The 125497-nt window shown below is 28.4% G+C and overlaps 2 protein-coding genes and 1 long non-coding RNA gene across 3 annotated transcripts in view; 1 reads left to right on the top strand and 2 right to left on the bottom strand.

Moving 5' to 3' along the window:
- Positions 1 to 26600: 26600 nt before the first annotated feature.
- On the bottom strand, positions 26601 to 49532 carry LOC111036712 (leucine-rich repeat-containing protein 23-like). The gene is given in 8 exon segments (XM_022318844.1): positions 26601 to 26850; positions 28858 to 28994; positions 29071 to 29240; positions 47540 to 47618; positions 47824 to 48004; positions 48799 to 48947; positions 49072 to 49287; positions 49518 to 49532. Coding segments are annotated over 8 exon segments (1197 nt in total).
- Positions 49533 to 93761: 44229 nt separating this feature from the next.
- LOC111036715 lies at positions 93762 to 99803 on the top strand. The gene is made up of 3 exons (XR_002604795.1): positions 93762 to 93929; positions 99354 to 99495; positions 99590 to 99803. It is a non-coding gene; the product is annotated as an uncharacterized LOC111036715 (long non-coding RNA).
- Positions 99804 to 123775: 23972 nt separating this feature from the next.
- LOC111036713 (cathepsin B-like cysteine proteinase 3) overlaps positions 123776 to 125497 on the bottom strand; it is a 2986-nt gene continuing 1264 nt past the window's right edge. Inside the window, exons 3-6 of the mRNA XM_022318845.1 lie at positions 125329 to 125497; positions 125032 to 125185; positions 124715 to 124834; positions 123776 to 124345 (exon numbers count right to left, since the gene is read on the bottom strand). The exon at positions 125329 to 125497 is cut by the window's right edge and continues 32 nt beyond it. Of these exons, the coding sequence (XP_022174537.1) occupies positions 124131 to 124345; positions 124715 to 124834; positions 125032 to 125185; positions 125329 to 125497 (658 nt within the window). The 3' untranslated portion in view covers positions 123776 to 124130. The remainder of the gene's footprint in view (positions 124346 to 124714; positions 124835 to 125031; positions 125186 to 125328) is intronic.

Genomic DNA, 125497 nt, shown 5'->3' with positions numbered 1-125497 from the left:
ATGTTTTTAATTGCATTTAATATTGAATCCAACGACGATAAGATACTAAGATTGTTGTTATAACCTGTAATAGAAATTAAAATTATAAAATTGTAATAAAGAACTTTGTAATGATTAGAAGGATATTTTAAATATATTTGTTGATCGATCACATATTATGTGATAATTTAGAATAAAATGGAATGCACTTTTTAGTATTTTTTACAATGGTTGATTTTCAAAGTTGTATTTTTGAAACTATTTACAGAAGACACAGCAAAATATAGCATAATATAAATATCATATATAATTGTATATAATATGTGAAGCTTTGTAATTTACATATTATATGTATATTCCTGACTGTACAACTGACAACGTGCTTTATTATATAATATTGCAATTCTCTTGGAAGATTTTATAAAATATTTTTTTAAACAAATCTTCACATCCACTTTTGACGGTACCTACCCAGAATAATTAAACTCAAGTCATCTAGACATTTTTTTCGAACCGTTAAATTTTAATAAGCCCGAGTAAAAAATAATACAAAGACTAAACGTGTAAAATAATTAAAATCAGTATTAAGTGACCACTGCAAAATGGTATTGTTGTAAAAAGTGTTTTGTTAAATTCGCACAAATGAAATTAACATCGAATGACAAACGGATGGCTTAAACTAATAAAGGAAAAATCTAACCGTAAAAAGGTCACTTCAGCTTTTATTGTTGATATGTACAAAAGAATAATTTGCAATGTTTTCATTATTTAATACATTTGAGAGGTTCAAGAATTATTTATTGAATTTATTGAAATAAAAAAAAAGAATACAAAATAATATAAATAAAGGTCTGCCCAAACAAACATAAGGCGTAAAGCATATTATATAAATGATATTCGGCTGCCAACAAACCAATTCCCAATACGCATATTTACTTTTTTTTTTAAGTACACGATTTTATATTATATTTCCAAAATATAATTTGAATTCATGACCAGACCCACTCGACTCTTCCGTAAAATACAAGGGTCCCAATACACGGGAAAAGGTCGCAATTTTTTTTTTTTCATTAGTCAGTAAATCCCAGATTTTCGTGGTAAGAATGCGAAAAAAAATTTTAATAAAAGCAGCTATTCTTGATAACTTGGTTCTTGAAAGTACCAATATTTTAATTTGGTATTGTTTATATATTTACATGAATGTCGGTATATATAAATTATAAACCATCTATTTAACTATGTAGAAAACAATATAATGATTACATCTAAATAAATTATACCTATTGCTGGTAATCATTTAGTTCACTTCATAATATTCAATATTGAAATGGTTACCATAGTTGTGTTGGTAAAAAGTAAGTTTTTTTATATTAAACCTACATAAAATCAACAGAAATTATAAATCTTTTTGCAGATTGGGGTAAATATTTAGACTTTATAGGTATTATATTTATTTTTTAATATAAGTTATTGGATTATGAAGAGTATCAATGGGATGTGTTCAGTACAATATAAATACGTTTAGATAGTAGCCAAAAAAAATCGACTTATATATCAATGCGTCTTTTCTAATAGTTTTTAAATATGAATTATTTTTTGAAATGAAATAAATATTTTAAAAAACTTATGAAGAATTAGTAACCTTAATGTTTTGGTTTTTTATTCACCTTATGTTAATATTTCTTAAGCAAACACTTAATGATAGTAAAACATAAAATAAAGGAAATATAATAAGTTAAATGAAATTTATTACATACAGACATATATAGTGATGTTTAAATATTATATATGTTATATTTTGCATTAAATACTAAAAAAGAAAATAATAACTTATCCAATTTTTGAGATTAATATATTGGTGAATATGAAATGGCTGATTAGAAAGGCTGGATCAATTTGCCCCATTAGGTATTGAAAATGAAGCAGGTTCATACTCAAACTTTCTTACCCTCTTTTTATTGTGGACATTAGTATAAAGGTAAATGTATAGGCATACATAAATGTGAATAAAATAAATAATAAATTACCTATAAAGTACCTATTTTTAATGCAAGGCTGGGCATTAACGAGTTAAACAGTTAAAGTTAAGTTACTTTTAACTCAGTTACTTAATGAGTTACTTTTATTTCCATAAGGAACTTCTAACTTATTGAATTTTTTTTGGTAATTTCTAACTTACTGAGTTAATTTAATTTGAAGTTACGTCAGTTCATTTATTTATCCTAATATAAATTCCATAGATTTAAAATTATATTTTGGTTTTTATATGTATAAAATTAAAATAACCTGAAAAATGTAATACTGTTTGTGTTATTACTTATTTTATTCTGTATTCTAAATAAGCTCTAAATTGTAAACTGTCAGAACTGTTTTGCATTATTTCTGTATTTGATATTTCAATAGGTATTAAAATAACGTAATACCTAACTGATAAGTACAACTATCTACCTATACAATTTATGAAACGATTTATAAGAAAATAACTTCTAAGTAACAAAAATGTATTAAAATAATTCATTTGTTTTGTTGAATTTTTTAATTGATTGAAATATGTAAGTACCTACTGAAATTAATACAAAGATATACATTTTTTTTGAATAGTAAGACCTTCAAAATTATGTTATTTGTTGAGCTTTAATGAATAAGTATGGTAATCAATTTCACAAGAAAAAAAATATATTTTAAACTAAGTTAAGTTAATTTTTTTTCAATTTAACTTTGAACTTTTAGTGATTTATACAGAAAAGAAAAGGAATACTTAACTTTAAATTCAACTTAAATTTACTATATTAACTCAACTTAACGAGTTGAAAAATTAGTTAACTTGCCCAGCCTTGCTTTAATGTAATGTTATCAATATATTGTTTCTTTTATGGTGTCTATAATATTATATAATATGGATCAATGAATTTCTCTATAGGTATTTTTTTCAACTTACAAAATTGTCCGTTATATTTTGTTAAAAATGCCTGCTGTAACATCGATGTTCGTCAATTTTGATTGCACTCTTATATAACTAAGAAACTATTTTTGTAAGTTGTAGACAAAGTAATTTTAATCGTTAAAGAAAATGGAAATTTTTTTTTAAGTTTGGATACTAAATTCATAGTTATTCATTCATGTAGGTATATTGTATTTGCTTAAAGAACCATAAACATGAAAATTGTGTGGTATCAGGTGAGCCATACTTTTATAACTAGAATTGAATTATAGGAACTCCAAGCATAGGTAACACTGACACACTGGTAAATAAATTATAACGTGCCGGGATGATGTGAAAAAAAGTAAATGAGTAAAATATTGATGTAAATTATTTCTTACAAATAAATATGTTCACCTTGTGGTCAATTAAACACGTACCTCGTCTAATAATTGAAGTGTTCTAAACGGAGTTTAACTTCTGTGTGGCTTGAAAAAATGCTGGGGAACATAAGTCCAATATACCAATCTATGGATTAATATTTAATACCTACTATTAGAATTCTATCTGTTTTTCGTTATGATATCTCGTTAAGTTTATATTGTTCGGATAGAAATTTATTTTGATTTGTAAGTATATATTTTATGTCGACAAAAAGATAAATTACGGTATAAAGTTCAAAATCTTCTGAAAAGGAATGGTTTCTTAAAGAAATAAATCCAGTTTCACACTTTTAAAATTGTAAGTTATGTGTTAAATTTCACAGTTATTAAGCTTCAAAACTTTTTTTTCGGTTTTTTCTTTTTGGGTTTACTTTTTAAATTAAATTTAGTTTGGTTCACAATAAAAATTACATGAGAAAAAAAATACGTATCATGAATTTTATGTGTCTTAAATATTTTCTAATATTTTTCAATACTAAAACATTAAATTAATGGACTAATGTTTTGTAAATGATGGTATTATATCAGTGAATTTAAATTTAACACCATCTATTACAGTGATCCACTTCTGACCTACTATACAGGAAAGCGTCATTCACTTTCCCAATTTTGTATTTTAATTAGTTCATAAACACTGATTTATATCAGTGCTTAACTATAGATAGCTATACTATACACATATATATTTATAAAAGTATCATAACAATATATCGATATTTAATTTAAAAATAAAAATATAATCGTAAACTGTTAAATTATAACAAATAACCATATTATAACACCAAATGATCGAATGATTATTCTTGCAGAAATCTAATGTTGCAACTTAGTACAGATGAATCTACCCTTTTGTAAGTACTGAAGTCAATTAATTTGATTCACTAAACTGAATTAGGTATATCCCACATACAGGGATCGGACATTTGGATAAGTGAGAAGGCTACAATTTTTTAATGCATATTTAATGGCTTTCACATTTAAAACTATATAATATTCGAATGGATAATATAAAATTATCCGTGTACATTCGACTGTTTTTCCTTTATTGACATTTCGAAGTTCGTCAAACTCTTTCGATCGATGGTTTTTGGTTCGACGGCGTTATGGTGGTATTAGACTTAGACTTAGTTCCTGTCTTCATTATTCGATAACGTGGAGCACGTGGGCCGTGCCAGCAGCGATTTATAACCGTCAACCACAGTCGTCGGACAAAAGAGTAGGTATAAGGTAACAATCTATTTTATGTACTTTAAAATGGGTGGCGCTTTTAAAACTGTCGACAATTTTTTTTATATTCGAATAGATAATATTGTACATAATATATATAATTATGTACCTACGTTGGGATTTCATCGACATTTAAAATCTCGTTACGAACGCGTTTGTGCGATGACTGTGTCTTAGCTTCATCTTCACAGCTTCACTGGTCTAAATTATTCGGCAACCGCCAGCTAGATCATATTATTACAAGTGATGTTTTAATAAAATCGGATGATCATACACTTTATGCAAATATTTTCTGTTTTTGAAGAACTCTAAAACCATGGTGTAAAAAGGTGGTTTTCAAACGTGGTGTGTACACGTCACACTAATGTATCACGTATTACCGTGACGTGTAGCCGAAATGTTTATTTATATTTTCCGTGTTAAGGATTAATATATAATATGACATTATGACGTATATGAGGTGATGGTAAAAACCTCAGACAAGAAAAAAAAGATACTCAATTTAAATATAAGTTTATAACTGTTACTTTATCAAAAATCCGTTGACTGCCCAAGCATATTGCTATATTTTCGGATCTAAGTTTATAATTAGGGTGTTGTAGTCGAAAGAGGGTCGAAAAACACTGGTGTAAATGAACCTGTTTAAATTATACATTTAACCTTCCTACACAACGTATAGACCAAATGCATTTTTAAGCGCTTTCGAGTTATAACGTGAACCGTGAATACATACCGAGAAAAAATTTTATCATAAACGTATGTGTTATTGTTCGTGACACTTGGCGCTGACACAACAACAAAACGCTTTGAACACGTTTGCTAAGTGGTCACTGGTTCTTTTTCAAAACCCAAGTGGTTACTGAGGCACGACGCCACACGCCTTGAGCATCTTCTTTGCGTCCTCACGGCGTCTCGTCCGTAGTAGAAAATAGTGTCATCAGTCGCGGAAATTATTGGCATTGGTCTATTGTCCTCCACGGAAGCTATTTGCAGTGGCCTATTGTCCGCCGCGGAAGCTATTTGCAGTGGCGATTTGTCCGTTTTCCAAACCACGTTTACCACATCGATTTGCAATGATATTTGCACGCTTATATATATATATATATGAGATTCCTGTGTAAGTCCATCTTTGAAATGCTAGTTTTTATAAATCCCTTCTTACTGAACGTCTAGAGCATTGGAGAAACCACTAAATACAACATTTTGAGTTCATTCGTTTTTGAGAAGTATCAATGAGTATATTTGGCTTTTATAATGCTGATTTACTGCATTTGAAATCTCGTATATAAATCTACAAGCAGATGTTTTTTACCGATTACTATTGTTTATTTATACAGTTTTAAAGAAGACAAAACTGAAGTCAATATTGTATAAATATCATCGAAAGATTAATACAAGATTAATGGAAAAACTTTCAATATTTTGTATTAAAAGCAATTTACAATTTATCAATAATAATATATTGTAGAAATAAAGTTCACTCGAACGAAACCGACATTATTATGTACTTCACTGAATACACAGCTACATTTCTTTGTTACCTAATTTTGAACTGTTTGATATGAGTATATGACGCATTATGCTGAATATTAATTTTAAAATTAATTAAAAATACTTGCACAGTATAATATTTTTATGTAGCATAATATATTATGTACCGTTATACTTATCATAGTAAACATTTATTTTTCGATACTAATATTAAGTCTTATTTTTATACCGAAATATTTCAACAGAGTGTCGTAAGGTGTTAAGAACCCATAGAAATAAATTCAGCTAAATCAGCACAAAAATCATGAATAATTATTAGATAGTTATGTAAGAGATGAATAAGATAGATGCAATGCATAATACTTTATATTATAACTAAACTTCCGAGGCTGTGCAATCCAAGGAATTATATTTTAAACTCGGTTAAAACGTAGGTAATAATAGTATACAACACGAAATTGACAAGGTTAAAAATTAGTAAATAGTACTACAATTTTAGAAATATCTAAGTGAATACAAAATAATATTTAAAACAGAATAACTTACCTACCTATAATAGCTGAATCGAAACAATATTATTTTCTTTGTCCACATGATATTTTCCTAAGAGACATCGGTATGCTTTCTGAGTGACAATTAGAAGTTTATTGTTTTAATAGTTGATACCAATGTTACTAGAAGTTATATTATAACATAATTAATCTATAATACTGTGGATTGGGATTCAGTTCAATATTAACTAGTCATTTAATATTTATTCACTTAATTACAACCAACGAAAATAGCGGGCTAAGATAAAATTAAACTGAACTTTAACTATTGACTCGCGTTAATGACTAGTGTTGCAATATTATATATTTATATTATCACAATTAATATTATTACCCTAAATGCTAGAAATCCGTGAGTATGCATAGTAATTAATAATATAATATGTTAATAAGCTGCTTACAGTTTATGAAAAGGATTAGATCATAATAATAGTGCAATGGGTTAAATCAGTTAAAATCCATAAAATCAAGTCATTGGTTTGTTTCATATTACTGTAGAATTTAAACACAGGCGAAGTAAAAATAAAAATTTAATTAGATTTCAAATAACGCATTAGTAAAATGTCGCGTTTTGTAGTAAAACCAGAAACCAGAAACGACAATTTACATAATATTGACTTAATAACTTGACTAATAAGGCTGTTAATAATTGTATATTTATAGATTTTTCTTTGAATAATATAATAATATTATACTCGTATTTATATATGGTATACACATTAACATCTAAACTGTAAGACATGTTGTTAAATGTCAACTATTTATCGTGTGTTAATGTACACACAGTAGCAACAGTAGCGACGTGAATTCGTTTTCAAAAAAAAAAAAAAGTAAGCAGAGTTATCATGATTGCATAATATTAAGTTTATTACATGTTTAAATACAAATTGCTATTCTAATGAAGCTGCATGCGTGTGTAAAAAATACATCAATTTTAATTCATTTCGCTCATAAAAATAAGTAAATTAGTCAACATAGCTACAGACATTTTTATTATTTACAAATCTATAACAATTTACAGTTGTTGGTCAATTTGCAAATCACGGACTTGTAAATTCTCAGGAAACTACAGTGCTCTCATTTTACGTAAACGTTATGGTTCTTTACGTGCTCATTTGCTTTGCAAATTATAGTTTTAATAATATGTGTTTGTATTATAATATTATTATTTTTTAAGTAAATATTTTGATTTTTATGTTGAAGGTTTGTATGACGATTTAGCACTAGAACCAGTATTGTAGTACCAATGATGATAGTGTTATGTTGTCTATATTATGTCATTATTAATTTTGTTTCTAACAATTTTTTTTATGAGACTTTCCAAAACTAAAAAATTAAAATTAAGTATCACCTATGATTTTATTCGAGTTAAATTTATGAGCTTCGTTATTTAAATTAATAATAAAAATGTCGTGCGTGTGGGCAAGCACAAGCTTATGAAGTGAATTTTCTTTTGTAGTTTTTAGTGATATCTAGCTTTTCTGATAATGATCAATCTCGCAGCAAGAACTTACATGATCTGATAGGATTTTATATTCAAGTTTGTGATACAAACAATTTTGTATTTGTTTGATTCTTTTTATTTATTTATTATCATTTCATTATTTTCATTATATAATATTAATTTTAGACATTGTTTTTTTAAAGTTTCAAATTAAAATCAAATACCATTTTAACTATTTGATGTTGTACCAGTAAGTCTACCGTCGGTTATTTAAAAATGTAATTATAACTAGCAATCGTTTCGATATTTATAATTATTATTATATACATGATTATTGCATAATTATTATAAATTGAATTATCGTACAGTATAATATGTTGAAAAAAACTCTCAGTTTCACTATTCCATAAATATCTGAATTGATAATAATAATAATAATAATAATTGGTTTTATATGGTTTATATTGTATTGTGCCGTGGGTATAATTTCGTTACACATTTTTAGGCGTTGTACTCTTGGAACCCCTAAAGAAGTTTTACTTCAAAAACGATTCGATCAATGGACATTGACTAGGTATAACAAATTAAACAATATATTATACTTATACACTTTTGGTTAAATGCTGAATGAGCCATAAATTAAGTGTGCACAATAGTCAGTTTTTTAGCTAACAATACCCGGTATTGGGTTCATTATTATATGATTTTGTAACTATACAATTTTTGTAATTTATTAGTTTATAATATCACTACCGCTAAATCTTATTCCAGATAACAATTTTTCATTATTTCAAAACCTGCCTCGGGAATAGAAATAATCAAATAAATATGCTTGTTTTGTAAAAAAAGTCGTTATGCCTATACCTACCTACGTATATTTTTACTACTTCAACAATATTTAACTCAAATTACATGATTCGTAAAACATTTTTAACTGTTTTGCTTTAATGTTGGAACAATATTTTATAGTACCTATCTATTCCATCTAACATTAGTAGGTATATACCTGCATAATTTAATTCATCTACTGATAAGAGATGTATGCATGTATTATTCCATAGGTACGTAAAATGTATGTTTATAAAAATAAATATTCAAATTATTTCGCTCTAGCCTATTAACTATAAGTTCAAATTTTATTTGGCGATTCTCCTGTTACGCATGTGTGTAGGAATGTAGAATAATCATTTGACATTTCAGACATTTGACATTATTTGTATGTACAACTTTAATGTTATGTTATGTATGTTACAACGTATCCAGATTGCAGTTTTTTTTAATATAAAATTATTCTAGCATATAGTTTATTTAATATTAAAATACTTTCATAATTTCCTTGTAAAGAAAATCGACGTCGAATAAAATATTTACTTATTATATTACTATTCCATTTTGATGATACACATTAATATAAACGAACCTACATATTTTAGATTTAGGTTCCAACATTATTTTATAGTTAAAAATCAATTTTATACAAGGTATTTAAAAAAAAATATTTATATTTTTCGGTTTCTCTAATGTTATTTATTGTGACTTACAACATTTGGTATTATTATCTTATTTATCATATTAGGTATGTTGTACGTCGATTATAAGTTATAACTATTAATTACATTAAATCGAAAACATTCTACATCGTAGGCATTCTAAAATTAGATTCACACCATATTATTATGCTCGATCCATTGAAATATAATGATTGACATCAAACTGAAATTTTTTAATTAAAATTATGATATTGATTTCAATTCACAATACCTTTTACTTAAAATAACATTTATATTATTCTTGAATAATATAAAATATTTGTTTTGTACCCAAGTTTATTAAACAATTTTATTTATACCGGTTAATAGTATTATTTTTAATCCCCAATTTCACCTTCAATTATTTGCTTCCCTTTGCATTATTGTATTATTATTTGTTAGTAACTGTATTATTTAAAAGAAACTATTTTCCCTTTCATAAAATAAATTTATAAAGGTTGAAGAAATGAATACTGATTTAAGTTCGCGAGTTATAATTGTTTTTAGTTTTTATTACATTTGAACTCACGACCAAGTTCAAAGTAATATATCACAACTTTTTAAGACTATATTGGCTATAATGTGTTGAATATAACTTTTAGTTTTTTTAGTTGAATTCGTGTTTATTATCAAATAAAACAAAATAACAGTTTACTATATAAATTATCACAGTAAAAACCTTATGCCACCTCCCTTAAAAGTATAACTTGTGCTTCGGGTAGGCGAGTTGAAAAAAATATATAAAATATATAAGCATTTTTACAATACTGAGTACAAAATAAAAACAATATTACTACAGTACTAACAGTAAATAATATGATTAAAGTGATAGTTTTTTCACTTTTTAGTTGAAATATGCTTATACAAATTTATCTAAAAACTTTGCAAAACACCTTTTATACATTTTGATATTTTACTTTTTTTATATTAAGTTGTCTTATCAATGAGATTATATAATTACAATTATTTTTTAATAGATACCTCTGCCATTTATTTCTTAAAAAAACTTACTTTCTTATAATATATATAAACATATTATAATTCAAATTTTAGTATTATAGTTATAAAATATATTGTGTTACATAAACTGTCAGTATAATTTTTTTTAAAAAAAACGATTTTACAATACATAGGCTCAGAGGTTTCTTGAATTTTATCCGATATAAAGTGTAAACATAAAAATTTATTTTCTGTATATTTTAAGGTTATTGTTAATGGTTAGGCATTATCTCTTTTTGCAGACTATTGTGTTTTTTCTTTATATTATTGTTTTTGAATTAAAATAATAACACGTAGATGTAGAAAACGTGATCAGAGAACCTAAAATGTGCATCAACTAATTATATATTTCATGATGAGAAAATCTAATAAAAGATTAACCATATTATGTTACACCAGCCAAGATAATTAAAAACAATCAAAAGTCGAGATTCAAAATTAGTTTGTAAAGGTTTTAAATTTAAACTACTAGGTACGCATTTCTTAAATTATACTACAATTATATTTTTTGTAATTTAGTTAACTTTATTATATTATCTTTAGATGTATGTATCAATATTTGACATACCAAGTTCGGTCCTTCTAACCTTACCCACAGTCAACGCTATACATATATTCAATTAATGTTCAACAATTTTGATTTAAAATATTTAAATAGGTAACACTAAAGAAATAATAGAAATCTGAATTTGAATCAAAATTGGTTTTCTTAATGTGGTGATTGATTATGGCTTTTAAATTTAATATCCCATACATCACTATCCAGTTTGGCTATTTTAAATTTCGAATTGAAAAAAAAAATAAAAAAATTATAGGTCTTTCATTTTTGCCTATAACAGGTGCCTACTATAATATGATCCGTCGAGCTCAATATATTCTGAACTTTTGTTGAATAAAAATTAGAATACTAATGACGGGTGGATGGATATAAATCGTTTGATAATCTTTTTTAACCAAAATCACAATACTATATGCATAAGAAGTAACTACTCCATCTGTGTTTAAATTGAGTGAACCATTCGCATAAATAATAAATAAGATAGTTAGATACTAATAAGTACCATTCCATGATGAATACCGTGATTCACCTAATGCTTATGGACCATCGCAATCAACATAATTGATTTTACTATTTGAAGTGTATACCACATAGATGCCTATATTAAATTTTACTTAAGGGCTAACCCCAAGATATACCATTGAATTTTAATTTATTAATGAGCATTTTATGGTCTATGGGCAGTGGGCACTATGGACGATTAAACGCTTTGTGTGGAAACTCCTTTTGTTTATTTATTTTTTTTACTATTATCTTTATTTGATGGAAATAATAAAGAGAACAATGATATTAATAATGCATTATTTGTACATTTTAGACCCTCATACTTATCAATTTAATGATTGTCTACCAATATTATTATTATTATTATTATTATTATTAATATTACTATATTTTATTAAAATAAAAACAAGTATAATTTATAATGTTAAAAATTCTTCGAAAAAAAATACCTACACATTTCAAGCATTTCGAATAATAAAAAAAAACTATGTAATATAAACTTGTTATTATTGACTTGTAATTATAATTTATAACACTTATGTCCAATAAAGTATCTGCTGAAGAGAAAATAGGTACAAATAAAACAATATATTTTTCAAACCTATATAAAAACGAATTCCTGTAGAAGTTTATTCAACTAGTGCTAAATAAGAAACCGTATGGAGAAGAATTGAAATATAATCAGTAGTCAGTTTTAATATTTATAGGTATTCTTGTGGAGAAATAAGCGCTTTCATATAGTTAAACCCAATCTGTTTAACTTTTTTACCTGGATAATAGAAACGAGAATAAATTATTAAAAATAAGTTCACAAATATGCGTAAATATATGCTTTCATTCACTATGCTTTATTTTATCAGCTATATTTTTAATAAAAAAAGGAAAAAACAAGTGTTTAGTCGTGTAAACGTCGACAGTCTAAGTCAATAATTCAACAAACAACATTAAGTACTCTGAACTTTAATTTTACAACAGAAGCATAATTTATTTCACATTAAGTATACCTATTTTATGTTACCGTCGTCATTGAATTGTCTTAGAATGTATTATTATTTTTTACCGCTTTTCTTTTGTTTTTGAATTCAACTAGCAACAAATGTTTGCATAACATATAGGTATCTACTTGACATAATAATTGAGACGCTGCATGGTATTTATGCATCAAATATATTTTTACATTCTCTCATTTTCTGATCGAGACCGAATTATAGCTGTCCATTTCTTGGTTTGAAGACGTAACCTTGTTAATTTCACAAACCTTCTTCACTGTGCGTACTTTAGCTTTCAAGTAAAATAGTTTTACTGACAAATAGCAATATATAACGATGTGCCTACCTACAAGCGTAGTTACCTTCTAGGTAGAATGTCAGCATATTACGTAAAACGTGTGAGGAATACCCAAGTGTAGATTCCATGAATAAAATTATACACACATAATATATGACAGATAAAATATGTATACCCAGGAGAAAAAATTCGTCTGTAGCATATAGGAAATCTTAAATAAAATAATAAAACCACACGGTGCTTTGAAATTAATTATAATACGAATAAATAGTTAATGTCTGTCAGCTCCCAATGGGTTTTGAATATTCTCAACAGAGATTTTGCCCGTCATACACTATTTTTGTTATAAAAAAAATATAATATGAATATTTATTACTTTATAGTTAGATACCTATCAACTGTTTTTTTATATACATTGTTTGCAATGTTCAAACTAAATGTAGGTACTAATATAATTTTTTATAATATATTTCATTAAATAGAATATAATATCTTGTATAAAAAACATAAAATATAATTAAAAACGAATTTAATGATAAGAATACATCATTATTATTAAATAATTGTATTAATATGTGTCTAACTACACATATATTATTTTTGTACTTATTTTTAAATATCAAACGTTTATAATGAACAGTTTTATGTAAAAAATGTATGCTTACAATAGATTCTTGACGTTTTAATAAATACAAATTTATGTTACATTATTTAAGGAATTTAGTTAAAAATTAAATTAATCTATTTGTTAAATGACCATAGTTAATTGAATACCAATTGTATTTAATTCACCAAATAGTAATGATTTAAAATGTTTAAACATAATAATTAGATATAACAATTTACAATAAAATTAAAAAAAAATAGATTAAGACATCAGATTAATGTTTGACTGTCTTTGAATATAGCAGAGTTCAAAAGCAAATCATACGATTTTTTTGTGATAAGTGGTTTGCATATTTGACATTTTGGTTGTTTTGCTTCGGATTGGAATCTACTAAAAAATTTGAAAAACAAACACTCCAACTACTCTCTAAGGTTTTCACTATTCATAAGGGTTGATTAAACCAATAAAAGTTTTTAAAAAAACTATAACATATATGTACGGAGACCGGATTTTTGGAAATCGTATCGGATCGCTCACACTAGTACAGTATCATTTCATGTTTCATCTGAAAAAAACACTAAATAGTAAATACACTATTTTATAGTCATTTTATGTCATCAAAAATTATCATCATTAGTATTTTAAGTAAAAATGTGTATGAACCAATTAACAAGCTTAGTAAATAAAATATTATAATAATATACAGCAATGCTTCTATATTATATATTGATTCTTGCCAATATATTTAGGAAAATGTACAACTGTTGTTTATGATAATATATTATGAACTACCTACAATTATATCACATAATATACATGACCATTATTCAAATTAAACTTGTAAATGTATGGATAGTATAGGTAGGCACATAAATTACACATTGTTATCAATATCAGGCTAATGTGTATGTTACACTATAATGTAACTTCATATTTGAATATCATAACTTTTAAACCGTTTTGTAGCTTTTATCTATTGGCTACTATAATTATAATAGTATCATTTATTTTATGTCAGATAAAATTATATTTAAATTATTATAATAATAATAATTGTTAAAACGTATGTATATTTTGTAAATTTGTTTAAGTTAACTTGGTTAATAATTAGTCAAAATATTATCCATAGATATTGTTTTTGTATATTTTATAGCTATTTCCTTTATTAATCATAATGTAAGCATAATTATTTTAAAATGAACACGCTCAATGATCTTTGTAAGCCATTTCCATGTGTTATTAAAATTATTTCGTCAGGTGTTGATTCCCACACGATTATTTGTTGGTCATATACTACTGTGTTTGAAATATAATACTTTACGTTTGTATGATATAATAATATCATTGTGTAAAGTGTCAAACTGTTGTAAAATAATAATTCCTCATACAGAAATATTTAAATTCAATTCTGTCAAATTATCTACCGGAGTTTCAATAAATTGCATAATTTATTTGTATATTGTTCGTTCGATACTTTAAAACACAATATCGTTATTCAAATTATAACAAACACGCAGGTTAAACCTTTTTGAATTTATAATAAAATTTAAAACGGTTATGATAGAGTACACTATACCACTTAATCGACTCGTTTTGAAAATAAATCATCTTTTTTTGGATATACGTGAATAAAAAGCTGAGTGTAATATATTTTGCTAGATTAAAAGATGTCGGCATTTCGAAGAGGACTTTCAAAGATTTATTTAAAGTAAATATAATCCTTATTTCAATCACGATATTATAATTTATATTATAATATTTCGTGTGCACATTTTTATGTACAATATATATTATATAGCATAGGTACTTAAATTAAAATACACATTATAATGTGTTTATACGTAAGACGTAATATTAGTATTTACCGTATCACGTTTGTGTTATATTTTCTACAGATTATCCATCACTGTTGTGCGTCTGTACACAAGAATGTGGCGACGGCACGACATACGCGTCGTAGTGGTATATGATGTTTTATTACCAAAAGCTGCACCGCAGTTATAATAATGTTGCTGACGTGAACTTTCGCTTGTTCATCAGAGACCTTTTGTGTAAAATTACCATAATACGAGACGCTGAATACGACGAATAATGCGTAGACCTCGAAAATCAGAATGTCGTATCTAAACACAAATCATATAGTATACAAACATCGATTTATTGTGTATGCGAAGAAGTTTTGATACGAAATTATTCCACTTGAACTATATGGCGGAATATCGATATTCGAATTAACCCCAATGTCTTGACGATTATTTATAGTTTTTGATCTCAACTCACTCTAGGCTAAGTACGACGAGTTTGTTAACACTTGTGTTGTAACACGCTGCAGAGGTAATTAGTTTGTCCAGAGAAATTTATACACAGAATTCGGTCGATGTAATGATGAATTCTGCAGTCATTATTCCATTGACAAAAGATGAACATTTAAATAATATGAAGTATTCGTTTATTGTGTTGTGTAGTATTTTTTTTTTTGAACTTTTCCACTGTTATTTCATCACTGAAGCATATTCATAATATCACGTGTTTTGAAGTGTTTAATGGCATTCAACTTTTCAGTAGATTGTGAGAATTACTGAAGCTTCATTACCCTTCCTTAAAAACCTCGAAACCATAATAAACCTCAAAAGTTTATTGTTAGGGTGCACTATACAGATAATAGGTGGATTTTGTTTTTATATGCATACATTATGGTTCATAGTTTCAGATGTTATTGCACTCCCAAGAATTTTTGGTTGTGATTGTTTACAACTTTAGGCAAAATTAAACTTTATTTTTGTATTATTTATAATTTATTATTATATTATTTTTAAATTTAAGATTTTATTTCATACATATTATAAGTTACAATATCACATGAAAGCGATAAAAGATACAGCTTATATAATAGTATTTAACGTAATTAATATCATGATTACAGTTGTAACACAAGTATATACCTCATGCACCGTATGTCCGTATAGTGATACATCAAATATTTTGTGATTAGTTTAGTAATGATTTGTTAGACATTTTATATATTTTTTAAAGTATAAGCTCATAATAAAATGTAATCATGACTTTTAGTTTTTGTTTAAAATCAGAAGTTCAATATTATTATGTGGTTGTGTTTAATTTAATTTCAGATTAAAAATTACCCACATTAAAAAAAAAAAGAAAAGAACATTAAATTTATAATCAAGTGCAACCTTACGAGCAATAAGCTGGTCATTGTTGGAAAGGGTAAAGTCTAAGTGAGTGATCACATACTCTCTATGAGTATCATGCACTACAGAACATAGTTTTAAGGTAGGTATAAATAAAAAAATAAATAAAAAAGGTTAAGAAAAATATAAGCAATTTGGTAAACTATCAAGTACATCTTATATTTTTTTTGTAATTGAATAAAACGTAAAATTATATTTTATTATAATATAAGTATTTTACATAAGAAAATGTACCTTTCATAACTATACTTTAAGACATAGAAATAAAATACAATGTATAACTATTAATTAATTACCCTACAAGTATACATAAAAAAATGTGTGTGACCGCAGTATTTTAAAAATTTAATTTTTATAGTGGTAGTTTTTTTTACATACATCATATTATATTTACTATTTACTTTAGTACACAATGTTATATCGGATGTATTTAGCTAAACTTAGTTCAAATAAATAATTATCATTATTGTCAATTATATTCAGATTGTATCATAAATAATTAACATTAAATTAATCGAACAAACAGCAAATTATTATTCATCACCCAGCGTAAGCGCTTTGTTCCTCATTAAATTTACCGTGCATCATATGACGATCCATCCCTACCCATCCCTTTCTGTGACTATGTTCTAAAGAAGCGGTTGAATCGATACACTGTGCGTTTGCAGTTCTGAGATGTTGTTTATAACTTATGAATAACAAGACGAATATTGAAGAATAACAATATTTAAATATTACGTGCGTATCAGAATTGAATTATTTTCATCAAAAACTATGAAAACCCATGAAATAACGTTGGGAATAATAGTCACAAATTAACGCATTTCGGGATTTAATTTCAGTTCCGAGTATAGCTGACAAAACTGTATGAAATATTGAAATATCAACTGTTGATGCATAATTTATAAATTATAAATACTCTAAACTCTATTGACTCTCAATGAATTGTGATTAATTTATTCTAACTATAGGGCATAGCTGGTAAATAGTATAATGTATATACATTGTGTATCATACACAATTTATAATATAGTATTAGTAATTTCCAATAATTGGGTAATAATTTAATAATTCAATATAATTGTTTGGTTGAATTCTGTGGAAAACGTTGATTAAATAATTGTTAGTAAATGTTTTTACATTAGTTTTAATTTAATTTTAATCAGGTAAAAACACAGTATAACTTTATTATTATAATCTCCATTTCTTGTTATTTAGTTTTCAAATAATGATAAATTGACTAATAACAAACATAAATTTGATATCGTTAAACAATGGAGTTCAATTCTTTAGTAAATTACAACCAAAACGCAGATGGTTTTTCAAAAAATAATCTAATTATCGTCTCAAGTGACTTTAAGTTAATTAACATTCGATCAGCTATGATGGTACATATGCAAAATATGTTGTGTGTGAAGCAAGTATCGCGAAATCACCAGTTTAATAATGATAATAACTAATAAATTATATTCATCAAACTAACTTGGTTGTAGTTTTAAATCACGTGAACGATATTATGAATTTTGAGTAATTTTTACAAAAAAATATCATATACAGCTTGTATTGTTCGTTTTCATAATAAGTATTTATAACATTAATTGATGTTATTCTTTATCTTCGATTTCAAATCGCATTTTTTTATTTAGAAATGTTTAAGTTTGTAATCTATTATAAATTACAGTCAATATTGTTCGCGTAAACTGGAATTGAATCCATTGCAATTATTCATAGTACATCAACAGATTAATCCGAATTGATTCAAATCCAAATGCGACACATAAAACACATATTTTGATTGTAATAATATGATGAATATATAACTTTTATACTTGTAAACTTATTTTCTCAAAAAAATTCAAAATGGATGTTCAGTTACTAATAAAGTGGTATGCCGTATGCACAGGAATCAAAGATAGAATTTCAAAATATGCTACTTATGATAGCAATACCATCATTGTCTGTGTTCTGTAATGTTAAGTACACGTACAATATAGTCGAACTGATAAAACTAGTATGAAAATGTCAAATACTGAGTATACAATTACCGGACTGTGCAACATAATATCATGACGTACGACGTACCTATTGATAATTATCATTTAAATGTGCACACAAATATTGAAGTTAGGTATGTACAACATTTAAAATAATCGAACATTATATAATATGTATATTATATATTTATATACTTTGTGCATATTAAGATATTAAGTGGTCGGTGCACGGTGACAGTGTTGTGCTGCCTGTCGACACTCTAATGTTGATTATTCATATGTTTTTCATAATTCGTAACAAAGAGATTACATTTTATTTAACTTGTATAGAATTGTAAAACGTCGCCATCGTAACTGTAATGGTTGGATGTATTTCTTTGTTGCATATGCAATGTTATGGTTTTTATATGTTTCTTAAAAAATATACATAGTTTTTTTATAGTTTATTTAATATTATTGTAGTTTTACAGTTTGTATAACCTCTTATTCCAAATATAGTTGTTTTCCATTTAAAAGATGCAATTTAGATAAAATAAAATAAATAATGGACACAATATTTTAATAGAAGACGTTTTTATTCATGTCATAAATATTTAGTTATATTTGTAAAATTTGTAAATTTGATTTAAATATTTTTTACTTTTGTAAACACATAAAATAATTCTTTTTGTACACAGTGTTAGGCTTTTTAGACTTGTTAAAAATAATTATACACAACGCAAAGATCCAAACTGTAATATCGAGTGGGAAAAGTTTAAAAGTTATGGAACATTATTTTTATGCTCTCTACAGTTTAGATGACTATTACTGGTATGTGTACCATTATATACGAAATGTTATTTTTTTTTTCACTTCAGAGTTAACATAAAATTTTATTGCGTTAATTCCTTCAAAATATGAATTCTATAAATGCAGCCACGGTCTACGAACTAAAATAATAGGTATATTCTTTATTTTTAACACCAAAACCGATATGAAAATTTGTTTCTTAAATTAAATTGTACAGAGTATATACGTAAGCTAGATCAGTTTTTAATTTTTAACTATAAAAATAGTTTTATGATTTTGACTTTAGTATAGTAAGTTGTAAACATATTTTCTACTTCATACAAATTTAAACAATTAGTTTATATTTAAATTATGACATTGTGTAGACACATAATATACGTTTTGCTGAAAGAGCATTAGCCTTAAATGTTTGAATAACTACTGATTGCAAAAAAACTTTGAACATTTACCAATCATGCTTTAAATTTTTTAAAAGAAAAACAAAATAATTGATATAGTTAATAACGTGTTTTAAGGGGTGGGTAGTCAATTCGTGAAACTTTTATATTTTTTTTATTTCCCTATTCATTTTTAAAAAAATAACACCGATACACAACATGTGTAAATACGCATAAACGATTTATTTTTGTTTGAGTTTCTGATTATGTTTACCATTTTTAAGTTCAAGATTTTTATAATTGGGTTTTTTTTTTATTAATTTAATCATGCATAAATAACATTTAAATTATATTTATTCAACCAGTGTAATGTGAATATTTTGCTACAATGTTTAACGGTTGCAAATGTTGTACTGCAATGATGATAAAACTAGTTATTGTATATTATAATAATCACATGACATAAATAAATATTACCAAACGCAGACGCGGATATATGTAATACAAATAAAACGATAAACAACGATAAAGAAATATATTCCGTCATATTTATTTTATGGCAGGTACCTTCATCATCTATATACCATTATTTTACCAACAGCGGTGGAATGGGATTTAAATTGACGTTTGAAAATCAAAATTAATTGGATTTGTTTACATCTATATTTTAATGCACAATATATTTAGGAAGAAGACAGAAATATTAAGCGATTTTACAATTATTATTCGTTTACGAACAATTTCAGAGTTAAATCAATTTTATATCTCAGGACTTTATGAGATATAAGTATATAACTATCATATATTTTATTCAGATAATTATATCTATGTTCAGAACTGAATAGATATTATGTTAGAGTAGGGCAGGAAGAAGATCAAAAATACTTATCATATATTTTGTCACCTTTTTATATGTATTTCGTTATGATTATCATAATTATTATTATTATTTTTTTTATTGATCGTTACAGCTTCGGCAGTATAGGCCATTAGCTTATGAGTTTTATACAATTTTATAAGTACTTATAAATATATGATTAGAATAGGAGAGGTAAAAAAAAAGAACAGTTTATACAAAATTAGTGACTTATTCTATTTAATTATTATATGCTTTTATCTAATTTTAATGCTTTGAGAAACGATATGATGTTTTCTGGTAGGCAGTCGGGACCGATAATCTCGTACAGGTTCAATCGTATGTTATACTTTTTTCGTTCTTCCTCGTTGGTTCTGCACTCGGTCAGCAAGTGTTTAACAGTGAGGATTGTTCCGCACGAGGGGCATTCCGTTGGTGTTTGGTTGTTCAATAATTATTTTTGTTCTCCTGTACAAATTAAAACAACTTCACCTTATCTTTATTTTTACATAATATTTTTTATATTAGTTATGGCAATAAGATTTAATGTTCATTTGTTCGTAGTAAGAACTAATATTAACAAATTATTTATACTGTAACTTCTAAATTACTTACATTTTCAGTTAAGTAAAAGTTCATATATTTTTATAATGCCTATAATGTCCATATAAAATTTAACAGAACAACAAACTTTCAATGTAGTTGTAATATTAAGCAACTACCTGTACAATTTTTATTGGTAAAGTTAATAATTTTATAGTTTGAAATTTGAATAATTTACATTTTTTCATTAATATACTTTTGTACTTCAAAATGCTTTATAAATGTACATTAATAAAATACGATACTTCCTGTTTAATAATAACCAAAACTTTCAGGAAATATTAGATAAGCTTTTATATTTCTCGTCGTTGTTGTGATGTTTATTGAAAGTCATATTCCAAGATAAACTTATATCAGTTATATCTAACCCTTTTTTTTTCCAAATTTCTTATATTTTGTTTGGACTGATCTCTCTTGTTGAATTTAGAAACAATTTATAATTGAATAGTTAAAACCACGTAGCTAAGCATATTTTGAAATACAAACAATGATAACAATTCATGTTTATATTGTATATGTCCCTCTCATATGAAATCAATACCATCAGTATTAAGAACTAATGGCCCAGTAGCCAATATTTTTTGTTCAATAAAAATAAAAAATAAAAATACAATCGGTACCTATATAAAATACTCGTTCTTAGTGTTATGCATTGAAATGTTTCGTTGTTTATTTATTCAAGTTTAGTTTCTATGAATTATTATTTAACCCTGTCATACTAAAATTAAATTCAAGTAGAGTTTAGTTGTAGAAAAATTCCAAACAAACTAATAGTTCATAATACTTATGTCGCTTAGTTTTAGTCTTTCCTATACATTAGAAAATATTTTACTCGATAAACTAGGTAGTGAAACAGATGTGGCAAGAATAATCGTGGGTGGAGATTTTCTAAAATATGTATGATTTGTGTACATGTGTAAATCACGTAAGGTATACGTAATATGTACGGCCACTGATGTAAATGGGCATTGGCATAAACTGTTGTTTACTCGTTGTTCTATAAGAAACGACACTATTGTATATTGCAGTAAAGCCACGTGCTTAACCCCATGACAATTTCAGAATGCAGTGTCGACCACCTCGCAAAACCCTTCCCACTCCAACGCACCCCTCCCCCCCGTACTTTTGAGGTTATATCAGTTACATGATCACCCGTGTGGTGCTGTGTGCACAGACGAAAAGTTACACACAACTTGGGCTGAAAGGGGTAAACAACTCGTGGCTATATTAGTGTACAATGTGATACATTTCGATTAGTTAATACTGAGAAGGTTGACCAAGGAAAACCCCATTTAACAATTAATATGATGTATATACAATATTTACTATCCCCGATTGCATTCATTTCTCTTTATAGTTGTGGACACTCCTTTTAAAATTTTTGTAAGGAAAATGAAAAAAATATCTGTTCATGTTTGGCATATTCTGATTGGAATTCCAAATTTCTCCGATATGACACAGATTCAGCGGATAATTTATTTTATGGTGCTTTGCATAAATAATTTCTTGATTTTGTTCCTCAGTGACGTTTCAGAATATTTTTTATTATATGATGAATTCTCGTTTCTCCGAGCAAATATAAATATGAATCTAAAAAAACCTAAAATTTTGTAAAGTATTATATCCGATGGCGTTCTTTCGTAATAATTATTATACAATTTCACGTGTGTAATACTATTGTGTTTGTTATAACTAATACGGTACTTAGTTGATTGATTGTATTGAAAATACATGCAAAATAAAATATAATTGCACCTCATATTTACTAGAAATAATATGTTAAAAAAATCTAAATAAAAAAACTTTATTTAATATAATATCTTATTTGAACAAACAATCGATTAATTATAATACTCGTACTTTAAGTTCTACTGTAATATTTTTAATTCTGGTCATTTATTATTATTATTTTTTTGTTTTTGGTATTTTTTGTTCATTTACACTTGCCATATAATCCTTATTTGGCCTAATAAAATGAACATAAAATATGGCAGTAATATATATCAGTGTATTTCTGTTTTAGTTCACCTCAGTTCACGGGAAAATCGGCCTCAGTGTACTTCGCTTTGTGAACTATTTCGACCGAGATAGGCAATCCACCCGTGGTGGATTGGATATACCACTTGACATGTTTTCTAATGTGGTTTAAACTACTCTGTAAACTTCCTTGATATCTCTAAGAACAATTTCTACAACTTTCGTCAAAATTGGTAGAGTCTATAAGCTACAAAAATATGGAAATTGCGTTTTGTTGTACAATTTAATAACAAATAATTATAATTAAATATGTATTTATTTTAATTAATTTACAAAAAAATCCATAGCAATGAATGGGTGGTCCGGCTAGTCAATACCGTTTTTCTTAAAAAAAATTTTTGTTGCCAATTTCAACCTTTTACTTACATAATGAAAAACATCATTCAATTTTAATGAGCCATAACGAAATTGATTTGCACAATATAGTAACATATTTGGATTGAGAAGCAAAGTAAAGGACACTTCTTCCCTAGTCTCAATCCTCGAGGAATATGTGTGCAAAATGTTGTGTTTATTGGGTCACTATAGTTTCCATGTCCATGCAAACTTCACTAATTTTTATGCGTATTATATAGATTTATAGATGAATTGTGTTATATTTTTACAGTTGTATGCAATATTTTAGATAAATACATAATAAGTAGCAAAAATATTGCAATGTAAAATTGACCATATACGCAGGAATTGATGTGACGTTAAACGAGAAAAGTGACCCGACATGTCTCTTAGATCAAACATCATGTACATGAGTCATCGCAGCTGCGACAGACGTGAGTAGCGCGGGCGCCCAACTCGCTGTAGATAAACAGTCTGAAAAACAAATACAAACAGAACATCATACTATTACTATATATTATAATATCGTAGCACAATTATACGCTAACGGCGCTCGCTTTACATAAAATAACATAGTATAATAATTTTATTGTGCACGCACGCTTAATATATTATATCTGCAGAGAAAAGTCGAGATCTGATCGTGGATCTTTTTGACGGTCCACCGAGGGACGACTGATCTCGTGGTATAATATTATAATTGTATTCACCCGAATCCAACGGGGTATAGTCCGCACACTAAATTATGTAAGTACAGCTCTTATCTGACGACGAACGGTAGGTATTCGCAGTAACCGAGCTCATTGTATTATACGTTTTCATTTATGTACCAATATGTGCAGTGTGTGTACTTGTATAGCCATTGCAACTATCAAACTACGCACAACTCGTGATTACACGCTCAACTATTAATTATTTCAATGACACATAAAATCATATTTGCATTACTTATAGTTATGCCCATAACCCATATTTTCGATCAACATTTCTATAATAGCTGTATAATATTACATTAAAATACAAATATAGTATTCTAAATTTATTATATTTATTTCATGTTCTATACAAGATTAAAAAATATGTTATAGAAGTAGGTAACAAACTAACAAACTATAACATTAATAATTGGAAAAAACATATTTTTTCAAATAATTTAGTTTTATCGAATAACTGATAAAAATATTTTAAAAACATAAATTTATCGAAAATATGACAGTTATGTCACACTGGGGCAATGTAAACGTTTAGTGATAAAATAATCACTTTGTAAATTGTACATAAGCATATGTAGGTACCCGTACTTCAGATTTATTGTTGTAAAAAACAAATTAAAAGTTTTGGTTAACTGAAATTACGATGTACGTTCACTCCAATTTTATGTTCCATCTACACTGCAGAAGCCATAGCAATATTTGAGCTAGTGGAATTCATACTCAACCATGGAAACATTCATAAAAAATATAATTCTCTCACATTCACTGATCACACTAAAAATTCTAAAATATACAACTAATACAACAGACATAGCAAAGCTAATGCAACATAAAATAAACCGATCAATAAGTAGATGAATAAACATAGCTCTAATGTGAATTTCTGGACACAACAACATCGAAGAGAACGCAAAAGCAGATCAAGAAGCAAAGAAAGCAGTAAAATTCCCAGATACCCCAACATTTAGTATAACACCTTATGCAGATTTGAAAAATAAAATAAGAGATCTCATCTTAATGTGATAGCAGACACAACAACTAAAGCAGCACACCAAATTAGAAATGTAAAAACACTATCTTCGGCTGGCCTAACCTCCTTGTGAAGATAAGTGATAAGGTAATCATTAATAGATTCCGAATTGGCCACACCCGTCTTTCACTCGGATACCTCATGGGAAGAGAAGAGAAACCAGGGTGCATCTGTTGTGGAACTGAACTTTCAGTCAACCATATAATCATAGAATGGCTCCAATACATAGACGAAATCAGCAGCCTCAACATACCCAACACCTTAGACGCAGTACTCGGATCTGACGCGAACACCACTTCAAAAACTAAAAAGTAAACTGTAATACCAAATTGTATAACCAAATTTAACAAAAAAGAAAATTTTTAACTAATGGCCATTGCTTCTGATGTTAATTAAGGACAGTTATAGAAAAATATATCTTGCTTTTTGACCTTCAAAATGTTGTGTCTAGTTTTGAAAAACCAGTGCTCTGCGGAGATCCGCGGTAAAGTTGGGGTAGCTTAATGTTTACTAGTTTAAGATTAATTTAAATATCTACTCATGACTCAATTATTACTCATATAGTTTTTTTGTACTTTTATCAGTTTTATATAATATTGTATTATTAAATTGTATCATTTATTCATTTAAGCTCATAAATAATACGATAATATACCTTGCTCGTACTTACCTCTTGTCTCTGTTATTACACTAATAGCCATGTACATTAAATTTCAAAAAAATTTTAAAAGGGTTGTATCATTTTTGTCAAAAATGAAAGAAAATCGATTTTAATTTTTTAATACAATTTTTATAAACATATTTTACAAATATTAAGACACCAGGGCCGCTGTAGCATAATTTTACAAAACCTCAGTCAGCAGCCATTGAAACTCCGGTCCATCTGTTTTGGTATGAAATAGTTACCCTGTAGTGTAATTAGGTGTATATATATACATATATATATTTATATGTAGAGGTATTATGTAAGTCACATTGATAAATTGGCTCTCTAAACTCGTAATGTTCCCGTAGACTAAAAAATTTTATACGACCGTAAGAATTTTATAATAATATTATATTCGCTGAAATTGCCACTAATTTTTCTCACCGCAATAATAGAATAAAATAATATGATTATCCTTCCTTTTATTCCTCTTCCTCCTCCTTATCTTCTTCGTCTTCGACCTCGTCCTCTGGATTTCCATAGGACCTTTCAGCCGGGCTAACCGTTTGCTTGTCAATCCTCTCCAGCCACGGTAGCAACTTCAACACCTTCGATCTGATCGAACCTTTACTGAAACCGTTATTTGATACCACCAAAGTTTTTAATGATTTAAGACATGCCAATTTGTTGAGCTCTTTTACATCGCTTAAGTGGTTCTCTCTAAAATGAGAAAAAGTGTATACAATTATAATTCATACTTAGAAAAAATATTTAAAAAAGACTAGAATAAGAACATTTGGCAAATAGATATCCTCTTCGTGTCCAGTAGGACGTGATAAGTGTACTTTGTCAGTCACTGAGTAAGTCACTATGCACAATGTGTTAAATTTGAATTCAATGATAAGTTATTGCATACGAAAAACAATTCTGAGCGGATACAGTATGTCAGGTTATATCACTAAGAACATACATGGTTATGTACCTACCTATTTGTATTGTTATCATAGTCATTGATTTTATTAGGTATTAAAAATACACTGTAGATTGTATTACATTTTGATGAGAATAAAGTATTTATTAAAATGTTATCAATTACTATTAAAGTGTATATCTATATACCGTATATCATTGTTATTAACTTTTGAGTCAAATTACCTAACTCTTACTGTATAATGGCATGAATAGTTTCATGATATAAATTCCTGGAAAATCGCTTGAAATCATTATAAAAATTTTGAATTTTCTTATGTATAATAAACAATAATTTGGGCCTTAATAGAAAATGTTGAAATAGTTGATTTTTTAATTACAGAAAACAAATACTATTAATTTTGTCAAAAAATAATGTTGCTTAAAAATGACTCAATTTTTTCTGATTTTCTTGAAATGATTAAAGAATTTTCATTTTTAACCTCCTTAATGTACCAACTAGACCTAATTCGGTCACCAACACTATACTTGAAGTATTTTTCTAGTATAAAACTTGTACACAGACACACACAAATAACATTCCTACATCATTATAAAATCAATACATTCAGTATTTAAATAGGTGTTTGTGTGTGTGAATAATTTGGTTTAATATCACAATTTAATGATGTTTAGAATAAATTATGTAGTTTCTAATAAAAGTTGTTCAAACTGAAAAGTTTAAAAAACTGTTTAAAATACAAAATCAATAATAAGTATCGTAGAGGCATTATGAAAATATGTTTTATTCAAATAGGTACAGTACGTTTTATTTAAATCAGCAATATGACCTAACACATTACTATTTTAATACACAGATATTATACCATAAAATATTTATTTCAAAAATCATCCAATGAATATTTTGACAAGACTAATTTGAACAAAGCAAATACAGATATTTAATGAAGAAGAGTTGAATTATTTATAATTTAACCTTTGGAATTTGGATTAATAAATAATAATATCGGGAGGCATCTGGAAAACTGATGACGAAGAACTAATAGAAATGTTTTCTCGTAAAAAATGTAACGGTTTTCTACATCATTTGTTTTATTTAATTGTTTTTTGTAACGATTTGTTGTTTTTTACTAATCGCAATAATTGCATTTCAATGATTTTTAAATTGAATTTTTTTTAAAGTAAGACTGGAGTTTATTTTTAAATTGATCGAACTAGAAACAATAAAATTAAACGGTTTTCATCCTATTACGTTTCTTTATCTAATCAAGATGCACTCTAATAGTATATATATATATATCATACACTTAATTTGATCAAAAACTACCAATTTATTGTTGTAGGTTTGCGCAAAATAATTTGAAATATTACAGGCCATAGAATTCAAATTATTATTTGGCATTTAATTTAGGCATTCTAAATGGAAATTAGTGACTTCTAACTGATAATAATATTATTATGAAACGTTTAATATAAAATCAATGTTTGTTCATCCAATTTTGTACGTCTATGTTTAAATGTGGGTGTAATATAATGTGTTTTAACAAATTATATTAATATTTAGTAAGTACTCAATGCATTTAGGGTTAACATGTTTATAGGTTTTGTATTATATGTATTAAAATGTATTATTGAACGGACATTTGTTTTTAGTAAAAGGTGATACAATAATAAAATAAAAAATAATTTATTGCAGGTACTGGTTTTTATTGAGGTAACATGTTTGATGAGATTTTTTTAATTTACATTTAATGTTACCTATACTATTTGAGTATTGAGTGTATTGTACAATATTACCTCAAGTTTAAGTAAGATAAATTCATCAGATTTTCAGTAAAACCATCCAAGTTTGATATCAGGTTACCACGCAAGTGTAAACGGGACAAATTTCGTAAATCGTCTAACCCATTTAGGTTGCCAATCTTGTTGTAGCTCTGATGACATTATTATAACAAAAACATGTTTCGTGTTAGTGCATTCCAATATGATATGAGTTTTCAATCAAATTACCAAATACAATATACGTAATTTATTGGATACAATCACAAATTGTTCGACTGTATCCAAGGCGTTTCTGGACAATGCCAATGTGGATAGGTTTGGGCAAACAATTTCTTCGTCGGAGTAGTTTTTATTATGGTTTTTGCTCGGCACTTGGGTCAGATAAGAAATGTTGTTGTCTGAAATATTGAAACGTAAGTTTGCTACTATGACATGAACAGAGTACAATGCATAACTATGACATCTGTAGCGAAACTATCACGTTATTGACAACTATTATAATATAGTTTTTACTGCAATATTGAAATTTTAAAAAATGCGAGTTGAGTTATATATCACACATAATCATTGAGTTTTAGTATAAAAACGTGCCTATATAGTGTAATATGTATTATGTTTGTTCTATAATTGTAATTACTTAAGCAAGCTTAACCGTCAAATTTTGTTTTTGCTGTTTCGTTTTTAAAAGAAGCGTCAAAAACTGTTCCTAAACAGTTTAATTTCTGAGATTTTTACTGTTTTTAGGTTCTAAAAATGGACAGAGAAACTTTGCCTTTACTATAATATTTTGTCATTTTTAATTTTCACATTTTATGTTTTAGAGGAGTGAAATGCTGAAAAAGTTTTCAAACAGTACATCTATAATTTATTACATATTACGTATTTTACTTTACATTGGTAATTGTTCGAGAAAATCACAATAAACAAGAGCAGAAAATGTCGTGGAAAATAAAGCATGCACAGAAAGTTTTCAATAGAAATTAACTATTGTTAAGCCCATCGTGAGATTTGTTTTTTTGTGGTCTTTGGATGATCTAAAAGCTTAACAATTGTCAAATGCAGACTTTACAGTTTTTGATTAATCATAGATTTGTAAATATTTGTCAAATATAGTGGAAAATTAGGGAATAAATCAATAATATTATTTAATTCTATTTGAATTAATAAAACGTCGACACCTAGAAAATATAAATCACCTGGAAAAACAGGTTTTAAGCATTCCATTCACAATCATTGGATCGTGCAGATGAGATAATTTATACTATTGTCACCACTGTTGAAGTGACGCTATATACATACAATTGTTTTTCTTTTGAAAATATGTTTGTGTAATATATGGACGTCATCCGATATGTGGGCCACATTTTATCCCACACCATTTACAAAAAAAGACACAAATCAATAACGGATAAACAAAGTACTCCGACAAAAAAAAAAAACTGAAACTATTTGGTTGTAGGTTATAATGGATACTGAAGAGTGACTAATTATCGTTATAGCATCGATTAAAAACCAATTAAGTTGACCCATTCAACTCTAATTATTTTTTTTTTTTCTCAAGTTTAATATACTTATAGGGTAGATATATGCATTATTCACAGCTATATTATAAAGGTACGATTCTAATATACTCATCAACTTTAACGTTGGTAGAAGCAAACAGATACAATGACTTTCATTTCAACAACATTTCAATCCTTTTGAACTCAAATAAACAAATAATATATTTAAATATATTTACCTCATTATCTCAACCGAAATAATGGTATATTTAATTTGTTTCTATCAAAAATAAGTACAGAACAAATTTTAGTGATTCTACTATTTTTATATTCTAAGAAGTAAGAGTGTTACTTTTTTATAGAATAAAATACTAAGAATAATTAAAATTTATTTTATCATTAAGTGAATTGAAATTTATGATATAAATAATATCTATGAAAGCGTAAAAATATAGTTAATAGTTATAATATGTTTTATTAAGCCTACATTAGACTCATAAAAAACATTTAATATAATAGAAATAATGTTTTCTTAAATGCAAAGTTTATTTTTATTAAATATTAATTATTCTCAGCATCTTGGCCATTGGCTAGCAGTATTTGAATTTTTGTTAATATCATTATTTTAATATTTTCACTATAATAACTAGCTAGTTATACAGTGTTTTTAATTTTAATTTTAATTTAGTGCATTTATTTCTATTTTCTATTAATAATTAATAAGCAATTTAATATCAGTAATTAAATTAAAGGGTAGGTATAAAGATTGACTAGGTCTCTTTATTTCTGAAACCACGTAAAAAGCAATTCCGTTGAAATTGTTTTAAACAAAAAAAAAAGAATAAATAAACGGCCGAAACCAGATGGTATTGCTCAGTTAATTATTATTATTTATTTTACGAATTTGAAGAAAGTTCTTTAAATTGTTGTAATTTATTTTCGGAAGTTAAGATAGTATATACAATATTTTTTTTTCAACAATCGCTATCAAAAAAAAACATTTTAATATCTTAATATCACAATTTTTATTTTTTACTAATAAATAACAATAATTTTTAAATAACGTTTTTTGTACTTGGTACCTATGAACAAAGTAAATGTGCTTATTAGTTATTTTGTCGAAATCAAAACGTTTCTTCCCATTTTAGTTGTTATAAAATAAATACATTATGAGGCTATTTATTAGAACATAAAGATATAGCGTAAAGTATTACCTATGTATAAATTAATGTTTCTTTACATACATTTTGTTCCCTATATGCTTAAAAACTAATCAACCATTTTCGATAAAAATTAAATTATTAGAATCATTTGTATTCGGGCAGGGTTCTTAGTTTCGTGTTTCAATTCATATTATATTAGTTGCTATAGAGTAGCTCACACATGAATTTAGTTTCGGCTCACAAAAATAGATTTTTTTTTTTTTTTTTTTTTTTTTTTTTTTGGTTTTTTTTTTGTTTTTTTTTTTTTTTTTATTAAATTTATTTTTTTTTTTGTTTTTATTTTATTTTATTTTTTTTTTTTTTTTTTTGTTTTTTTTATTAATTTTTTTTTTTAATTTTATTATTTTTTTAAAAAAAAAAAATGAGAAGCAAAGTGTATGATTGAGGTTTATTGAATCAAAAAATACCCAACCAATTTTGATTATTCAAGGTTCAAATAGTAGAACCAGCTATAAGATGGCCTTTCCGCCATTCAATATTATATTCGTTTAAAAAATATGTCTTGAAATATTGATTCATGCAAGGAAAAAAGGTTACTTATTAGTTATTAGTAATAACACACCACAAATAAATCACTCATTTTGGCTTCATTTATCCTAGGGTGTAATTCAGCTAATAAATTATTATGGTTAATAGTTGTATTCACCATTACTCATTAGGTTAAGTTAGACTATATAGATTATAGGTACTTGGAGTCTTAAACGTTAAATCGAATTCTTGTCTATTAGATTAGTTTAGGTAAAGTTTCCTTTCAGATAGATTTTACATAAAATAATTCGATTTATGAGTATATTTACCACATATTAGTCAATAAGCCATTCAAAAATATACACATATTTATTATGAGTTCAACAAAATATTATTATATTAAAAGTGCTGGCTGACTTATTTCGATTAGTTTATAAATAAATAACAATAACATGTAGTTTTGTATTCGTTTAAAAATAGGTTATGTATAGTAAGAACTAAGAATGTTAATAAATAACATAAATATACATAAATAAATATTACTAGCTGTGACCTGTAAGATATCTTAAGTGTTAGAAAATAAGTTCTTAATTTTTTTATACTCGCAATATAATTCTGATATTTAATAGTTTAATATTCACTGCTTTTTTTCTATCATAATATATCATGAAAAATATTCAAGAATTTTTATATGAAAATACAATTTATTAAAATATTTAATTAGAAAGTTTATTAAGAATATTAAAACAAGTATATTATACAAGAAACTGCACAGAAAATATTGGTGCATATAATGATAAGAATATATATAATACCTACAACGTTATTATATTTTAGTAACCAATAAATGATAATATTTTAAACAAAATCAATTTGTATACGATAGGTTATATTTTGTATTTTTAAAAAAGTTTAAAAAATAGGTGCTAAGAAAATTGATAAATCTCTCCGTTGAATTTGGCGTCAGATCTGTCTTTTGTGTTTTCCTTATAAACCTTTAACGAGTCTATTCGATTTTCACAAAGTCGGACACCTGTCAAAGGATTTTCCCGTTTTAAATGAGATTTACGCATAGCCCGTATAGTAAGTACCTATGGGTATTGGCTATAATACTTGACAAACAAATCGGCAAGCGAAATTCAAGAAATTTGGCCACTAGGATATTATTGTCCAAAATATATTACCAATAATAATAATAATAATTTAACCTCTATAGTCGTATTTATCCTATTATTGTTACGGATGTTTTTAAAATCAATTTGAAAAAAAATTGTTTTTATTATAAATTACACATACATTTATAGGACGTTTTAACCGTCGGACTGAACAATATTGTTTTAAAATTTCAGTCAAAGCGAATAAAATTATAATCAGAATAGCATAATATCAATTGTTGTAAAAAATAATTAATATAATATATTGTTCGTTACAATAATATTATATACAGTAATTTTTTAGTTTATTTGTTCACTTACCGCCACTGGTAGATGGCGTTGTATATATATTATTATACAATAAAATTATGTAAATTACGCAGTGATCGTATAAATATGATTTTATAATATGCGTCTAAATAATATATTATAATGTTTATACGAACATTGTAACCATTTAAATTCAATAAAGTGAAGATTCGTTATTAACATTTTCAAATTATTGTGGTTAGGGTTAATAGTTAAATATTATGAAAAACAGTGTCAAGATTTTAAGATTCAAAAGTAATTCATTGTTATTCTACATACACCTTGGTACCTACCTAATGTTTAAATAAAATAAAATAAATAAGTTAAAGTATGTAATTATATATCTTATCTTCTATATATAAAAATGAATCCCTATTTCCCTTGGTCAAGGCATCACGCGTAAACGGCTGGACCGACTTCACTAATTCTTTTTTTGTTGTAATTGTTATTGTCAGGAGAAGATTCTTATGTAAGAAAAAATTGAGAAAGTTACGTGGAAAATTTAAAAAAAAATTAAATTAAAATAAACTAGTATCCCTATATATTAGATGCTCCCGATGGGACTGGAAAAACGTTTTTAATATTAATATTATTTAATATTATATATCTTAAATTATACTAATTATATTAATCTTATATTAATTAAATAATTATATAGCCTATACAGAATAAATGTAACTCAGCTCGGTAATTATAACAGATAAATAAATTGTCGATTGTGAAATCTTTTTTTTCGATAACTGTTCAGTCTTTCCATGCGCACAATACAACTCATCAAATATTATAGGCATATAGCCTATAATTTATTTATGTTACGTCATCAAAAAAATACAAGAAATTTAAACAGCGACAGCTTGACCTTTTCGGGTTTTTTACAGTCTACATTCAGTACCCACCAGTCATGGTAACCCCCAACCACTTAACTCTTGACCTACGTCACGATGATAGGACTATCCAAGAGAATAAATCTTTTGAAACTGTAGGTTTTGCAATTATAATAAAAATTAAATACATAATTTAAATAAAAAATAAAGTTGATGTGTTGTATAATATTAATAACTATGTTATAAATATTTTACATAATAATAGTAATAATTAGTTAAAAGAATTGAGATGATCCATTTTCCAATAGGTAACATTTTAAAATTTTAAATAATAATATAAGGTTATAAACATAATTATAACAATACAAGTTTCAATTTGAAGTCGTAAAATAATTTTGAGTAAGAATAAGAATATTTTTATTAAATTCAGAAGAAATCAGCGGATAAATTATAAAATTAATATTCAGCTAAGAACTTGCATCATACTGTAAAGTATTAATACGATTTGTATGAATAATTTTGATAATATATCATATCTATCTAAAAATGGTACGGCTTTAGTGCTCCACCATATGGTTAATGACAAATAATTTAAAGTAGTACTTATATATGTATAGAAATATTTTACATTTTTTCATAATAATAAATAATAATACTTATGGAAGGAAATAGTGAGTTAAAAAGGAGTAATTCACAGTGCATATAGTATAAACTATGAATGATCAATGATCATACCATGTGGTTGCCACTGAAAGGTCTGTATTAATATTTATAGTATAAATATATATTATGTGGTGGGGGGGAAGGAGTTATAATAATTAAAATAAGAGATTCTTAGCGTCATTATACGAAGCTGCGATGTTTTTGATCGTAGGTAGCTAGAAGTGGGATTCTTATTGTCACTCACTGAACGCTTGTTGGGTTGGCTTATCGGAATAAGTAGTTTGAAAATATAAAACATTTCTGGTACAACACTATAACCATTTTAGTTTTAAGGTGCTAGGATTTTAGAAGAGACTAAGAAGATAGAAATTGAGTTTCACAGTACGCAACCGTCTTACGTCCGTTGATGGTCGACAATAAAATTGTAATTTTCACCTTAATATTTTAGTTAAGAGTGTAGATTTGTGGTGTCAGACTTTGTGTGTCATTATATTTTAATTATATATTAATAGACTTTTTACCAGAATATGAAAATAAAGAAATATATCATCATTAAATTAAAATATATAAACTAACATAATATGCGTCCTATACATGGCTCACTATTTTAAAATAATAATTGTATTAATAAATATTACATTTTATTACAGATTTATATTTATAATTATTACGAGTCACAACCATAACGATGTTATATATTATGTGGTATAATAATATATGCTACCCACATTTTTTTAAAGTGCATAGAAATATTCTTACGAACTTAAAAATGTATGTCCCAATTATAAAAATGTCATAAGTTTTCCTTGCAGTAACATTCTGGGAACAAATTCAATTTAAAACTTCTTTAAGTTATTCAGATTTTTTGGAAATTTACATTGATATTTGAATAATTTAAAAACGACCGGGATAAAGAAAATGTGTAAAAATCATAATAGTTTTTCATATATGCAGAATGCACAAAAACATTTGTAGATAATCTTATTTTCATATTTTCACAAGAATCATACGTTCACAACATCTCGGACCGTTGAAACCGAAAATATCTCTTAATTTACTATGCGAAACCATCTCATGTAGGTCACAGGGTCACAGACCAATTGCTGAGTCAATTGTTAAACACCAATAATTATGGTACCTATCAAAAGTCTTGCAGGATAAAAAGTAAAAACCTTTAAGTTTATACATAAGTAATATGTACAGTAAATATGCAGCTTAAAGAAAAATGGCGAAGCTATAAACTAATTTTAAGCTTTTTTCTGGGTACCATAGTTGTCTACACATAATGTCAATAATAATAATTATGACACTATGTGTGGACAACTCTGTAATGTAAGAGCATTATTATTAGCGAAGCATGTTGTATCTTCAATATTGCATGCGTTGACTATAAAACGAAGTGGGGATTTGTATGTTTTTTTATAATTTATAATCAATATATTGTCTAGCATATGAAACTACGATTGTTAATATGTAGGTAACATTTCACCGGTAGGTTTATATCGAACTTGGCAATCGTATAATATTTTAGAAACAATGTTATGTTAAAATCATATCCCGAAAACAAGAAAAAAAAATATTCTTCCTTCAATGAATTATTATGAACGTTATCACGGTTCAATTATTATTATAAGGTTTCGGAAAAAAATAACATAAAACTCTTCCGAGACTAAAGTCTTTACGAGACGCTTCAAGACTCGTTTGGTAATGGTATTTGACTAATGCGAATGAGGCTATTAAAAATAGTACATAATAATAACTATTATAGATGTGAATGAAAAACGGCTGAATGTCATGAAATGCTGAATTTATTTATTATTTTATTATCTTGTTGTATTTTTCTTACAACAGCAACGCACATAAACCTATTATAGACTATATATAATATTTAGCAGCTTTTTTACACTACTATAGCTGCTTCAAGCTACACAGTTAGTCAACGTGTATGAATATATTTACAAATATATTTGTAAACATTTGGCTAAAACGATTTATTACCCGTATCGTCTATGCTCGTGCATCATATTATCTAATTTGTTTTACGTTTTCTCGGAAGGATTGACAGATAACGATTTATTATCGTAATCAAATCATTCAAATAATATTGTTCTATCGAAGGATTTGTACGCTCATGATGATGACGTTTTACTTTATTCAAAATTCAATCATTACACAACGTTCACATTCATATTTTTTTCGATTTTCATAATCATTTTTACTTTACGTTTGCATTATTATAACTGTTTGTGCCTATTAATGCATTTTGCATGATATTTTCTTACCAGAATGTTTTGACGATAATTATATTTTATGACGTGGTCGTTTATGACATAGAATGTACCTAAACAATAATGTAAAAAAAATAAAACGATTATACTTTTATCGAGTCCAATTAAACATACTATGTAGGTTATTCTAAAAAAAAAATATTTAATTTCGTCTATAAATATTATTACAATTTTATAATGTAGATAAAACTTAATTTTAATCACAAAATTAAAATTTTATATAATCAGTCTTCAAAATTTCATTTTATTTTGTTGTTGTTGACTTGTTAAATTTATTTTCATTAAATCTCTGTCAATTTAAGTGTGCTGTACACGCATGGGTGAGTATAAATTTCATAAAATGAGGGAAGTCAATTTTAATTAATCATGTAAATAGTAAAACAACTGGTTATTATCATAATACTATAATATACGGTACGCTGTATACGAGATTTTATCTAAATGATAACATCGGCTTGTACCTTTACTACCATTGCGCGTTTTGTAGTTTTGTATTTTATTTTTCTGTATGATTTGGTATTTCATAGCGTTTTAATTATTTGAATTTGATAAATTAACAATATTTAAATATTTAAACCTCGCTTGGTATTTTTTAAATTTTTTTTGGTATGCACCGATATTTTGATGTGGTCGATATCGATCATAATACTAATATAATTATTGTAAAATAAATATTTAATTATTTTTAAATTGGCGTGATTGTAAAATTTAGAAAAAATAATAGTTGGTTATCCTATATAGTATAAACCTATATATAATATAATAACGTTTCGTGACCAACATCTTAAGAAAACTCGTTTCTATATCAGTTTAGCATACTATTTTTATTCCTATAAATTACTATAATTTTAAATACCTTTAATACAAATTACAAGATATTCATAGTATAATTTACCAACAATATTTCCTCTGGAAAATTAATGTACCTATATATAACGAAATCCGAAATAATTAATAATAATATTATCATATTATTATACGTTATAAAATAAAGTATACATATAACATATTATATTACCTACCTTATACCTATAACCCAAAACTTCATAAAATATGTATGCAAATTTGTAGTGCGAAAACCATGCGATTTCAAGTATAAGCATTAGGCCATCATTCAGCGTATACGTCTTAGATTAATTAAGTGTGTTGCTTAACACACAATATAGGCTCATTTTTCAATATCACTACGAATTTTCGTTTAAAAAAAAAATGGTTTTATGGAATAAATATTACTATGACACTGTACACTTTTTGCGAAATAATCTATTTTTGTTAGTTTTTTTTTATGATAACCGTGATATTTTTTAATTTCACAATCCTATGCACAGGAATTTCTATCAAATTGATCGATGTGTTATATATTTGTTCAAAAATGTAAATTGTATAGGTTGCGTCGTACATATAATAGGTATGTAAATGTAATATTTATACGTTAGGCAATATTTTGTATTATTAAATATTTTATTACCAGGTACTCCTCAGACTACGGTCGATCGTACGGTTTGTGTGGTAACATGTAGCATCACCCTGTACATAATATAGGTTATGGTTGTTGAAAACTAATAAAATAAAAAATAAAACTATCGTATATTCTGCCGGCATTCATAGGAATTGTATAATGTCACGAGGATTCGAATACGTGCGTATACCTATTGTGTAACATAATATATTATTGTATTATTGTACTGCTATTGCCGTGTCGTTGTGCGCCGGCGAAGGGGTGAAAAGGAAATTTCTTAACCGCCGAGCCGCGCAATATTATTATAATGACGTCGGCCGTCAGAAACACGCCGCGAATAATGCTCGCCGAGAGTGTACCAGCCACCGTAATTATATAGATACACATTTGGATATTATATATTTATATAGGTATACTACAGTAATAGTGGGTATATATTATTACTCTGCACCTGGACGAAGAATCCCGCTCAGCCCCATCGCGTCTACATATTATGCGTACGGCCGTCGAATATAATATTATTTTAATTAATCGATAATCGATCGTTTCCGCGGTACTGACCCGGATCGGGTATTATAAATAATATATCATATTATTATATTAATATAACGCGTCGGGCCATAATGATAATTAATGAAAAACACGTCCGTCACGCTTTACATTATATAATATTTTATTATTATTATTATTTTAGATCCCACAAACCTATATAATGTGCGAAACACGGTCACGTATGCATCCGATATATATATATTATGTATATTGTTAAAACGCCATTGTACACGTCTATTGCCCACATAAAATACACTTTAATACCTACATCAAATGCCCTTCGACGGTTCAAATGCATGTCATTTGTACGTAGTGCACTTCTACATTAGTATCATTAGAAGGATTACTATTATTGCCTACCTATGTAAACGATTGATGTACGAAACGTATGTACCTACGACTATCCCGGTGTTATATATATACAGAGAGGTCGGGTCGTCCCTCCCGTGGGTCGTCGATATTTCCAGTCCAGCAAATAACGATATATAGTCGTTACCTATCCGGAGGAAGAGCGAGAAAGAGGATATATTATGTACATATACTACATAGACGGATAGCTCGAATTTATAAGAACATTTAAGTAAACTACGTATATATAGTTGTATTATTACAAAAACAGTACTCCGCGTAGAAGCCGTTCGCGGTGACGATTATTGATGATTGATGGTATTGGATATATATGTATAAAGCACGGATCTTTATGTTCGAGGAAAAACGGGTTCGTGACGCCAGGTGCTCTTATTTTTTTAGTAGGTAAAGACGTTCCCGAAACTTCGGTCCTGCAAGTGATTGATTATAAACGAAGGACTATTTTACGTAGGTACGACGCCTATCTACTGAAATTTAATCGCAACAGAATCCCAGCACGTATAATCGCGGTTCATCGTATTATAAAGAGGTTTCCTTGACTAAATATTAATCGCTTTTGGCGTTTACATAAAATTTAACATGTTAATAAAATTAACTCAAGTGCTTAGGAATGTGTTTTAAATGGTCCGACTAATTTACAGCTAAACGATGAAGTCACACTTTTTCATAGTACTTTAATCGTTAAAAATCGATAAAAATTATTAATTTCCCTAACCTCGTATTGGAGCTGATTATTCTTACAATGAATTATGTATTCACAATTGAGATAACCGCGAACAATTTTAATTTAAAACTTCACTTTGCAAAAGTATTTAAATTGATAAAAACATATATATTTAAAAATACCATAGGTAAAATCACTTCAGCGATGTTTGATTTAATAAAACCCTTCCTGAAATTGAGTCTTGAGAACACTATGTCAAAATAATAGAAATAAACGACTCATAATAAACTGTCGAAAGTGATGAAAGTTGTAGCGACACGCTATAAAAATTAAGTACATTAGAAATGTCAAAAACTTTTAATAAAATATTTTCAACAAAACTACAATATTATCCATTTTTTTTTTCAAGCGATTGAAATGTATATAAAACAATCGCTTTTATTTGTGATGATAGCTACTAATTTATTCGAAGGTTTAATAATTTATAGACTAAGTAAAACATAATATTCTACATAATATATAAGTAGGAATATCACATTTCAAAACTTATCAAAAGGTAGAGTTGTGTTTCATTTTTTGTGTTTTTATTTTATTTTCATAAGTTTAAATTCTAAAGTTCATTTAAAATAATCATGAAAATGGTGAATATTAAAATATAATTATGGTAAGGACTTAGCCTCAAGCAATGTTTTCTCTATAATGTACATAGAATATCCCAGATGTATAGAATCTATGTTTATTTCAAAAAAACAATATAGGTACCATCCGTTGTTAAACGTAAAGGCAACCTTCTAATATTTTAAATTGTGTATACAATATATGTGTTTAACGTCTGCATAATATTATAATCAACCGTCATTCATTTTGAAATCAATCAATAATATTCTAAATAAATTTCTTCATTCATCACATCGTTTGAAACGAAATGGCGTCGTGATTTTATCGAGTTGCCAGTTACGGGTGGTTGTTTGTACTTGTATAGTTTTGTGTGCTACCTATATTCAATTAAAAATTGTAAAAGTTACGTTTTAAGAAATTTCGGATATAAGTCAATAAAACGAACAAACTAACTGTATCAGTACAAACGTGAGCTTCAGAGTTTGGAGAATATAAATCGTAAGACTACTACGTATATTAGGTACCCATACGAACGAACGAGAGAACAAACAAAAATTTGACCTTTTATATATATATATATAGGTATTGTATTGCCGACGTTGTGAAATCTATATCGAAACACGAGGTTTAAAGGTTGTGTAAGGATGGAAGGGATGATTTGGAGGACAGGGAGGAGTAAATCCCGGATCCCAATAAACACGTACTCGAAACTGCAAATACACCTAAAAGGGCGAATCATTATTGTTCGTCATCGTTATAAGCCACCTATACAATATATATGCTGTTCTTCGACCAACAGTTAACGGACTGAATTTGCACGTATATAGGCAGGTATAGGTAGGTATAAAAGGCTACGTGAACATGCTCAAAACACTAGACAATAATCGTATTGAAATGAAAAAACGACAAGCGTACAATATTATAAAAGGTAATCGTTATCGAGCAGTGTGTTATTATATTATACAAAAAAAAAAACAACTACAACAAAAATAAATAAATGAAAAAAATGTCGAAGAACCGAACCCCCCAAAAAAAAAAAAATATATTTGATAAATGACATTGCAGGAAGCTTAACCCCTTCGGAGACTTGCACAAGGAAAATAATAATCGTAAAAAATAATAATATGTATAGATGAATAATAATAATAAAAAACACCGTAGAAAAATTTTGACGTTTTGAAAGAAAAATGAACCTGACGCTTTTGAAAGTATTTGAAAACATTAATTCTAGTAAGCATTCCCCGCGGGAGATAAATGTTGTTTTCACCCCTAGAACTGAGTGTTGTAAAAATGTGTGTATTATACACCTATATTATGTGTGTGTATAGTGTATTTGTGTGTGTGTGAGTGTGTACGCGCTACGTGTAATGATATGTTGTAATATGTATATTGTATATAATAGTGGCTTATCGTCATTAAGTAACTTTTTATATAATATAATGTATTACCTATTCTATACTTATATAATACGGGTGTCAGCATAACCGTCGAAATCCTTTGAAATACACTCGATATGCAGTTTAATACAATGTCATTTTTCGTAATTATGTTTTGTACCTACTCGTGTGTATAAATTACATGTATATAATACATGGTTGCCCATATATGTATAGTGATGAATTGTATAAATTATTAAAAAAATGTGTTGTATACATAATATTATACATTATTATTATAATATATATTTTGCAGTCATCGATATAATAACAACACAACACTTTGTTATTTAGCTAATAATATTAAAGCTTACGACGTATCCGGAATACTTCGGACAGTTCGGTTGGACATAATAATGTTTATGACGGATATAATATAATTATATTTTTAAACGGAATATTTGGGTCGGTCAACTCTGCAATGGCAAAACTGTATTTAGGTCTGTTATTTATAATAGTGAATATATTTCACGCGCGTCGGTTAATATAATATAATGACATGCGTTCCTCATTTAAATTTTACAAAAATAAAAAAATGTACCAAAAGCTTAACATATAGGTATACATTAGCTATAAAAAAACAAAATTAACATATTGTTATTTTTCTGGCAATTATTTTATTTAGAAAAAAAAATTCTTTTATCTTTTAATTTAATATAGCGTTGTACAAATTATTTATTACACAAAACACAAAAAAAAACTATTAATATATTATTTTATTTTTACATTGAAAAAAACCTGTAAATGTAAAATAATAAAACATTTTTGTAAATAATAATAATAATAATAACACAATCATCTCGATACAAAAAAATATTCATACGAAGACAACGTTACTATATTATAATTATAATACGAAACTGCATATTATATTCTAATATGTGCTTTATTTGTCAATTTTACTAATCGAGAAAACATATTAAAATATTTAACAGTTAAAATAATATACAGAGCCAAAAGCCAAAACAGAAGCCAAAAACAATGTCCAATTCTCTCTTCGCATTCCGAATTATATATCTAATCATTAATTTAATTCATTAGGGCGTTCAACTATCAATGTTATTTATGGATTGGTTGGTAAACCAAAATATTGAAAGTATTCGTTTTAATTATGACTTTGTCATAACAACTATGTATTTCTTTAAATAATACAATGGCCATTATAAATGCTGTGGCTCAGAAGGTAAAAATTTATATGAATATACAATGTGAACTTTTGTGATTCAGTCTTTTTCGCAGAAAACACATGAACTCGAACGAATACTATAAGGTACGTTTAACGTGAAATACGTTGCACATTTATTGTCCACGCGCTGTGCATAAATTGGCGTTTGTAATACATTATCATGTGTATAGGTACGCGTATATACATATTATATGGCTTAGGTTATTTTTGTGTAGGTTGCATCTCGCTGCAAAAGTCGAGAAAAAGTATATAAGTAATATATAAGTCGCATAATAGTCGTATTACACAGCGTTTACGTGAAAAAAAAAATACATTAAACATGTTAGTCATTAGTTCAATTGTAGCGGTGGATAGAGCTGCTAGCTCTATATTATGTCTTGTTTAAATTTTTTTTTCCCTCTTTTTACTCTTCGGAGACCTTCGACTTTTTACACGTCGTAAACACGACGAAATACCCCGACAGCTGCCTGTCAGTGCGTGCTGCGGCGGGACGCGACGACGGTGTGCGTCTTCTGTATGACTGCTGCAGCGCGTTTCCCAAAAGGGAGACCCGGTGGGGTCAAAAGAATTGGCGTCACGTGTTAATCATTTAAACGCGCAAGTTGGTTTTTATTTTATTCCGGTATTTTACGTCGTTCGAGTGGTGTATCTGTCTTGCGCCGGTGGTATTTTTTGTTCCCTTTTTCTTTTTAACATTATTTTTTTGTGGTTTTATAATACTATACATCCTGTGGTTAATCGAGGCTGAGAGAAAATGCCTCCAAAAATAGAATAACACATAATATTGTTATTATCATTATTATTATATACTGCATATAGGTATAGTTGACGGTGGATACGAACGACCCGCGCCACCGCTGCCGTTGTGTTAAACGAATGTCAGGATACTTTATGACGTTCATTTAAATGGAATCCGTAAGGTGCAGGATATAATAAACGTAACCACAAGAGTATGTATAGTATAATATCTGAACTGGGGAAATTTTTGATATAATTCACTGCATATTATGTATATAGCGTTATGATGAATGTGTATTTGAATACGTCTTACGCCACTCGTACTTAAATAATAAATACATATAGGTATATACATACACGGAATACGAATATAATAATAATATATATTTACAAGACAGTAATAAACGTTAACCTTATATGCGCATGGGTAAAACAATATAATACGAATGAGTATAATATGTACACTCGGCGTGTATAATGCATCTACAGGTTAGCGATCGTTTTGAAAATACATATAGGATTAGTTTTAAATTAAAAGAAAAACATTAAATAAATTATGAGTTAGCATTAAAAATCGCGTCCACGCATTTGCCTGTTGTATACATATTATTATGTAAAAAAAAAAAACTATATAGTCAGGAAAATCACATTCAATATGCGATCGTGATGCAGCTGTTCCCGAGTACAACTGCATGCGGGATAAAAAATGAAATCCAACCATTAATTAACGTTTTGATATATCGTCTGATCAAATTCAATATAAACCTATTAAAACTTGACAAAACCAAAACTGTTACCATGTTCAAATAATAAGTGTCAGTGTCATAAATATAATATAAGTTATCATATGTGAAATACAGTCGAGTCGCGATAACTCTAAAAACTCGACAACTCAAACTATTTTTATTTCCCTCGAAATTATATAGTTTATATTAAATTTTCGAGTTTTCACTAAAATAATACAGAGTATCTTAAATTTATATTTTTTTTTTTTATCGACGTTCAACATTAAGTATAGCGGTGACCAGAGCTTGTATTCAGGAGAGGGACCAACCCGAAATAATTAATAGACTATGTTTTTAATGTAATAATGAAACCTAATGTCTTGAAAATTCATATTTTAAGAAATTATACGTAGATATAAATATAAATGAATAATGATGAACACACATACAACTATAATAAATAAAGACAATGCTACAACAGAATATCATTCAATTAATCGTGAAATTATAATAATAATAGAGCACTGAATTTCAATTGATTCCAAGTTTTTTGACTGTTTTTTTAAACGTTTTAAATTGTTCTTTATATTATTTCACTAACATTTCAATATATTTTGTACTTTTTTAATATTCGACTGAGGACTTAAGTAAAATTTATATAAATTTTAAAGTTTGTAAAATATAAAACGTTCCAAAAAAAATATGTTTACGCATAAAATAAACATTCAAAAGATGAACGGCTTTGTTACCGAGTGTGTGTACTGGGAAGAAAATATCACTCCCTTGGCGCCCGCCAACGGCAAAAGATTTGTAATATTGGTTTGTATTTTTGTGCCAAAAAAAATAAATTGCGAACAACTGTATTATTTTTAGGAAGTCGCGGAAAAAACTTAGATAAATTACGATAAATTACAATTGGTATTTTTGTTTTTAATAGCCCTAAAATGTATTTATATTGTTCACTCTGAGTACATGTATCTCTAACAAATTTTACGTTGCTGTTTGTAACTATAAATAATAAATGTATTTAATAACAGTATATTATTATTATAGTGACTTTAAAATACAGAAATACATTAGACTTGCAGTTGCCCAAACTATTTTATATTTCAAGTTATGTCTTGTTTGTATAATTATGTTTACTCTACAAAATATTTATGTTTTATTTTATAAATATTATTTTTGTATATATAAGTTTATGTACGAACAACGGAATAATCTTTGTTTAACCATTAGAATTTATGACTGACTACTGCCAGTAAATACTAAATATCGAAATTTCGGACTTTACGGATTTATGTTTGTAAATTCTGAAATAGACAAATTATTTGTAAAAACATGCACTACCTACAGTAAATAATATTTTATGTATTTAAATAATTTGATTAATTTTATATTTTGAGTTAATTTAATATTGTACCTATTATTAGTTATTGTATCAAATAATGTTTATAATTGTTTTTATTATACAATTTTTTTTTTTTAATATTTTAATTCCAGGAAACAATAACCAATGCAACATATAAGCAAACCTTTCATTGTGTTTAACCTAACCTCGTTATAATACTACATTATACACTATATTTTTTAATGTTTTACATTTATTGATAAAATAAAATAAAAACACTACCTATTCTTAAATAATAGTTTCACTCTTACAAATTTTATAAATTGAACATTTTATTTCATAACTTAAATTATATCTTACATCTATTTTGGACTCAACCTTAAAAGATAGCTTATCCATTTTTCATTTGTAGGAGAGTCCTGAATTAAATATAAAGTATTCGAAGTTTGACCAGATTAATTTAAATAATATCTTAGCGAAGATCAATCGGTAAAACCCCAAATTCGGACATTTACCAGTATTTAAAAGTAAAATTTTGGTATTAATCATAAAACCTAGTACCTACCTATAAAATATTTTTTTTTGCGGCAAATGTAAAAAGTACCAGAAAATCTATTTTATATACGTATTATATATTTATATATAAGAAGTATCTGGGTAGAATTATTGATGCATATCAGTATATCGCAATATAGGATGGTCGAATGAAATTTTACTATACTTACAAAAATATGACATGTTACGATGTTAATGTTTGAAAAATAATTGAAATTAATATTATGCACACGCAATAAAAACGTCATATTATTATAATATGGTATTGCACAAACCGATGTTTTTTGTAATCTTCAGCGTACAATGTACAGTGCAGCAGCCGATAAATAAGTGCATGGCATATATTATATTGTACACTACACATCGGGGGTAATAATTGAATGCATCCGATAAATTGTCCACCGAGAAAAATGGACAAGGACAATAGGGAAATATATTCACGACACTTGGCCGTTGTCCGACGGCGGCGATTGTGTCTTGATAAATTACCCTTTACAAATATGTATTATAATAATACTAATGAAAAATATATATATATATATATTATGTGTACATTTTATACAGTCGTGTATCACACAGGGTGAGTAGAATGGAAAAAAAATCACACCCCACTTACCGTTCAGCTCCAAACACTTTAACGACGGTTGCTTAAGGCCCAAGAGCGACGAGACTCTGTTCGAGTTTAGGGTCAAAACCTGTAAAAAATATAATAAAACGAATATTATACAACACTATTGTTATCCATTAAGATAAAAAAAAAAATGAAAAAAAAAAACATTATTAATGATAAGAATAAGTCGGGGTGCCGGTAATGGTATATTATATGTGTCATAACACTTTATCCTCCCACGGAGGAGTCGATTATCTCGTACAATATTGTATTATTACTATATTTTATACCTGTAGATACGGCATTGGAGACAGACAAAGGGAATCGATATTGTTGTGATCAGCTCGTACCACAACCACGTACCCCAACTCTCTGAGCACGTCCAAAGCGTTCAAGTCCAAGTGATTGTGCGACACGTTTATGAAAGACAAATACTTGAAGTTGGTGATTTCCTCGATGTTTGTAAGGTTTCTAAAACGATTAAAACAAGATGATAGTCAGATGTTGTTGTTGTTTTCATGTAGAATTTTATAACACCAACTCGTACATATTATATTCACAGTATAATTAATTATATCTACAATGGATAATATTATTATTCGTTTTACAAATAGAAAATTACACTATTTCTCGATAAGCGCGAGCAATCGGGTATACAATGAATGAAATTCAAATTTATCCTTTTTTTTCAACACAATTTCTATATGTATGAATAAATTATGTAATTTTGTGGACTTTTAAAATTCATTTTTTTTTTTGTTATACATCTATTTTCGGAGTTTGTTTAATTTAGTGCTAAAGCTCTATATTGGTTCTATTTTATCATAGGCTATATTTACTGTTTAAATAAATAAAATATAACTTAAAGTAAATGAACATGTGAATATTTTATTATTTAATATATTTCCATAAAACTAAAGGGAATTAATATAGGGGAATCCACCAAGCGTATAACTATGTAAGTAAAGTATGAAGTAAATTGTTTACTAATGTGAACTACAATTTTTTACTGTAAATGGTTATGGAGATAACTTTTTTTGAAAATGGTTAGCTTTACCAATGGGAACACCGAAGTGTTTTAATATCAGAAAAAAATTATTAAAATTGTTACAATATGGTAGTATTATGGTACAGCCATTTGTGTATAGGTATTTCAAATGTATACATCGTATTAAACTTAAATCTTCGACTCTGACATTTGATGGTTCGGTTTTTTTTTTACCCATACCTAATAATGCCGTTAATAGTTTTAAGTCGCATCTCACCTATTGTCGACGTCGATTTGAACGAAACCGTACTTTAAACCGTTTCCGACTTGGCCGATGCGATTCAGACATTTCCTGGCTTCGACGGCGGTCAGCGGGGTTTCGATGTATGCGTCCTCTTCCAATATGGATCTCGATCGTTGCGGATACTATAAAAAGTACGATATTTTTCATAAGCCATAGTCAGATAAATGTTTTTGTAATAATAAAAGTTACTAACGTAACTTTGTTACAGTTTTTTTTTTTGTTGTTGTTCTATTTGAAGATACGTACTTTTACCCTCTTGTTTTTGCAGACTTCAAATCCTTCTTCGCAATCCTCGGGGTACCCTTCTTCGGCATAGTTCTCGTAGCCATAACTATTAACCCACTCCTCCGGATATGCGTTTTCGTCAGTGACTGCTAATTCGCTGCGGACGGTGTTTTTAACGCCGTCACTGCCACTTTTCAATTGGGTGCGATCGAGTTGTTCGGACAATACTGCAGAAATCTATAGACAAATATTATTGACTTAATATTCACTTATACGACAATAAACGCATTTCGACTACACTATACGGATACAGTATACTGCAATTATATTATCATAATAATAACATTGTGCAGGTACATAACTTCTGCAGTGATAACGTAAATTAGTACCTATAGGTAATGTGAATTCATTCGACGTGTTATAGTGAAAAATTAGATTTTTCTTAACTTTTAAAATTTAACACTTACATTTTTTTTAATCATAATTATATTAATCAGTAGAATAAATGTGATCCTGAAAATGAACGATTTCTCCAAAGTGAGTCACGCAAATAATATTTTAGAAATAACACAACGAATATAATAATATAATGCGTCGTGTATAGTCAGTAGATAATGCAATCGTCAAACGGTCTGTAGTTTATGTAGAAATACGTTTTTATTCCATAGTTACTGCTTAACACAGCAATTACATTTTAAAAAACACTAGATCTGTCGACACAATCAATTAAAATATGTTTCGTGTGTCTGGTTAGGTACCACATTTTTTTTTTATCGCCATCACAAGTAACCGAAATAGAAACGAAATATGATGAAGGGATGTGGGTCGTTGGTCTTGCTCAACCCTTTCCAGGATAGTGGATGTCAGGGGGAAAGGATTTCGAAAACAGGGAGTTATATTTTTAAAATTTATTACCGGAGGAAGAAAGTATATACAGAAACACGATACGTGACGGTGTCGTGTACTAAAAAATATGACGTTTTTCCATATTGCAACTACTAATGCCAGATGCACTTCTTCACGTTCACGAGTGCGTGTCGTCTAGTTATGGTTTTTTTTTTAATTGAAACTTTTACTCCTCTCGCAATGATCAAGATGTAAACTCTTTTAAGAAACTAATAATATAGTTAAATATACCTACACACGATATACCACATATTTGACGAGCGTAATGCCAACAAAATGTCACACAATTTTACTGTTTTAATGTAGTTGTATCTTTTTATACCATTAAGTAATTGTTATATTATGTATATTATTATTATATAATATTTTTTTTCGTTTATAAGAAATGTAGAATCTTTATTGACCTTATCCAAGGCACAATATGAGCGTATGGGATAATGGTAAATTACATACCTTCATAAAAAAAGTAAATACATATTTAAATAAGCAGACTCACGATAAGGCGAGAAGTCACTCATCATAATAAAACTCACAAAAGGTTTTTTTCTAATATACACATATTACAATGTATATTAGTATGTAATGTATAAACTCGTTTAAAGCCGAAGTAAAAAAGTATACAATATTTTAATATTTTGGCATTGAAATAATAAAACATTTCGTACTTCAACTGATAATAATATACATTAGGACATTGGGTTTAGGTAGTAGATTTTTTAAGCAATTTTTATGTCAAGCTGTAATATTTATTGTGGTGATTTGAGATTGAAATATTTAACATTTATGTTATATTAAATTAGTAGTAAGTTGGTAACGCAATCAATTAAAAATATTTTGGTGTTATTCATAATATTGATTTATAAGAAATTCACAACAATGGATTACATTTCTGCCTAAAAAGTAAATAATTTTTATTTAAAAAAAAAAGTTGTTCCAAACCGATTTATAAACGAAACACGCCGGTTTACTTTTTTGACCACGACGACGAGGTGATCGAGAAATACCAATTATCCACCTCCCTAAAGTTGATTTTTACTTTTTTCATTAATATTGCTATCACGTTAATTTATTATCGTAATAATAAATTGTGGGAGGGATATACTGATCTGTCGACGAATTTCATACTAAACCGGTAGAACGTTTTGGACCACGTTGATTAACATAGTAACTGAAAAATCTGTACCACTTTGGTACATTGATTTATCCTATATCGAACTTCTAATATGTATATTTATATAATAATATTATGTACCTACCTACTTTGAAATACTACAATATAGATTTTTAATAATCGTACTTATTATAATATAATTTAATATTTTATGATTAATTTTTCAACCGATATAGACAATTATAATATTGTTGCAATATTTTACTTCATATGCCAATTTTTCTTTTAAGCCAATTAAACAACAGTAATATTTTTCATCGTGCATATTAACGTACGACATTAAACATCACATAAAATGTATATTGCGGCAATTACAAGCTTATATAAACGTAAAACAACGATAAAGGAAGCGATTACCAACACGAAGTATAATACCTATGTAAAAATGATAATATTATATTGACAAGCTCGACGGTGTGCGATTATTTCATTATTATTATTATTGTTATTATTATTTCTTACTCTGAGAAATAAAATCGAAGAACCCTTTTTTATGGATGTCAATAATGTACGTCGTGCGTAAGGTGAGAGATAATTGGATTTTAGATTTTCAGTAAAAAACGTTTTACATGATGGCAACGAAGAATGGATATTCGCATGAAATCGCTGTCTAGACGCAAACGACTTGGAAGCGCTTCAATTGTAAATCATATAGCACTCGGACAATCAAAATCGTGCAAAAACGATAAAAAAAATAAAGAATAATAAATAAAAAGAAAAAAAACGAACCGAGGGCAAAACGAGAAGAAACGATTGGCCCGTGAAAATTATGCTTGAGAGTGAAAAAAAAATTGTGTGTTTATTTAAATTAAGATTTTAATTTCAGATAACATGTCGTACTCATAGAAAACGGAGCCGCGTGCTATCTCGACCACGGATGATGTGACGGCACGGCCCACAAACATGACTTGGCTGTTTTGGCCAGAAAAATACTCGGCCCGGGCAGGGTCACTGTGTGCACCGAGTGAGCGTGTACGATGATTTCCATTGTATGGAAAAATATCAAAACGATATTATCAATCATAGCCGAGCTGCATTATACTTTATACCCGCAGTCGAGATAGGAATGTGCTATATAAATTATTTTTATATCATATTATTATATGGCCAAAAGAATAATTTACTATAGAAATTGTATAATATCAATAAACCATATGCACGCGTACACTGCACCCACAACACCAAGAGTGTAGCAGGACGCTCTGAAGGACAGCGTAAATATTATAGCGAGTTATTTCAAATATTGTTTAGGACTATTGGGAGCTATAGGTACCTGCAGCAATAACTAGGTTGCATCAGAATTGGTTTACAATATTTTATGAGGCACACACATCTAAACATCATTATATATTTCAGAAGATGACCTTTTCCCAATAGTATTTTCTACTATTTTCTACTTTATAAAATTATTTCATTACGATTTGTATTAACCTACCACTTTTATATTATGTACTATTACTACTGATGAGTGATTGATAAGTTAGAAATTGTATTGAGTACTAAAATGGTGTTATTCACAAAATATTTATTTTAAAAACAAACATATCGAATAGAATATATCACATATAAATATATATATATAAAATATATACCTAAATAGTTAATACATATTAAATATATGTATATATACTATACATATTATACAGAAGATAAAATAAAATGATGGATCACTGACGTGACTTATAAAACGGCTGAGAACTGAATGAAGACTACCTATAGGGGAGAGCGAAAATTGAAGCAGTATGTATTTCTTGTTTAGTAACTGAGAACACTGAAATTAACGTTTTCTCTAATGGGAGGGTGAATCACTCAAACGAATTTATAGTTTGCACTATTATTATCGTTTCGGCTTATAAGTTATAATATAAAATTATGTTATTATATACATAAAGTTATCTGCACGTTAACACAATATTATATTGGACGTCTGGATATGATTGCATAACGTATTTAAAGCTTTCAATATCATTTTGAATTAATATATTATAAAAAAAAAGAAATAATAATATAACAAGCCCATTCGTATATATTTCGACACTGTATTTAATTTCAATAATCGTAGGTACTGAATATATAGATACGATCGCGATTGATTCAGGATATACATATTATTATCTTTGCTATTTCCTTGAAACAAGTTTTAATGTTAGACTGACATTAGGTGTAAACATAGCCATCACAACCTGCAAGTATATTATATAATGTATATAAGTGGCTACACGGTCAGTGCCTCAGTCTTATTCACAGAATAATTTTAGCCAGACCCTAATGGTGGAATTTGGAGCAGTGTCCAGTATATTATCTGAAATCAAGTTTGTATACTGGAAACATTTTCTCAGAAATGAAACTTGTTTAGTTTGTATTCAATATTATTTTAAGGCAGAATCTAATGTGTCTAATAAAATCCTTAAAATGACATATTATGTAAGAGTTTTTATAATAATTAGAAATGATTGTTTGACTAAAAAGTTTAATATAAAGATAATTATAGTTACTCCAAATATTCTTGTGGGTACCATCTTCTAATTATTTTTATTATTGAACATTTTGGTCCAACATAAAGTCTTACTGCAAAAATAATTAACTAACAAGGACATTATCAATCAAAAGGTTTTTTAGGTAACCATTTTAGCTTACTATAATTACAAAATTAATATGGTAAAAGAAAGTTGTGTGAATTGCATGATATCTAGTGACCTTTGTATCAGCCACTGACTGTAATATATTAATGTGCCGTACTCTGCAGACATACTTATTACATAAAAGCAATATAGTTTTTATCTCTTGTATTTAATTTATATTATACTTATATTACCTATAATATATAGATAGTAGGTACTAAACACTATTATTATATTAATATTAACGGGTGACACATATGTGTAATAATTGAAAATATCAGTAACATTATAGTAGTGCACATTGTTCGTATAAACTAATTTCATCTCATTTGAAAATTCGACATTTTTCAATATGGGTAAATTTCAAAACACTATCAATGTCTCGTCAAATAAATGAACTCCAGTCCAGGACAAGATCGTTCGCAGCTATGTTCAAAATCGAATAGACTCACGAATAAAAAGTAGTAACAACTTTACAATTTTCACTCGTCAGTTGTCGGGATCTTACTGGAAAGATAATCACCGCAGTAGCAGCTGCGTATCGAAACAAAGACCGCGATCTAAAAAACAATATGAATCGTTTTCAATGAAGCCACAAAGCCTAAACCAGTCGTTTTTCGTAGGTACACGTTCGTCTTAATCCCGGACCTTGAACATTCGGTGGCGTGCGTATAGATTCAACACGAGATTGATGGTCTAGAACAGAACATTATGTATATATTATTACTGAAGGTACGTACTTGAAATATCAGTACGTGTTGTGGATATAGACTTTGAGAATGATACATTCAGTGTTGCTGTGTTATTCACCGGTACAGTGTTCTGGGACTGACCGTTTTTCGGTAGGTATACAATTATATTACGTCATATAATAAATTATGCTTAATTCATAAATTACACGAATTATATGTATTTTTTTTTTTATTATGTATTTTATGTTTGTTCATTTTGTCCAGTGCAAAGTTGGATTTTACACCTACTTACTAAATAACATCAAAGGTCTAAAAATAATCAACCTTATGCATATTATTCACAGTTTTTGATCGATTTCCATAAAATTGTTGTCAACAGATTCAGCTAGATCCACACGGGTGAAGCCGGGTTTTTCAGCTAATATTTATATTATTATAAGTAGTTATTGAATTATATAATGATAAAAATAATATTATTATTATTATATAATATGTTCATCAATTATTTATTATTAATTATTTTTAAATTCAGGGTTGAAAAAATTACATTAAACAAATCCGGAATAGGCAGCAAAAATAGTCAATTAAATTGGATCAAAAATATAAAATTTTTAAAAACTGATAAATTATAACATTCTAGTTACATTTTAGTTCTTTATAAGTTTTAATAATGTAACAAACATTTTAACATTTGTATTATTTAGTTTTTATTGTTTTTATTAAGTAAAGTTTTACTGACGTATTTTATCTTAACTTGTTGTTGATTGAGTACATTTTTTTTTTAGCATTTGAAAAATAGATAACAATTGTTAATAATTATTAATAAATATTAGTATTAAAAGATACTATCGGCTACGTTTTAAAGTATTTTACATTCAGAAGAAAGTTAAAATTTTATTACATAGTATTGTTTCATATGAGCTTATAAAATGAACACCTAAAAAAAATATTTGTCACTAGTCTTTTATCTCGTAATTGCTTGCCACAATATAAGTATTAAATAAACTTGCCAACATTGAACAATACAAACGCATTTTGCCACTGTGACTTATATTATACTTCTATAGAAGTACCGAATATGTTTTTGGGATATCAGTATATGGTAAAAATTTCGTGGAAGTCCCGGTTTACCGGGTTGAATGGCAACCCATTGTAAACTGCTGCAGATGGTTCCACCAAACATTCATTTCGAATGGATTCAGTATATTATATTATAATATGAATACGCTAATGCATTATCGTGAATCTCAGAATACCAATATTTGATATATAACTTTTATTTGGAAGGTATCCAGGTTCAAAAGACCGGCTTTGAGAAAATGGTGAAATACAATCAATCGATCATCGTTATCTTGGCCTAAAAAATATGTGATTTCAAATTTCAATGCATCGTAATTAGATGACTTTTGATATTTTTTAATTTTTTAATTTTTTGGCATTTTAAAATATTATAATACTTTGAGTAAATGAAACACTTATTAAATGTGTCTTATTTTCTTATCGGTCTACCAGAAACGCAATATGAAGTGCGGTTGAACAACTCTAAATTATATTTAGGTTGAGGACTGATTGTCCATAATTTCTGAATCTGCATCTGTATAATATAATATAGCAAATTATAAAATGTTATGTTATAATATTATGCGTATCACTCGGGTATAATGTATACGATATACAATTAAGTGAAACGCGTTCAACAAGATAAAATAGTGATATGATGTGCGACGAGACTTCCGACTGGAAATCAGCTACACACAACTTTTGAATGTCACCGACGAAAATTGGTAACGAAAAATGGCAACACTCCGCCGCAGGCGCGACCCGTAATAATCATACTACTACTACTAATAATAATAATAACCATTATAATATAATAACATAATAATAATATGTAGTCTTTGGTCAAGAAACAACAGTACGCCTATACATATATATATATATATATTGTATACGGCAAAAACTGCTGTGGCGGCGTCGGCGGCGGCGGCGGTTTCGTCAGTACATTATACCATCGACTGTACAATATAACATAATATGATATTTAAGTTATACGACCAGGTACACACGCCAATGAATCTAGCCGTACATTATACAGTGCAGGCTGCGGGACATTTTGCACACACGCATTCGCTTTTGTCAACACGACGGTCTCTCCGAACACAATTACGGCGCCAAATCTACTCAATCGTTTGGCGCCAAAACCGAATTAAACCATGATAGACGAAATGAATGATTTGTAATTTTAAACCGAGATCGCGTGAAAAGCAGTCCCACGCCGCCGACCACAATATTAATATTATTATTATCATTATCATTATCATCGTCGTCATGAACGTGGTCGTCGTTATTATAGTCGTCGGGTGTATGTCGTACGAAGTGCGGCGCGACGCGTGCAGATTGGCCGACACCGTGTTATCTGGGTCAAATTACGTCGTCGTCGCAATAAATTATGAGGCAAAACGCGTGAGAATCTGCACAAACCTATATAACCAGGCCAGTGCTGCGAGAAACCGTTTTTTTTTTTTTGTTTTTTTTTTTGCTTCAACCGGATGATGATAATACGATTAGGGGATGCTTGTCCGCCGTCCGGGTCGTACATTTTGTTTTTTTTACCAACGATATAACTTAAAAGTTCTACTCACAAATCTATTCTATCGTTATCGTCCGTAATGGGTATACAATTAGTTATCATGCAAAGTTTGACGTATTAGAATTTACAATAGTGTTATATAAATTTGGTGTTTTAAACTCTAACATTTAGTGGACCGTGTTACTACGTGTACCTTGCTATCTATCAAAATAATTACCATCCACAGATCTTTAGTTATTTCATTTTCCCATTAATTCGTTATCGTTATTTATTAATACCTTAGTGAAAATTTGTCATATAATAAAAAATGTAAAGATATTTTGTAAAACAAAATCGTTTTATTCAATATAAAATGAAACTATATTACAATAATATCAACTTGTACCTTAAACATAACACATCGGACCATTAGACGATAAACAATAAACATAATTACCTAAAGCATTTGATTCGAAATGTACCATCGTTCTAACGATGAAAGTATACAATTCCATGAGAGTGTCCATTACATGTCGTTCATTGCATATGTAAAGACCTACTAATACTTAGTCAATTAAAAATCTACATACAAAATAGTCAGTACATTTGTGATACTATAATAATTCTCAAATATACTATGTTCTCACATTTCTAAAAAATACTTGGCAATTTAATATTATTTTTTATTCCATTTATTGTTCTATTAAATCAAAATTGTTTTCAAATTCAAGAGTGAAAAGTCATCTTTGACATTTAGCACTATTTGATATAGATTTTAGCATATAATATGTATCATTACATAATACAACCTACCTCATAATATGGCTACACATAATATAAATATATATTTAATGCTAATTCAGACATTAATCCTACTATCAGAGTAAATACCTGTTGGCTAGATTTACTAGGCGATTTGAAGATCGTTCTTCAACCTCGAAAGTACAAAAAAAACCAGCTAATTTAACTGTAGGGCTCTATCCAAACGATAATTATTGTTATAATAATATTATGTAACACTGCGTACCCTCTACACCAAAATAAATTATAGGTACATACTAAGAAAACGTATTTTACATTTATTAATATCGAATGATAACATAAAAATAATAATGTAAATTAATACAATTATAGGTCTAAATGTATAATATTTATTGTTATGAATGTATTTAATTGCCTACCATCTAACTTTTTTTTTCACTAAGCTTTGTAAATTATTGTCAGAAATATAAAACAAAAACATCAAACATCCAGTTTTATGTTGAATTCCAAGTAATAATGCTTTTAGCCCATAAAAGTTTTGTTCAAATTTATCTTTTAAAAAGTTTTTAATAAGCTACTTTTTCATCTTGGGAATTTTGTTTACTGAAATAATTTTTAAATCATGTAATAAAACTAAAAATGATAATAATTATAATACATCTTCATTGCATAATTATGTTGAGCTGGGTTACATGATTTCAAAAAAACTGTTTAAAATGTATACGCATTACGTTTTATAACAATACTAAGCATACTATTAGGTAAGTACCAATACTTCTATAAACAACACATATGTGGTATCAATAACGTTTAAACATTGAAGAGTTATTTTATTTTTAAGTGTACTTCGTGCTGTTCATGTTTTTCAAGCATAACATAATGTGACAACAGCTTAACCCGGAATTTTTCTTATATACACGTCCGTACAATACTGTCTGCTTCATCGTCACAAATTTCACTGAAGATAATAAGTGATGGAGATTTGTCACCATCCAAACAAAACCATTCATGACCATAGTATTACTATATATATATATATATATATATATTTCTGTCTATTGTATTAGTCTCTCACGCAACGAGACACTATAAATTCTACTGTGGTCTTTCGGTTTGACAATCTTCAACCACTGACTACAATTAAACACTAAAAATTATATAAGTGATTTATAATTGAAATAATAACAAAATATTTATTTGTTAGCCTGAGTTAACGGCCATTAAGATTTAGTTCCCCTATTTAAATTTGACGATAGGCGATATCTCACTGAATTTAGCCTAAAACCTAATGATCGAGGTCGTAGAAGTGCGCCATCCTTTGACGCCCGTTGTACAGAAGGGAACATTAAATGTCGGTCAAATATAATATAAAATCTTCTTTAGGCGTACCGAAAAATTCAGAAATACCTGAGTAAAACAGTTCAACTTCAAGATGGCTTTTCATTACATCATTATGTTATAATATTCTATTAATGTTTTGTTTGTATTTTTAAGATAGTTTCTGGCGTATCTATATATTAGCATTTTTGTTGGTACTTACTACTTGGTACTTTCCGGTATTTTCACTAGGTATCGTATTTCTGATAATTTTTTTGTTTTTATTCACATCGAAAATATGAATAGTCATCATGATATTTTAATATATATTGAACAAATTATATTGCAGTTTTAAGTTTTTATAAACGTCTTTAGATGTCGTTAGACTGATTCGGTACACATCTATACTTGTTTTTTGATGAAATCTTAATTTCTGTTCGACGGATTACAACAATGAATGCATTGTTCATGAGCTTATATAAACAACGCGTACCTTCACTTTTCAAACGTTTAGAATTTTAATAACATATAAGCAAATTGAAATGTTCTATAAATATCAATAAAGATCTAATAATGTTGTGCATTATTTGCACAGTGCAGGTAAGATAATATATTAAACGTTTTAAGTTTTAAATACTTTATTTGTTTATTTTATTGAGGAATGTTTTTACCACTACAATTAATTTAATGTTTTAAATATTTATGTAAGCAAATGATTCAAATTACAATTATAGTATACATCATTATGAATGAAATTTAATTTTAGCAATATTGTTCAATTTCCTTTAAATTAGTTTTATATTTTATAGTTTTATACGATAACAAATGATAAAATCGTTTTATTAAATTATATTTTGTTTATAAATTGAGCTGGAGAGAAGGAGCAATGCTCTACATGAGTTTCGATCTCTCATACCTAGTAAAGCTTCCGTAAAAAGAGATGTTATCAAATAAATATAAATTATCCGAGCTAAATTTTTAATATTTTTTTTTTTTTTACATACTGTGTCGAAAAATAATTTACAAGTATAAAGATACGTATAGATTATTTTCCATATTTTTAACTTTTATAAAAATAATTAAAAGCTATTAATCATACAAGTATAGACGATGTTATCAATGTTAATTTTTTTAATGATGGAAACATACTTATTACTGTAGTCTTATATTATGTTCAAAGGGAGACTCGAAATACAGTTAGCTTAAGGCCATACAAGATATTGATCTAGCATTGTAGTCCAAATATTAATTGATGGTCGAAATTAAAAAAAAAAACATTTTACATTCTATAAGCTCATATATACGCAGGCATTTATTATTAATAGTTACTCGATAAATTATTTTAGTAATACACTTTATTATATAATATTATTAATACGTTCATATACTAGTCGCAAAATAAGCAACACAAAATTATGGTTTATTTAGTTTACTTAGATTTCATACTCCGGGTAAAACGTAGTTTGTTTTTAAGATTAAAAAAAAAAACCGTCCACATCAAAGTACCACGATTATTGTTTGGATTGCGCGTGGTGAGGGTTCACCAAACCCTACTTAATCTCTGGGGATTGTGAAAAAAAATAAAAAAACACTGTGACGAAAAAACCGACAGAAACATGTATCTATTTTTAAGTGAAGACTAAAAAATCTGCGGGTTTGAAATATACATAAGGGTAGGACGGTTTCCCACGAATACCCAAAAGGGTTAAATACACATAGAACCGTATATTAATATAATATTATATACGTATATGGGTGCCGACTCGTGGGTTTGTACTTGCACATAATATTATCTTATTCCCCTTGAACCTATATACATCTACTATTTTATATTTATATTCGCATCAACAAGGATTATTTTACCACACTGCAACTGATATTACCTTATATTATACGTCACATTACATATAAGGGTGCATTAAATATTTATGGGATAAAAAAGCATGTTTACAGAGCGATTTTTCATTATTGCGATGGACGAGAAATCCAATATTTTTTCGTCAACGATATTCGCCTAGCTTATACGATATACGCCTTAAATGAGATTGGTCGGTGTTACTAGGCCAACAGTTGTCCTCTGTGTACGGAGGTCGTGTGTTGAGCACTTATTTTTTTTTTTATGAATTCTTATATACAAAACGTATTATCTACTGGCGCACTTAAGCATTGTTACGGACGCTAATAATGATGAATATTGTAATATTCGTAAATTTACGGCCATACTATTATAATATCTAAATAACGTTTTATATTATGAACATTAATTGTACACATAAAAGTAATATAATGTCCAAGGAAGTAATAAATTTCTTAGAAATTTATTTTTACGATTTTAAAAAGAGTGTTATCATCCTCTTATGCTTGTTACCATCTTGTATCAACTTTTTTCTTTATTTACCGTAGGTATACTTGTTGTATACTTGAAACATACATTTTCAAACTTTAAATCATGTTTAAAAATATTAATCAATGTAAGAGTATTTGTTTGTACAATTTTCATATCGGGTTCAAACAGCCTCACCCCTCGTGTTAAATCCTTTACTTTTTGTTGCGTTAAATAAATGAAAACTAACACATCAATAAATTGATTGCATTAAAAAAATCGTTTATTTTAGTTATTGTTAATTAAAATTGTATAAAATTCTTTTACCAGAAATGCTGTTTTCAAATGTAAAATGTAAATTGTTATGTATTTATATAATAATTTTAGGGGTAAATATGTGTTAGTTTTATACATATATTTGGACAGTAAAATATTATTTAATGAAATGTATTCAACAATTTGTTTAACTGCCACGTTTGAACACATAGATAGACAAAACATTTGAAATATTCTACTTCTACGTATACTGTTCAAAAAAATCAAAAGCAAAAAAAAACAAAAAACAAAAAAAAAAATGTTTTATCTGAAATGTTTTAACGATAAAATAAATATTAAAACAGTATAATATACATTTCACGGACTTAACCATGGAGTATTCGAGACAAAAAACGTTTCTTTAAGTACGATAGCGTATATTATGTAGTTTATTATTTACATCAGACGAAACGTCGTTTTATATTAATACCCGCGGTGGTATATAATATACATAATATATGCCTATTATATTATTTATATATATATATTATAAATGTATATATGTGTATAATATAACTCACGTAGTGGGTACTATTATATTATGGCTGTTGTTAAATATCTGTTTAATTATAAAAATTGTCATTAGAAACGCCGGGTAAACACATCTGTTTTCCCAGACTTGTCAGGGTTCATTCACATCACGTCCGACACAAAAGTAACAAGCGGCGGACACAGTTACAAGCGCGTCTCTCTATATAAAGACAATTAATTATCGGCATGTTTGCGAGCGGCTATATGTATATATGTATGTTATTGACCGTATATAATATTGTTTTATTATGGTCCACGAACTAATAACAATATAATATAAATAATATTACATGAAATCTCACCGCCGCCTCGTCCCGCTCGGAATCGCCGAGCGCGAAAAATGGTCGATAAAAAAATAGGAAAAAAAAAACAAAACCCTTGTAAGATCCCCTCATCCGAATAATTTACTAAGCGAAAATTTCTCTTTACATCTGACAAAATAGAAATAATATTTCCGTCGGGTCCGACCGTTATTGGAGGCCCCGGGGGCAATAATAATACCATCATAGACTATATTATATTATACGCGTTGCATATTACGCCCGCCACACACATATGCGTATGTATCGTATTCTTTATATTATTATTATTATTATTATTATTGCTCGTATATAAATACATTGTGCAAAGTCCATTACGCCAATGTTATTATACGTGCAGTTTGTGTTATTTTATATTTTTTCTTCGACACATATTATCGGGCGCGTATTATAAAAACCAGACAGACAGATTTTATTATTGTTATTATTATGATATATATACACGACGGGCGCCAGATTTTGTTTTTTTTTCTATTGAACCAAATATTCGACTCACGTCGGAATTTTAGCGACTTTGGATTAACATAGTACATAATATTATACACACTGGCATACAACATAATATGTGCTGTAATGTGTATTGTGTGCAATGGCAGATAGTATAGTAGGTACTCATGTCTATTTAACCATCGAAGCAGTTCATCATAAGTCGAATCTCAAAAATACCTGCTGCAATATATTAAATGATACACAAATAGTTGCAAAAACAAACACTTGAGCGGGCGTAACAGAGTATTTTTTAAATTTCATCTAACTGCTGCGAATATAATTATATAGTATGAGATTTTTCTTCTCTTATTAGGTTTAAATTATATTTTTCATACTGCCATTTACTCATTAAACATTCAGTACATTTATTGTGATATTAAAATATTTTATAGTAATATTGTTATTTATACCCGAAACATAATAATCACTTATAATCCACCTATTGTATGCATTTAAATATTTTATCAGATATATGTATATATATATTATTATTTTAGGTTATTAATAACCAAAGTGTACGTAATAAGTTTTGATTCTTAAAATGTATCTTATTAGTTGTGTAAAAGATAAAACTTGGAATATACTATTTAAAGTTAAATTCTACCCGTGATTTCTAAAAAGAAAGTAAATAGTTTAATTTATTATTATAGTGCGTAATAGTGTTTTTAAAACGAAATTGTACTGATAGTTCTGATGATTGAATTTATTCAAAATATTGATTTTGTTTTTTTATAATAACATACTGAATTAAATGTATGATGTTTTATAAAACAAATTTGTTTAATGCTGTGAATAGATATTATAATCAAAATGTGATTTTGTGAAAAAAAATGAAATGCGTCTGTGAAAACTGGCAGTGCTGTAATATATTTTCTGCCGTTTTTACTACCCAAACCTTCACCTTTCAACGTTTATAATGTATAGGTATAACACCAATACAGTGGAAGACTACACACGTGGATTATAGAACGGAGCTGGGTGCCAAAAATATATGTAAATCCTTCGTTGGTTAGGCTGCACGTACGAGCATCCGCAATCGGGTGGACGAGGTGTTTGTCAAATAATATATCACATAAGAATTATTATCGAAGGAAAATAATAACAATAATACAACAATAATATAATAACCAGGGAAGTGCTAAATATGGAATAAAATATGTGCGTGTGGAAAATGGAAATCAAACAATAAAATTCGTTTTAAAAACGTTTGTGTATAATAGGCAGTTGGGCAGGATGTAAAAACGTGCCGGGGAATTTTTTTTTAGTAAAATGTACACGTTATGTTATATTACCACCGGTACCACGAGTGGTATTATTATTATATACATTATATATAGGTTTAGGTTCGTTTACCTTTGGAATCGTTTACAGATTACAAATTGCAGAACCCGAGTATACTATGGGCAATATAATAACATGATGGGATAAAATATCGATCTGTAGTATACAATGTAGGTAATACATATTGTCGTTCCTATTATATATTATAATAATATGTAATATACATAATACACACATATACCTATATAATATACAAATAAGAAATTGACGAATATCAGATTTTCAAAGGGTGAGAGCGACACACCTGTGGGGTGCGATGTGTACACTAATTTATTGGGGTGCTGCGAATACGCGTTGGGGTGTAGCCGTGTAGGATTTCCACGTCGTGTACCATTATAATGGTGGTGGGACGACCGTAACGTTAAAGCACCGTTAAGACGCCTTCGTGTCGTCAACCTATAACATTACACATGCAGAAGGCGCGTGTAATATTCGTCAAACACTTGTTGAGTGCAACGCACGCAGTGACGGAATTACGGTGGGCGGGGAGCGGTCCAGGGGAACTGGAGCCCCCTACCACCAAACGTCAAAATAATATGTTGAACAATAATTTTTAATTATTTTATGTTATAAAATATATGACTTTAGATTTGTTGTAATTAATATAGACTACATTAATATAAATAATAACTTTGAAATACGTTTATTATTTTTCGGGACGCTCCCAGAAAAATGTTTAAAACCCATCACTGAGAATGAGTCCATATTTTATATCGTTTCGTTTAAGACGAAGAAAATAATTTTCTTACAATATAATATATTTGCGTAAACGGTGGAACGATCAAAGCGCAGTTTTTTACGGGACAGATCTTTACTCTTCCCCCCCCCTCTCCCCTCCCAAAAACATAAATTCCAAAACCAGATGAAAATTATAATAACTGCATTACCTTTTTTCTTTGACACATCACTACAAGGGGATCTAACTGTTTGCACATTGCTTGGCCCCATAATTACATTTACTAATATATTTGAGAAACGCAGGCACTGTGGTTTGTGCAGCAGACGTTTACGTTATGGTGAACATCCGTGTAGACATAATACATAGACTATAATGTTAAACGTCGAAATCAAAGGACGAGTGATCATATTATTATATCCAGTAAATCAATTTTAAATAATATTGCGAACTGAATATTAGAATTTAAATACAAATTAAAACTTTGTCGACATTTTTGAAGTGCAGTTTTTCGTTGAACTCCAATATTATTGGAGTTATCGGTATGAAGTGATTTCATTATGTAAGCTGCTCTGGACATTTAATGGAAAAAAAAAATTAACCAAACCGGCAAGTTTGATTTTTGGTCCATGGGTTTGAAATTAAAAATCTGATAGGTTTCTCTGAAACAGATTTATATAGACAAGATCTTATAATTAAAAAAACTTGACTAAACATTTTTGCCGATTCGCAACAACAGTGTTATCGCATTTTAAATAAAGTATATGGCCATGGCTATTAATTTTACACATACTGTTGGGTATTCACTGTTTAATTATTTTACAGACTAAAAGTAAAATCTCCAAATTTGTTATAGGTGTACACTGTACGTGTAAGTAAATAGTGAAATACGTATTATACGACCAACCAGGACCTACACGGATAATCTATATAATAAACCATACCTGTAAAACCGTATTTCACCTACGTATACATTATATCTATATTCTATATCCTCGACTAGAGAGATACCGATCAATTGAACAAATCGTGGTCGTTTCAACTTTTCCGTGGACGGGCGCACGCCTGTGACTCCGGTACGAAATGTATTTCCAATTCTATTACACACCTATATATATTGATCTGTCTGACTTTCGGTCTGTATGGCGTCTTAGTTTCGAACTGATGGTTTTTAAATCAACTTAAAATCTCATCAGTATATTGACGTAATAATAAACGTTCTTTTATTCAACAGTTATCTGCAGTGCATTACAATAATACATAGCATTATGTTATAGTTAATTATTATAAATGTATTAAAATTATATGTATTGTATTATACAACTATTATAATAATATAGACAGAAATACACAGTATAAAGGTATGACGTACCCACGTCATTAATCGATTCATTATTTTCACGCAAAGGACAAGACGCACGCATGTTAATCTACACGTGAACATTATATATTTTTTATGTTCCAACATGGATACCTTTATGGGTCTTCCATATTTAAAAATTACACTCACGTGTATACAATATAATATCCACGTCTGAAATGACGACTTTAAGACGGCTCGGAGAAGCCATACGGGCGAAAAAAGGTCACGCGAGAATTGCAACTGTATTACGCATGCAGTTTATACACCGCAGTATTATTTCTCCATTTAAGTAATAATTTTTTGCGTTGCTTTATTTATATTATTTTTAAAGTTTCAACAACTTAATGTCTTAGTCATCTAAACTTATTGATAATTTATAATATAAATACATTTCTTAGCATACGGAATAAACGATAGCAATTTATTTATTTTCATCTAATGGTAGTAATAAATATAGTAAAATAATAACAATAATAATAATAAATAATAGCTATAAACTTATAGCGTAAAATACGTCATAGTTATTAACGTTGAACTTTTTTAACTATAGATATGTTTTTACTTATTTATGTACATAATTTATATTATATTTGTTTATGTTTCATTGTATAAGAACATCACGGGGGTCATGAAAGGTAGGCTTGTTGTTTAGGTGTTAGTATTGAGCGCAGCTAGTATGTTATTTTATTTGGGTGAACAAGTTGATTGAAATTATGAGTTCTTACAATTTATTTACCTAAAAAATTAGGCACATTTCAAAACTTGTATTTTTAGCGATTTCCATTGGTAAGAGGTTATCAGTTGACCCTGTAACTGGTGAGTGGTGAGTATGAGTGCATAGGGTAGGGTGGTTGAAGAACGAGCTAAATGTAATAACTTTCCTACACGTGGCAGGTTGTTGTATATGCTATTAAAAGTTTGAAGGCTAATGACTGTTATTATTATAATTTATAAAAGATCCCTGAGGGTTAAGACATAGAATATATATACTTAATGTGAATCGGTTTGTAATATTTTGTATCTGAACGAAAAGTTTCAAACTTACTTATGTCTTTACAAACAACGGTAGGTAATCATACTTTTAATTTCCTTGAATACAGATTGACTTGGAAATAATATGGGAATAAAATAATTTCAGTTTACAATACTATTATTGTTCCGTAGTGGTTTGTACACGGTAAATACAACGGTAGGTATACTTAAGCCGCAATAATATTTTATTAATCGTAATACCTTTAAATAACACAATCGTTTAATGAATGTTATATACGGTGGTAAGTATCTATATTTTATGGCTAGTACGCATGCGACCGACCGAAGCCGATCGATAATGATTTTTTAATAAGAAATGATAGAGTGGATTTTCATTCAATTATTCATTCCATCACTAATAATTGATGGCACTATTAACTTTTGTTTATTGTTATTTAACGTTGGCATTTAGAATGTTTAAATAGTGATTCGATGTTCTGCATTATAACACGAATGAACCCATTAATCGGCCGCGCATGAGGTCACTGTGAGAATTTGGTCGGCACAGACAAAAATGTGCAACAACTTACAGTGCAGTGCAATAAAGGAGTGGTTTCTTGTTGTGCTCGAAATATATGTACCTATAGTGATAATTTATTCACAGTTTCGGAATATTTCGTCTTTCGTGTAAGCAGTAACATGAACCGTGTAGGTACAACCTGCATAATGCAGCTGTTTTACAACGCGCATGTCGTTGTACCTTATACCTATATAATATATTATACATTGTGAATTGTTTTAAAACTTAATTTATAAATACAATTATTGTGTTTATGCGATACAATACGCTCCGTTATGTACAGACTGCTGTGTATTATATTATTATTATATTATAGGTACAGTTGTACGGAATAAAATAACTACCTGTAATATTCTATATACTATCATGTTATACGTTGGAACACAAATTGGATGCTTGCGATGTGCCAAAAAAACGGAAAATTATAATTATAAATTATAATAATAATACTTGTATTGTGGCTGACGAGATTGAGAGTAGAAACCAGCTGGAGATACATCATTAAAATTATGACGGATTTTCTAAAAAATGAATTGTATAATAATTTATAATAAACAATTTGACGCCGATTCCATTAAGGCTTTAATATTATAACATTTAGCGTCATATGGAAAAAACAGATTAATCGTAAACTACTGCAACATTCTGGATAAAGCAAGCCTGGATAAAGTGACTTCTTCATCACAAATCTTGCAAATATCCCGAGATTCTCAAAGTTTAAATTTTATCACCAGTCGTTAGTGATTGTTCAAATACTTGTGTTATTATTTATTAGCATATATATATATTATATAAATTCATTATTATCACTATACTGTGGTGCACCGATTACTCCACATCCCAGCACTCGTTTATGTTTGGACAGAAATTATAAATATATCCAAGTACACAAAAGAATAAGAGATAGGTACTAATTATTGCTTTATTAATATCAGTAAACAGATGAAAAATTAAAAAAATTGTATTGAATTATACATCAATATACACAGTGATTTACTAACCATTATCACTTCTATATTTCCATTTATACAATTGTTCTATAATTTATTAAAATTCTGATTTTTGTCATTTCTTTAGTATTAATTAATGGCCTTGTTTGTAAATATTTCGATTTTGTATACCATTTAAGAGTTTTAATGGTGATACATACTTTTTTTCTTTCAAATGAGAATCACCCATTTTATTATTAAGAAGCTGATTTTTTTTTTAATGTATGTAGATGTTGATTCATACAAATTGAAATTCAAACTAGTAGTTTTTTTAATTATTTATCATAGCTTACTAAGAAATAAGAATAATATGTTCATGGTAATAGGTATGGAAGATATGGGTGATTATGGCCATCATGGTTTGGAAATTATAGTAAGCAATTCTAAATTATATATTTTGTAAAATGTAGTAAAATAAGTTTACTGGATTAAATATTACATAATATATTTATAGTTTCGTAAAACAATTTTTAAGGATTATTATTCTTAATATAAATTAATATTTTATTTTATTTTTAATTAAATTACAATAATGTTTTTAATTTATTTATTTTAATTTATTCATGTTAAAGTTCTAATTTAGATACTAAATTTAACAAAAACTTTTTTCAAAACATCACCTGCTTCTCAAGTTTACATTTAAAATATTATGGTTATCATTTGAAAAAAGTGAATAACTACGGATCACCCCAAAATAACGTAAAAATCTAAGAATTTGAAAATATGGTCCTTAGCAGTATACCCGCAAATGTCTAAAATCAGAGTTTGTATAAATTCTTTATTAAAATTAAATTGGAAGGGGGGGGGGTGAGAATTCTTAATGAATCACCTGGTATATAACATTTTGAAAATCGGTTAGGTTTTTGATGTTATGATATATTTTAAAGGTAGTGTTTGTTTTTTATTTTCAATAATTGATATATTATTATTTTATACAGCAGATGTTTATAATAATTTATTAATACCTCTAGTTTAAACTTTAAAATGTCCATGGCGTGAAAGTTTTGTAAAAAATCTGTGTTTTGTGCTATTGTGGATTTATGTGGATTAATTTTTACTAATACCTAATGCAAAATTTAAAATATCGTGGGTCAATCGATGGTTAAATAATAATGAGCCAATCAATAACGGATGAACTTACTTTTAATTATACGCTGTAGAATTACAGCCCAAACAAAAAGGTTAAAGTATATTTAAAAATGTATTATTATTCTCTGGTGTGAAAAGTTTTCAGAACTGTTTGACAACGGAAATTAAATTTCAATAATTAAAAACAATAATGATAAGAATAATAAAAAACTCGTGTTTTTTAAAATTTTACTTTATGACTTTACGTTTGACTTGAGTTTAGATTTTTGGACATGATTTTTAAGAAACTAAATGTAAACTTCTACAAATCAAAATAAATCAATAACATAATTTATTTACTTCAAAGTTTCTACAGACGTAGGTATACACCTTTTGGAAATAGCAATACGAAAATGCAAGACTACTCACGTTTAATCACGCACATCTAATATTAAAATGCTGTCTGAAGTAAACAGATTTATACTACCTACTGTATAATTTCGTCTTAAACTATTATTCCGGTTCTTTTAGGCATCACAGCCATGGTGTTTTTTTTACACTCGTTTGCACATCATCAAAATAAACATTAAACGTTTTAATTTACTTGTAATGTTTAATGTATAACTGTAAGACTGTATAAGTACTTCTAGGCCTTGTCGTGGTGAATTCTTATTAAGTATAATATGATAAATTCGACCATGCGTTTTTACAGATAGCCAGTGTACATTCATATTTTAGGTAGAATATACATTTTTTTTAAATGTTTTAAAAACTAATCGTTGTTTTACGATGTTTTAATGAACGGTTACTATATTCGTAAGACTAATGCGTTTAATTATACTGTTAAATTATTATAGAAATAATGGCCTCCGCATATCAACCCTTTCGTGCATATAATGTACAAATACTATGGTATGTATCTAATCGTTCTTTAACTGTGTGGATTATTGCAATAAAAAATATTTGTTTTAAGAATATTCTCGTTTGGAGCCACACAAACGATGTAATATCGTACATATATATATTTATAACTCATGAAGTATGAAATTAGTACGCCAATAATAATTATTGCAGCATGGATGTTGGAAACCAGTATAATAATTGATTGAGTTTGCCAGTTGTCTTAAATTATGGTTTTTACTTATTTGGATAAAACCTACATTTAATTTATGATTATTATCCGAAAAATATCAATATGCCTTAGAAAGATACATAATAATATGTATAAATGCGTATCTGTTAATTATGGCCATAAAAAACGAGAAACACATTATATATAAATCGTTTATTCGCTGTCTTTCGTTTCAATAAACTATAGCCACCAAGTAGTATACACCTACTTTCAATTAAAAATATTCGATAATTCCCAATAACATGTTTTTTTATTGGTCATTTAATATACATAGGTGTATAGTTGATACAAGACGAATTGAATTATTATGACGTATAAAAAATAAAAATAAAAACGAACAGTTAAAAACAAAATAAAAATAAAATGTAAGCTACATGTGAACACAGTTAATCAAAATTACTGTGCTATAGGACCGGGTTCAAACCGTGGTTAATATCAATAAAAAAATTGACATATTTACGATAGTATTATGTTGTTTATAAACGACGAATAAAATTAATTTAAATTTCAAGAATGATCGAATATTTAGAAAATTATTTTCAAACAAAAAATAAACGTGAATCCGTTAAGTGTAAATTAAGTTGATCTTTTAAACAAGTATATAACTCTGCAGTATATTTTCACAGCTCTAAGTAGGTATAGAACAAAGAAAACCCCTTGTTAAGTTAAATTTATTTTTATATTCATTAACACATTACTACAGAATAGTAACTTTATTTACATTTGATACTTGTTTATTACTGTAATAAATAAACTATTCTAAGTAAAATAAAATTTGAATGATACATTTTATAGATAACAAATACATACATAAACACACTATGTAAAACAAACTGTAATAATTCTTTTTTTGTAAATTCTTATTTATAATTTCACATTATATTTGGTTTCATTAGAAGTTTATTTTGTCAGGGTTAATTTTAACAATAATGGGCTAATGCATGTAAGAGTTTTAAAAAAATGTGATATAGTATAATTTTCTACATAATTATACATTTTAAATAAATATATATGAAAAAAAATTTAAGTTTGCATGGATAATTTAATCAATTTTGGTTCAATCTTTTTGAACTAAAATACGTAGGTATTGATTTTTGGTTATTAGTTGTAAACAAAATAAAAACAAAATATAACTATTTAATCTCATTACAGTTATTGAGTTTTTATAATTGTTTACTTATAAAGCGTAATTACGCCATTAATTTAGATTCTGATTGGAGCTAGGAATTTATATTAGCTGTATGATAGAGTGATAAGTTTTCTTTTAAATGAGCGCCCATAATTTTTCTAGAAAAAATTGTAGCATATTTAATAAATCATTTTTTATGTCAGAAATTTATTTTTGTAGGCAGGTAACTTTGAAAGTTAGAAAAGCAAACTATTTTTATTTTGTTAGTGATTTCCCTAACTAAAGAGATAAAATAACTAAATAATTGCAAAATAATTTAATTGATATTGTATTGTTCAAATAATATATTCATTTGACAATATATATATTAAAATTTATTATTGTAGGTACTGCAGAGTACAATCAATAGAATATAACATGCTAATATAACTTATAACTTATAAGCATTATAACTATGTTAATATTAGACATTTTTCATCGAATTTAATTTATGTTAATCTACTCGATGAAAATTGTAGATAAGTATAACAACAATAATATGTACTATGTAGGTACCAATGTATTATATTGTAATACGGTTATGAGCTTAGTTTATGCCAGAACTGGCGCTCTCTAATGGAGACCTATGAAAAGTTTTCAGCAAACTAAAAGCTTCCAATGGCCTCTTGAGTTCGCTCAAACTTCATGAGTTGCCTAATATTTTTTGTAAATGTTATTATTAATTACAAAAACAGATTTATACATAACAAAACACTGTGTTCTTATTTTTACTCTGTGATTTAAGAATGGAATCGTTTGGTTAATATTTTAAAATAATGTATTATCTTATTAAAATGTTTAATTACTTCATTATAGTGTTTGAAGTGGTGTAAAAATTAATTGAGTCAAATAAAGTATAGGTATGCAATATAGTAATAAATATAACAGAATAGTCAAGTAAATAGCTGCAGAAGATTCAGAAAGTCTTGTTCTTCCTTCCAAAAATTAAAAAAAAATACATTTCCGTTTTGAATAATTGAAATACTTTTTATTTGGCATGAGATTTAACTGTCAACACAGTTGACAAATAATTTGTAATAATTTGTCACAAATTATAGTTTTGCCTTGAATAATATGTAAGTATGTTAATTAATTCAACTATATTTTACCAATTGATCGATGTTGTGTTTTAAATGTGTCTTATTGTATAATTTGTATATCTATACAATTTGTATTGTTTTTTATCAATTTATTACATTTTTATGAATCAGACTGAATAAATTAAATGTTCTTGATTGATGGGCAGTTGTGATTTATGTCCAATCTCGGTGACTTCTGTTAAAATTCACTAAAAAGAAAAAGAGCCCATAGCTATCTAATGTATAACTTATATAAATATTTATACTTGAATGATATTGCAATAATTGTTCGGCATCAAAAAGGTAATATATAAAAGTTTTAAGTTACTTTAACAATATATTGGAATTACTGTAAGCTATCAATAACATCTTTTTATTTAAGAATAAAAAATAAATCAAATAAACCAAATAAAGGTCAAAATAAAAATTTTAATTACATTGAATATTTTTTTAAATTTTTAATAAATACCATTTATTCTTTATAAGTATTAAATAAAAATTATAATTGCGTTTAAAGTTACTTGATAAACTTTTGATTAGACTTTTAAAGTCCTTAAGCCAAAAATATGTTTCCCAAGTTTATAAAATTTACATTTTTTAATAACCAATTACACTATAGAAAGTAACCCTGTGTTATAATATCATAATAGGATATTATAACTGTATTAGTATTGATTTAGTAACGGATGTGATTAAAAAAATTGCTATTGATACAATGCAAATTAAAAATATGTTAAATCGTTAAATATAATGTAATTTGAAGAATTTAAATTAAGGTAACAGAAAGTATATTTAAGGGTGTAATTTCAATAAGTGTTTTAAATAATATGTGCAAGTATATTTTGTATACTTTAAGTACCTTTATACAGTTTTACCATATGATAAAGAATATATAGCTAGGTGATAAACCAATTTCTAAACACATTAAATTCGAATAAGGAATTCTTTAAAAGTTTCACCACTTTGACCCGATAACTATTTTAAAACCAATGTTTTTAATTGTAGCTGTAAATATTTGATTGCATAAACATAAATAATAACTAAATACTATAAAATGATCGTTATAACGATTTAAAATTAAAATTAAAAACCTTAATAACAACAAAAGTTGATATTTCAAATTTATTTCTTATTTAAACATAACCTAATATTTATGATCTCTAATAAATGTTGACGAACCCATACATTTCATACAAAAGACCAACCAAAGAACTATTTTTAGACATATCTGTAATATTTGTTACGTTCAGCAACTCATTTTTGTAAACGATTGTAATAAAACGTACGTCCAAATGTAAGTACTTATTATATAAGTAATGAATAATATAATATGAATAATATATAAATACAATTATATAATGTAGGTACTTAATATTCAACGTCGACACTTGAACCATAAGGTACCACATTTTTAATTTTTAATTTTTTGTAGTAAAACAACTCAGACTCAACCCTTTTTTATGATGTTTATTTTTTTTTTATTGATCTATTGTGTTATTGATGAGATAAATAATATAATTATAAATTCATTAATTCACTAGTTTAAATTTTTTTTATCGATGAAATTTATCATTTCTAACATAGATCTTACACAATCACCAAACTGTATCTAACACAAATTGTTCGGAGACACTTAACAATATACAAATTTATCGACTCAGTGATACAAATACCTCGGCTTTAGAAAGAAAGACATTTTCCAATGCGCTCTTTCTAGATATTGACCTGGCTTTTAACAGGGTACGATGGCTGGATTTTAAAATTAGTGATCTATTACCTATGTAACATTTGTACCGTTGATATCCCTCTAATTTCTGACATACTTTTAGTTACTCTTTAGGATGACATAATCATATTATCCACAGACAATCTTATTACTACGGTTGTATTTGCACACAATTTGCAATATCATTCAATTCTCACTGAAGCTAGGTGCAAAACTGGATGATCAAAATAAATAAGAGCAAGTCAACACCGCCCAGTCACCTTCTCGCTTCGTCTTGATATATTATGTCCCTCAGTAAAATTAAACCATTTAACCATTCATGTTTCCAACGAAACAAAAGATCTTGTTATTATACCAGACAAACCTCTAACTTGGGTCCCCCCAAGAAAACAAAATAAATGTGGCCAACATTAGACTTAACCTTTCAAACGTCTCTCAAAGTTCAAACTAAAATTAAATTAAAAATAATCGTGTACACAACCATTGTTTGACAACCTGGTCAGTGGTCCTATTACATTCAGATCTGGGGTACGAATAAACCCTCAAACTTTCTTCAATAAAATTGTTCGCATCATTACTGTTGCTCCTGGTTATATCTAACCAAATCCTACACCTACCAATAAAGACTTCAAATAAACATTCAACACTATAATATTATAAGCATTCTTACACAAAATATACATTGAATACTATCCCTTAAATTAAAAAAAAATGTCTACAAATTGTATTCTTGATGAACCAACTCGCAAATTGAAAAGAAACTTGCAGGAATCGTGCTTCGTAACTCTGACAAAATAAATATAAAATTGTATTCCCTCTTCTGCACTTATGTTATGTGTAAAAAAACTTATACCCGGGATATTACCAATGGATGACTTCCCCTAACAAGCGATTCGTGTTACGAATGTATTTTTATATCACAATTTTATAACTTTATTTTTTTTTAACTTGCTCCATATTTTTGTACAAAATAAATAAATAAACAAATAATAACTGATTGTGCATGTGCGTATAGATTGTTTTTCTTCTCTTCTACAAAAAAAAACCATGGTAATTATCCTTTGTAAACAATGTTAATAAATTGTAAATTATGTAATATTACATTAATACATAATTATGTTTTTGTTTAAAAACCAACATCATTAACATCTCAAAAGGTTAATCACCATTATAATGTAAGCATGTAAATGTCCGTGTACGAGTGTGTAATTTATCATCAAAGAGTGATTTTCATACATATTGGTATCTATATACTTACTGCTATATTTACACTATGATTGTCTGTAAGTTTAAAAACGTATGGTAATTTACAACTGTATATGTACCAGTCAAATATAGTCATTATACATCTGTCGTTGAATTGTCTTTATGAATGATATTTTAGAAATGATCAAACCAATATGATATACACTACAATTCCTCATATTTCAATATTATTCCGTAATGGAAATGACATGTACTGTAACAAAAATAGGTATTAAAATTACGATATATAAATATAATATTTATATTAAATATGCTGTCTAGACATTATCTGAAATATACTTATTTTCCGGTCCGCTGAAACCAAATATACCTATATACAAGCTTATAAGTGCCCATATACTTGTCAATGAAAATAAATTACGAGCAATGAAATTAATAACAAATATAATGTAACGTCGTAATATTATTATATTTGTTTTTAATAACTCGTTCGCGTTATTTATATAACATGTAAACTGTATAGGTAATCGTCAATGAAAAAAAATAAAAATAAATAGTTTTGTGGGAAAATATCGGATCTCTCTACTCGACAACCCCGACCACTGAACAAGTGTATTAAAAAAACTGTCAAGTTGTGTAGGTACTATATTACAAGTATTATAATATTCATACGTAGGTACGTTTATATAATATATATTATGTAGGTATATGTCATATATTATTATAATAACCATGAGAAAATCACAACATGATCACGACGATAAAAACTTGCGTGAGGGCTATTCGATATTCGATTTCCCGTATCCGGAAAACGGTGTACCTATACAGACCCGAGACTGACGAGACAACGATTATGTAATAATTAGCCTCCGCCGACTTCAGTCTTTTGGATTGAAATATAACGTTAGTACCTATGAAGTAATAAATCATAACTATTATCTTGGGAACTAAAAAAATCAAATCTAATTAATACCGATGCAACATTTTTTTTGTAAATTTTTGGATATTTTTCACATATCAAAAAATAATAATAATAATATCCATTCTGAGATATAATAACAGAACATAAATGTATTGAAACCTAATAAACAAAAACAATTAGTTTGACTTTACTTAAGTGGATAGAAAGAATAAGGATAAGGAAAAATATTTAAAAAATAAACAACATCATTCTTCGGTAAGTAATTATTGGTTGTCACATGCAAGTATGGTTGGATAGCACTTACGTTATTGTTGGTGAACAAAATAATAATAATGCATTGTCTCATGGGTACTTATAGAATTCAAATAAAACAATAAAATAAATATTTTTAATTATAATTATGTTATGTAGGTACACGTAGGTATAAATTCATTGTTTTTATTTAATACGTTACGTAATAATATATCTTTTTTCCCCTCGTTATTTATAAATTAATATTTATCTAATACATGACATAGAAATCTTAAATATCCATAAATGTTGGTTTCACTATGTACACAATCTGTACTTAGTAAATCGTTGAAAATATTCACTCCCTTAAAACCGCATACTATACAGTCCATTATACAGAGTCACAGCGACAATTAATGGACAAAAGTGTACAATTATTATTATGATCACAAACGGATTCTATATGTACGTATAGTACAGTATTACGCGAACGAGTATACACAAATATTTTAATACAGAGTGGTCGCAGATGTAAAAAAAGAGGCGCTCTTGTAGTTCTGTCTGCGTTGTAATATATTATTGCGCATAAGGCATAACGTTTCATCTTTGTGATATAATTATATCGTACCCATAAAAGTTGTGTGTAAATCACCATTAATTATATCATATATTTTGTATATATAATAGCTGTACCTAATTTTTGAGTACGTGTAGGATCACGTGAAGTTGCACATGGGATACAATATAGTCAAGCAACAGGTGAATGATAATATTCGAGTGTCCGCGAATATACCTTGCTGCACGTTATAACTTTATACAAGTAATGTGTTGTAAATTGTATTGACGATCGAAAACCCCCAAAATAAAGCACAACGAAAAATATTTGTGATCGGCACCCTCGTGATAATAGTCGGGAGAAAAAGAGAAGAAACTTACCTCGTACACCGCCCGGGTTATGGAAGTGCAGGCAGTGGACCGGGTGGAGGGATCAGTGTTGAAGAAACCCTTTAATCACGTGCATGGTGCTTATGCGGCGTGTTTATCACGTGCACCGGTGCAGATTTTTTATCGAAAGGGGCGATCGGACGGACGGATATTATGACGTATGACGTAGTATATATTATTTGTAGGCCGCACACGAGAAGTGAATGGGTGGGCGGTGTGTGGAAGGGATGGGCGTTAAATACGCTCTGCGCCGTGTATACTATAATACACGTAAATAGGTAATTGCCCCGAACTTCATCGACGGCGCATCTGTTCGAATTGGCGTCGTCGACTGCGGCAGCAACGTCGAACCCTTTTATACTCTTATTTCTCTCGCGACTTCCGGTGACGGCAACCTCCGCGGCAGTGTATAAATGACACTACACGCGTATATTACACACGACGACCCCCGCTTCCTGACTCCCACGCATGCACGTTTTCCATTCGGGTCGGATTGCGCTGTTCGCGTGATGATCATCCGATATATTAATACTCGTAAATATTAAAACTCAGGTACCACTCTCTCCTCTCCTCTTCATCGCAATCGATCGTCCGCTTACAAACGCCGGGAACGCGCTACGGCCGTGGTACTCATTATAAAAATATATATTATACTACTATTATTTAATTTAATTGTTATAAAATAATGTTTTTTGATATCCATAATATTAGTATATGATCTATATAATATCCGATGCATAGAACTTATTGAAACAATCCGGCATTAAGTACATAATATATTATTAGAGGCAAAAGCACTGTTCTAGGTTTGACCAGCAGCTACTACGCAGCTACCCTATAGACAATGCCGGTCTATTAGTATACGATACCTATGACCTGATGTCTCTAGCAGTGACCTTAATATTCATAAATAATAAGCAAATAATAATAATAATATGTATATGGACACATCAGTATATTAACGCGATAATGTTGCAAGTGTTATACCTCCGTGTTTTTCGGATACCACCCAATGTCATCGGTTATGCTTGTATATTCGTCACGTCACTTGTGGACTTATTTGAGTGACTATTTTTAGTGCAATACTTCTTTAAATTATTTTTCCTAATTATTCAACGGTACTTGGACGTATGCTAAAAATAGTATTTTGAATAACGAAATTGATTAAGAAAATCAACATTTGTTTATTCAATTTATTATTCATTTATTACTATCGATTATTCCTTATAAATGGTAACTTTAATACATTTAAGTAACTATACATATGGTATTTAATTTAGTAAAGTAACAAATTTCGGAAATCACATAGTGCAAGGAATAAGGACACAATGTGAGTGAGCATATGCTTGGTGATTCAAAATCTATATATAATGAATATTTAAATTCATGAAATATAATAAAAGTACAAAAATAAAACACATAAATCCACCAACACTAAGATGATCAGAGTAAACTATATTATACTTTTATAACAACACGTGGTTAAGACCGATTTCCCGGCATTCTAAGCTATGGAACAGCTTCCGGACTGCTCGCAGTGATCCCTCAAAGGTGATAACTGATGAGTCAATAAACTTCTGTTGATTCGCCAAAAGACAAAATTACGTCACAGTTATATATATTTTTTTACTACGCGTTGCTTGCGGGTAACTCACTAACAATCTGTACAAATACTTTAATATGCAATACGCCTAATAAAGGTTGTTTACAATTTTATTTCTTGAATTAGGTAATCGAGTACTACTTAAACGTTTCGACTCTTGCTTTAGCTAGAACTTAAATGCAATTTTTAAATTGACAGTTATAGTATATTTTGTAAAAATAAGAAAGATTTTGAACGTTAAAAAACACATTTGATCGTTTCTAAACTTTCTAGGCACCCTGTATAATGTATACTGCACAATATTATAATACACACACAATTCACCTAAGCATGTCTATAGCTTATAATGTTTTATTTATATGTGTGTGATTGTGTGAGTTGAGTAATATTATTTACATTACACGCTGATACTTTCCACTTTTTGAATACCGTTTAAAATCGTAATTGTTTCTTTATAATAATCTCAAAATGTTCACAGCAAACGAACAAAATCGTGCCATATTCATAATAGGTTTAGTGCTCGAGTTGTGTAGAATCGTCGTGTGAACGTGGAAAGATAAATAATATAGTCTGCAGTAGAGAACGTCTGACAAAGAACTCAATTATGAATAATTACACTAATTTTCATTTTTCGGTTTCCCATGATTAACGAACCAAACGTTTAACGGTTTATATAATATTATATAAATATCAACACCGAATACAATTATGATATAACATGGGAATAAAAACATAGTACAGGTGTGTTGATACTTGATTGTGAGCTTCCAGCTGCTCAAAATGTATAAATACTGAGCATTTTTTTTTATTTTGCAATTTTTGAATATTTTAATTAGAGTACTCTTGTTATGAAATACACACCTGTAAGTATTTCTCACAATTAATATAATGGAATTTCTCTGTTAAATATTGTTATCCGTAATTATTGTATTTTTCATTACTATAAGACGCTAATATCATAATTGTCGGGTTATTTATTCATTTATTTACTCATAAAATAGAAGATATTATTTAGTATAATAACTATCACAAACATAAGTCAGAACCTTTAAAATATATTAATATCATATATAATGTGTCTCCGTGGAAACAGAGTAAAGTGTATACTCACTCATTGTCCTGTAAATATTTTTCGATTTTGCTTATGGGACATAGTTACTAGACAAATGTGCCATAAGCTGCTATGACTTATAATTTTAGTACTTCATGTATTTTACGCATGTGGAATATAATTTCCCAACTTCCTTTTTCTCAATTGAAACCCTTATTTTAAATATAATTTTTGGATAGATAGATTTCAAATAATTTTGATCTATCAACTTGTATTTTAAACAAAAAATTGGTGAAATTAGAACTAGGAATAATTTTTTAAAAAATGTATTAAATTTAATTAAATTTTACTTATTTGTTCCTTCTAAACACCATGATACAATAAAAATTACTACTATTAAAGTAATAAATTATTATTTATTATTCATGAATTAATATTTTACATTATAATTACACATTATAAAATTACATAATGTGTTATATTATTGCAAGTACTGGCAACAGGGAGTAAAAAAAATACTGGCAGTTAAATTAAATTTAATACATTTTTTTTGAAAATTACACCTATCTCTAATCTTGCCAATTTCGGGTTTAGAATCCAAGTTGATCAAAATTATATAATTATAAATAATGTATGAAAAATATTTACATGGTATACCTAATGAGTGATAATGTTTCACAGGACACCCACTCTATGCGGTTTATTGGTTTGGCTAGAATTGGTTTAAATTACATGTGTGATGATACTGCATTGCATCAATTGGTAGTTGGATTATTTAATATGGACATAAAGCTAATGATTATTATTAATATTATAATGTACAATACATAATGTAGGTACATTCTAACAAATTATGATTTGTTGATGCAATTGTAAAGTTGAATTGACATTATTTACTTTAGGTAGGTAATATTATAATATCATATAAATTCTAAATATAAATTGATTACAAATTACTGAACAATGACAAATCGTATGTTACATGGGTGACTACTATACTTACTTATATGCACTAGTTGGCTATTATTATAAAGTAAAATATGTTCGTTTGCTCATACTCATTTTAGTCATCAGTTGTGCAGTGTATTTTGTATAATAGTTCGAAATAATATAGTTAAATGAAAATGTAATTATGAAATAATAATGATTAAAAAAATATGTATTCCATATAATATAAGTTTAAAAGAATCCACGAGAACACGCGATTTTTAATTATAATAGAAACAAATATGGTAGCGCGTAAAATACGACTAAAACACTGTAGTTGAAAAACAGTATAAGAATAGACGTAGGTACCTGAAAATAAAAACTCAAATTATTACGCAATAATAATAAAAGGTACTACATCCCTGGTGGAAACTTAAACCACCTGAAACAATAAAATACGCATTCTGAGTTTTGTCGCGAGCTTCATTAATAATAATAATAATAATATAATATACGTAATTATTCGGCACTCGTGTTAATTACAGTATATATTCTATCAAAATGTATAAACTTAGTACGATTAAAAGCACACTCACATTTTATAGTATCTACCTATACCAGCTTTAGCCAAGGTTGCAACTTAAATAGTAATAACGAAAACCATTATTATTGTTTAGGTTTTTTTTATCAGTCATCGCCGTAGTGGAAGCAAATTTTCGACTGTGTAAGACCGGAAACACCAGTTCTTTGTGAAATCAAAATAATTATAATATTAAGTCGTACATATTATAGGAAACAATGACGATAAAGTGCAGTTTCCGTTTTCACGACCATCCGATTAATCGCGGAAGCACACCGGACACAAACGTCCCCCCTACTGTTTTTTAAGGTAATAATAGTGACTATAACGACCCTGTACGCGACAACTTCTGATATTAACGTTAATAGTTAATGTTATTTTTGTGTTTTACGTTATTAAAATATAATTTAATGTTAATTGTGTGTGACGGTATACAGTAGACATCATACATGTCGCGGACGTCGTATCCTATATGAAAAATATTCTGTATTCGTGTTGCGCTGTCATCGGAATTAAATTAGCAAGTCGCGTTTTCTTGAAAGAATAAAAAATACTAAACTATAAATATACAATAGTATATGTATATAGTCATCCTATTATAATTTAGGTACCTATATGAACAATACACGTGTTGAGCATATAATTATTATAACGTGGCCATATCTGATCGTGGTCTTATACATAATATTATTAATATTAATATGAAATGTTAAATTAAACAGAATTTTTCAACCATAGTATTGAGCGAGGTGACCTAATAAATTTATCTAATTTATCATTCGCCCGTTATTAAGTTTCAACTGATCGGTCGCCCTGTGTGTGTAGTGGGAGAAGGTTTTTAACATCACAAAAATGTCTATAATGTACTTAGCTGTTATACATATATAAATATATACACTATTGCTTTTTAATTTATAACGAACATTTGCACCCGGTTTATGGGTTAGAAGAATAAACCCTTGATCACAAATTGTTTTGATTTAAAACATCCTATAATATTTTTGGTCCTCAAAAAATTATACGCAAGTGTTCGAAGTCGGAAATAGATATAGATACCTAACATACCATTACTCTTTACAGTTTACTTTTTTTATTAAATTTTTTTTGAAACAAACCATCCCTCTGAAAAATTATGCAATTTTAAATAAATTATGATAATAGCAGGTATAATAATGCACTATAGGTACTTAAACCACTTTACCACCTAGCTATAATATCTAGTCATATTTACTGACGTTTTTAGCGTATCTCCGAAGAGGTGTAAAGTAAATAATATTAATCCTACTATTATCGTAAAATGCGTTTTTGTGGTCATGGCGACTGCGTATAAATATTATATTTACCAACTATATTATAATATAAATAATAAAATGATCTTTGACATCATTGTATTTTTAATTTTATATTTTTGCCCTTACCACGGTTATGGGTTGAACAAATCTGTATAGTGTTTTAATATTTATTATAATATTTAGTATATAATATACATATTGTAGAACATGTAATATATTATAAGACAAAACGACTAGAAGAATAAAAAAGACTCAGTGAGGTTGCACATTCTCCATCTTTTCTACTATGATAGATTATCTTTATTTACGGATAATTTTATAGGTGGTAAAACGTAATTCTCCAATATATAATAATCACAGGTCGTAAATGCGACTCAAATCGACGGCGGTAGATAATCTTATAATGGTCTGATGCAGCAAGCGCATCAGATATAGTCACCTTACGCATTAAAAAATTAAAGACGTCGGTAATGAAATAAATGTTTGGTAAAATTGACCGTTATATATTCTTTAAGAGTAGGTATATACAATATACATGCACAGTATATAATAAACTACCTACGTCATACTTTATTAGAAATTAGAATGCGGTTCCTAGTTTTCTCTATAGGTATATAATCATTTTTTTAAGCACTTTTTCCAACCAGTATTTACGGACAATCATTATAATTTCAAGACATTATATATCCTGATGTGTATACTCGGGCATTTGCATCATGTACTTGAGATGGTAAATTTATTTTTTTTTCGAATTTTATATTTTCTGTTTTCGACTTAATATTATAAGCGCGGTTTCGTGTGCCTTTTCGACGGCGATACTAAATAGTAGGAATTCCTACAAAGAGTAGTCTCATATTTATTCCGTCATCCTGAAGCAGACTTGACAGTGTGTATATTCGGTCGACTTCGTTGTTGGATTTCACGAAACAGATGTGTGCAATTGAGCGAGAGACCGTGTATGGGAGACAATTACAACAGATTTATTACCACCGTTCCGTAGTATAATAAAATATATTATATTGTACGACAATAAAACGCTGTAGACGATATTTTATATTATTGTCTAATAAACTTAATCCGAATACGCAAAAGACGGACAGTAATAATATTATTATTATGCAGTCAACGGCTGTTATCAGATCGTGTGGACTCTACATCGGACGCCACGGCTAATCTAACGATTTCGTCGCAGAGCTGCTTTAACGACAAAAAAACGAAGCGCTAACGATGAAAAATTATTAAAAAATATCATCGTGAAAGATATGTTGTTACTGGCCAAACCCCGTGCAGAAAATACGCCTCTTAATAAAAAAAATAGAAAGAAATCAATAAGTATTTACTACGCGTATATATGTATATATGATGGTAAGTACATATGTATATATGTATTGTTTAGAAAATAGGAAAACGTTTTAAAAAAAATGCTTATTCATTTCAACAGTTTGATTGCTTTTTAGTCTGACACATTTATTAAACGCATCACATAATAAAAACATGGGTAGGTGTACCGGTACTGTTCGTTTTTAGATGTTGTAAAAATGTTTGTAACGTTAGTCGTAATAACACACGTTCTTAATGTGCGTGGACCTATACAGGAATCTATTAGCATTAACGCACATATTGTTTTTATTTTCTATAAATGCTTTATAGCCAGGTTTCTATGCATATTCATAATATATTACAAAGACAGTTAACATTTTTTTTTTTTTTTTAATATTATTATTTGATCGCTGTTTGAGTTCTTTCTCCGGCGTACTATACATGTACAAGACGTATTTTATTAACAACGCTATGAAACGAGGCGCATTGCCAACACTACAAAAAAAGATGGTTCACGTTGAGTTTGTGAACTTTTTTTTAATAATCACTGAAAAACAGCGAAAAACGTTATTATTCGTGTGATACTGTGGTAAAAAGCGGATTTTTATATTGTGACCACAAATATGGCTGTACCTATATTATATTTCAAAATCAAAAAATATTAAAATATCATCGTTAACGTGTAAAAGAAATATAATATTTTTGATCAAATGTTCTAGAAATTAACACGAAGAGTGAAAATGAATAAATTTGTAGATTCTAGAGTTCAATGAATTGTGACTTATTGTTGTAATGCAGTGCAAGAAATCATCTTTTTTAATATTGTCTTTCGCAAACGATGTCTCATTGTTTGCAATTTTAACTGTAACACCGCACCTCCAACACATCCGCTCCAGTAACACATCGGCGACCGGCGTGTGGTCTACCCGGATCATTATAGCGTGACCGCTTTTCAGAATTTATTTTTAGTTGATTTCGGTTGCACCTAAAATGTATAATACTTGACTTCGTTTTGCCGTAACCGTCTGTTTTTTTCTTTCAGTGAATGGTTTTAACTAATTTTCCAGCAGTATAAGAACGGTCAATTTCAACACTTAATAGCATTTTATTTTTATGACTACATTAATCTTAACGTGTCCACGTGGTAGCATTAAATGTTTCGAGAACCAAAAAGCAGCATATTTGACTAAAACTTTAAAAACTTAATGGAAAGTAAAAAAAATAATTGTATAGTTTCTTAACATAATATGCGTTCACATGTGTTAAATATAGGTAACAGCTTATAATATAATAGTATTGTACTATTGTTAGAATGACTCGTATATATAGAAACCTCGTTTTATCTCTACTCAAATAGTATAATGCATTTAAGATTCTAAGTGTAGGTATAAAATTATTGGTTTTATGTTACAAATTTACAATAATGTTTTTTTTGTGTCTAAAGACACTTTATAGTAGAAAAAATGCTACAATCTTCAACTTTGATAATAGTAGAAAATCGGATCTATGGTTGGTATTTTGGAGGTATCAACAGAAAAAATGTTTAAATTAATCAGGAAAAACTAGAATTTTTACACAAAACCAGATTCCGACAAAATTAAGATTGTTTTTTTTTTATAGTCATTCAAAGTTTGTAGAAACTTGGATTTTTCATTAAATATTTATATTAACATGTTATAGACATCATGATATAAATTTCAATACATTTTTAATGAACATTTTGCTCCAGACATTTCAAGTTTAAATTTCAACAAAATTGAATATTTAATCGAAAAATATCGATTTTAGTTGGTGTATTTCTAAAAATACTAATCGTACTATCCTAGGGACTTATAAAAGTTAAACTTTACGTTGCATGATTATTTAATATACACAATGATATTTTAAAAACATTTAAAGTAATCCTAAGATAATTATATATGACATCCTATTCTTTTCGTATAATTTAACAGAGTATTTAATACAATTTATCGGTTTGATTTATTAAACAATTATAACACGAGGAAAAATGTTATATAACTATAAAGACTATATAATATAAAAATCTTTAGCTGAAGTATGAGGTATAGACGGTGAAATGCATAACTTATAATTTATTGTAGGTATTATCATTTTTATACTCGGGATCATATAATTATAATATGCTATAATTGTATATAGATACTTGTAATACAGCTGAAATAACATAGCACTAAAAATGCTAATCACATCCAATATAATTGAGAAAGGTAGTAGAATGAGCATACATTATAAAAGTAGTCCAATCGAACGTATTTTAATAATCACGAGAAAAAATATGTCACTCACAAACCATCGCAACAAAGTCAATATTAATCTTAGGACTTACGATTTTCCGCTTGGAGTGCAAAAACTAAATCGATGTAGGTTCCTATCGACGATATTAAATTTTATCAGCTCTCTATAATTCGTTCCTTCACAACATCAGTAAACCAATAACATTGTACCATTGAATATTGATTATTAAATTACCGTAATAACCACAAAATAATTTCTATAGATTTAATTGACATAAAATACCGAATGAATACCATTATGGATGACCTATATAATATAATGTGCAAATACTCTTATTTCAATTTTAGCCATGTGTAAAAAATATAGCTACAATCACACGTCATACAAACAATATGACTATGCCTTATTATTATCTGAAGAAAATATGGTTTTGTATGATTGAAGCATGTGCAAAATAGTTGGAATAGAATTTGATTGGACGCGTTGAAAACGGAAAACAGAATTAAAATTTAACCAGATTATAATATAATATTTTCATCCGATGATCAAACAACTAAAAAAATTACCACATAATTGTGCCAATAGCATATTATTATGTATATACTTCTATGTATTCAGACGCTGCAAGCTCAAACCCACAATTATATTATGATACAAATGGAATCGATGAGATTGGCCTTATTATAACTGTGTAAGTAGATATCTATTAATGCAGCTACATATATTTATACATACCTATGTAGGAAGGGTATAACCAACTGAAATGGCTTTTCACTGAAATTCGATCGAGCGGTATAAGCGAGCCGTTACATTGTATACTTATAAGCTATATTGCTTTAACATTGTTGATTAATGATTTGGATGGTGTAAAAAGTTAGTGCCAAACATTTGAATTGTGTGGATTGTCGGCCAATCGTCATAACTTACACAGTAAATGTAGTAGATATACTATTAAATCTAATATTATAAGTTATATAAGTTATTATGAGTTAAATAATTCACATCGAGGTATAACTTGCCATATACACAGAAGTAGAGTAATCACTTATCTCGCCCTGGCGCTAGTTTCTCGGACAGAGGCTACTAAATAATATAATATGATATAAATTTAATGTAGTTGTTGAAATGTACATAACAATTGTATCAGTCATATTCATCAAATAAAACAGTAGTTCTTATTCTTATTATTGTTTTTAGTATAGGAAAAAATAAATTGTATACACCTATAGTCTAAATAAAAAAACAAACTTCGTGTACGGCTAACCAGCAAATGTATTTCACGCACGCTCGCACGAGGAAGCCATAACGATATAACTGCAGAAATGCATATTATTATAAAATATTTAATCGTTATAAAAACAAAAATAAATCAATGAATTTCTTTTATGGAATAATAATTTAGATTTAACGAAAATACTGCAGTGAACGACTTACGTATTAGTAAAGTATTATGCCAAAATCGCATACATCCTACATGCACTTAATACCTATTCATTAATAATAATTAACAGTATAAGACATAAGTACCTACATCAACAAGTTTAGAGACTTATAAAATACAGTAGTTATTTATACTTACATTTTTTTTACTTGTATTATTATTAAATAGACAACTCCTTTTCGTCATTTCAAAAACTTTTATATATTTTATGGTGTTCTTTCTGCAGGTAAAAAAGATAAGCACAATACGTTATTAAAGATGGCTATACATATAATTATATTTTTCAGTATCTTTTTTTTTAGTACATATTATAATAATATTATGCTTTCGCTGTAAGATATAATATATTCAACATTAACACACTCACGCATGAGTATGCCGCGTGACAGTATACGCGGTATTATTACCGATTCTCAAGAAGAGTTCAACACAAATTCATTATGCATATTTTGCTCTCAATTATTACTATTATTATTATTATTTTTATAACTATTATATTGTTACTACACATAAATTAAAAACGTGCACTTTATTTACCTATGCTTGGTGCGCAATATTATGTGTGCTGCTACGTGTATGTAGCATATATGTGTTCGAGATGGTCCGTCTCAGATAAGAAATGAATAAAAAATTAATATATAATAACGTAACGATAAACCTAAAAGAAAAAACTCGAGAAATATTAAAAAAGACTAACCGCAACCCGAGCGAACAATGGGTACGTTTAGCATACCCATATCGTACGTATATATATATATATATATATATATATATATATATACGACGTGTGTACCTTATATGAGTTTAATATACGCAACGACGCGCGGTCATGTCGAAACACCTCTCTTTTTATTATTTTACGTATGCGTCTCACGATAGTATACGTTTACTCGGATGACTACTGAGATTTTAATACCTAATATACACGCACACAAGCGCGCGCGCACACACACACACACACACACACACACACACACACACACACACACACACATACACTAGCGAGGGGGTAGAGAGCTGAACGCAGTGCAAGTTTATTATATGATAATGCACCAACGATTTTTATTGCAAAACGTATAAAACGTTTTATATTGTCATACCCGGTTATGTGGTCGCGGGAATACCTGCCGCCGGATATTTCACCCTCTTGCCCTCTACCACCGCCCACTCTCATGCAGCCCCAGCCCCGGTCGTTTTAAACCCCTTCTTAACGGAATAGGTAAACGTAAAATAGGTATCGCACACACATTGCATATTACTTACTTTACATAATATTATAATAATTAATAACTGATAGCGGGATACACGAGTTTCGCTCATGCCGTAAAACATAGACGAGTATTAGCTCAATAATTGGCAGTAGCCAGCTGCATTATGTCTACATAATATATTATAATATTGTACACTGGATATAACAATAAAACACAAATCGACAATCATACGTAATAATAGCAATTAGTTCGGAAAAAGTATTTGGAAATCGCGTGACATAAACACAATAAATCATAAAACAATAAGTACGGTTTGACCATAATATTATTACCTGTTTACCGACACGAATATCTGTAGTCCGACTGTTTCAACGTTACCTACCTTTCTTTTTCCTATATCCCAAATATTGTATAATATTCAGCCAACCCAAAAAAAAAGAGTATTTTGGTATTATGCTTTCATAATATTATAGTCTGTATTAAGAAATTATAGTTCTAAACTTCATATTGTACTATTATACTCGTATAGGCGTTGCTGAATCGACGCTTTATTATATCCGTATTTGCCTTACTATAAAATAATTTACTTTATTATTATAGTGTATGATAATACAATAACACTTAACAACAGATCTAAAATATGATTCCTAATAAAAATAAATTAGCATTCGACGATGTGCACAATCGTACATTAATATACATATCTTTCAATATCGCCTTGAGATAAACACTTGCAAATCATACTCGTTTGATTATAAATTAATAAGTAATTGTATTATGAATGGACATAACAAGTGTTTGTCTTAAGCAATATTCATTTCCGATAAAAATATGTAATGCTGTGTACTCCAAAACCTCTTGATGCACATTTTACTATTTTAGTTAGTAGTTTTACACTTCGTGAGATTTCGTAACTCACAGAAGACAGTATTTTTCTGCTATCGATTTTTGAGAAATCGAGTCGTTTAAAGTGTGTATGGTATGCAAAACAACTTAATTGCCAAAAAATTGAAATCGATATTATATTATAGAACTATTATAACGTCAATATTATTAACGATGCTCTTTTAATCAAGAAGAGGCCTCACTCTATACACACTGGTTTGAAGGATTATTAACTTTTAACAAAGCGTGGTTTATATTTAATTTTTTCCCATCACTCGTTCAATAGTCCTGAGTGTCAGTTAAACGATCGTTTCAGTCAGGTAGAATTATTGTGAACACGTTAAATTGAAAATATTACACTGAACGTCACATTAGTATATTTTGCATACACAACCTGCTCATAGTTTCTCAATTTGACGGTGATATTGAGTTCTCTATACAACGTCACGAATATACGTCATAATAATAATCTTATTACTATTAATGGACAGTTGTTATACGTTGAAAGTAAATCACCGAATAAACATTCAAACGTCGTATCGCCGTTACATGCACGAGGCAGTGAAAATATAATATGTAAGCGTGTCTCTGAACGAATCAGATGAATAACAACTAGTGCGTTTCATATAAAATAATACTAATAATGTGATATTCAACCCGCAGCATAATATTATATTATATGGTGTGCGAAAGGAGGATGACACAACTAGTAACGTAACTGCGCCATGTACTGCATGCGAAGGTGGGCAACATTAACACCTCCCCCCCCTTCAAACGTCACTAAAAAAAAAATATAAAAATAGTAATAGTATATGAATAGTATATAATATAGTATAATATAACAAAAATTGTACATACGGTGCTTCTAATATTACCTATACATATTACATAATGTATAGTGTGAGTTCCGGGTCAGAGTATAATTTAAATTTAACTCAACAGGACACACTACTATGTATTGAAAGGACGAAAACCAGTTGAATCGTTACATTTTTTAAAACAATTAATTTTCTATAGGATTTTATTCGAGCGCATTTCCATGTTTTCCATCGAGCTGTTTTTTGCCTGTCGAAAACTGTAGGGACGGTGTTGTACAGTAATCGATCTGTAACGGTGTGCACTGAACACAGATGTCCCAGTTACTCGCCTTTTTCTTCCACCCCTCCACCAGTGCTCGCTCCCGGATTTTCCGCACTCGTTCACCAGTCCATTCCTTACTTGTTCCTCGGCTCAAACTTCCTTCCGTTGTGGTAGTTCTGAGAAACTGACTAAATGTCGAAAAACCACAGCGGTTGTCCTGTCACCGACGCCGCCGAGCGCCATCGTACAGTCGACCCCATAAAACTTTATTATCGAGTTTAAAGACCGTTGTCGAGCACACCCGCTACCACCCACCACCAAGCGCATATACTTATTTACCGACCCAGAAACTTTTTCTCCAAATCCCCCGTATGTTATTTCATACATGTTATACTGGCTTTAAAATGGCCTTTAAATACAATTGTATACGCAGAATTTTACATAAAAGATTGGTCATGGAACTATCAAAATAATATATATTTTAGCGGAGCATTATATAATCCACACCCTATATACCACCACCATCAGCATTTTTGTATGTTACTAAAAATTAAATCATAAGTCATTTGTCAAGCCAAAAATGTGTTATATTTAGCGAGTCATCATGACCTCAATAATCTTAGATAGACTTAACAGTTTTTGTTAGATTTATTCTTGTAAAGGTATAGTGTCCCTGCAGCAGCGTCTAGGGTCAACTACCGCTCCGGACATAGAAAACGTCTAGATGCAACCCGACATCATGACGCCGTGCTTTTTCACTGTTTGACGCTGCAGGGCTAACCGTATCTTAACTTCGGCTGTTTGGTGTACATGATAATACTATAGTATGCGTAGTGAGAAATATTTGAAATATATACTCATCACATATGTGTGGCTGTTTAAGACATGTAAATAATTGTAAGATAGTTAAACAATGCTTAGGAATAACTTATTAACATTTCAACATTTGACTTATAGTAGGTCATTGACAGTATTTGAATTATTCTAATAAAATATTAAATAACATGTTAAGTGTGCATAAGATGCTTGTACTTAATAACAAATAAATTAATATTACTATACTATGGTTTGATGTAGGTATGTATAATGATAAGTGCTTTATAAATTACACTAAACAAATTTAGTTTAAGTCTTATACCTTAAAAAAAAACAATGACTGCAGACAGCGGGGTGGCGTGCCAATAATCTGTAAGACGTGTTGCTTACATTTGAACTTAAGGTGAATCTATTTTTTTTTTAAATTTATTTGTACTGGAATTTATATATTATTATAATATAGCTATAGCTATTTTGGTATTTTATAGAGGAACACGTCTGGTGCTGGCAAATCAAGTCATGCGTAGAAATCAATCAACAGTCATACTTTATTTAAGGTCAACACTTGAGATTAGGTTATTTCGTTTTTAGTTCTATTTAAATTATAGATCCATATAAAATAAAAACTATCCGATTTAAAATTATTGTTAAATAATATACCATCAGTAAGCAACGAGTTCTATGTGTATAAATATAGGTGAAAATAAAAATTAGTTAAAATACCTATAACCGTAGGTACATAATTTCGATGTATATGCATATATGTATACTCATACATTATAATGCCATGCATACCTGGTTACTGATTATAATACTTTAATCTATGTAATACTTTGCTCTCTTCGTACGCGTAATTATATTAATGACGATACTGCTCGACGTTCGTGTATATTATAATGTTATTTCGATGAAGACACCGCGGATCAAAATATAAACAGGGCACTCGTATACCGGACCCGACATCGATTTTCGTTTACCACGGTATAATATAATAATATTAAACGTAAGTATATTACGCCGGTATACCTATGTTATAACATATCATAATACAGCGATTTCAACACACGGTGTTGTCGAGGGTGGTGGGAGGGATTGCTGCTGCTCCGATGCGGACTTGGTGCAGTGAGGGTGTGCGGTGGTGGCGGCGGTTATATTGTTTCTTCATATCGTCGGCAGTTTGTCTCGGTCCTCGGCAGACGACTTTATAAATATTATAAACGACCTAATCGCCACCCCCTTTAGTTGTCTGTCGGCAATTACTGTTTCGGATAATAATATTATCATGCTGAATTAATTCGCACTTTATCGTGTTAAACTCTTCGCCATGGTGTATAATGATATACGCTCACTCCTCTATATATATATATATATATATCTATACGTCTTGCCCCTTTTTCTCTGTTTTAAAATTCGATGTCCGCCCTCCAGCCACGGAATATAATATAACTCCTAACAGTAATAATAATAATAATAATATTATGTAACGTACCCGTCGTTTTTTCTTCTTCTGCTTCTCGCGATCTTCCTATTATATTATTGTTAGACCGCGGCGGCGTGTGCATAATATGTATTATAATATTACATTTAACCTCCCCGGACAATTAAATCCGAGCATCCTCTTGGCCGCGTCCGTATAATATTATCATCGTTTGCGCGTGAACTTAACTACGGAATTTAGCGGCCATAGTGCGCGGGGTAATAATATGCATATTATAACGCGTGTCGTATTTTATATATAATATACTCGCGGTTCCTTCGAGTCAGCAGGCTGTATATATTACGGACAATCCGAGACGTTAACGATAATAATAACAGTTATCATACATATTATTATTATTATTATTACGACGATTGTGTCGGGCGGGTCGCGTACCGTGATACTGCACCTACCACGTTTTTGCGACGAAAAATGAAAAGCACTCGCCGTAAACCAGCAGAGCCTGCGGGAGAAATATTACCATCGCAAAATATTATTATTATTATTATTATTATGATTATTATAACTGCGAAATTTCCAAAAGTCGTCGTTCGTCGTGCGTTTTATATTCCCCCGGGCTATCGTCGCGACCACGGTCGGTCCACGTGGGTCCCTTTTTGTGGTGGTTTTATTTTTTTCTCCCGTTATAATTTACAGCCAAACTTTTCGATGCCGTCAGAATTATATTATATTTTATCGACGTTCGCCACTCGACCAACACGCTGCACTTGCACATAATACCGTACTATACACTTTATAGGTAGGAGAATATACGGAGTGATTCTCTTGATGGTGTGAACTTTCACAATTATATTGTTAGAAATGTACTAACTTTTTGCAGTAAATAATATTCTATTGAGTATATATATTATATAGATCATTATGTTCTACAACTAATGTGTTTGAATAAACTATACCCGTATCGTATTCAAAATTCGTATAAACGTCAACACTATTATTCAAATTATGAAATAATAATAATAATTGTAATGGAATTAAAAACAAATATCACAAGTTGACGGTGGTTTCACTATTCAACACCTTAAAACATAAAGGGCGAGATAAACAAAGACAATATGATTTAAGACTATGGATCGGGAATTATCCAAAAATAGACGAAATACTTTTAAAAATAATGAGTATTTACTGTTAAGAGGGCGCCACACCCGAATAATTTGTCAGCTCTGTTTCACAACAGCGTGATATGGAAAATGTACGCTCAGCTGTTTCAGTTTAGATTCTTAAGTATTAATACTATAGTGAATCAACTTATTATCAAACTTAACTTGTAACAACCTTTTCTATATTTGTTGAACTGGTTTTTATTTTTACGATACGATTTTTCAATTTTTAAGTGAGTTATGAGCATATAAATTATATCTTAACTTAAAAATAAAATTAATTTGCTTTAACATTTAAATGTATTTTATCGTTAAAAACCCGTTACATAAAAACAGTTTTACTTGTAAGTTTGATTGTAAGTCAATTCACACTAATATTAAAACTAACGAAGCAAAACGTGAACTGCTGAAAATAAATTTGCTATGCAGTGATAGTTGTAAGATGGAGACAATAAATGCGGGTGTGGCTCAATTTTAAAATTACCACTCTGTATAATATAATAATATGATTAAAACGCAGATGAGTATTTTATGTTTTTTTCATTGATGGCGATCGGTGTATACGAAATATGTATGTCCCACGACCTATGTATAATTACGACAATCCGACACTCACATGATACTCCGGCCATCTGCTGATATAGGTATATTCGATATAAAATTTAACATCATCGATATTATGTCGGTATTTTATTTCTATATATTGAGTTTCGTGTGTATAATACAAGTAAATTGAATACAGCAAGTCAATACAAATGTCTCAGGCTCAGTGTTTACAAATAGGTATATGTCAGGTACATAATAAGTACGTAATATATTTAATTATAACGACACTGACAAATTTTACAGTAGGTATGATTAAAAAAACGATGTGAACTATTATTTTAAGAAAACGTTGTCAAAATCAATACCTAATTGATTTCTACTAATTAATTGATTGGGTTGGGAAATTATTCAATAATGCGTGTTTTATTTTAACACTGTCCAGTATTATTGCCTTTTCAAATAATTATATAGACATTTATAGTAAATTATTCAATTACATTTTATTTGTTAATGACTACAACCTAGATGTATTTGAAAAGAATTTGTTACCTAATGTGTGTAAATTATTTCCTGAAATGTTTCAATGCAAAATGTTACAACTATAACTTTTCTACTACACAAACTGTTATAAATAATATATTAAATAAGTTACGGCGAGTATGACTCGATACGATTCCGGCGGAGAGTTCATATATTTATAAGCGAAACGTAGAAAAACACGTTTTATATAATTGATTATCGACAAAAATTGTTTTATCAATTAGTGTACACAAAATATAGGTATTCGTAATGGCTTGAGCTGATATCGGTTAATCCTATAATGAGAACGCATAATGTGCACTCCATATTAATACGAAAATCAACCACGACGTGATTTCTGAATGGTATCTTATTAGCCGACCAATTTGCTTTATTAGTCGTATTTCAATTTTTAAAAGCAATTTATCGAGCTAATATAAATTAAATTGGGCAAGCAAACATATTGAATGAACCGATTATTAAATGCATATTATAACATTGGATATACATGCTATATACATTATATTTTATTATATAATATGTGTGTTACCGTCAATAATGTAATAAAATAATACTTAAATGTCTAGGGCTCTAGTCCTATCATTAGTAGACGATATCGGCAATGGCTTTTCGGCATCAAACGACTATATGTTCAATGTTGTAAAAATAAAATATTTTGTTAGTTCATAATATCTTAAAACTTTGACTTGGAAATTATCTTAATGTCTACTATATACTGAAAGAAAATGTTGATAATTGTATTTAACAAAATATTTCAATTGTGTTTTACTATTTTTATTTAATACTCCATGATAGTTTGACACTCGACGATATTTCCAAAGCCCGAAGGTATATTGTTTATACTTTTAGATAAATTGATTTTATAACTCGGGTCTGTTTCTAATTCAATAAATATTTTTATAAATCATGGCTGAAGAGGCTGAAATTATCGTCATAGGAACCTTCATAGGAAATATTGCTATATGCATAATTGATGCAAATTAAAGTAATGGATGAAATCGTTATTTCCTAGTCATAATATACTGCAATCTAATTTGATTGGAAGTATCATTGTAGACTACAGGCTAGTCCTGCGATGGTGTTCAACTTTCTTGGATCCACGACTCCAAAATTCATTATTTCTGATTTATAACTCCTTACCGACATTACATATAAGTATATATACTTAGTCTATACTTTACATTTTCATTTGGTGTTAAATTATTTACGACTCTCTAGTAACATTTTGTGACCCCCAAATTGCGCACCACTGGATTAGTCATTAACGTTGATTCCTTATTATTTACATCTTACAGTAACATGTATGTACATTAATATTTAATGTAATATAATATACTATATTATTATATCTATATTTAATTCATAATATGTAGATATTATATAATATTTGTTGTCTTATGTCTGTTTATTTCGATTTTTATGTATATAGTTTTGTCCATAAAAGTTTATAACTACCTACCTAAAGGTTGAAAATTGTTCAAACTGTTTTTTGAAAACATTTCCCCACTGGATTCGGAATTCGATTTTAAACTTGCTAAACTTGTTTTAGACAGCGAAACGTATAAAAGAAGTATTACATTCTAACTTTTGTATGGTAGTTTAAAAATATTACATTTGCTGTAAAAATGCTTTGATCTATTGAATGTTCTTATCTCTTTTGTACTGATAAAACTATGTTTTTTTAAAAATTAAAATACGATAAGTAAAAAGAAAAACCAGATTTAATTATGTGTATAGTTTGCTTTTTTTACAAATCATTTATTTCCACTTTTCTGAACTAATAAAAGCCAATTCCTAAAAATTATTTCATTATTTTAATATTATATGGAATATATATATTAACTTGTAGGTATGAAACAATTATTATTAATATTTCTAATTTGTTTGTTTTTAAACAATAATTAGTCCAAACTCGTACTCAACAATATGAGGTACCTAATCTAACAACTAATAGAACATAAGTTACAATAATAAATTGGACATCGTTAAAAAAAAAGGTTTTTTATATTTACGTCTCACTAAATAGTGACTCAATTTATTATTACATATTTTATAACGTATGTTATTATGGTAATTAGTAATTACACATGTTTAATATAATATTTTATATTTTATGCATATCATTATGAAACGTCGGCTAAATTCTCAGAATTCTTCAAAACATAATATGTGTAAAATAATTTATGCTTTTAATCTGGTCGATTTATTTGTAACGTGCATACGAAAATGCATATAAAATGGAAATAAGAGAATATCGCTGAGGCACTGCTGCTGAAGCTACGGGTAGAACGTATAATGGATTACGATGTAAATGGGACAAAAAATGAATTCGTAATATTATTGTCTGTGGAAAAGTTTGTTACTGATGTGGAGAGAAACTCAAATAGTATAATAACAATAAAATAGGAATAATAATTGCAAATTGTCGCTGAAAATTCGTCGAAGCCCAAAGAAAGTTCTATATATCATGTTACCGAGTGTTTTATCGATGCGTTTGCAAATTGTACACATAAAAGTAATACGAATATTACCTCAGCGTATATTATATTATTATATTTTATAATATTATACATTATGCCGGTGCAGGGTTACATTAGAATCAAGTCCATAAACTGTCTACCGGCCACGTTCGGCCGATACGCATCTCGAGTAGGAATTTCGAAAAAAATTTAATGACAATTTACGTCTCGGGTAATGAGTTCTGGGTGCTTTTTTTATTTATTTATTTTTTTTTTATCCCCAGTAATTTCGATCCACGCCGCACGACGGTCGTCCTTTGGAATCCGGAACGTCGTGAAACCCAAGTCACCGTTTTCGTGCCGATTACGCGAGTTCGGAGAAAACGAGATATCTCATCATTGTGCCACCGAAAAAGTCTCGCATAGGTATATAGGTATCTCTGGTCGTATACAACGCGGTACGATGCGACCTAACCGTCTCGTGTACCGTTATAACAATAATAATAATTATTATTATAAGGGTCTCGTAAAACGGAACGGGGTAATATTGTTGTCAATGCCAAAAACGGATTTTCTAATGCGTCTGCTTTTCGATTTACGAGAGAAACCCGACGTCCGAAAACGAAAGAAAAAAACCAAATCGATCGCATTGCATTACATTACAACAATGGACGGCGCGGCCCGTAACGCTCATAAACATCGGTCTAATGAAGAGCAAATCGTATACATCCGAGGAAAACGTGTAGGTATATATTGTTATATATATATATATAATATAAGAATATAATATGATATTAGTTTAAAATTGCGTACATATTATTGTGTGCTACACACGGGCGAGTCGGTGGAAAAAACTGTATTTATTGTTTATGTATTATTTTTTTTTTTTTACCGGTTTGTTAACGTTGCACACGTCTGTGAGCTGCAAAACATCGAGACCGTAGTAACGCATTATATTATTATTACGGCGTACCCACATGTATGTGTACAATAAATATAATAATAATAATATGCGCGTACATATTATATTGACGAACGGCAGCGGCGGCGGAGCGGGAATAAAAAAAAAAAAATATATAAAACACAATAATTTGAACCGGAATTCAATCGAGATTGAATTGCGTTTCGCAAATTGTTTGTATATACTGACCATGTGTACATATTACATATTATTATATTAATATTATTGTAACTTATAAATACACAATATATACCTATACACAAGCGGACCACCACGGGCAACCACCATTAACCGCCACAAACTACAACTATACCTCCACCGCAGCACCAACGACTACGCTACCACCTTGTCCGACTGCAACTACAGCAGAAGCAGCAGCAGCAGCAGCAGCAGCCGAACCCACGACGAACCCGTGATATCCTGCAGCAAGCTATTATACGAACACGAGTGTACGTCGTTCGTTCGATACTTAAACGTAATAATATGAATATTATATTATATTGCGATTGAGATGAAATCGGTCGAAAAAAAAAATCTCCGAATGTACCACGCGGGGTACACAGCACCATTAATCACGTCCGAAAGAACTGCGTTATTATCGTTATCGTTGCGCGTGTGAGTCGTATATAATAATATAATATAATACAATATCATATTATTATGTATCATACCTCAATACCTGCCGCGCGCATTAGTCGTATTATTTATAATATAATATGACCATGTTGTATAAACGAGTGCCCGAATATTCCAACGAAAGCGGCCGTGTGTATATAAAGTACCTGTACATGTAGGTAAATATAATATCATACAGAGTGTTTCGCCTGATGGTTATAACTTATAACCGGCCACCGTTTTTAAGTTCGATAATATTGTTGGGCCGATTATTCTTTAGAAAATGTAGACGCGTCTTCAAAATCAAAATTCGAAGTCACAAAAACGTTTGTGATTGGAATGATTTATCATATAGTTCTGCGTAGTGTGATGATTTTAAAACTATATCGCTCTTAATTGCAAAAATTGTAAACACTTTAAATCTGAGTTTAATACAATTAACACGTACAACTAGACTGACTTAAATGTTACATATATTTTATGTTTATAACCTTTGCAGTATCTTTTAAACCATTATCATAGACTGTTGTCTATTATTACTCCTAAGTCAACAACGCTTAATAATTCAGGCACCATACTCTTTCGAATTTTGACTTAAGTAAATCATAATTTTAGACAAAATCTTCTTCACTTCTTAAATGGCATAAGAAATAAAGTATAAAGTAGTAAAGGTCTTAAAGTATACTTGAAAATCAGTATTTGAATAAATCAAAAATGCCTAATGATAGGTGAATCACCCTGTATATTGTATACAACAATAATGTATAAAACATTAAAACTACATATTAAAATTTAACTTAGGTGTAATATTCTTTTGGACGCCGTTACTATTAGGTTTATGTCTATCATTTTGGGCTACCAATATTTTCTAATATTCATTATGTATGTAAATCACAGAACAATATTTACTACAACGTTGACTGTTAATTGTTATAAATTAGATGATTCATGCACAACAACTATGCCTTTTACCACATTTATTTACTGTTATCATGCTGTTTTTGGAATTATTAATAATAATTTTTTTTTGTGTCCGGAATCATTTTATAAATTCATCAAATTTTAGTAGTGTTTCTATGCTACCATATATTTTATGATACTATATGAACCTGTAGTCCTAAACTCGTAACTCCTAAGTATAGACACAGTAAAGCCTACAGTGATTTTTGACTAATATACCTATACTATTGTCCGGCTAACCACGCGGATCGTGTAAGAATTGATTTCGGGTCTTTAACGTCGTTTAATAAATTTCTCCAACTTTCTGATATTATACCTACATATTATACTTACATGCGGAAACGCGTTTAAATCCCCCAGAGCGATTATAGGTAAACCAAATGAATAATATTATTCTATATTTTAATTATTCAAAAATATAAACATATATTTTAAATGATAAACAATGTAGGTACTTTAACTACCTACCTAATATTATGAATAGACTAGAATTATGTGTCGATTAAATTGAACAAAGACAATTATTTAAAGGTAAATGTTCCAACGAATTCTCGATTTCTTCTCTGATTCATTGCTTTTAGCAACTAATTTTTATTATAATATGATATTATGATATACTATAGATTGGTAAGAATCCGATTAAAATGAGAATATAACCAATGTGTATACAGGTACTAACACCTACGTCATACGAATTTAACGTGCAACTATTGTGTAATAATTACTTTAAATTTATTTTAAACAAACTTTTATTTCTATAATATAAGTGCTTGTTGATTAAAAAAATATATATTTACAACCATATTATATTATCACGTCATAATTTCAAAGTGTTACCAAACTATTATTGTTACTCATAATGTCATAAATATGGTAAGTAATAAAAAAAATGCATACATCTATATTTTGCGGTTTCGACTAGTAAATTTAAAACTGCTTATGACGTGTTCACATCCACTTTGGATATACATTTCCCTAAATAAAATTAACCCATCGACAGTGTGTTATTGTGGTCTTCAAGTATGTAAATTTAACACCATAATATTACATGAACATTCCATTAAATTTGTATTATCCCTCAGGGTATTGAATTCGTAACGGATTAACGGTTGCACCGAATTCTAAAAAATTACATTTTGATAACGCACGCAGGTAACTCGGATATCGTTCTCAACAATTATGACCATAAAACATAATGTTATACTACCGCTGATGTCGTTTGTCGGTATCGACGATCTATATTATATAACTATAGTACCTAGTTACAAACGTGGTATTCTTAACATTTATATTAAAATAATATAACATGTGCAATCGATGAAATAGGTTAATAAGTATTTGAAACCCATTTGAAATCGATTATAATAGTAACGTCCACGAATATGTCGTTTTTAATCTATATATTTAAAATATTATACATTTATGTACCTACTTGTATCCGAATAAGACTCCAGAATATTAGGAATGAAATTATGATGAGCTACACCTAATAATAATGTTACTTTTCGTGTAACTTTAATAATATATCTAACTACTCCAGTTTAAAACCATCGTAAATACAAGGTATAACCTATACCTACATGTATCCAATATACAATACTATATACATAATAATAATAAAAAGACCAGTAACCTTTGTAGTAGAGGCTTCAATAAAAAAAAAATATTGCATGTTTGAAAAATTGAAACGTATTATTACCATATTTGTTTAGTATTTTTATATGATATAGGCTACACAATAAACTGTCAATAAAATATGCGAGTAAAAATATTATAGAAATATAAATCTATAATGTTATAAATACACTTAATTAATAACTATACTTAAGATGTTATGTCTGTCGTTATATTTACGCAGTAAAGAATATTCGATTGAAATCTACATACATTGTGTAGCGACAACCAACACAGTCGACCAATATCACTTGTACGATTGAAAACATTACGAAATTAGGTATATTATATTATGAGCGAAAATCAAAATCCAATAGCTTAGCTGTCTTGTTGAAATTTAAGGTATATGAATAAATTCTTTATATTACATTTTCCGTAGTCATATCAAATTTACTAAAAAATAAATGTTATACGGTAGTGTATAAGACCTGTAGGTACCTACATGAAAATAGACTATGACTAGTTTAAAGCTAACGATGTTAAAGCTGTTACACGTTTTGTATACAAAAACTTTCAGCTTCTTCAAATAGTAAAATTTTTATATTTGAACGTCTAATTATGTCGTAATGGACTCAGGTTTTTAATACTCTATTTTATAAACTTTTAAATATTCACAAATTGCTGAGTTTTTTAAAATCGATTTTTCAAGCTTCGTTTGAAGATAATTAAAAATTGGAGTCTATAACTTGACCTAAATAAAGTAACTCTTCTTTCAAATTAAAAAAAAAATCTATCAAACTGCGACTATTCTACGAGGTATGGTCGTTTTTCCTGTAAAGTATTTTTCTAAAGTGTTCTATTCGTACACCCCCTGCAAGTGTAGTATTGTTGTAGGACCATCGAGGAATAGAACTAGAAATCGCATGCATTTTCACTCCAGACGCCATTATATAAAATTATTTACAGTGATCTGACGTCTATAATATGATATATAATATATAGGTATAGCAATAAGACCGATGAAATATAAACCTCCACTTGAGGTATTTTAATTTTTAATACAGCGGAATATAATATTTACAGCTGCAGCTTTGACGAATTCTGTTCTTATCTCTATCAAGTTTGTAATGACGAGGGCGTCTTAATGCCAGATTAGCCGGGTCGTAGAGATTTATTGTTAAAAAGTTTAAAAAAAAAATGGTAACAATTTAAATTTATCCCTTGTAATATAGGGAACAGCAACTTTTCCAATATAATAAAGATCGTTAATTTTTTATTCGTCCTACGACGGCGGATGGATCGGAAAGATGCTTCGACGATTATTTTTATATATATAATTTTTTGTGAATTTCTGTAATGTCATCAATCGCCGACGAACGACCCCGGAAAATATATATAATAATAATACTATACCAATCATCTGATCGCGCGCAGTTGTATATAGTAGGTATACATTATGTTATTTTGCATCCTTTATACATTAAATCCCCGGCTGTATTATATATAACTGCATTAATTTTGCAAAACCGCCCTAGTCTGCCTGCAGCATCCCCGCGCACCACCTTTTTGCCACCACCAATAAGTAGACATTTGACTTGCTCTGGTGGCTGCGTGCTCTTGTCATTTATACACATAATAATATAATATCAAATTTTAATAAAATCGGATTTGCATAGCCGGCTGCAAAAAAATAGAAATAATAATAATAATAATAAATAAATAAATAAAAATCCACCCTTGACAATAAATCCCCGTCGTTAGCCGAAAAATATCGCGGATATTCAAATCAGGATATTATATATATTTCTGTGCTGCCGATCCTTTTCTCTTTAACAATATAGACGCACACGCACACAAACGATCGCAATAAAAAATAAATAAAAGAGCCTACGTGCAGGGTCATTCGGACGAATAATATATAATAATGTATACGAGTTTCGAGACCGAAAAATAATGCGCCGTGACAATGATAATGACAGAAGAACCCGTCCCTCGGGAGCCGCCCGCGGACGAGGAGGCGACGATAACGGGTTTTTTTCGGCGGGGGGAAAGGGTTGCCGTCGGTTTTATGCAAATTTCGAGCGAGCGCAACGTTTTATTCGCTTCATCTTTCCCCGCACGTCATGGGACCGCGATACATGCACACACGCGTATATACATATAGTCATGTCCTCCTTTAAATAAAAAATATAAAAAAACACTGCATCCGTCGTCGTCCCGCGATACTTATTATATGGATACGTATTATTGTATATATGCACCCGGGAAACCAGCTATAACACGATGTGACGGTGGTTGTCGGTTGGCGGGGAGGGTGGGGGGGGGGAATAAATAATTGTTATAATATATATTTTTATATTATAAAATGCACATTTCGTACGGCGAGAGCAGATGATAATGCGCGTTTTCATTTAAATCACTCGGGATATTGAGTTCGTCTATTGATACACAAAATATGATAATGAAAAAAAAAAATGAAGGGACGTAAATATATTATGCACGTGTACCTACATGTACCTATACCATCCGATATATGTCGCTTGGACGGTTAAACGTTTTCAGCAAACACCGGATGAATAAATTAATGCTTTCGTATATATATCAGGTTACGACAAAAACGACGTAATGTAATATTATATTTGCACGCATGCTGTTGATTTTACCAATTGTCTCGGGGATGGCAACTGGCAAGTCGTCGGGAACAAAAATAAAATTGATCGCTGCATCGGCCAAGGCGTATTTTATACGAGTATATCATAGATATAGGTAAGGGCTATTGCACACTCACCCCCTCACTCACGCACACATGTACGTATAGTATGTTTCAGCTTGCGGATTGTCCCGGTCAATACCTTTTTTTTCTGTATACCAATGGTTCTGAAATATGATTCTACAAAATTATTGTTTTATAAGTGATCCTCAATGTCATTAGAATGTATATAATATTTTTCTGGCTCGCCTAAATTTATCATAAAAAAAACCCCGTATATATTGTTATCGTCTTCATGTGTCATAATAATTAGTGTTCATAATAATATTTTAATATTTTAAAAGTAGGTAGTATTACCAATTCCATTTACGGTATTCAAATATATAACTATGAACGTTTCTTCTGATTTGGAAAATTTTGATTTTTTTTAAAAAGTGATACAAACTTTTTTTTTTAAATAACAACCGATCTTTTTCTCTGTACATTGTGAAGCTGATGATTTCTTTGGACTTTCTCTCTGACCTCCACATGGGTAAATAAATAAAAAATTGAACAATAAGTTTTTGAAATATATAAGAACATAATACAATCATGTACGTAAGTCCTAAAGCATAGATAAAACTCTTTTAAAATTGTTAACAAAAATGTAAATTATATGTATCATTTCATCTAGCACTTGTTATACTCGCACAATTTTTTCAAATTATGAAATGTATTTAGATTAATATTGATTAGTTAAAAGTTATAAATATAATTTTTAAATAATTATCATAGCACCAAAAAAACTATTATCGTTGACCTATTATCGTATACATATAGTTAAATAACTCAATACTACTCGTTCCAATTTAAATTTTGGATACAATATGCTAAATCAATTTTTAGAGAAACAATTGATACTATCCTAAAATGATATATATAGTTTAAGTATTTGTGGTAAGTTGGTAAGTAAAATTAAAAATCATAAATTTGATGAATTCATTGTTTAAGGAAAAAGTGGTAGTTGACATGCTGCTGAATCACCCTGTATATACCAAGCATAAGGAAATGTTTTTGTAAAGTAAAATTATGTTTGAACATAGTACCTATATAACATTATATAACATTAATTCTAGTACGAGCTTCGGGTGTATACAATACACACGTGTGGATCGAACGCTATAGAAAATTTAGCGCACACAATTCGTTTTGGTTATGAATTCAATTATTATTTTTATGTTGATGCGGTTTTGTGTAATATATATATATATATATTTATATTCACGATATAACGTCGTGATTATTTTGTTGATTAATTATAACGTTCGTGAGTGGTTCTCAACCGTAGGTGTAATCAACAATGAACAAAAAAATTTACTTACGAAAAAAATAAAAAATAAAAAATAATTCAAATTCAAGGTCGATTCAAAGCGAAAATCCACTGATGTTTTCGTACTTACATATAAAGTATAATATAGCGCTGACAAATTTTGACCGTAATAATTATTCCGGTCGAAGACTATAAAATTATAATATTATAAATGGGATGAAAACACGGTTTTTGTGTATAGGTACTGTAGATTACACGCCATGACGTCATAATCATTCTATCGCATTATTTTGATAAATATTGTTCCCATTTGAGTGTGATAATCGTTCTTGTACTATAAAGAAAGATTAAGTACATTATAATAATATATTTAATGAAATGATTTTAATTTTCAAAAATGTATAATGTTTACATATCAATGTAAATATATTATGTATATATTTAATAAATAAGATTATAACAAATTGACGGTTTAAGTGTTTCAGCGTGCAGAATAATTACTCGGTATATATTATTATAATATAATTATATTACTTTAGAATATTTCTGAATTAACTACGAAATAAAAAAAACCACTCCCTTATTAAATCATTGGTATTACATATGCACTTTTTTAATTGAATTTCAGTGTTAAATATATTTACAGCTATCAATCATTACTAGTATACATGTTTAATTTCTGTTGAACTCATTCGCATACAAGTAGGTATACAACAATATTTATTGTATTATTATGTAAGTATAATATTCCTGATTTCATATTACCACAAAGAAAATTTCATAAATCGCTTTAACAGTAAAAATATGATAATGTGTAACGTTATTATTTTTTTTTTCATTTAAATAAAACGTACAAATGTGGCTTGTTATTTTAATGTTGACTGGATAAATGATTATACTAATTGAATTTATAGAGGGTATAACGATCAGCGTTGTATAGAAAACATGTTTTTACGACTTTCTTCCTTTTTCGTTGGAATCGGTTTATTTTAAACCATTAAATTTATTGGGAACATTAAGTCATTCCGAGTAACATATTATACACACGAACAAAAAAAAATAAAATACAAAACTATACACATAATATGAGTCCTAAATAAAATTAATTTAAATAAAAAATGACGCCTTCCGGCGCAATTTCTTCAACAAAACTAGTAACTCTTTACGTACCTATACATAATATAATATGCTGTGCTCGCGCTCATATAGTTAGTGGGACAAGTGTGCTCGTTTAATATATAAAATTACTGGCTTATTATAGTTCCATCAAGAGTCAATGATAAACGATATTATTTTTGTTTTATAAATATTATAAACCAAATGTATATATGTGGCGTCTTCGATATTGCGGCCCCGAGCATTTGCATCCGATTATAGACCCACAGCTCTCTGCAATAAACTCATCGTATTCGACCCCTTTTTTTTCTTTAATTGTTTTCTTTGTATATTTGTATACTATTTTCCCTTACGTCGAGTTTCGTTCTAAATAAATAAACACTGTCTGTATACACATGATATTATTATCTGTGTGTATATTATACAACATATATAATATGTTTATGTACCAATCATGGCTTTACGTGGTCTGCATGTACGTACATTATTAGCATTTCAAGAATATTCGATCGACTATCGCCACAAGTTTACTCTATTATAGCGTATAAAATATCCGTTAACTGCAGCAAGTCGCCATTCATAATAATATGGATTTCGATCGGTATTATAGATATTGCTCATATGAGTACCAAAAGCATATTCTTAGGTATAGGTGGGTACCCGAAACGTGAAAATATAATAGTCGACAAAATGTGGATTAACATTGAAATTCTTAAAATATTAACGAAAAACGTGATAAAAAAAACCAACTAATTTGATTTTTTGGTTCCATCAGAGATATGTGCTCAACAATGCCTACAATTTGAGTTTCGAAAAAACCATAAAAACATAATTTCTTTGAAATTCAATAAATTAATTTAAAAAACTAATAGCGAGCCAAAAATAGAAAAAAAACAGTTTTAATAGAAATTACTATTTTATAATGATTCTTCTAATATGTATGACTTAGGAATTATAAAATGTTCAAATTATTCAAATATTCCTTATAAAAATTCTATAAAAATTTGTATTGTATAAATGAAATAATTGTTTACATATTTTTCATATTGTATTCAAAACATTAAAATAAAATCATAACGATTAAAATATTCCCAATTAATATTTTTAAACTTGATTGAAAAGTCAATTTTATTAATAATTTTATTTACCTGTCATTAGTGGTTTTTGGTAAACTATATGAAGTAAGTATAAAACTTCAAATACTTATCAGTGTACATATTATTTTGAAAATATACAATAATATGTTGAATGTGAAAAACATACCACTCCATAAAGGAATTAAATTAACACTGATATATGGTACCTAAGTAGGTAATATTAAATAACAATATCAGCAAGTACTTAAGAGTGGAATTAATAAATCAAAGCTTGATAAAAGAAATAGATTAATGTAATTATGAAGAAAATGTGTATTATGTTATACTTAAAGATATAATATATTAGTTATACATAATAGTAATAATAAATAGGTTCACTTTTTGACTTTTGTACATAAATTCACACTAATTCAAATATAATAATATGTTCCTTTTTTTTGTCTGTTAGCTGTTTATACATATAATTTTAAATTTGTACATGTTGTATAAACTAAAATATATGCAAATTAACCCTTTACTAATATATTCAATTTCAAGAGATGTTTTTTTGCAAAATGCTTATCGATCAAACGGTAGATATGGCGTGTTAAAATATTAAGAAACTTTTCTTTATGTTTCAACGTTATTTGTTATTACTGTGTTAATGGAATAGTTCCCTCCACCCCCTCATGTAAACACGTTAGATTAGGTCACTTATCGACGATACAGAAATCGTGAAAGTACCTAACCTACCTATATTATAGTACCAATAGTACCTATACGTAGTGGTCAGTTAGCAGTGTTTTTATTTTATTATTTTTTCGGACAAAGATGTGCTGACACTAACCATGACTGTGGTTAATGTGGCGCCACTAAAAACGCCACTGGCTACGTTGGATCAATTTCATATCGAAGACAAAAAAAAGAATGAAAAAAAAATACAATATTATACAATGAACGTAACGCCGACATGTGAAATTGCGGCGACTTGAAACACCGGAGAAAACATAAAGACTGGAGCCATTGATATTATATAATATATAGGTTACTTTTGTGTATAAATTGGATCTCCAGAATTTTGTATTCAACCAACAAGTTCATTTGGTCATTCCCAAAGGCATCAACACAATCAAAGACGTAACAAATCCGTGAGAACATCTAATATTGATTGTTAATTAAAAGTGTATTTACCCGTTAACATTTCGATGTAGCCTCATAGGTGTCTGTAGTTTTTTTGTGCTCTGTATCTTAATCTCATTAAAATGAAAAAAATAATATTTAACAATTTTAATAGGTACTGGTCAAAGTTATTCACGTTCAAACAAAACACGTTGATGATACTTATATCTAAGTCTAAGATTTAATTGTAAAGTATACATTAATCAATCGATATCAACATTTAGTCGTTAGTGTAGTACTATTATTACGAGTTTATGCTTAATAATTATTATTTTAAGTTTATATTTTACTTTTTTTATTTTTCATAAGAGCTCTTAAGTATAAACTATTAAAACTCAAGACATTTTAATATATTATTATGTTCAGTATCTCAGATTATCTATAAATTAAACTTCACTTACAATTTAAAATATTTCAGAAAAACATGCAAACTATGGATTTTTAGTCACAGGATTCAAAAACATGCAAAAATATGCAAAATACAAATTACATCTACCATTTATTTCTATGTAAATTGTAAAATTATATACTGTAACCGTATATAGATAATTTGGCAAACCAAAAAAAAACAAGTTTATATTATTGTTACATAGTATGTCTTAATAAAATTTATCCACAGTACCTATAATTATTATTCTATTGAAAAATTACTTACATTTAAAATTATGACTGTACGAAAATAAATTAAAAAATAAAATTGCACAAACATATGATTTGTGTACTCTACTTCAAACTATTTATAGCGATATAGACATATTATAGAACCTATAAAATTTTAAGTTTTACTTATAGCATTATAGTTAGTCAGTACTTTTACGTATAATCTATGTCGTCGTGATCTACAATAGCAAAAACATATTTATGCGTAATGAAATAAACGTTCGAAAAGTCGAATGTATTAACGAAAGTGATATGCAGTGATATTTGAATTTGAATAAAATATGATAGAAATCATGTATTATTGATGTAAATAAATACAATTTTGGTATAAAAAACTTTAGTTAGGTACTGATAATTCATGATTAATTTTGTTAAGCTTTATCTTAATTTATTATAAAAAATATATTTTAATTTATTATTGTATGCGACACTGACCCATATACTACTTTGACAAATGAATTCATTTATTGAAAAGTAAACATTTTAAATTATAGATATAATCCATATAAACTTTAATCATCAGATAATCATGGAGTTTGTTTTTTGTCCCATCAGAAGTAAACAGAAATACACAATACATAGAGTAGAAAAAATGGCAACTTCAGTAAACATACAATTTTTTTTTATGGTTTACAAATTAATAAAAGGAAGAGAGACATCTTTCATTATAAATTACGGATTTTATTTAACGTAGGTAGGTACTCCCGCCCGTTAAAACGATATTAGACGGACAAACATACTTTAAAATTGTAAATAGGTTACCTACCTATAAAACAAAAGTAATAATATTCATATTATAATAACTTTCGTATTCATCATTGTGAAAATGTAAACAGAGATTTAATAATTAAACTTTCAATGCTTTAAAAATATCATTTATTTACATAATTCATTTCATCTACAGTTTTCCGTCTGCAGTTTTTTGTTGTTCAATTTTTGTGTAACTTTATTATTTCAGTGATTTCCCGTTAAGTATTTTTAACACAATTTCAAACAGTAATATTATTAAAAGTGTTATTTACAACACTATTGTATATACCCGCTGAATTATAATGTTATAGATTTATGACTTATAAGGTTTTTTAATTGGTTCAAAATGACAAGTTTCTAAGGTGTATAAATTGAAAATAAATCATTGTGCATAATGGTTTTTTGACTGACATTTGTTCAACAAACCAAATTTACATCACACCACATTACCAATCATTAAATTATTTCTCACACAATGTATGCATGTCAGTGTTACCTGGTATATAATATAGGTTACAGGTACTTAATTTAATGCACACACATATAAGAATTTAATTTGAAATATCGATGTCACAAGCCTTAAGTAAATCTGGTTAAATATATTTATATACATATTTACCAACTGATACAAGTTTATAAACTACAGATCTAAATGGTGTTCGTTTGTATATGGGTACTACTGTAATTTTTTTTATCATTACACTTCGAAGTGAAAACAGATTAGTTTATGGTATCCAAACTGTAATATGTTCTTGTAAAATTAACAGTTTTTGAAATATAAGCTTGAATAAATGACTTTATAAATTAAAAATGTCAAACATCGGAAGTGTTTTTATCTCGGAATAAGCTTTTGAAATATTAAGCCGAAAAACACGTCATTTTTCAAATCGCATTTTAATTAAATATTTTTTCACGTATACATTTTTTTTCTAAAATAAGAACTTGTTTACCTAGAAAAATTAAGTCCCAAAATTGTTTTATTCGGTTGCAATCTTATAAGAAGAATATCGTAATCATTTTTTTTTTGAATGAAGATAAATATCTACTGGCCTGATCACTATAATTAAAATGAATTTAGAGTACCTACACATTCAGTATAAAATACTGATATCTAACAGGCATAATTAATACAATATTAAAATATATAAAGCTGTTGTGTCGGATAAAGCATTTTTTTTTTTTATTGAGATTGACACAATCCAGTGATGTTTTATTTTTTTCATTTGAAATCAGTGTAAATTCCAAAATATTCAGAAAATGATTCTCAATGGTACTTGCTTTAGTATTTTACTATAGGTTTTACTGTGTACTGTTTTTTATCAAATTTTTCAAATAGCATTGTGAATAATAGTAAATTGTGATATAATATGTTTAAAAACCTTGCAATTTATACTGAAAAGATTTTATATTTTTTTGATAATGATTTTTTTTATCATGCTTTTTTATCGGTCGAATGAACTCATTCAATTTGGTTTTTATTAGACCAACGTTTTAAAGTTTTACCTATTTTCAAGGCCATAGCGAAATAACATTTTTTTTTTTACAATAAACGTTTATTAGATAATATTGACAGGTACTTTTACATACATTTTTTATTAATTGAGTAATTATAACAAACATGAATGATACTTTTATATTTTAATCAGTGTTAGGTTTAAAAATTTTTAAAGATAAAGTAGTACCTGTGTCAAATCAAGTTTCCCCAATTCATACTCGGTTATAATATTCAAAAACCTTACTGTCATTGAAGATTATACATCGTTTAATTTAAGTTTAAATGTAGTTATTATACTTCTTATGAATTATTATGATTTTAAAATTAGTACCAATACTTGTCTTATTTTAGTTACACCCTCTACCCTCTTTAAGAGCTTTTACATTCTGTGCTCACGATAAATTGGATGTACATATCTACTACACATGTACATATTATAGACTTCAGATACCTATTTACGAACATATATTAACTTTTGACAACTCTAAACAACCTGTGAATTCCGATCTTATAATCTAGCCAATATAAATAGATTATTCATGTATAAAAAGTTAAATAATATGTATATTATTGTAAAACGATTATCATATTAAATTTTCAGTTAATCGCTAGTTGGATCGTTTTTTAATAACAATTGCAAATAAATCAGTGCATTTTTAATGAAACATGCTATTGTCAACACATTCATTGTCATATATTGATACGCCAAATATATTTTTTATCATCTTTTACACGATTAACATTAAGTAGGTACCTATAGCTACTAGCTCACTATATTAAATATTATTAATCATGGGTGTGTTCTATGAACAAACACTTGTGTTTGTCGTAGATGTGGATTTTAAAATTATATTAATCTATAATGGAATTTTGTATTATTCGTCCATAGTAATAAATGATACATTTATTTACACCAAATGGATCAATTGTCTACAGAAATATAACTTAAGTACAGTCAAATATTAAGAAAAATAGGGGTGGTACAATACACTTAATAACAAAAACATTAAAAATAATGATTTACTAAATGTTTTCAATAATAATTATACATATTATTATGTGTTCCTTATGAACAGTAATCGTCTAGTATCATATCATAACAATATAATATTAGAGTATAATAGTTACTGACCACGTCATATTTATTGGATATTTTTATTATTATGAATGTGATATTTTACTGCTAACTGTTGAGCTTATTTTATACTCTAGACGAAAATGTTCATTAATTTGGTGTATATACATAGGTACTCTACTTACGTATACCTATTCTAAATATTATTCTTAGGGTGTTTGTGTTTGAGCATTAATTATTGTTAACATTAACCCTATTATTACAAATAGTGTGTACCTACAAATAATATTTTAAATAAATGATTCCAAAAAATAACGAAACAGTTTCAAAATATGATCAAAACAGGTTAAAGTTGTCAAACGTATAAGTAGATTATAGTTGGTATAATATTCCGATATTCGTAATCTAGGTGATAGATTGGTGTATTATAATTTATTATATCAACAGACACTTGGTAAACATATTATTATGTACCTATATTATAATGATTCGTAGCATTTAAATAGTTATTTAATCTGTTACTAGATAGGTAATATCCAATAGGTATAATATATATAATATTGTAAATTGTATTATCCAATACTATTATATTTTCTGTCTATGTTTCCTAAGAAAAGTAATTAAAATTAAAAATCAACAATGCTTTTCAGGACAGCGATGATGTATATTCGTTTTAGCTTCAAGTCAAAACTCATTTAAGTAACTCTAATACACAATTTGAGTGGTATCCTTATAAAAGCATATTTTTTTTCTGCACAAAAAAGATTTTTCCTATTTTAATCCGATAGTTATTATAAATTCATACAATTTTTGTACAAATATATTATTACTGAAAATAAATAGAATGCGTGCAATGGGCATAATATCATAGTATGATGAGGATTGATAGTGTACCACGAAATGGTGTATCGAGATCATCGTTGATACCGTATTTCGACTGTAAAATGCAATATGCCGATATTGTTTTGTTAAATTATTATTATCTTTTTATTTTTTGTAAAGCGAATTTCTAAGAAGAGAAAAATATTAATAACATAACTATAATATACGGGCCATCAATGTTTTATAATAGAAACGTTTTGTAGGAGTTTCCGTGCGCATAAATTATTGTTAAAAGACTATACTGTTGTTTTTTTATCATTATTATTATTATTATTATTATTCCATTTTTTTTAAGCCATGGTGAACAGAAATTACCGGAGTGAATAAAAACCGATCCGATGAGGGTATTCTATTGTTTTATACTATCGGCCACGCATTATTATTATTTTTGTTTTCGAGCAATTTCCTGGGGGCCACACCCCGTTTACGAGTTTTGACGCATAATTGGATTCTGACATTCAACAAACACACACACACACACACACACGTAGTTCGTTACGTTTAAATACAAAAGCAAAATAAGAGGAAGAAAAAATGATTCTTAAAAACTTGTTTAAAATCAAAAATTATAAAAATTACGTGTCCGAGACCATGTAGGTAGAAGTATTAAAATATTACAGTACACTGAAAACTTCATAAATTACACATAAAAATCATTTTTCGTGTACAGTATTTTGTGTTTTAGTTTTTGAAAACTGTTAGGAGTAAATCATTTAAACCAAAAAATGTAACCTTTTCACAAATGACTTTCTTTTTGAATGATTTCATCAATATTGATATTCACTGTCAAATTTGTTGTTGATATTATATTATCGAATGAAGACCTATTAAAATTTAATTTCATCTGGCAAAAAATGAGTTTTGTAATATAAGTTCTACAGTCGTTTAATTACAATTATATTTATATAGAGTTCATTCTCATTTTCCAGTGTCATGTTTATGAAAAAAAATAAAATGTCTACAAAATCACCACCCAAGAGTAAAAAAAAAAATTAAACGTAAATAAATCGTTTGAATAAAATCTGGCATTGTTGCTATTATTCCAAATTAATTCTTAATAAAATATTTAACTTATTTGATAGGGAATTTTCTTATCAAACACTCAATTTTTAAAACAAGAAAACTTTTTCTATCTACTAAGAAACGAGGGTTTCAAATGGATGTTCTCCTCACTGCGAGAAAACCGGACACTTTAAGAACTTTTGTTGTTACGATTTTGTACAAACCATTCGATATCATTTTTATGAATGTAGTTTTTTTTACAAATAATATTTAGGGATGATTTTTAAATGGCAAATGATAATGAGTTCAGAGTTGTATAATTTTTTCATGTCATGTGCATATTGTAAAGTTAGTAATAGTTTATTGGTAGCCTGGGATCCAAGTATAGATAATTGAATGTAAAAGTCATATTTTTATACTATATATTTCCATAATTAAAAACTAAACTTATTTTTTTAGTCTCTCGGAGAATCTCTAAAAATACTATCATATACTGAAATCCATGACTATATTTAATTTTTCTCCGAAGTGGAAGAAAATATTTTTTATGAAATGTCACAACACGTAACATTTATTTTATAATAAATCCTTATTTTAGAACGTTTATATTAAATTGTCCAATAATTATTTTTTTATAGAAAATACTTCAAATACTTCTACTCAGGAGCTTACGTCAATATTAAAAGCTAACCAGAAATTCATATTAATAATATCCATGTCTACGGAAAAATAATTTTACGTCACAACAACATGTCACGGAAGACGAAAATTAAGACAAGTTTTAATTATTTTAGCATTCGTATAATTATAATGATTATATAGTTTGAACTTTCGTACTTCGCGCACACCTCATATTATATTATGGAAAATACCAAAATGAAAATCCTTTCATACACGCACGCCATAATTCATTGAGACGCTGAAATACCAAATAATTACTATATATTAAAGACGTTGGCTTAAAGACATTATTGATAAACTTATTGCCTACACTACACCTACATACTGGACGTTACTCTATAGTTTACAACCAACAGTTCTATTTCGTGTTGATTTCGGTGCAACTAAAACGTAACCATAAATGTCCATTTTTTTTTAAATGTGACTAGATATCAAAATCTATGATGTGGACTATACAGACCCTGAAGTAATGATTGGAAATCGAATAACATTTTATGGAAGGGAAACTTGACGTTTTCAATATAATGTGATATGATACAATATTTATTGCGAACTAAATAAAATCAGTGTCCATTCCTTTAAGGGAGTTTAATTAATGATAATAAAAACAATAATATTATAGAACTTAAAAACTACTGATCTTATTTTTTTCGTATAATGAAAAGTAGTCCGTAATATTTTACTGTTTCCTTGATTTTGATTAATAAATAGATGAATGCCTACGATAAAGCAGGTTCCAATGCCCCACTCCAAGTCTCCCATACTCTATTTCCTACAATGGTGGGCAGCGGGAATGGCACAAGAACGGGCTTCAGATATACGCATTCAATATTACACGTTATATTATACTAGGCGAGTATTTTTTGAGGTCGTATTGGTAATAATTGATTTCCAAAGAAATAATAACAACTTGGAAGTATTTATCGAAATTTAGTAAAAAAAATAATAAAATACGAGTCCGTGCGGGGGCCCGGTCGCGGATATACCTGTGCGAGTATATACAGTCACGTCTCGACTACGACGGCGTACCGTATAATTACACCGAAATCAAAACCACAATTTATCCGGCGATATTATAATATTATTATTCCCCATACAAAATATTATATTTTCTTACGAATAACGTTTTCGGTTCATTTTTTTCCGTTCTTTTCCGTAGTATTATTCTTTCTTCCTCCGCACCCGTCGTCCTCATATACGTTTCATACTACACAATATCATCACCGTCGTATATGTTTATATACATATATAATATTACAATACAATATATGTATATATAACATCGGGTCTAATTTCGACACGGTCCGTGTTTTGGATAACGACAAGAAAAACCGTCCGTTTTTCTGTACACGATGCCCATTATGCGAGCGTGTGTGTACATACACACGTATTTGGACGATTTTTTTTTTTGATTTTTTTTTGATTTTGTTTCTTTACTATTATTATTTAATCCATTTCGGACGATTTCAATTGGTTATTATGTATAGACGGACGGCGTTGTTATTATACGTCCCATTCTGGTCGTAGGAAATTCGTACGAGGTGAAGTACAAAAACAAAACAAGAAGAAAAAAAAAACGAAAATATTTATCAAGCACATTATACCTGTGATATACAACTTACGCGTCTGTTAATACGGCCAAGACCTGATCACGGAAACATTAAAATAATAACGTAGTGTTTTTGTGGTCGTTCCTTTACCTTTTTTGTACATATTTTTTTTTGTGGTTCGATTATTTTATTTTGGACGGACGAAGTTCATTGTCGTGATTTTGTACACCATCGTGTCACACAATAATATGATAATATTTTATTAATATCATTACCTACTCCATATATTTTGTCTGGAATGAGCAAAACGAGATAAATGAAGATGGTGGGCTTGTCGTGACATCTCTCGATGTCTGAGCTAAATCGTGTAAATATAAAAATTATTTAACGTAGGAAAACTACGACGACATCAGTTTACAATAAAATATGATAAACAATAATATTATATTAAATATTGTCATTGTCTGTGAGACTATATAATAATATTGTGTGTACAGCTACCTACGCATTATCATTGAATATCAGGTGCATTAGTGACAATGCGTTTTATTTTATTGCAAGCTCAATATGGGAAATTCGTGTTTTTAATGTAAATGCACCAACACCGGCGTTTTCGCATCGGTTGTTGTGGGAATCGCAAGAACATTTAAATACGTTTCATTTGGATTTTACAATTTCTTGGAATATTTTGGATTCTTAGAGGAGCTCGAAGCGATTTGTTGATTGTAGGTACTGTTTTTCTTTTCAATCAAACAAACCAAAAGTATAGAAATCTGTTAAGGCGATCATTTGTTTTCAACGAAATTGTAATCGTTTTTGTTCTAACAAAATTATGTTTACAATCATTGTTCGTATGAAATTATTTCAAATTTAAATACAACCATTCCGATTACTGAATTAGGTATATATGTAGTCGGACCCAATTCCTGTATCTAACTTTTTGTTCGTTTTATTTCTGATATGTCTCAGTGTAAAATATAACCACTTCCTTTTTTCTACATTGCCGTTTAGCTGCGTCGTCATAAATTAAATATGCCACTCTCAAGACCTTTATTTGGGTAGGTTATAACATTAGTTATATGATATATTATAGGTATCTGATATGTGTATTATGTATGTACACAGTTCAATAGCTTATTGCCTTTCGAGCATAAAACAAATATTATAATTTTATTTGTTGCTTATATTTTACTTATAAAATGTTTGTTTATACAATTATAACGCATACTTATACCTATACGGGTTGGCAATAAATTATGCTTAAATACTTTCGTCAATAAAATGTTTATTGGTATTCACTTCATTTGTAGTGCTAGATCTCAATTTTAGACCTTCGCCGAGTAAACAGTACGTAGACTTTTTATTTGATTTCTGCTGTACTTCTTCACGGATAACGATTCTTCAATTTAAAACAGTTGAATGATATTCTTAAAGTTTCTTAATAATCTGAAAATGTCTAAATAAATAACCTTACTTTTCCGAATATAATCAATTGGGCGTCTTATTAAGTACATTGCTTTTAAAGATGAAAACCCACACACTTAATGCAGCGTTTGACTATTCATAATAACATGAAACATCAGTGTTATTAAACACCGTAGGGAAAAGCGACAAAAGCTGATATATTATATTATAATTTATTTAATTTTTTTTTTTTTTATAATAGTCTTGACATTTAAGGCTATTAACTGCAAACATTTTAAAGGTTTACATTCTATTTCCATAAAATCATTACTATTAGTGAAGTAGTTACAAATGATTAATTAAATTAGTTTTAACTATAAATGACGCAATTGTGATATTTATGTTGTCTGCATGGAGGGCTTCAGAGAGGTTTTCTGGAACTCCTGCTTTCCGTTTATCTATTTCAGAGGAGATACATTCAGTTATGATGTGTTAGATGTATATGGGTGTGTCACAACTGTCACATACAGGTGGGTCTTTCCTCTTCATCAGATACTGGTGGGTAAGGGATGTGTGTCCAATTTGCATTCTGTTGATTGACGTGTCTATTTTTCTTGAGATACCCGGTGAAGAGGATGGCCATGGGAGAATGGAGTTTTTAATTTCATATGTATTATATTATTAAAGTGTAGGAATCTCCACAAAAAAAACCAAATACACAATTTTAAAACAAATTACGAAAGTTCTTTAAAGACAAAAATATTTTTATCGTTGCATATTGTTATATAATTATAGAAAACATTAAGTTATTCAAAATTAATTACAAAAATATTAAATCTATTAAAATTGTATTTTATTTATTTATCTATAGATTTAATTTTTTCTGACAAAACATTATCCGATATCATATAAATAGTTCATCATATTATTATTGTCAACTTTAAGCTCATTAAAATTTTTTTTAATATTTTCAACATTATCTGAATAATATTTTATCATAACATTTTTAACATTTATCTTATAGGTAGTGGATATTTTTTAAAAAGTTTCTTTTTGAATTTCCATCAAAGAATTGATTATACTAAAACAATTTGCCTGTCTAAAACTGAAAATATTATCATTATTATAGTTATAGATTGCGTGTATATAATATATGATATATACAAAAATGTGTCTTATATATGACGTGTACCCAAACGTTCACCGATTTACTGGGTAAAATCATAAAATACCTTTTATTCTATGTGTCTAAACGTACTTTCTATTTGTATTTTGTACTCAAACGTGTTGACTGTTGACTTTCGGTTTAATGTGCCCAAACGCTCAATTGGTCGATGGACAAATTTGTCGAATACTTTAGGTATTTCACAGACCTTTTTTGTTAATTGGTTTAAGAACATATTATGTCCAAAATTTGTACGATCATCATTATATCCTATGTGTGATATCCATTAGGTTCCTAATATTTAATTTTAACATTTATAAATTAAGTATTGTTTTAACGAAATATTATTTTTAAATATACTAAAATCGGAGCATTAGTTATTTTTAAACCATTAACATACTAAATAAAAAGTATCTATGACATAATTATGTTTAAAGATAAGTTTAAAAATGTGTATAAAATATAGAAATAAATACATTAAAAGTTTCAAGTACCTGTTAATAATATGTTTTAAGTATATCAAAATATCTAACATCGTTATTCTTCGTTTAGACAAATCTCTAATTTCATACAATTTTGAACTTAAACTACAAAAACTAACAAAAAAATTGAAGTATAAAATTAAAATAAAAAAATATTATTATATTATCATTATTACTAACGTGTTATTATATTAAAGCGGTTCTAGTGATATATATTTATGTGGAACTTTGTATTAAATGTTCAAGCCTTAAAATATTTATAAAATTTGAATATTTTATAATTGGTAAAATAATTAGTAAAGGTACTCTGATGAAACATACGTACAACATTGGCGACCCCAGTTAAATTAAAATAGTGAATAACACTGTAGGAGGCTTCTCCCCCCCCCCCAATCCACCATCAAAAATTAAACTAAAAAACTATTAGCCTGAGTGTTGACCAGTACCCCCACGCCTCTCCCAAAATCAAGCACTGGATATCCCTGACAAATATTCTTCAAATATTCGTGTATTTAATGATTTCGCAATTTTTATATATTATATAATTCGGTTAAGCATAATGATTGCTCCAGTCTTATCTTTTTACATGTAAAAACCACTATATAGGATTTCCCTCCATCAAACAAAGGTGTTGTCCTTTTAACAATTTTCCAATACACTATTTAAAAATACAGTCAGCCAAAATGTAACTTTGTCGTCAGTCCTCAGCCTGTAAAATCGGCAAGGAAAATTAGTAAAAGGACAACACCCATTTCGTGGAGTCCAATCGTGTTACGTTTTGTGAAATATGTAAAAGGGTAAGACGGGCTCAATCGTTGTGTAACACGTTTAATTTACTCGTATGTCTATAAATTATAACGTAGGTAAGTATCGTATTCACAAAACATAAGACCGGTGATTGATCAATTATGTTTCAGGCACAACCGACACTGTGTTGTATAATATAGATAGTATACATCATACATCATCATACACGGATTGTTTTTTACTATTCAATTCGAGTGAGCATGAATTTAACTTCTAACTACATATTTTTTAAACGACTGAAAGAATGTGTAATTTTCAAGAGAACATAAATTTAGTCGATAAGTCATGTAAATATTGAGGAGTTCAAAGTTTCAGACACATGTTATGTTATACTTATAATAAATCAGTAAGCGTATTAGTATATTTGTTAAAACATTTTTTTTCGTACGCGCTGACCTTCGAGTAACACTTTACACTTTATATAGAAGAGCCGTAATCGAATATTTGTTGATGAATTTAGTGCATAACACTTAAGTATATCAAAATAGTAAATTACATTACACTTCCCAATACGTATTTATGAGTAATATAATTATTATCGATAAGTCCCATTTTTTTTTTTATTACTATTAATTTTCCTAATATTTTTCTTATAACAAAAAATGTAATGCTCTCTGAACGTATGAACGTATGATATTACTTCCTTGCAATTATATAATACTTAACAGTTTGTTGAAAGTATATCCTACATACTCGCCGAATGTTTTCGATTATTGTTTTGCTTCGATCATTTAATCATTTCTTTGTTTTCGAATCGTTTTCTTTTTATTTTAAAACATATTATTTCAGTTGCTCGAAACAAAGTTTGATGATTTTTTTTTTTTTTTGAATCGTTTGTGAATTATGGATCATATATTTTAGCGTATGACAACTGTCGCAAACCCTCTTTTCCATTTTGTTTCAAAACGAAGAGAGGGGGCAATTCCGGCCTTATGCTACTGTTCGATTCCTCGTTTCATAAGTTTGGCATTTCCAATTTAAAATTTCATATCGTTTTCCATTTGGCTATATAGGTAGAACTGCCTTGTCAGAAATGCCTTTGTATTCATTGAAGGATCACTTTTATATTTTTATGTGAAAAAGTGTATACGAAGCAATTGCATAGAAGAAAAAGTACCACACGAGGGAATATTCGAAACATAAACACAAACCATTCAAGAGCCTAGAAATTAAAATGTGTTTATGTGATATGATTTACGACGTAAATAATATGTTTTTTCGATTAAATTTATATTTGTACAAAAAAAGTTTACATAATAATATATGGTTTACAGCGGGAAAATATCAAATAAATTAGCTCCGTATAACATGTATCATATTATTATATCAGCCAATGCGTCATGTTATACAAAATATTATAGTATATATACACTATACAGTCATTTATTTTAAAATGTACATGGAGAAATATTTAAATTTACACACTCATTAAAATATACTATGATACAATCGTCGAAAACAATTAGGTATACAAATAAATAATAAAATAAATTATGTGAATAATAATAATAATAAAAATATTATGATGAGAAGGACATAAAATTATTATTATTATTACTATAGTATTATTATTGAGAAACGTCAACGAGGCCGGCCATCACTAAGAGTTCGATTGAACAGAAATTGTATCCTCTGAGAATTTTGAAAAGTCCATCGTTTCCCCAGTTTGAATTCCACGAATTCATCGCCAACCAGTATTCAATGCCAGCCTCGTCGACGCCCCATCCGATCAACTTGACATGATGGTAACCTATAAGTTCACCGGCTGTAGACTTGTAGACTCCTGAAAGTATTGTAAACAGACAAACACAACATACGTTATAGGTATTTCTACGATCGGACTCACAACTATAGTCTTAGATTTGACAATAATTTCAGTATTACAATAATTTGGGACCAGAATTCTGTTAGGTATTTATTTTTATTATACCTATGCGTATGCATTTTACTTTCAAAACATTTAGAAATATGCGCTGTAATGATTAATGTTCCAAATATTATGTAAATTGAAATATATCCGAAAGAACCAAATCAGATTCAAATCCATAGTCTACACCCATTTATTACTTTTTAAACTAATTGATACTAATATATTATTATATGCATATTCATATAAGTTTATTTTCTATTTATAATACAAGTAATTACCAACCTTCTTTGTAACCCATAAAATTCTCGTACACGTACATGAACGCAGTCACAGGACCGTAAGTCATAATCTCTTGTTGGATTTGTTTGACGTTCGTCCACGAAGTCATGTAAACGACCGAAGCTATGGAAAAAAATCATACTTTTATAAATTATTTGCATGTAATATCTGCTGTTGCGGGCTGACACTTTTAAAGATTAACTTGATATAGGTAATAATATTCCCCTACCTATCGGAGTCTTAAAGATAATATATTTAGAGAAGGGCTCATGCACATGCAATTTAAGCTGTGAAAGATAATAATATTAAAATAAAATTACTTTTATACAAATCGTCTTCGTATTTAACTTTATAGTTTTTGTTGACACACTTATCTCTGCAAAACATCATTTGCGTTCTACGGAGACTCGAACAATTTGTCAGGCTACTGTCGCCATAATGGTCACAGGGTCTGTTTTTATACGGCTGGCAACCCTGAAATTGGAAATCGGAAATTCAAATATTATGATATTAGTTAACTTAGACGTTAATTTACTTGATTAAATTATGCTCATGTTAAATTAGTAAAGTACTAAAGTAGTATTAGTAATGCGTTGTGTATAGTATATTATAGGTACCTCATTGGAATCGTAGGGACCACCAGTCACTATTCCTTTGCCCATGGTGAATTCCCAAGCTTTATACGCCGAACCACCGTCGCAACCCAATTTTTCATCATCGCCGCAAGACATAAGGTTTTGTGCGGACAAGTTGTCGGTGAACTTCCCGTTGCTCGCTATACAAAGC

Source organism: Myzus persicae, unplaced genomic scaffold (genome assembly GCF_001856785.1).
Source record: "Myzus persicae strain clone G006 unplaced genomic scaffold, MPER_G0061.0, whole genome shotgun sequence".
Lineage (NCBI taxonomy): Eukaryota > Metazoa > Arthropoda > Insecta > Hemiptera > Aphididae > Myzus > Myzus persicae.
Note: the sequence above shows the minus strand (reverse complement) of the source record. Positions and strands in the feature narration are given on the sequence as shown.